We start from the raw sequence: 144,179 nt of genomic DNA on the forward strand, positions 1-144,179 counted from the left end.
GTCCCCTGACCCAAAAATAAGTCTAAGTGGTCCGCAAAGAAAGGGCATTCTAGCCTCTTCTGTGGCTCCAGCCAGGGATCCTCAGGATCTGCACCCAGGAAAGCGTATAGGCCCCTCTTCAGGCCCATCCCCGCATCTTCATAATTCTTCTTCCCAAGTCTGGAACGTGGTCACCTTGGCTCAGATCCCGTGTTTCGAGCTCAAAGAACACCATAGGTATTAACAGTTACACAGACTTTATTTTTCACCCATTGAGCACAGGAAGGTCTGGGCAGGCAGAGGTGTCACCATCACCCCCTTGGTTCACAGACACAAACCGTGAGACTAGGCGGTGAGGGACAGGGGTCCTGCTGCTACCGCAGATCGCTAGGGGATTATCACAACGACACGTGTTCTCGGTTCTATTTACACCATGGAGTGTGGAGAGGGTACATTTCTTACACTAAAAATATATACTTTGGAATCTCTAAAACAAAAATATCTCTATCTCTACAGGAGACCTACTAGAAAGAAGAACATAGAAAACGAGGGAAATGTACCAGCACCTCAAGCTGTCCCCTTCCGTGGGAAGGTCGCTCTGCTCTCCACCTGACACCATGTGCTTGGGAGGGCAGCTGTATCTAACCAATCGGACAGACAGACATAGATAAACGAGAGGGAGGCTTATCATCTTGGAGGAGTGAATATGGAGGAGAGGTGTGGGGAGGAGGATTTTGGCCTCTTTTGCAAAAGGAGTAATTGCACATTCAGTTTATTGCACGTGTGAAAAACCTGCAAGTTGAAATCAACTGCAAACCTGCTAAGAGAACCCAAGCTCTGTTGATTCCTGCTGGGCTTGGGAAAGGGCCATGGGTGGGCTCTCTCTCTCCCGCTCAGAAATATTAATGCCATCATCTAGAAGAAAAATTCTGTATTCTCCAATGCTGAAAGTGAGTTAGGTTTCAGAAAATGCTATTCTTTTTCTTTTCAGAAGGATCAGAAACTATTCCATTCCCTTTGAGCACAGAATCTCCTAAAAGAATTATGCCTGTAGTTGAATTTTTCCACTTTCTGATGTTTCCTATTGAAAAGATTCATGTGACACTCCTTTCCTCTTTTGATAGAGTTACTTCACACCTCTTTGGTTGTGAAAGTCAGCCTCCTTCCGATAAAGAAACTAAAGAAACGTGAATTGAGTCAACTACCCCATTCTCTATAATTAATATAAGACCCCAGGGGCACCAAGAATGACAAAGAGTAGGTTTGGTAGAAAAATCCCTTCTATTTGGTTTTGAAATGTCTTTCTCTATTTACACTGAAATATGGATGAGCCTGAGGGCTTGAGAATTCATAGTCCCTCATCCTAAATAAGGCAAATAACCATCAAGTTCCCTTTTGGAGCAGCCCCAGAACTATCCAACCTCCTTCTCTTTCTTCCCAGCCCCCACTGGAGGGGATTATTAGGACCTCTGACCAAAAACTCTTTCCCTTCAAGAAGAACTTGAAAGACTGAGGAAAAAGCAGAAAGGAGGGGAAAGAGAGCTTGAAAAAGCTAAGTCAGCAAAAGGGGGCAGAACTGAGATGATGTCTCATTTGGCCAGTTAGGACCAGCAGGAACAATTTCTACCTTAGGAGATCTGGCAGCTACAACCAAAAGAAAGTCAAGAAGGTTGAGAATATCCGATGCATGTTGACTGTCCTGCCAGGATGTGGCTTGGGAACCTGAGAAGTCTAAGGAAAATGCAGTAACGAACTAGCAAGCAGTGCTTAAAAATCCTCGGAGGATGTGCTAACTCTCCTGCAAAAGCAGACATTTAGAGAAGCTGACAAATTAGTAGAAAGAACATACTGGAGAGTATGTCTGATGATAGTTAGAATGAAAGCCACGAGACCTTGGCTCAAGCCTTCTCCTATGCATCAGGAAAACCTGGACATGCTGAACATGGACATTGAAATCAACAGAGAAGTTTCAGGGAAAATTACTGATTCCTTAATTAGGAATACAGAATAGGTAGAAAATAAAGTCAAACAGGGAATTGTCTTTTTTGGATGACTAAAAACCAGATTCCCCAAAGCAGAGACCTCTTAAAGGTCACAGATGTCAACCTAAGATGTTAACCAAACCTAAGACTTAGCATACCAGATTTTGATCAAATATCTATGACTAATTTAAAAGCCAGTCACATCTCAGACAAATAGAAAGAGCAACTATTTATAACTTGTTTTGGAAATGAATGGTTCTCTAGCTCTCTACCCCAAAGGCAAATTTAATATACGAACAAGGAGAGGGGACAGGAGCTGAGTGCAGTAAAGACCAGCCCTCCTGACAGTCCCATCATCAGAAGTTTGAAATCATAAACAGCTACAAAGAATTAGCCTGCATTTCATGTAAGCAACATTTTGGGCAATTTCACAACACATTTCTGCTGACCTTCACCTTCTCCCGAGACCAACCCTTCCCTAAGTCATAGATTAGGAAGTAACCCACTCACTTAGTGATGCCACTAAGATGCCACTTTTTCTGCTTAGAATCAAGATTCCACTCACCATCACTTTCTTAATACCTGGCCTCCATCCGTTCCTACTCTACAATACCAGCCTATCAGGACACTGACTGTCAACACTCAAACTACTGCTGAAATTTCCCCTTGTCAGAGAAGAGGTGGACTACTTCTCTGGCCCAAGCAAGCCTGGGCATGGGAATTACCTAACTACCTGCCTTGCTTTCTACCCCTAAATCAGTTTCTCTTTAACATTGAGCTTAAACACCTTTTTCTAAGACTAAGCTACCTGTATTTGCCCTCAGGCAATTCTATCAGGCTAGAGAGGAGGAGTCCTAGATGGGGGAAGGACCATATTCTCTTGATATCTCCACAGCTTAGATGCATGAGGCTGTTCGGTAGCAGCAACGAAATCTCCTGGATATACTCTTATTTGTCAGTAAGCACACATGCACACACAGACACACACATGTACACACGAGGCCTCTGTTTCACTATCACTCTCAGTTTCCTATCCTAAACACTGTCCCAACTTGACTCTGCCACCCATAGTCACCAGCCACAGACCTGAGCTGGGAAGCAGCCAGGACTGGAATTGAGTGCTGGGTGGGATTAGGGAAAGATGAGAGAGGAAGAGTATGGAGTGGTTCCTACCACTGAGATGTAGCACAAACAGAGCTAGCTGTTGTTTGAGGAAAATTTAATCACCCCAGAAGACTGGCATAGCCTCCCAAAGTAGGCTGTGCTAGGACCCTGGGAGGGTAACAAAGACAGGAAGCCCACAGGACAGGGCCTCATGAGACATCAGTGTGTGCAGAAACATGTTCGGAGTGACACTGTCACCCAGTTCTGCTGCATGATGGAGACTTCCCTGCTTTATTCCTTGTAGCCACACTGAGGCCAAGGGAACGGGATGCAGTCACCACCTTCCCTATACAGAGGTGGCAGGAAAAGATGGGAGGGGCAAGATGGGGGAAGAGAGGAGGGATGTTCTCAGGGAACAGAGAAGAAAGGAGGCAAGTTCAAGGAAGCAGCCTGGGACAGGGAAAGTCAGCAAGAAAGCTTTTCTCAATGATGGGTTGCCTTATGATTTTTCTAAACCAGGTAGGTAAACAGGTACAATGATTACATTTATCCTAAAGTGATAAAATGTGAAGCTTTGGCTCTCAAAGATTTTAATGCCCATAGAGTTCAAAGAAGCATGCCTGATCCTGTCTGCACCATAGGAAAGGAAGCTGAGGCTGTCCCTGAAACAGCCTTGTGAATAGAAATTAGACAAGCAGGAACAATACCCATAATTCAAAGGGATATCACTTTAATATTTGAAAGCAGGGTGATGCTCAGCCAGTAGGCACTGGTATGGCCATACATACTGCTTGTTGACAGCAGGCATCCTTTCTGAGTGGTTGGTATCTATCCTGTACCAGTTGTTAAATATTTTGAAAATCATCTATGTATTAAAAATAATTGTGGCTCTAAGAGATAGGGAGATAGGAAAATGCAGGATTCCTTCAATACCAAAGTCCCTAGAGTAAGACTAGAATAGCAACAACATATTTTTAGAGTCCAAGGAATGTAAACTTCAATAAGATTATGTAGCCAACTCTTCACCTGTGAAAGAGAGCACCCTGAGGGGCCGTCCCTCTGTACAAATATTTTCCAGGATGGAAACTGATCAGATCCCCTGGGTACCAACGTGCTTGTTAGTCATATTCTCTGCACAAAGGAAGGGAAAGTCTATACACAATGGAGCCCAAACCCTCACTGCGACAGAGAAGAGGAGACAAGAAGTAGAAATACAGTTTTAAACTGAATACCAGAATTAATTTCACCACTTACAGTTCATTTCCCCATTGTGGCTTTTTACATCTGAAAGTCAAAACATGTGTCAACAAAAAAAATCCAGGATGATGAAAGTGGTTTGGTCCATTGAGTTGACGATGGTTTGCGACTAAGGCAGCTAAGGAGACATTATGTAAGCACTTGGATCTCTCCAGGAATGGAATCAAAATATGTCCTCAAGAGACAGCAGCAAGACACGGATGTTTCCTCAACATGCCCAATAAAAAACCCCTTATCTCCTTTTCTACTCACAAATAACTATAATCAAACTTTCACCAGATATCTAGAAAGCAGACAGTATGACAAATCTTCAGGCGAGGAAGTCCTTCCTGATGTCTAAACTAATTCCTTCTGTAGCCACTAAAGCTCATTCTCTTACTCTATCAATGAAACCAAGTGAAGCTGCTCATCCTCACTCATCATTTTCCCCTGAGCCTTTTCCCATCTGAGCTAAGCAAGTCCAGTGCGTGTGTCCCTCTTGGCCCTTTCATCATCCAAGGTTCTTGCTGAGTTATGCAGGCTGCTGCTAGGGAGCGAGGAAGATGCACTGGGTCAGAGGCATCTTCTGGCTGTTGTGGTTGGCACTGCCAATGCTCAGGGTGCGGACCCTCCTAGGAGCAGACCTTCTGACAGCCTCTGGGTCTGACCAGCATCCCCCAGAGGAGGCCACCAAACCAAGGCCCAGGGCTGCCCAGGGGCCTGCAGTCACTATGCAACCGGAGAGGCTTCCCTTTGCTCTCTGCTCTCCTCCTACTCCCCCACCCCATCCTTGAGCAAGAGGAACCTCACTGAGGAAAATCCTCAGTGGCAGAATGGATTTAGATGGCTCAGCAGGCCAGCCACCTGAAGAGGAAATGTCTGGCAAGTGGGAAGCTGGGTCTTCAATGGTGGCAGTTCTGAAGAGAAAGAGAAGGAAGAGGAGAAGTACCAGCAGGAGGTGGTCGTCTGTTTCCATGCTCACGCCTGGCGATGCCCTCTGACGCACACCACCAATAACTGAATCTCGCATGGCTTGGCCAGGACCAAGGACAGGGCCAGGCTGGGGCTCGCTTCTTCTCTGAGACCCTTGCCATCTTCTCTGTAACCCGAGCTTCCCTGTGGCACCTCACGGCCCACAGCCTCCAGCCCAGCAAAGACTTTTAGTTGAAGAGACTGAACAAAAGTGTTACAATTAGACAAAAAGGGAACACATGATTCATTCCTGCTTTTAACACAATACTTTGAAGATGTCACCACAATTTGGATCTGGCTATATTTTAAGTTCATTTACAAGTAGACTAGTTCTCAACTAAAAATAATCATGTGCGTTATACTTTCGACAGCTGCCTGGATTTTCCTCTGAAGGAAACAAGATTCTATATTTCACTCACATTCAGCACAGATTTATTTTAACCCATTCGATGAAGAAATAACCCACCACTACCACCCACTGGTGGCTGTGACTTTCCAGAGCAGCCTTATGAATGAAACAGCTATTATCCCCATTTCATGGCTGAATAAACCAAGTGCCAGAAACAGTGGTCTGCCCAGTTACACATGAAATTAATAGCTAGGCCAAGTCTCCTAACCTAGCCTACTGAATTTTTTCTTTTTTTTTAAGCTAGAAAAATCACCTTTAGTAAGACCTAAGATTTCACCTTCAATTATCTGATGACTTAGTGTTTGGACCAAATTATTTATGTAATTTGAGTACACAGCCTACCTCGATGTAGGCAAAAATGCCTCAAGTCTTTCCCTTTTCTTCATGAACCAGATTAAGATTGATCTATGCTACTGACAAACGATATTCAGAATTTGGTTTTCAAAATAAGAATAGTTATAATTTAATATTTCAAAATCTTTATGAGACAATAATTCTCATTATGGAACAAGTTAAATAGGTTAAAGTCTGTATCAATATTATCAACACTATCCAAATATTGTAAGGATTTTCCAGTTTGTATGGCTGCAATCACCAGAGAGATGCTCTACCGATTTTGAAATGGGAACTAGAAAGAGGATAAAGGGAATGAAACAGATAAAGCAAATTTACATTCCAAAATAATTCCATCCTGACTTTGGGCTTGTGTAAATGGGCAGCTCAAAATAATGTATCTGCTCAAATAGTTGGAAAACATTTTTGCTTCTCTTAGGCTTATAACAATTTTGTGAGGTTAGCAGCAGTCCTAGACGTGCAATTTAACAGATAAATTCAATTTTACACCTAAAATACAGTTTACTTTCAACATGATTTCTATTTTTAAAAGCCAGAAATAAATAAAAATCAGCAATTATAGTTCTCTTTACCTCTTTTCCTTTGTGTTTCCGGAATTCATACTGAGAGCTTTCCAGACCGTGGTTTTAGGCATTTCATCAGATATATTAATCTCAGAGGGGTCACATCTGAAATCAATGCTTAGGACAGTCAGTGTCAGACATACAAATAAGACATATACCCCAGTCTGTGATGCCCGCCCCCACCAGAAGGGAAAAGATGAAGTCTGAGGGGGCTCGTCTCATAGCTCTCGCAGCACTACGAACCAGATGGTTGGAATTCGAAAGGCAAGGTGGCCCGTGAGTCAGAGCTGAGGGCTGGGCTGGGGTGCTGGCAAGTGGCCAGCCCTGCCTGCACAGTTCTGCTCTCCTCTGAAGGGCCCCTCTGGCGATGCTGGTGACAGCACTGTGATGCCCATAGTGGCGGCACCAGGAGCTACAACTGACTGAGCGCTCGCTGTGTGCCAGGCGTGGGGCTAAGCACTCTTTGTTCCTTTTCTCATTTACACGACCAGATCTTTTCCATTTGTAGTTTACAAAGGTCTGTGGTGTCTTAACGATTATAGCATCAGAGATGATTAACATCCTCACTCTGAATGTGTAGAAACCAAAGCTTGTAGGGTTAAGAGACCGTCCAAGGTCAAACATGCATAAGTGGAAAATCAAGACCTTGAATCCTGTCCTTGGTCTCCTAGAAACTCCCATGCCCCCAGTACTCTGAAGTTTTCCACATGCCAGACTGTTTCTTTCTAAAAGGCCAAGAGGAGGCAACACCTGCTAGAAAAGGAAACATGGCTCCTACTTCACCACAGAGAATGCAAAGTCTCTGGCTCCTTGCATGGCAACTTACAGAAAGTTTATTAAGGACCAAAGATTCCATTTCTTTGTGGTCAGTGTTTTTTTTTAAGTTAAATATTCATAGTAACAGAGTTAGAATGGTGGTTACCAGAGGCTGAGGGGTGGGGGACAAGGGGAGATATTGATCAAAGGGTACAAACTTCCCATTAAAAGATGAGTTAGTTCTGAAGACTTAATATAGAGCATGGTGACTATAGCTAGTAATAAGAATGTATTGTATACTTGAAATTTGCTAAGAAAGTAGATCTCAGCTGTTCTCTCCACCCACAAAAAAGGAATGGTAAGTATAGGAAGTGATGAATGTGCTGTCAATTTGATTAAAGTAATTTCTTTTACTATATATATATTTATATATTATATATAATGTTGCATACCTTAAATACATATTACTTTCAGTTGTCATAAATAAATGAATAAAAGGCCAAAGAAAAGCTTTTCCTCTTCTCTCCCTCAGTATAAACCACAATCAATTCAATAAGTCAGCAGTAAATTATCCAGCATCTAGATGGCCCAGATCCCCTCTCTCTCCCTTTTCTGTTCCCTCTCCACCTCTGGACTTCTTTCAGCTTGTGTATTCCTCTCTCAAAGTGGAAACAAAATGCCAGGAATGAAAGCACAAATGGACCGATTTAGCATCCTGTGATTTGTGGTGAGCAGACCACGAACAGGTTGAACTGACCAAAAGGCTAAGATCACTGGCAGAAGTAAGGAATTGGAGGAATCCCAGTTCAGTTTCCCCTTGGGTTCTAGGACTGCAGTTGCCATGAGCCAAGCTGGAAGGGGCTTGGCTGCCTATCCCCCAAAGACTTGCCTAAGCATGGGAACTTCATGCCCACTAGAATGACAAGCATAGCTTGTATCCTATTCACCTTTGGAAGGCGGCAGCGATAGGCAGAAAGAGCACTGGTTTGAGGAGAGCATGAACTTTGGAAGCAGGGTCCTCCCATGACTCCCTTAACTGGCACAGTGGCTGACGCATGGCAGGCCCTCAGGAAACCATGAAAGGAAGGGTGTTTTCATAGGTTGCAACTGAGAGGTTGAATGTTTAGCTTTTTATACCAGCAGCTACATTCATGCCCCAACCCCCACCACAAAGCCAGAATGTTTACAGAACCACCGAAAGAAGTCAACTCCTCCATGTTCTGGGAGCTTTACCTGAAACTGTTGTTCTTTCCAGGACTACTTAGTAACTTCCTGCTCTCTAAGGGGAACTTGTCTCCCCCAATTTCTAACATTTTCTCAGCCTCCTGCAAGAAAAAGAGACCTTGGATCAAGGTAGTCTACACCAGCCCATTTTTCAATCCCTATAATTTCTACCTAATTTTCTCTCACATTTATTATAAGAGAATGTAGCTATGTTCTTTCATAGTTTTGACTCACCATAAACTGAGTGACAATCCAATATCTGCACCTACTGAACAGTACTTAAAAAAAAAAAAAAACCTGAATCTGAGTAAACCTTTAGATACAACTACCAATTTACTGGAAAGAGGAGCCCGACAGGCTACAGCCAATGGCATTGCAAATGATTTAGCGACTGAAAAACAATATTGCTAACTATAGTCATGAGGCTGGATATTATAACCCCAGAACTTACTCATCTCATTGACCACCTTCACCTATCACAGCCCTACCCCTTAGTGCTCTGTGATGCCACCAGACTCCAGTCTGGAGATTTTATCTCTGAGATTACTCCTAATTCCCACACTGGCAAGCCCTATAGAAATATTGGTGATGTGGAGGACATTACTCACTCTAGTCTTCCTTTCCTCTGCAACCAGTGTGAAATCCCCCACAATAATATACCCTATGTGTTAGCCTGTGGACTTTTGGACTATCCTACTTTTGGTTTAACTTACTATAGGCTTCTTGTTGTTCAGTCACTAAGTAGTGTCTGACTCTTTTGCGACCCCATAGTCTGTAGCCCACCAGGCTCCTCTGTCCATGGGTTTCCCATGCAAGAATATTGGAGTGGGTTACCACTTCCTTCTCCAGGGGATCTTCCTGACCCAGAGATTGAATTTTTGGCTTATCCTTATATAGGATCACTGTACTGTACATCTTAAACTTACACCATATTATGTGTCAATTATATCTTAAAAAAAATTAGATTTTCAAAATTCAAGATTTTGGGAAAAAGTTCCTCTAAAATGAATTTCAAAGTGCCTATTTCAGGTACTAACTGGATGTGGAAACTCCTTCAGGCTCATTCTTGGACTGGTATTTTCATTTTGCTACACATCCATTCTTTGCACATATTATAAGCCACTGACTGAAGGTCCATTGTGTGGATGGCAGATGCCAAGTGCTCAGGAAAATGAGAAAGGACAGAAAGTCCTATACAAGTTATCTCTGTGAACCACAACACCATCTGCAATTAAGTATGTAACAAATACTGTCAGAAAATAATAGATTTTGAATAATTATCAAATTAGACCTTTGGGAAAACATAAACTATTCAATCTGATAACAAAAGCAGATTCACATTCATATTCTAAGTGTAAACCTGGTAAGTAGGCTGTAGACAAACAGAGGAAAAAACAACTGGTTATCAAATTTAAAGATGAAGGACAGATATCAGCTGAGAATATCTTCAGAGTAATCTTCCCCAATCCTAAATATAACCCTTGGGATTCCAGACATGCTGACTTTTCATGTGGCCCTTCCTATGTTCTGTAATTTGAGGCTGCCGCAAAGTGTGCAGTTGGTGCAAGAACTATGACCTCTTCCTCCTTGGCCTTCTTCTTGGCATCATCCAACTTCTTCTTTTTGCTCTCAGGCATGAGATCATCCAACCAGCTCAACTCCCGCTTAGAGAAACAGAGATCCATGACTTTCCTGACAAAGACCAAGGCCAAAACCTGAAGAAATACAGAGAAAATAAATTAAAAAGGCTTGTTCCCTTCTGGAGTGAAAAACCAAGTCTTATATTCACAGCAGACTAGGACATGTCAGGCAGAATCAAACTCATAATAATCATCATAGTTGCCTTTTATTGAGGCTCTCTGTACCAGATACTAAGTGTTTTATATATAATATTTTATTTAACTATCATCATAACAACTCTACAACTTATTAATTCCCTACTTGAACTAATTTAATTTCTTCATTGAAAAGAGAAACCCTCATCGTCAGATTGCCATAAGAGCTGTCTTCTCCTGGCTCGAGGCCAGCTGGAAGGGCTAGAGGGCAGGATAGGGGTGGCAAGCCTCTCTAGGAGATGGTTTTGGTGGGGCCAGTTATACCCAAACCAAGCATGGGCCACCACAGGGTTAGGGAGCCTTGAAGGGCCATCTGTATTTCCCCTGGTCCTCTGCCTGTACATTTACTTGCAAAGCCTTGCTTTGTGTCTGCCGCATGGATCTCGAGTGGTTTCTGTCTCTGGCCTCTGACGTGGTTTGACACTCATTCTATAAATGAGGAAACTGAGGCCCAGGGAGAAAAGGTAACTGCCTAAAATATGACAGCTAATCGACTCAATAGAAATGACCAGAGTTCTCAACTACTTCTCTACTTTCTCCCCATTAGGGCCATTTCAGCCAAAGGAGAACCAGTAATAAGCCACAATGCCCTGCCTGGACTGACTGGTGTTCACCAGCTAAATCCGGTGACTGGACCAGAAATGGGACAAATCTGGATAACTGCATTCATTTCCCCTTAATTTCAACAACTATTTTCACAATAAATCCAAAATTGAAAGTATCCCTTCCAGGAGTCGCTGGGAATTTGCTATTTCTTTAACCAAACACTCAAGCCCTGAGCATAGCACCCCAATGCAGAACCCTACATGTATTCTGACAAAACTGAGAATCCCATCAGGAAGATATATATCTAGGAGATTGGGGAAAAAGAACCCTGAAGTTTCCTCATCCTTGAATATTCTCCCAGGAAGACAGACTTCAAAAGTCTGTAAATGAATACTGGATATTACCCTCATGGCCTTTTCCCTCCGGAGGCCCATCCTTTGGGTAACTGTCAAACACTGAGTGCTCAGCATTCTCGTGACATAGAGTGAGCCAGAGAGAGGAAGGCATCACGAGGACAAGGTGAAACAGTGCGGTGGTCAGGTGGCATGTATTTCATCATCACCCTGGTTTTAGGAAACAGGTTGTCACCTGTTGCACCACATAGTTCAGCTTTCCTGGTCTCCTTCCCAAAGCCCTTGTTTCCGTTTGAAAGGAGGTAAGGGTGTCCCAGCCACTCATCAGTGCTACACACCTCTTCCTCTCTCCCAGTGACTTGAAACGGTGCATTTCCACCACTATAGACACTTCTGATTGCAGTGAATTCTAAACTGGAACCATATTGCTTTCAGATAATATGCAAATTATCATAAACATGAAGAGTCCTCTCTCCTGTTGGTCCTTTAATGGGCCGGAACCTGGTGGTCTGGAATCGACGATAACAAAGTACGAGAGAGAAAGAGGCTGTATCCCCTGGTTTACGCGGAAAGCCAATAGAGGCCTGTTCTTAGGGCTCGCGCTGCTGCACGTAGGCACCAGGCGCCCTCTCGAGTGGGTGAAGGCACAGTGTGCCTTCTCGAGAGGGTCTTAGAAGCCCAGGGAAGAAAGTGAGCTCAGCAGGCCTCCGCGATCCAAGGATTAGCCAGAAATAGAGAGAGAGAGAGAGAGAGAGAGAGAAAGAAAGACACAGGGACCCAAGCTCTGATGGAACAAAGGTGTTTTAATCAACATGGTGTGGGCATATATACTGTAACGCGATCCCTATCAAAGAGAGAGTTGCAAACAATCACCTTTTACCGTATGGCTCACAAAAAGGAAGAGGGTACTCATCACCGTAATGAGAAATGCCTGGATTCCTTAGCCCCGGGAAAGGTGTGCCTCTCCTCTTAATTCCTGAATATTCAGGAATTAATAAGGGCCAGAGGGTTCCTGACAGATCCAAAACAGCACACAGGAAGCCTCTTGTTAAATGCTTCCTGACACTCTCCATATCAGATTCATGAAAGAAAGAGAAATATTAATAAATAGAAAGAAATACAGACAGGCAGAAAGGCAGATGGATGGTCTTGGAAAAAACATGGCAAACTACTACACACATGCATCCACACCTCAAGGTCCCCTAAATAATGCTTGGTCTATGAAGACCAACCAAAAAAACAGGAACTCACCATCAATAAGGGACTAATACCCAGAATACAGAAAGAACTCCTAAAACTCAACAACAGAAAAACAAACCACCTTATCTCAAAATGGGCAGAGGACTTGGACACTTCTCTAAAGAAGATATACCAATGGCCAATAAACACATGAAAAGATGCTCAACATAACTTGTCACTGAGGACATTAGAATCAAATCAAAACCACAATGAGATACTAACTCACACCCATTAGGATGGATGTTCTCCAAAAAACCCACCCTGACACAACATGGACGGACCTTGAAGACATTATGCTAAGTAAAGCAAGCCAGTCACAAAAGGACAAATACTGTGATTCCACTCACATGAGGTCCTGAGAGGAGTCAAATTCATAAAGACAGAAATTAGAATGGTGGTTGCCAGGGACTGAGGGGAGTTATTGGTTCACAGGTACAGAGTTTCAAGTTTTGCAAGATGAAGAAGGTTCTGAAGAAAGATGGTGGTGATGGCTGCACAACAAGGTGAATGTACTTAATGCCACTGAACTGTACAGTTAAATATAGTGAAGATGGTAAGTTTCCCATTATGCCTATTTTAGCACTATTTTTTAAAATAAAGAACAATACCTTTTAAAACTCACCATCATAGGAAAGACGATGGCAGCTGGGGATGCCTTGATGACCCAGAGCAGGACGAGGCAGGTCAGCTGGATGAGGGTGAAGAGGTGCACCTTGCGCAGCGGCACATGCCGGAGGTAAATGAAGTCCGGCTGGTGCTTCGCAGGCATCCCAAAGAGCTTCAGGCGATCAAAGAACTGAAAAAAGGGAACCAGCACTTATCTTCGGTGGTTTCCCTCGGGCTTGTAGGGCCCATTCATGTCTGCTATATCATACGCTCTGAAAGGTAGCTAATATCATTTCTACCTGACAGAAGTAGAAACTGAGTCTCAAAGAGAACAGGTCATTCGGCCAAGGTTGGTAAGGGACAGCGTCACATTTAAATCTATCTCTTCTCATTTTCAGTTCAACTGTCTTTCTTCTATTCACGCTGTAGCTCCTGAGAGAGCTCTTTCTTAGGGAGTACTGAAAACAAAATAGGCCAATGGCGTTCTTCTGCTTAAAAGCCCAAATCTATTTGTTCTTGGAGGAGTTCGGAGCTTTTCACGAATTATTTAAAGAAAAAAGATAAAATGAAACCTCACAACATTCTGGATATAGAAAATATCCTTATATTATAAAAAGGAAAACAGAGACTCAGAGAGATTAAATAACCTGCCCAAAGAACTCAGTGTATAAAAGTGACTACTGGACATTCCAAAATAATAAAGAGGAACCAGCCACCAATAGAAGAAGCAGCTAAATTATCATTTTCTTTATGATAAAATGAGCTAACACAAGTTAGCTCCTGATTTTCTCAATTCAAAGGACTCAGAGGAATGAGTTGATAGATGGGGAAAGACAATGTGTGACAGGAAGTAATACCTGCTTACCTGGGGCAGTTCCTATGACTTCCCAATCTCTTCACCAATGTACCCCCAGTTACACCCCCACACATTTTAGCCTGGCACCAAAACTAGTGTCATCCATGGTAACTCACTCCAGTATTCTTGTCTGCAAAATCCCACGGACAGAGGAGCCTGGAGGGCTATGGTCCACAGGGTCACAAAGAGTAGGACACAACTGAAGCAATTTGACATGCGCGTATGCATGTGTAGAAGCCCGTTTGACTTCTGACCAACCTTTCAGATCTAAGTTTACTAGCATCTGACAAAATACCTAGTGTTTAATACATGTCTGATAACTGTCTGTTTTATAAAACTGACGAAGGACTGGAACCATGGCACTGAGTCAGGCCACCCTGGAAGTCTCTGTGCCCTCATGCCAACATGACTGTATTTTGCCCAGTGTCCAAGGGAATATCTAAAAGAGCTTAAGCAGCAAGACTAGGAAATAGTCCCTCAAGAACTGGTTTGTGGTTCCCTAGGGAAGCTGCTCTCCCTGGTTAGGAAGGGGAGCTCACAGAGGGAAGACGCTGCCTGACTGAACCCCACAGTACCTGAATTCCCTGCAGGGAAGACACTCCCATGTAGAGGAAGACTCCATACAGGACCGGCATCGGGATAAACTGAAGATGAAAGGGCAGAGACCAGCAATTCAATTTGGTATCACAGCACACTCAAGATTATATAAACTGCCAAACCTCCAAGAAGGAAGCAAACTCCCAAAATCACTGCAGAAATGCTGCACTCACTTCTGCTGTCTTTACATGATTAAGAAGCAGAAGTGAAAACAGAAGCTGACAATGATACAAATCATTTTGTTCTGAAATGAAATGATTACATGTAAGTGTAATCTGGTCCTGGTTAAATCATAGGCCTCACATCTTCTCCCCATCTGGTTCTTCCTCCTCCAGGGAAATGGGCAGGCGCACAAACACATATGCACACACACACACTCACCCATCTCTTTTACAGAACTGAAATATTTTAAATCTTTTGTAATCACATAATCATCTCCTCAGGGATTTGGTATATTTTAATACAGGCTAAAAGCATTTGCTTTTTATTAATCAGAGACTTGAGGGCAGGGGTAGGGGGCTATTTTGTCAAATAAAGAATGGGGAGAAATGGCAACATGATTCTATTGCACTTGAATACACATGCAGGCTTCCCACATTATACCAATCTAGGTAATTTTCAGAGCAACTTTACGAGGTAATGAGGCCCATGGAATTAAGGCAAAGAAAATATCACTGCAAAGACTACACTCAACTTGCTTTTATTCTGGGGCTAAAGAACATTTCTAAACATAATTCTTCTTTGAACTAGAAAATCCCCATTGGATTTTATGTTGTTCTGGCTCTAGAGTGAGTAGACATCTCAATTTGGTGCTAACCTCGTTAGAAGAACTACTGAATGATTTCCCAAAAGAATCCTCCTGAGACTGTACTAGGAAGGCCAGACAATGCCCACCACCATGACTTCATGGTTACGTTCCCAAAGGAGCAGACACCTTTGGGCTCCTCCAGATGGCACCCAGATCAGAGGTGGGGGTGGAGGTGGGCCAGGGACAGACAGTAGAAGGGGGAAGGGGCATGAGGAGAGGTGGCAAGATTAAGCGGAAGGTAAGGGAGCAGGAGGAGGGTTCAGAATCCTGTCCCACCTCTGCCAATTTGCACCCTTAAACAGCATCTGCATTGTAGGCCGAAGTGGTTGACGAGTCACTAAAAAAGTGGGAGGAGGCAAGGGAGATAAGTAAGTGCTCCACAATGGCTGGGGCTTGAACTTTCTTTTTTATCCTGTTTTTCCCACAGGCAGGCCTTTCAGCCACAAAAAAACTTTTTCCTCATGCTCAAGGTAGCTTCCATCTTTCCAACAATCCTCTTTTCACCCCATGTCTCATATCAGCCACTGCCCATTTTGCCGTTCTACTTTAATAGAAAAAAGTTTATAGAGTTGTCTGCCCACACTCTCTTTACTTCCTCACCACCTATATACTCTTCAGATCCCATCACTCAGCTTCTACAGTATTGTTCCAATGAATCTGCTCTTGGCAAGTCTCATTAGGCCTCCATGTTGCCAAACCCAATGATCTTGGTTTGGTCTTCATTTTTCCAGACAGTTTCCAACCAATCATTCCCCTCGCTTGAACTCCCTGACGTCATACGCTCCTGGTTCTCCCCCTCCCCCTCTGGCAGCTCCTCTGAGTCTCTGTTGCTGTCTCCTCCTCTACTGACCTTCTAAACATTGGACCTCTGTGGACTCTGCTCTTCTCTCCACTCCTCCTCTTTTATAGCTACCCTTCCCCCTGAGTGAGCTCATCTATGCCCCTGGCTTTCACTACCACTGATGTGCTGCTGACTCCCACATTTATATTTTTAGTCTAGTAACCTCCCCTAGCCTCTTCACTCAGATGCCTAAGAGACATCTCACTCAAATCTGATCACAGCCCACCCCTTACAAAATCACTTCCTCCTTCATACAGTCTTTTCCACTTTAAATGCCATCACTCTCCACCCAGATGGTCAAGCCAAAAACTTAGCAGTCATTTTGATTTTTCCATTTTCCCATTCCATATCCAGTCAACCAGCGAGACCTGATCTCCTCCAAGATATACAGAAGTCATGCCTTTTATGCATTCCTTACTACCAACTTCCCTATCCAACCAACCATCCTCTCTCACCTGTAACAGACTCACCAGTCTCTCTACCTCTACTTTTCCTCAACCTTAAATACTTATTCTCTAGATGTGAGCCAGAGAGACCTTTTAAAAAAATACTAAATGGACAATGCCCCTCTACTGTTAAAGCCCTTTGAAGGTTACCTTTACCAGTGTCAACACGCCCTACATGAGCTGCCCTTGCCCTCTGCAATCGCATCTCGCGTGCTTTGCCTTAACATCCCTGAGCCACGCGGCCCTGGCAGCTCCTAGAACGTGTATCATGATTTCTCACCTCAGGACTTGTCTAGACTGCTTTTCTGCCTTCCCTCCATGTCCTTTCCCACCACACATGGCAGGGCTGGCTCCATCTCATCTTAAACACCATTTCCTTAGAGAGGCCTTCTCTGACCACACTAACAAAACACATCCCTTTAATTCTCTATAGAACCATACAACATTGTATATTTCCTTTGATCACATATTACATTCTGTAATTACCCTGTTTATTTTCTTAACTAACTTCCTTAACTACATCTTGTCTGTCATGCTCCACTTAGAATAAACTCCTCAGGGCAGGTGTTTGTATGTGTATCTATTTGTCATACCACTGCATTCCCAGCACAAATCAGGCACTTAATATTTACCTAATGAATGAATAGTTTTACCTTTAATATAGTTGTCATGAAGACTGAGCAGCCCATCAACACAAAGATCATAAGGCCTGTCACTCTCTGTTCTCGGATGCCCAAGAACTTGGGCTGTTCTCCTGGGGCAGAGCACTCAGATTCCAGTTTGAGGCTATTCACGTGCGTGATGGATAGGACAGTTGCAGCCACAAACCAGGGCAGGCCCATGATGGAGCAGACACCCAGCATGATGGCCACCATCAGCAGGTCCAGGTGGTAGCCACATCCTTTCTGTGGGGAAACAGAGTCTCCATCACCATCAGTGGGCTGGCTGTAGTGGGACATAGGACAGTGAGCTAAGAGTCTCAGGCCCAAAGCAGGAAGGATAAGGAAGGGGTCCAGGGATTCCAGAAGAGTCTTGCAGCCCCTCCTGGTTTGGAGGGAACAGAGAAGAAAGAGAAACCTTAGCGTGTCCTACACATGCCAATATCCAATTTTTATCCAAGTGTCCCCAGATCTCACCCTGAGTATCACATATTCAAAGATTCATCCTTTCTCAGCAGAGTAGCCAGAGACACATCTTGACCATTCTAGAGGGTCGACCCTACAGGAGTTGGCGATAGATAGGTTCCTATAAACACTCCCCATTCCTTGCCAAATATGGATGTTGCCTACTCTAGGTAATGAAGGAATAGAGACAAGTCATGAAGCCTCTCACTAATAAACGTATTGGCACCAACCCTACCTCCTAGGATTCTTGGGCTCAAGGTTCAGTCTGGAAACCTCAGTAATGGACACCAATGGGAGAACAGTTGTCTCCAGGAAACTGTGATCCAAGCTCTAACTTGAACCTCAGGAAGATAATCCTGGACCAGAGCATGTGACCATATAGGGACCACCAAGAATTCTGCCCACCAACCTCCCCCATAGGTCTGAGAGGAGAGTAATGGATTCCAAGCTTCCTTTACATTGTACAATCATGCTGTACTCTAGTTTCATCTCCAAACCAATCTCTCATTAATGAAGGAGTCAGAAACCCCTGGAAACTCTGTATGAGCTCCTTCCACGACTGCTTTTACCCAGGTTCTACAGTTCCTGGTCTAAATGGGCTTTTCCTAAAATTTTTTAAAGATTTAATAGGTTGCCATTATTATTATGCCATTATTTGAGGTCAGAAATTTTTCTTACCTTGAGTTTGTGTTCCTTCCTGTTTATGATGACGGCTGTGATCTGCTGGTCCATGAATATTAAAATAGTGCAGAGCAGTGCTGGGATAACCGCAGCAATTACAGTCCACCAGGGATTGGGGCCAATGGGACTAATAATCCACCCTCGGTCATCCCGTGTTGGCTAAAGGGAAAAAGCAAGGTTTTACTTTTGTATTTTAAGTTAACTGTAGTCCTTAGGGCAAAACAGATCAAACTGAATCACAATAACCACATTTCTTTTTATTCTTGAATGAAAATTCTCAAAAAAAAAAAAAAGGCATGAAATACAGCAACTCCTTAGAAAATCTATGGCTTTGTTCCAAATCTCCTTTGAAAGAGTCAGTCCTCAATTGTCAATTCCTTATGGAATATTCACCAATCCTTCACTTCCTTCCCTGGCTCTCCAAACTCCTGCGTACAGAAAAAGTGACTTTATCTCTGCATTGACCCAAATAAAATATATTAACTAATAACAAAATTTGTTGTTTAAAGAAGAATTTATAACTTCCAAAGACAATATAAATAACTTTGATTATCCTCCTCACTACTCTCCCCACCAGAAGCCATATCATGTATGTTTACAACACAAATAAAGACAATATAGAGCCAGTTACATGGAAACTCAGGGCCTGGTCCAAGACCCACCTCCCATCAGCAAGGAAACAAGGTCCAGGCCCTAGAGACCTGAGAGAGGAGATCAAAACACTGAATCTGGGGACTCGCATGATCTGGGACCCTCTCCAATGCCCCTGTAAGACCACTGTTCGTAAATCTTATAAACTAACTAAACTCTCCTACATCTCAAAAAAAATGCCAGGGTACTCTGGGGAAGAAAAGTTCACTTTGATTGGCCAAGTAGGGATGGAAGATAAAAGACCAGGGATACAAACTGGCCCCAAACTCATGAACAAAGCAAAGATTTTAATCCAAAGTATTTGGTTCCACATTGGTTATCATTCTAGATTCAAAGACTCTTCAATAATGTCACCAAGTCCCAAATTATGAATAGATTAGGTTCTGAAAGTTTATAGAATCTGTGTTTCCTTAGTAATAATGTTCAAAATGGTAGTTAAATTGTTAGGTCAACACAAAAACTTATTAATCCTTGACCAACATTCAGTTCAGTTCAGTCGCTCAGTTGTGTCCAACTCTTTGCGACCCCATGAATTGCAGCATGCTAGGCCTCCCTGTCCATCACCAACTCCCAGAGTTTACTCAAACTCATGTCCATCGAGTCAGTGATGCCATCCAGCCATCTCATCCTCTGTCATCCCCTTCTCCTCCCGACCCCAATCCCTCCCAGCATCAGGATCCTTTCCAATGAGTCAGTTCTTTGCATGAGGTGGCCAAAGTATTGGAGTTTCAGCTTCAGCATCAGTCCTTCCAGTGAACACCCAGGACTGATCTCCTTTAGGATGGACTGGTTGGATCTCCTTGCAGTCCAAGGGACTCTCAAGAGCCTTCTCCAACACTACAGTTCAAAAGCATCAATTCTTCGGCGCTCAGCTTTCTTCACAGTCCAACTCTCACATCCATACATGACCACTGGAAAAACCATAGCCTTGACTAGACGGACCTTTGTTGGCAAAGTAATGTCTCTGCTTTTTAATATGTTATCTAGGTTGGTCATAACTTTCCTTCCAAGAAGTAAGCATCTTTTAATTTCATGGCTGCAATCACCATCCGCAGTGATTTTGGAGCCCCCAAAAATAAAGGCTGACACTGTTTCCACTGTTTCCCCATCTATTTCCCATGAAGTGATGGGACCAGATGCCATGATCTTAGTTTTCTGAATGTTGAGCTTTAAGCCAACTTTTTCACTCTCCTCCTTCACTTTCATCAAGAGACTCTTTAGTTCTTCTTCCCTTTCTGCCATAAGGTGGTATCATCTGCATATCTGAGGTTATTGATATTTCTCCCGGCAATCTTGATTCCAGCTTGTGCTTCTTCCAGCCCAGTGTTTCTCATGATGTACTCTGCATTAACCCATCAATAATAGTATGAGTCTTCAGACTGGGTCTTGGTCACCGGGGGTCATGTGGTGTAATAGGGAAGAGAAGAAAGAAGAAAATGTTTTCTCTGCTTCCTGAAAGGGAGGTCTGCCAATGAGCAGCACTGCCTTTGACATTCTCCCATTTTCTCTGACGTCTCTCCCATCTTCAAGAGAGAGGCCTTCTTCCAAGATATCCCAGAAATTCAGTGCCTTCTGACTATCTTAAGCCTACCCATCAGGGAACCTTTCCAAGAACTGCTTAATGCTCCGAGATTACTTATTTTTACACAAAATCCATTCCTCCTGCAGTGTCGACCTCAGCCACCTATTAGAGAAAAAGCTGATCGCACTCATTTACACAGGGTGAGAATGATATATATTCTAGGAGGTATAAACTTTTAAAGAGGATGTTTTTTAATCCATCAGTTTCTAACTGGGTGGCATTTCAGTTGAATTTAATAAAACGAAATAAAATTTTTTCAAGCAATACAGAAAAAGATATTTTTAACCAGGCCTGCTTCAGGGAGAGAGAAAGGGAAGACGAAGGCCGACTGTGCCGGGTGTTTACACGTTACCATGGGCCTGCATGCCCGGCCTCCTCCTCCTGCCCAGCCTCCCCCATCCCCTCCTCTCCTGGCCCCTTTCCCATCCCCAAGGACACCCAGGTTTCCTCTCCTCTCCACCCTGTGGGGATCTGTGGAACTGAGCTCAGCTGTTCTATTTCCTCAGTTTCCCCAGCAGTTGCCCCCAAACTGAAACAGATTTGGAGTCCCCATGTTTAGATCATCTGTTTTACTTTTTGTATAGGTTTTTGGATAAACAACAGTATTGATTATAGAGAGATATACAAACAATGAATTAGGGTTGAAGAGAGGTCATGATTACTCTGGGCGGGGCCCTAGACTGAGGGTGAAGCTCCTCCACCGCCTCACCTCCTCATGGGGCAAGATACTTGAGGAGCAGGACTGAGGCTTACAAAGAGCCTTTTCACCCTTCCCGATTTCCTAAGACAGCTGATATTCAGTGAAGTGCTGTGAACCAGAACTTGTTCCAGAGACCCATATTCCCACAGTCTTTGGTATATGTTTATGTAAATACGAATATGCCATTGTTTTATTTTTTAATTATTTATTTGGCTGCACTGGATCTTATTAATAGCTGTGGCATGGAAACTCTTGGTTGAGCCATGTGGGATCTAGTTCCCTGACCAGGGATCGAACCCAGCTCCCTGCATTGGGAGTATGGAGTCCTAGCCACTGGGCCACCAGGCAAGTTCCCACATTTCAGTTATAAATCTTCACATATTAAAAACAATAAATGGCATTAAGAAAATAAATAACGCTTTTCATTCATTAAACAACATTAGGTTTTCTGACTTCTCTGATTTGAACTCGGTCAAGCCTGAAGAGTTTGCTTTTCTGAATGGTATGGCATGAGCAGCACAACTCAGATTTAGAGGACTGCAAAATACGTGATTAGGATAAGGAGAGGCCCCTGAAATAACTTGGGATCAGATTCTATGAACTACATAAGGGCACCAAGTACCCTAACATCTGTTTACCTTGAACACACTGGGAACCTGAAGCTTGGGTGATGGTACTCCAATCAAAAAATCAATAATCACCATTGTGAAGATAGTGAGGAAAACAGCAAAGTCACTCACCATGGAGCGGACCTGGCATGAAAAAGGATTGGAGATGTGTTACAGTAGATTAAACACAATAGAAAAGACTCAGGTATTGTAAAATGCTTAAACATGCTCAGAAGAATGCTTTAATTTTATCAGTCAATTAATACAAGCATATTTAAACAACAGGACTATGTTAACATGCCCAAATTAATACCACCAAAGTGTGGGAATCATAAGGAAGAATGAATCCTCTGACAAACTCTACTGGGACCCACTCCAAACTCTGAGGAGTTTTAGAGAATCTGGGCCCAGCATTTAGGTCTGAGAACTTGGGATAAGATTTCCTGGGACCAACAAGATCCAGCTGCGCCAAGACCTCGCAGCAGCACCAACTCGTCTTTGCTCTCAGCCCCAACATCGAATCCATCTGCAAGTCCTATTGGCTCTGCTTTCAGCTCACGCCCACAATCTGACCCCTTCTCACTACCCCGTAGCTCCCAACCAGATCAGAGGCACCGGCAGCTCTTGTCTCTGTAGCAGAAGCAGACTCCTAACCGTGCCTCTGTCCTTATGTAAAGCTGCTGGAATAAGCATTCAAAACACAAGTCAGATCATGTCACTCTTCTACCAAAACCCTGAAATGGCTCTTCACTTCAATGGAGCTAAAAAGCCCAGAGACCTCCTTGGCCAGTGAGGCCCACACACATCTGATATCATTACTGCTCCCCAACTCACTCTGCCTGCCCCAGCCGCACAGCCCTCCTTGCTGTTTCTTACTCACACCAGACTCTCTCCCACCTCAGGGCCTTTGCACTTGCTCATCCCTCTGCCTCAGCGGCTATTCCTCAGGTGACCCCATGGGCAGCTCCCTGCTTTACATCCACTCAAGTATCACAATTTCCACTCAGTCGTCTCTGATGGTCACCACCCTTCATCCTGGTACTTCCTGTACGCCTTTCCTACTTTTTTTTTCTCTAAAGCCCCCTCATCACCATTTTGCCCCTAAGAGGACTGACTAACCAACTTTATAGTTTTGTAGTTTTAATAAAACACAGTCCGCCTCAGTGTCTAGTGCCCACTGTATGCCCACCTTAATCTGAGCTTCCAACAAGACAGAGCCAGATATATCTTGGCCACATGTAACATCACTGACACCTTAAGCTGACTTTGCTTTCATCTGAAACCTGAGGTTTCTAGCTCCCCTTCCCTGGTTTTTTTAGTTCTCTTCTGAATGTTACATAAGTTCTCTGAACATGTAGCTGCCCTACCAAGAAGCCCATCCTGGGGCCCAGGGTCCTTCTCTCCTCTGAACTCCCATGGCACTTATATCCCAGGATGGCATCCATCTAATGACTGCTGTCTCCTATGGGCCTCGTTGTTTCATGGGTTTTCACTTCCTATTGATGGCAGGGACTCTCAGTCACCTCTAATGGTCACCACCCTCCATCCTGGTACATCCTGTATACACACACACACACACACACACAAATTAGAGGATAACTACTTTACAATACTGGAAGGTTTCTGCCATGCTACTGCTGCTGCTAAGTCGCTTCAGTCGTGTCCGACTCTGTGCGACCCCATAGACGGCAGCCCACCAGGCTCCCCCGTCCCTGGGATTCTCCAGGCAAGAACACTCGAGTGGGTTGCCATTTCCTTCTCCAGGTTTCTGCCATACTTCAACACAAATCAGCCATAGGTACACGTATGTCCCCTCCCTCTCAAACCCCTATCCCACCTCCCTCCCCATCCCAATCCTTTAGCTTGTCACAGAGCACCGACTTTGGGTTCCCTGCATCATATAGCAAACTTCCACTGACTATTTTACATATGGCAATGTATATGTTTCAAGGATATTCTCTCACATCATCCCACCCTCTCCTTCACCACTATGTTCAAAAGTCTGTTCTTCATGTCTGTGTTGCCTTTGCTGCCCTGCAAGTAGGAATAAAACTACCACATGAGAAACTAAAGGCAAAGGAGAAAAGGAAAGATATGCCCATTTGAATGCAGAGTTCCAAAGAATAGCAAGGAGAGATAAGAAAGCCTTCCTAAGTGAACAATGCAAAAAAATAGAGGAAAACAATAGAATGGGAAAGACTAGAGATCTCTTTAAGAAAATTAGAGATACCAAGGGAACATTTCATGCAAAGATGGGCACAATAAAGGACAGAAATGGTATAGACACAACAGCAGCAGACAATATTACGGAGAGGTGGCAACAACACACAGAAGAACTATACAAAAGAGATCTTAATGACCCAGATAACCACGATGGTGTGATCACTCACCTAGAGCCAGACATCCTGGAATGCAAAGTCAAGTGGGCCTTAGGAAGCATCACTATGAACAAAGCTAGTGGAGGTGATGGAATTCCAGCTGAACTGTTTCAAATCCTAAAAGATGATGCTATTAAAGTGATGCACTCAACATGCCAGCAAATTTGGAAAACTCAGCAGTGGCCACAGGACTGGAAAAGGTCAGTTTTCATTCTAATGTCAAAGACTGTTCAAACTGCACAATTGCACTCATCTCACACACTAGCAAAGTAATGCTCAAAATTCTCCAAGCCAGGCTTAAACAGCACATGAACCATGAACTTCCAGATGTTCAAGCTGGGTTTAGAAAAGGCAGAGGAGCCAGAGATCAAATTGCCAACATCCGTTGGATCATTGAAAACGCAAGAGTTCCAGAAAAATATCTACTTCTGCTTTATTGATTATGCCAAAGCTTTTGACTGGGTAGCTCACAACAAACTGTGGAAAATTCTTCAAGAGATGGGAATACCAGACCACCTGACCTGCCTCCTGAGAAATCTGTATGCAGGTCAAGAAGCAACAGTTAGAACTGGACATGGAACAACAGACTGGTTCCAAATTGGGAAAGGAGTATGTCAAGGCTGTATATTGTCACCCTGCTTATTTAACTTCTATGCAGAGTACATCATGCGAAATGCCGGGCTTGATGAAGCATAAGCTGGAATCAAGACTGCCGGGAGAAGTATCAGTAACCTCAGATATACAGATGACACCACCCTTAAGGCAGAAAGTGAAGAACTGAAGAGCCTTATGAAAGTGAAAGAGGAAAGTGAAAAAGCTAGCTTAAAATTCAACATTCAAAAAATGAAGATCATGGCATCTGGTTGCAAATAGATGGGGCAACAACGGAAACAGTGAGAACATTTATTTTGGGGGGCTCCAAAATCACTGCAGATGGTGACTGCAGCCATGAAATTAAAAGACACTTATTCCTTGGCAGAAAAAGCTATGACCAACCTAGACAGCATATTAAAAAGCAGAGAAATTACTTTGCCAATAAAGGTCCGTCTAGTCAAAGCTATGATTTTTCCAGTAGTCATGTATGTATATGAGAGTTGGACTATAAAGAAAGTTGAGCACCGAAGAGTGGATGCTCTTGAACTGTGGTATTGGAGAAGACTCTTGAAAGTCCCTTGGACTGCAAGGAGATCCAACCAGTCAATCCTAAAGAAAATCAGTCCTGAATATTCACTGGAAGGACTGATGCTGAAGCTGAAACTCCAATACTTTGGCCACCCGATGGGAAGAACTGATTCAATGGAAAAGACTCTGATGCTGGGAAAGACTGAAGGCAGGAGAAGGGGATGACAGAGGATGAGATGGTTGGATGGCATCAGCAACTTGATGGATATGAGTTTGTGTCCACTGGGAGTTGGTGATGGACAGGGAAGCCTGTCATGCTGCAGTCCATGGGGTCGCGAAGAGTCAGACACAACTAAGCGACAGAGCTGAGCTGATAACCCAGCAATCCCAGGCATATACCCTGAGGAAACAGCAATTGAAAAAGACACATGTACCCCAGTGTTCATTGCAGCACTGTTTACAATCGCTTGGACATGGAAGCAACCTAGATGTCCATCGACAGATGAGTATATAAGGAAGTTGTGGTACATATACACAATGTAATATTAGCCAGCTATAAAAAGGTACACATTTGAGTCAGTTCTAAAAAGGTGGATGAACCTAGAGCTTATTACAGAGTGAAGTCAGAAAGAGAAAGATAAATATCATATATTAATGCATACATATGGACTCTAGAAAGATGGTACTGATGATCCTACTTGCAGAGCAGCAAAGGAGACACAGACATATATTTTAAAATTATATAGTAACTTTACTGAGATATAATTTACATGTTTTACAGTGTATTATTTTTTAATTGAAGTATAGTTGATTTACAGTGTTTCAGGTGTACAACAAAGTGATTCAATTTCATATATATATTATTCTTCAGGTTCTTTTCCATTATATGTTAATTACAAGATACTGAGTAGAGTTCCCTGTGCTATACAGCAGGTGCTTGTTTACCTATTTTATATATAGTAGTGTGAGTATCTGTTACAGAGACCACATTTTAAGCTTCTTTTGCATCCCCTGTTTCACTTAAGCCAGGCTTGAGCAAGTAGCAAGTAGTCAGTACACAGCTGCCACCTGTTCATTATTTGTCCAAACCGGAAACAACTTATTTAGAAATTATTTATTTAGACAAGTTATTTAGAACTGCAGCCTCCACCTGCCCTCCATGCAGCTTTCCTTAACCACTGTGTAGACTGACTGACATCTGAGAATGTGTTGTTGTCCTGAATGTATACACAGAAAATGTCTCATCAGCTGAGACCCCCACCCATTCACACATCCTGCTTTGCATATCTGATAAAAGCCTCACACACAGAAAAACCACCATTTCCTCCTGATCCTAGCTCCTCCTCAAAGCAAAGATACCTTTGGTCCCTCTATTCTTGGCCTCTAATTCCACCCCGCCCAAACCAGTCATTATACAAACAATGCCATCTGTGTCAGGGAGAGGCAGTTGAGGCTTCAAACCATCATGCAAACCAAGTCAGGAGCGTTTTGGCTGCTGTGGTCAATGTGCCCAGTGATTTCACAAGCTATTACCAGTCATCCCCAAGAGGAGACTCTGGGGTACCCTACACATCCCAGGCAATCACCCCCATGTACTGTCTTCGGGTGCCAGTTCCAGCTACTACTGGCAACATACCCCAGCATTCTGGAAGTGAGATGTAATTGAACACGACGACCACCTTAAACTCACCTGACACTTTTCAATAAAAAATTCTTAGGTATTAACCCCTCATCCTACACCACACATTTATGAAAGAGGCTGCTGGACACAGGAAGAAGAGAAGGCCATGGCCTCCAGAATCAGGTCTTTTGGAGCTCTGCACCTGTCAATGTACTCACAAGCAGCATGGAGGCTGAGAATGGGTTCTGTGAGATTATAAGTCTAACACAAAAGAAATGCAAGAGTGTGCTACCTACTCTGGTTGGGAAATAGCGACTCGTCTTGAAAGTCTTCAAGGTGCTGGAAAGGATGAAGGTAGTGAAGAAGAGAATGCAGGACCAAAAGAGCACGTCAGGAGTATAGGGTCCGTGGCGGCCGCACGCAGAGCCTGTAAACTCTCCGTGCATCTCCTGGCACTCCTGGAGGAATAGACATTCTGGGTGATGAAAGGCAGGCACAAGGGAGGAAACAGCTGCTGCCTCCTGACTGTCACTGTCATCCCAGGGTTGCTGGCTGGACATGCAGGCTGCCTGTGGCTTCCACCTGCCCTCCGTCCAGCTGTGGGCTCTTGTTTGCATTTTGGGTGACTGCTTACGGTCCTAAATAAGACACTTCTATAAATGAAATCAGAACTATCCTGAGCAAACATGAGGTTCTGGGATGGCCCCAGCTATTGCACTGTTGTTATTACAGAGGACTTTCAAACTTGAATGTTCTTCAAGCCCCCCCCAAACCTGGATCTGCCCCCTGATCCTCCCTGATTTCATTCCCACACAACCTCAGTGTAGGGTCACTGGGCAGGACGTGTGTGGGAAAGAGGGGTGAGGTCATTTTCCTTTCCCTTTGTGCACAAGAAAATTTTGAAGGGAAAGGAAAGTCAGTTAAGAATTGTGTTCTAAAAAAACCAAAAAGCTTTATTTCTATCAACACCAGAGTTTACTGAAGGGCTTCCCACTTCTACCTAGAAGGCCCCCTTAAGCCCAGGGGTCAGCAGGCTGAGCTGCCTGGCAGCGCCCAGACTTACGCTGACAGTCAGGTTGGCCCAGTGGACTTCCGTAGTCACGATGTTGTGGTCCTTCCAGTACTGTAAAGTGTGATTGTTCGGATTCTCTGGGAGGCTACACCTACAGCTGAGGGGGAAAGAAAAAACATTCCTGAGAGAAGTAGCCAAGTATTCAAGTAAATATTTTGAGCCATGATAGGGCCAAAGGCATTGCCAAAGCCCATGCTATTTCTCCTTTTCCCACTTCAGATCCTTGAGGTCGGTCCTCTTCATTGAGACCCAACTATACCCTGATTTTTCTATCAGTCATTACTAAAACTGGGCTCAAATCAGCATGCGAGTCTTCAGATATTGTGCTGACAAGTTAGGCATCTGACATGGTAGTTCCCTTGCTTAGTTTCTATCTCTTGGGCTATTCCTACAAAATCCATTCTACATAGCAAGGTGGACCGGATACCCCATTCAGCTCTCAATAGCCTCCCCAAGCCTAAATATTTTGTACCTTAAACCCCTATCACATTCTTGCTCTAAAATCAGAGCCTCCTGGAATCATGATGGAAACTACACCATTCTCCCTGGTAATATCCACTCTTCTGGTCATTCCCTGGCTTGCCCAAGCCTCATCTTGCATCCAAACCAGAGCAGATCAGACCTGTCCCACTGGCCACCATGTTGCTTCCCAATCCCAGCATACTTCACGCCTGTACTGGCTCCCAGTATACTCAACTGACGTGGCCATTCCCAGCAACTTGGTTTCACCTCTGATTCTGCCAAGCATGCCTTCTAAAGATGTAGCATGACAGGATTAAAATTCAAAAAGATCTCAATAGGTAATAACAATAGAAGGAAATCAACAAAACAAAAATAGAGAAAGCCAAAAAGTGCTATATTTAGGTATTAAAAAAATCAGTTCCAAACCTGGAAACAACACAAATGTCCTTCAGTAGGTGAATGTATGTACGGTAGTACATCTAGACAATGGACTATTATTCAGTGTTAAAATGAAATGAACTACCAAGCCATGAGAAGACAAAGAAGACATTTAAGTGCATATTATGAAGTGAATGAAGCCAATCTGAAAAGCCTATGTACTGTATGATTACAACTATATGACACAGTAGGAAAGGCAAAACTATGGAATAAGAAGATCAGTGGTTGCCAGAGGTTGGGGTGAGGGGGAGGGATGAACAGGCAGAGCACAGAGGATTTTTAGTGCAAAGAAACTACTCAGTAGGACGCTATAACGGCAGATATGTCACTATATGTGTGTCAAAACCCACAGAATATACAATTCCAAGAGTGAACCCTAATGTAAACTCTGGATTATGGGTAATCATGATGTGTCATTGACTGCAACAAACATGTCACTCTGGTGATGGATGTTGATAATGGGGGAGACTACACGGTGGGGGCCAGGAGGTATATGAGAACTGTCTGTACTTTGTGCTCAATTCTGCTGTTATCCTAAAATTTGCTCTCAAAAAATTAACTCTATTTAAAAAATCAGTTACACACCTATTACCATAAAATCACTTAAAGAACTGGGGAGTTCTAGCTTTATAATGGGCTTCCCTGGTGGTTCAGATGTAAAGAATCTGCCTGCAATATGAATCAACAGTGGAATGCAACTGAAATGTTAAAAAAAAAAAAAATACCATCTTGGCACTTCCCTGGTGACTCAGTGGTAAAGAATTGCCTGCCAAGGCAGGAGACACCAGTTCAGTCCCTCACCCGGGAAGATCCCACATGCCGTAGCGCGACTAAGCCTCTGCACCACAACTATTGAGCCTGTGCTCTAGAGCCCAGGAACCACAACTGCTGAGCCTGTGTGCGGCAACTACTGAAGCCCACTCAGACTGGAGCCTTTGCTCCACAACAAAAGAAGTCACCACAATGAGAAGCCTGTGCACCACATCTAGAGAGTAACCCCAGGCCTCCGCAACTAGAGAAAGCCTGAGCAGCAATGAAGACCCAGAACAGCCAAAAATAAATAAGATTATTTTTTAAAGAAAATACTGTCTTGAGCTTTATTAACAAAGAATTTCAGCATCCAAATCCAAAGTCTACACAATCCAGAGCTGGTCACTTTGTCTGTCTTCTCCCACTTGGACATAAACCTCATGAGGGTAGAACTTTTGTCTGTCATGCTCACTGCTATGTTTCCAGGGTCTAAACAGTGCTGGGCACATAGTAGGTGCTCAACGAATTTTTGTTAAATGAACAAATGACTGATTAAAAAAGGTCAAAGAATGAACCTTCCTCCAATGCCAATCAGAAATCCGCTAGGTTTCAAAGATTATATTCTCTGATGGTGATTATTTTGTAATAAAATAATTTTTCAATTCTAATACATGTTTAAGGAGTTATTTTTAAAGTGTGAATAAAGGGATAACTAGAATCTAAAAAAGTGTATCGAGGCTGGTTGGCAGGCATCTCCACACTGTGTGCCTTCTGCTTAGGCAGTTTCAGATTGATATTGTTCACTTCACAACCAGATCTTCCACATCAGAACGGTACAACCAGAACGGAGGGAACTTGATGTACAAAGCTAAAGGATAGGGAGAATTCTCTTTAGTCATAATTCAGAGAACACCATCCCTGAGAAGAAATGTTTACAGTATCAGACTCTCCTAAAAGGAGGAAGACACAGTGAAACTGTCTTTTTTTCAACTTAGCCAAACTATAATGAATAAGTGAAAAAAAAAAGTTGAAATCTAGGTAAGTAAGTAGATTTTTTTTTTTTGGTGTTAGTTCTAGAAAGTCATGTAGGTCTTCAGAGAACCACTCAACTTCAGCTCTTCAGCATTATTGTTTGGGGCATAGATTTGGATCACTATGATGCTGATTGGCCTACCCTGGAAATGAACTAAGACCATTCTGTCATTTTTGAGTTTGCACCCAAGTACTGCATTTCAGACTCTTTCACTGTCTATGAGGGCTACTCCATTTCTTCTAAGGGATTCTTGCCCACAGTAGTAGATATAATGGTCATCTGAATCAATTCACTCATTCCTGTCCATTTTAGCTCACTGATTCTAAGATAGCAATGTTCACTCTTGCCATCTCCTGCTTAACCACACATCCAATTTGCCTTGATTCATGAACTTAATATTACAGGTCCCTATGCAATATTGTTCTTTACAGCATCAGACTTTACTTTCACCATCAGACATATCCACAACTGAGTGTTGTTTTTGCTTTGGCCCAGCTGCATCATTCTGTCTGGAGTTATTAGGAAATGCCATCCACTCTTCCCCAGTAGCATATTGGACACCTTCTGACCTGGGGGGGCTCATTTTCCAGTGTCATATCTTTTTACCTTTTCATACTGCTCATGGGGTTCTCGTGGCAAGAATACTGGAATGTCCTTTTCATCATAGGGGATTGGAATACAAAAGGAGAAAGTCAAGAGATACCTGGAGTTACAGGCAAGTTTGGCCTTGGAGTACAAAATGAAACAGGGAGAAGGCTAACAGAGTTATGTCAAGAGAACACACTGGACATAGCAAACACCCTCTTTCCAACAACACAAGGGATGACTCAACACATGGACATTACCAGATGGTCAATATTGAAATCAGAATGATTATATTCTTTGCAGCGAAAGATGGAGAAGCTCTATACAGTCAGTAAAAACAAGACCTGGAGCTGAATGTGGCTCAGATCATTAGCTTCTTATTGTAAAATTCAGTCTTATATTGAATAAAGTATGGAAAAGTACTAGGCCATTCAGGTATGATCTGAATCAAGTTCCTTATGATTATACAGTGGAGGTGATAATTAGATTCAAGGGATTAGATCCGGTAGACAGAGTGCCTGAAGAACTATGGACAGAGGTTCGTAACACTGTACAGGAGGCAGTGACCAAAACCATCCCAAAGAGGAATGTAAGAAGGCAAAGTGGTTGTATGAGGAGGCTTTACAAATAGCTGAGGAAAGAAGAGAAGGAAAAAGCAAGGGAGAAAGGGAAAGATATACCCAACTGAATGCAGAGTTCCAAAGAATAGCAAGGAGAGATAAGAAACCTTCTTAAATGAACAGTACAAAAAAAGAGAGGAAAATAATAGAGTGGAAAGACTAGAGATCTCTTCAATAAAATTGGAGATATCAAGGGAATATTTCATGCAAGGATGTGCACGATAATGGACAGAAAAAGTAAGGACCTAACAGAAGAAGAAGAGATTAAGAAGAGGTGGCAAGAAAACACAGAACTATATTTAAAAAGGTCTTAATGACCAGGATAACAACGATGGTGTGGTCACTCACGTAGAGTCAGATATCCTGGAGTGTGAAGTCAAGTGGGCCTTAGGAAGCATTACTACAAAGAAAGCTAGTAGAGTGATGAAACTCCAGTTGAGTTATTTCAAATCCTAAAAGATGATGCTGTTAAAGTACTGCACTCAATATGTCAGGAGATTGGGAAAACCCAGCAGTGGCCACAGGACTGGAAAAGGTCAGTTTTAATCCCAGTCCCAAAGAGGGGCAGTGCCAAAGGAAGTGTCCAGTTCAAACTACTGGACAATTGCCCTCATTTTGCATGTTAGTAAAGTTATACTCAAAATCCTTCAAGTTAGGCTTCAACAGTACATGAACTAAGAACTTTCAGATGTACAAGCTAGGTTTAGAAAAGGCAGAGGAACCAGAGATCAAACTACCAACATTTACTGAATCATGGAGAAAGCAAAGGAATTCCAGAAAAGCATCTACTTGCTTCACTGACTATGTGAAAGCCCTTGACTATGTGGATCACACAAACTGTGGAAAATTCTAAAAGAGATGGGAATAGCAGACCACCTTACCTGTCTCCTGAGTAACCTGTGAGTCAAGAAGCAACAGTTAGAACCTTACATGGAACAACTAACTGGTTCCCAGTTGGGAAAGGAGTACATCAAGGCTATATATTGTCACCCTGTTTATTTAACTTCTATGCAGAGTACATCATACGAAATGCTGGGCTGGATGAATTACAAGCTGGAATCAAGACTGCCAGGAGAAATATTAACAACCTCATATATGCATATGATACCACCCTAATGGCAGAAAGTGAAGAGGAACTAAAGAGCCTCTTGATGAAAGTGAAAAAGCTGGCTTAAAACTCAACATTCAAAAAATGAAGATCCAGTCCCACTATTTCATGGCAAATAGGGAAAAAGTAGAAGCAGTGACAGACTTTATTTTCTTGGGTTCCAAGATCACTGCAGATGGTGACTGCAGCCATGAAATTAAAAGATGCTTGCTCCTTGGAAGGAAAGCTATGACAAACCCAGACAGTATATTAAAAAGCAAAGACATCATTTTGCTGACAAAGGTCCGTGTAGTCAAAGTTATGGTTTTTCCAGTAGTCATGTACAGACGTGAGAGTTGGACCTTAAAGAAGACTGAGCGCTAAAGAACTGATGCTTTCAAATTGTGGTGCTGGAGAAGACTCTTAAGAGTCCCTTGGACAGTAAGGAGATGAAACCAGTCAATCCTAAAGGAAATCAGTCCTGAATATTCATTAGAAGGACTGATGCTGATACTAAAGCTCCAATATTTTGGCCATCTGACTCGAAGGGCCGATTCATTGGAAAAGACCCTGATGTTTGGAAAGACTGAAGGCAGGAGGAAAAGGTGCAACAGCGGATGAGATTGTTAGGTAGCATCACTGCCTCAGTGGACATGAATTTGAGCAAATTCTTGGAGATAGTAGAGGACATGGGAGCCTGGCATACTGCAGCCCATGGGGCTGCAAAGAGTTGGACACAACTTGGCAACTGAACAACAAAGTAGATTTCTAGACCTTTTGGATACAAAGTAAGAGACCTATAAGGAATTATTAATATTTTCTACCTAATGATTCCTAAGAGTAGCCTATATATACTCACAAAGAATGTGATGTGGTCCAAAGTCTCACAAGTTTTTGCAAAAGAAGTTATCCCAACAACTAACTTGAATTCTCCTTGTTACACTTGCAGTCTATTTTTGTTTCAGTGCCTGGACCCAAAAGACATACTCTGGAAAGCATTTCTCAAGTCCTCTCTGATTGTTACTCTTAAGCTATCTTCCCCATCATTATCTTAAAAAAAATTTTTATGTGGGTAATTTTTAAAGTCTTTGTTGAATTTATTACAATATTCTTCTCTTTTATGTTTTAGAATTTTGGCTGTGAGGCATGTGGGATCTTAGCTCCCTGGCCAGGGATTGAACCCACACCCTGCGCTTTGGAAGGTGGAGTTTTTACCAATGGTCCATCAGGGAAGTTCCCCCCTCATCACTCTTGACTGTTCTCCTCTGGCAGACCCCCAGGTCTCCACATTCATGTCTAAGCTCTGTTTCCCAGAGGGCCAACACACTTCCTTAACAGAAGCTAGAAGCACCACATGGCATGTTACCTCAGCCATTATACTCAGGCTCTTCACTTTATTTTTTAAAAAATAAAAGAAGCAGAAGCATACTCACTAATACAGGCTAAGGTGGTCCAGCTGGCTATGCATGTGGATGGGGTAGGTCTCTGCCAGGTGAATCAGCTTTTCTATTGCTTCATAGATGAAAATAATGCAAATCAGGGAGGCAAACGCTTCTTCAGTGAAACGAGTGATGTAGCAGACAAGGGAACTGGCATCAGTTGCCACAAGGACAATACATAGGAAGGCAGTCCACAGTCCGATACAAGCTCGCAGGGAGAGGTATGAAAGAGCGTAGTCTCTGAAACAAGACCAAAGTTCATCAAAAGTCAGGGAACGGCTTTACATTCTGACCCACTGCATTACAGGCAAGGGTCAGAAATGTGGTTAATTCATCTGCTATTGTCAGTCCCAGTACTGCAAGCTACTTTGTCCCTAATTCTGACTGCACTTTACTTCTGAAGGCTGTCCTGGGACAGTTGTCACAAAGATTTGCTTTACAGGTAATATTTCCCACAGCAAGGACAGGGACAGTGGAGAAGGTGCAAACTGTCCACTATCCACTTCTGCCATTCCTGCCCAACGTGGTTAAGATCCTCTTCCTGCAGCTAAGGAGAAAGAGCTGGTCCTTGTTCTATGTGTTCCTACTTCTAATACACAATGAAAGAAAGATTTTATAGGAAAAGTAGGAAAATGAGGGCATTGCTGACTCCCCACCAACAATCAGAATATAAAGGGGGAGTATTATTTGAGTATTATTAACTGAGTATTATTATTTGAGTATTATTAACTCAAATTGGGAATTCCCTGGTGGCTCAGATGGTAAAGCATCTGCCTACAATGCAGGAGACCCGGGTTCGATCCCTGGGTCAGGAAGATCCTCTGGAGAAGGAAATGGCAACCCACTCCAGTACTCTTGCCTGGAAAATCCCATGAAAAATCCCAAGAATGTGGTAGGCTACAGTCCATGGGGTCGCAAAGAGTTGGGACACGACTGAGCGACTTCACTTCACTTAACTCCAATTAAAAGTTGACTGGAACAGACTTAGAGATATCAAAAACAAACTTATGGCTACCTAAGGGGAATCATGAAGAGGGAGAGATAAATCAGGAGTTTGGGATGAACATACACACATTACTACATATATATAAAACAGATACCAAACGAGGACCTACTATATAGCACAGGGAACTCTACTCAATATTCCATGATAACCTATATAAGAAAACAAACTGAAAAAGAATGAATATAAGTATATGTATAAGTGAATCACCTTGCTTACAACTGAAACTAACACAATATTGTAATTCAACTATACTCCAATTTAAAATTTTTTAAAATCCATACAATTAAAAAATTAAATTTTTTAAAAAGAAAAATTGACTGGAAATGAAAATTGAGTTTTCATTAGGAAACTTTCATTAGGAGTTTGGATTAGCTAGGGAAAGTGTTTTTAAAGATAAAAAGTCAAAAAAGCCAAAAGTTGAGGGACATTAATATGCTCTTAGGGCCAGGAGATCTGCTATTTTAGGTATGGTCCTACCTGGGGCAGGGTGACAGACCACAGGATGCTTTTGACTGCTTATACTCTCCTAGGACCCTAACATTCAAACCTAATAGCAAACTAACACATCCAGATAGAGTTTTCAGAAAACCAAATATCTTACTTGCAGAATTTGAACAAAATCTTTTCAAACACGAGCACCGGCCCAGTACTTCCCAGGATGGTGAGAGCCTGGCCGGCAAACAAGGAATAGGCAATCCCAGTCATGGAGGCTCCAAACAAGGATTCAATCGCACTCTAAAGAGGGAAAAAAATCATCACTGAGTCCACAGCCCATCTGAAATGAGTCATACATTCCTAACTTAGCTCTCCAATGCACCTGACAAGCCACTTGTTTGTATTTTGTCTCAGCAAGAGTGATGTGTACATAGTCTAATCTTGTAAATGGATACTGCTTCAATAATTTAGGTCCCCAAATCTATCTACATATGATTCCTTAACAAATCTACTATGCACTCAATTCATTATTTATAAATATACATAGAAAGCACAATGATACCATTCACATTATGGGTTGTCACACAGAGTCAGCTTAAATCTTATTTTCGGATGACATCAATATATAATTTTCTATCTTTGGAGCAATGGGCAATACACCAGGAGAATCGGCTACCTAAATTGATATGCAGGCAGAAGAGGGTCTGTCTAAAGGGAGAGTGGTGTTGCTCATTGGCATGAAGTCAGAAGACTGTGTAATTCAGCAGGAAGAAACCAATCTCTTCAGTCCACCCCCAGGAAATTTTCCTCCCAGTAGACCTGGCTACCTTCATAATATTTTTAGTCTCATTTGGGACCATTAGAAGTGGCAAAAGTTCTTACTATGCGCCCCTCGGTGGCTTCTCCCAGCAATCCCCCAAAGGTGATGACAGGTGACATGCAGGCACAGTACAGGAACAGAAAGGAGGCCAAACACTGTAAGCTGAGGGCATCCCGGTAGTCGCTCCAGTACCAGGGGGCCTTCCGCTTGATGTCCAGCAGCAAGCCCCCAAAGAGCCTGCAGAAACACGGCAGACAGGTGTCTAATGCAGTCCCTCTCCCACTAAAGCAAGTCAACAGAGCACATCTGAAAGCACTTCAAATGCACTCTGTATGGAGATTAACATTTGGCTTCAATTTGACCCCAAGCACAAGAGATTCTCTTTGGGGCCAGCATGGATTCTGGCCATATTCCAACATGGATTCTATTTGCAACCAAATGCATGAATTTTAATGATTATCCCAAGCATAAAAATAATTAATTTGTTATGCATAACACCCATTCAATAAAAAGTTCCCAAAATTTAACATGAAATTAAGTATTAGCTTCAAACTTCAACTTCTGAGCTGTTAGGAAGCAATGAACAAAACTATCAGGGTATTAAAACTGTTAGTTTTATTATATGTTTTCTAGATAAAAAGCCCCTATCACATGTATATTCTAACTCTGAACTACTCACCTTACTCTAGAAATCAGCATAATCATTCATGCAGTTGCCAAGTAGTAACAGATACTTCATGCCAAGCACTGTGCCAGGTGTTGGAGATGCAACAGTAGCAAGGCAAACACAGCTCTCTCTCTCTAGGATGAACAGTCTGGCACAGGGGGCAGTGTTGTGAGGGTGCCATGGCCACAAGAACAGGGAGGGCGTTTCAGCTGGGACTCGAGAATGGGCCGGGAGTACCAGGTGAGGCAGAGGGGCTGGCGTGGATGATGCCTAGAGGTGACAGCGCTTGGCACGTTCAAGGTGCTGAAGGAGTTATGACTGGATAAGGCAATGTGAGGGGTAAATATCAATAGACAAGGCTAGAGATGTTGGAAAAGCTAAGTCACAAAGGGCTTTATAAAAAGGAAACAGAAATTCATCCCAACAGTGTGTGAAGCAGTGAAGGACTTCAAACAGGGAAGCAGTATAAGTAAGCAGGCATTCGGAAAGGATCACTCTAGTGAGAGTGTCATGAAGGAAACATGAGGCAAGGCTGGAGGCTGTGGGTTGGAAAGAGAATTGGGTGCCAATTAGGAGGCAGAATCAACAGGACTTGGTGGCAGGACTTCGAGATCCCTCTCCACTTCCCAAGGACGAGAAAGATGAAGAATGAGATGTCCTACACCAAGAAGAAGGAGTATGTCCAGACAGGGGCAATTTTTAAAGAGTGGAGTCATTGAAGAGTCATTCAGCATTCCACAGGGCAAATTACCTACTTTGTTCTACACATGAACAGCATAGAAAAAAAAAAAGAGGCAATCTGTTATGGAAGTTATAGAACGGGAACATAATAATGAAATGCAAACCTCCACTGGATCCTGTGTCAAACAAACTCTAAAAGGATGTTGCCAAGACAATCACAGAGAGGTGAATTTGGACTCAGCATGAGACAATGTAAAGAATTATTGTTAATTTTATTAGATTTCATAATGGAATGATAGCTGTTTTTTAAAATGTCCTTATCGAACAGAGATACCTACTCAAGTAGTTACAGGTGAAATGACAAGTTACTGGTGATTTGGCTTAAAATAATCTAGAAAATATAAAAATAAAACAATTAAGTATTGAAGAAATATGAAACAAGGTTAGCAAAATGTTGGTAACTATTGATGGGCACATGGGGGTTCATTACAGTGTCCTCTCTTCTTGTTTATGTTTGAAATGTTCTATACTAAAAACTAAAAAACACCAATCTACTCTCTCATGAGAGGAGGCTTTAGCTAGCTCTTTCTTTCTCTGTGCTCAGGAGCCTAGAGGTGTCCTATGAGGCCTGGGATCTGTATGCCAGGGGAGAAGGCCTAGCCAGCTTTCTTTCTCCATTCAAAAGCTCGCTCTCTCGTGGGATGAATTGAGAGAGTAGCTTTGACATATACATACTGCCATGTGTAAAACAGACAGCTAGTGGGAAGCTACTATATAGCACAGGAAGCTTAGCTTGGTGGTCTGTGATGACCTAGAAGGGTAAATGTTGGGGGGGGTGGAGGGGGTGGGAGGGAGGCTCAAGAGGGAGGGAATGCATGTATACATATAGCTGATTCATAGTTGTTGTACAATAGAAACTAACGCAACAGTGTAAGGCAATTATACTCCAATTATAAGCAAAATAAAAGCTCCCTCTCTCATCTAGCTAGGTCAAATGGGTATGCAGATGGACACAGGGCACACGCTCTTTTATCTGACCCATCTGCTCTTCTGGTTTGCAGGGCACAGTTGGGATTTACTCTTCCTCAACCTACAGCAGTAACATCACAGTCTGGACCCGGGTTTAGAGGAGAGAGGCGAAGTCAGCCTTGTGACCTGCTCTGGTTCTAGCCTGCCTGGCAGACCCAGCTGAGGTAAGGAGCTATCTACAGGGTCGAAGGAGCATGGGAGTTCCACCTCAGGGTTTGGGACCCAGGTTACAGTCTGTAATAAAATGTCACTGGGTCTTGCTTTCCCCCTCTGAGGAGACAGCCCCTCAAGGACCTTATGGGCAGCAGCAATTAGTTCGGGGCAGCATTCAAGATTTTCCAGATCCTTAGCCAACACAGCATTACCTCCCAAACACCAACGACCTTCCTCTGAAGGCTATTATTCTGGGAGAACAACCTTCTGCAGCAGTGAGCCTCACCCTACGAAGCTGCCATGATTGGTCCTCCTGGATGTGCGAGGCTCATTATTCAGAAGGAGAGTCTATGAGTAATAGGCAAAAGATTTATCTGAAATGGATTTATAAGAAGCCATAGAAAGGAAGGACATCTGTCTGCCTAGCAGTGACTAAAAGGGGAGAGAAAAGATCTGAGGCTCCTATTGATGGTATAACATAAATTAACAAAACGATTTCAAATCCTGTTTTGAAATCTGCCTCATTCCCCACTCATACAGACCCTAATCGAGTATCTGGCACAGACAATAACCAGACATGGATGCTTTCCTCCATACATTTGAGACTTCCTTTCCCTTTCAATACTATCCTTGATGTTCAAGTTTGGGGTGGCAGGAGGCACACAGGGCCACAAATTTAAGCTTGAAGCCAGAAAGGACTTACCTGTGGGGAGGGCCACTAGACTCTAGAGCACCAACTTAGGAAGCCCTCTGAGGAGGGCTTTAGGGACAGGCCAGCCATCCAATTGTCTGCTGTGCCTGGGAAGAAATCTGTTTCAAGGGGCTGGGATCATCGAGACAGTAACTCCCAATACTTATCTTCATCAACCCTTCCCCAAAGTGGCTTCTCCAACGAGGTATACCAAGCTACTTGGGAAAACCCCTCAGCAGAGCATGTTCCGTGCTGTGAAGTTTCTGGTCTAGCAACTCTAGTCAGACTTTGCTCTTTGCTCTGCATGGGAATGCCTTGGTGTCACGATCTACCGTCAACATCAGGGAGGCCCAAGACACTGTCTCGTCCCTGGCTTGGGAGGTCAGATCACACACAACTCAGGCTGTTCTCAACTGTGCCTCCTCTCCCACTTTCTTAGAGCCTATACTACCACATCTTAAGTACCTCTCCATCCACTAGGATGGTGTCCCCAGGTTGTGCACCACCTCAAAGAAACACAGCTAAAGGTACAAAGAATACAGAGTTCAGGTTAATATAGTTTTAGTCTGTGAAGTCCAGGAAGGGCCAGAAAACGCTAGGATGTTCATCTGTAGAGGAAGGTTTATATTCACCCCTACATACTTTGAGACTGGGAAAGGAGCCTGAGTTGGCCTGAACTGTGATCCCCGATACGAGCTGAAAAAGCTACAAGAAGAGGAAAGCCATGTGTCTTGAGGTCTTTTCCTAAGGGCTCTGAGGGAAACTTCTGGAGCTCAGGAAGAGGCACACCAAATAGAGTGAGGATCTGAGTCTAGATGACCCTTCCTTTCAGCTTTGTCAATTCCAGCAGTTCCCCACTCGGCATTACGGAAGAATGTCCTCAAGCCCCATTTGAACTTGTGAGGAAAGGTACTGGGGGCTGGTGATTAAGTGTGTGATGGTCCTGGCTATATGGATTTTTCTTTGAGGACGTCAGGTACCATTTCCCAGGTCCTGTATTTGGTCTAGATATAGATCCAATCTAATGGGCTCCCAAACACCCACATGGAATTGATTGTAAGTGACCCACCTCTAAAAAAGCATGGGACCCTAGTTTATTCTCTTTTTGACACAAAGCTGAGCTCTCATCTCTGCAAAGATCATGTTTGAAGGAAAGTTGCTGGCCTCATTTCTACTACTTTCAAACTCTCAGTCCTGAGTTGTGAACATCCTTTGTATTCAAAAGGATAAATCATAGCTTTGAAATTCTATCAAATCCATACCCAAGACTCTTCCCCTTAAAAAAGCACCACCTCCTTTAAGATAGTCTCAATCCTGGAAACTATTCTAAAGACAAATGTATCCTTTGAAATGCTTCTCAATACCAGGACTCCTCTGCCACAACTCAGACCTCCTCCAACTTTAAAGAAAATATGAACTTTACTCCTGGAACTTGATCCCTCTTTCAGTGATCCCTTCCATCAAAGGGCTCGTCCTTTCCTCCAGTAATCCCTCCCAGAGCCCAGTTATCCTTCCACCCTCGAATATATTCCTCCAGCCAGGATGAATTATCCCGATCAACACTGCTAGTTAAATGCTATTCTGTCAGCTTCTCAGTCTCCTCTCCTGTCTGTCCCTGAATATCCAAGAGTGGAAAAATAAACACTCTCTGCAATCCAAAAAAACAAACAAATGTTGGGTTTCTATTGGATAGAGTATTAAAGATAAAGAAATAAGGAAAGCAACTTCAAGGAAGGAAGAAAAAAATAGTGAAAGCACTAGAGTAGACATTAAAGCTCCTTTCCATCATCTGAGTCCTGTGCTGAGAATCTCTGCCCAGCAGACCCTCTTAGGCACAAGCACAACCTACAATGCCAGAGCCATAGTCCCAACCTTCCACTCCAACCCCAAATCTCATTCTCTTTTACTACCTTCCTACCTGGAATATAAAGCATCCCCGCCTGGGGACCCTCTTTCCTCATCTACCACAGAGAACCTCCTCATTGGACATCTGTCCTTAAAATTTGGGCCCAGAAGAGTAAGTTGCCTATTCTCAGACACACCTAAAATAGTACTTATTTCCCTACCCCAAAGGGTTTCTTAACTTAAAATAACCATTTAAAATTTATCCATGTCTTAACTTAAAATAACCATTTAATATTTATCCATGCCATGTCCACGAGTGCTAAAGAACAGTCATTATTCTAATAGTATTCATTCATCAGATAATAACTGTGTATCCACTCTATGCAGGGCACTGAACTAGGTGTTAGGAATACAGTGGGGTCCCTGCCCTTAGGGAGCAAACATTCTGGCAGGAAAGACATCAAATCAAGAAATAATAATAAAATCTGATCAGGGCTATAACAGGGGACTAGGCTGAGGGTAGGAGCTGGGCAGGGGACAGGGCTCCAAGCTGTGACATCACACGGCAGGAATAACCTAACCTCCTCTAAAGAGTGTCTTGGGAGACTCTCCAAAGGGACACCTAAGCTGAATCAAAGGACAAGTAGCAGTTAGCCTAGAAATGAAGATGGGGAGGAATGTTCAAATCAGGGAGAACAATGTGTGGGAAGGATAGAAGGTTAGACAGAACATGGTAGCTGGTTTGAGAAACTTGAATGAATGATACAGTATTTGATAGAATTGTAATACTTATTGTCAGTGGTCCCATTTGAAAAGTCATTGCCAGCCAATAAAGATACTATAGAGAAGAAGGCTGAAAGCAAAGATGACTCATTTCTTTATATAGCTTCTGTCCAGTAAGCAGTATTAGCTGTGAAATATTCCAGAACTTACCGCCCAGTGCGCTGAAGCTCTGGCCCGCTGTGGCCCCCATGTGGCTCCTGTTCTATGTGGCAAATGTTTCCATTTGGAACTCCAGGCATTTTCCTTTTCTCCTTTTAACAGAGGACCACACAATTAGCAAAGTCAACCACCTATTCTGTCTTTCCTGCTATGGCGGGGGTAGGTGTGGTGGGAGGGTGGGAGATGGCGGGGGTCAGGGTAGCATGAGAGAATCCAAAAGCAGCCCCCAAAATACCCAAGTGTTTCTTATAGCTTTCAGATGCATTTACTGATTTGGGACAGTTTACTGACTTTCCTGAAAAACACAAAAGACAACAAATAATTTCTCTTCCTCTCCACTGGTACCTGACTCCTCTGTCTTGTCCAGAAATAGAAACGTGAAGGCTTTGGCATCAGATATGACCTAAGTTCAAGTTGCAAATCTGTCTGTGTAATCATTACCTTAAAACCTTGAAGATAGTATTTTTATTCCTCATTTGTTAAATAAAGAATAACAACACCTGCTTGGAGATGTTACTGAGAGATTTAATTAGCATATGTACAGCACCTGGCCCAGGGACCAGTGTATAGTAGAAGTTTTCTTCCATCTTTAACCTCTCAAAAAAAAAGTATGGGGAACTCTATTTGCACTCTATGCACCAAGCTCTTTTCATTTAGTGGCTTCATTCTTCATAGACTCCCAAGAAATGCCCCCTCCTCTCCTCTCTGCCATTTCACATCAATCCTTCAAAAGTTAGCTTAAAATTCATCCCAGGGTAATCCTGGCCAATCAATGTTACTGCATATTCATATTTTATTACTCTTCTGACATTCTAGGCACCCTGCAACAGAACCACATCTCAGTTTACTTAGCATACACCAACATGGTCTTTGCTGTGTCCATGGTGGGCCCTCAGTAAGTGACACTAAGCCACCACTGGCTCATGTGCATACATTACCTGGGAAGGGACATTTTTGGGGGGCTCAATTCGAATGGAGGGGTCCCACTCCCCTGGAGGAAGCACCGTCACCTGGTCTAGGAACTCATCAATCCCTGCCAGGAGGTCATCTCGCTCTTTTGCCTTATAAGCCACATCATGAAAAATCTAAGAAAAGAAAAAATCCTCAGGAAGCATGGAAGTCACCTGACTTAAACAATAACCAATGGATATGGTAAAAGACTGATAAAACCTCTTGGTTTTTATCTTTGTCATAGGGCTCTGAAATGTAGATAAGTTTAGTACTTTAAGAAGTACAGGGATAAAAGAGTTTTAAAAATGAATCTAAAGATGAGGCAAAAAAAACCTAAATATATGTCTATTAGTATAGAAAGAGATAAGACATGACTCTAAAGTTTTGTAATTCTGTTATCTCCTCAAAGAATGGAACAAAAGCCAAAATGCATGAGAAATTTTCCTGATCATGATGGATGATCTGGATGGAATTTCTAATAAAGGTCCTCCATGAAATATGCCTTCCAACCAAAGACAGCTGATAAAACACATCCCCATCTCCCTTTGCCTCTAAGACATATGCCTTTACAAGGCCCTACTTTGCAACTTACCTGAGTAGCACAGTCCTCACCAGGGATGCAGCAGGGGCAGCCGAAATGTCTAGTAACCCTAGTACATTCACATGACAATGCCCAAGAGCATCTCCCTGATGAACTGGTCTCATTTACGTGAAATGGGAGTGAGGTTTCTTTATGTAAATAGCTTGGATACACTTCATTAACTATCTTCTCTAGAAAGTTAAGTCAGCCTTAATATCTTTCCTACTTGGTATCGCACTTGGCAATAGTTTTCCCAGAAAAAAAGATTTCTCTGCATCCTTGATTATTCCAAAAGGGAGAGATGACAGAGGAAGGAAAATCCAAGAGGGCTTGGTCCTCAAAAACATAACCTGCATTGCTTTCCAGCAATAATTATTTTACCCCCAACAACTAGCACAATGCCTGGCACAGAGTAAACACTCAATGAACATCTATGCGATGAACACATGAAAAGCAGAAGTGGTGTGCATACCTCATCTGTCATGATGGTGGCCATGGATCTGCCAATCTCATGATACTGCTGACCTTTCCCCACTGGACCCAATAGGATAAACAAAAACCTGGCAACACACAAAAAAGACGAAATTATGTACGTAAATATAAGGAAGTTGCATCTTTCTTCTCTAAACAACAGAACATTTCTCTTTTCTATCAAACAGAATTTATCACAGTAACGCCAAAAAAAAGGAGACAAACTAATGATGGAGCAATCTGAGTAGCCTTGACCTAATAGCTCTACTATAGTCATTGGAAGCTATCTGTACGACTCCATTCAATAATGTGGTTATAATTCTCAGGGTTTCCATAGACACAATTCCTTGCTCTAGAAAGGATGCTTTTTCAAAACATGGCATTGTAGTGCAAATTCAAGGTTATCTGAATCTCATTCATTGCTCTAACAAGAAAATGATGGGGAGAGGAGAAGAATAAGGCAATTGAAATGATCAAGCCCTGCAGAGGAGTCTAAATTGTGTCCCGGACATCTGAATACTCCATAATTAATGGGGCTCTGAATCACCTGAATCACCACCTTCAGAGCGCATGAATAGGCTTTGGAACAAATGTGGACATATTTGCAAACCATACAAATCCTGCCAGAACTATGGAAAGAGACATCGATAACCTTTGCTCAGAGATGTCTCCCTGGGATAAAGCTCTGCAGAACGGGGAGATTAAGACAGGCTCCCTATACCAAGTGGTCCTTGCTACGTCTTCAGAATGCTCTTTGGGTCTCAATTTCCCAGGTCATAGAAACTGCACAGTCACAGTCTTAAAAGTCTTACAATTCTTCTGCACAGAAGTTAGTCAAATATACTCCAGTTTTCTGAGATCACTGCTGAATTTTAAACAGCAATGTCCAAATTAATCCTACATTTTGGCATTAGCTGGTTTATTCCACTAGAGCTCATATAAACCTGTACATTAGATGGAAGGCACTGTGCTTTGCGGTCCTCATCTTTACCTTGTTGGGATGGGCACTTCTGTCAGGCCTGAGAGAAGGACAGCCGGAGACAGCCTCACAAAGGCGACGATGGGGCGGTCCAGAGAGTCCACCTCTCCAACCAGGACATTCGAGGCCTCTGCCCCAGTGGGAATTTTCTTCATAAAATGAAGGTCCACCTGAAAATTTAAAAGCACCCTGACAGTGTGGGAGCCATCACCTACACATCCATCAACCTCCTCACAACTTACATTCATGCATCATTTTATGATTTAACATATTTTTCTCACACTGCTTCACTTAATCCTTACAATACCTCTGTATGGTAGATAAGACTGGCCAATCAGCCTCATTCTTTACTTAAAAAAGTGAAGCCACCGAGACCCAGAGAGATGAAGTTGACTTGCCCATAACAACAGAGCTTCTAAGAGAGAAAATTTAAATCTAGGGTTCTGATTTGAATTCCATTATGCCATGCATCCTCAAAGAAAATATTTTTGAAACTCCAAGTCAAACTGTTTCCATTTTAAAATACCCGGATGCTTTGTCTGAGGTTTCAGGGAGCCTCATGAGCTGAGAAGTGACATAATACTATCTGTGTGTTTGGAAAGACAGTTTCAGGAAGAGACCAGAGCAAGCAAAGGCTGGCAGCTGGGAGATCAAGGATTGAGCCAAGAGCTTCAGGGGAACCCGAATCCTGTGGGAGTGGCCTTAAACACCAAAGTCACAGTCCCCAAGAAGAGTTTAACCACAAAGTAGTTGTGAGATAGTAGCAAAAATATTGTTTTCACAAAACCCTTGGAGAAAACCTTGGAGCTAAGAAGGTGCTCCTAGAGAGCAGGTACCAGAAAATAATTCTGAAACAGCAGGGGGTGTGCATCAGGGTGGTTTATCGGTGCCTAGTGGGTTTCAGCGGGTTGAATCTGGGGGAAAAACTGATGAGTCAGCCCTCTCTGGGATGGAGAAGGAAGAAGACATGAGCAGATGGGCCTCCTTTTCTGCAGAAGGGGCTCTGGTCCTGGAGAAAGGATATTGAAATGCCAAAGCTTACCCAGCCTCCAGCAACAGGACTCTGGGCTCCACAAGAAATATGCTTAGGCCTGTGAGCCAACTTCCACATCTCTGCTCACCTTGCTTAAATCCACTGGACTGTGTTCACAATTCACTCCATTCTTTACTTCAAGACTTGTGGTTGGAATGGACTGAGGAGACACAGTTTGACCTATTTGGAGAAAATCAAACAGAATTCTCTGAATTCTTGCCTTTTCCCTCTTTGACACACCCCATCCATTGTTGGCTGGTCATGGTTCTCTTCCGCAAAGCCCACAGAGAGAAGAGGTTCAGGTGACTAGGAAGCGAGGACCCACACATACCTGTCTCCTTACCTACCAGCTAGCAGTAAAGGGGGCACAGAGATCTTACTACCCCTGAGCCCTCTTCCTGAATCATTTGTGATGTTCTTTTCTTCCTTTATTAAAGGCAGTAATCCTCAACCAGGAGTGCACACCATAAATTCCTATGGAGAACTTTTCAAATACATGGATCCCCAGGCATATCCGCTATACATTGTGTTTTGGTAAATGTGGGGACACGGAGACCAGTATGGATTAGGCCCCAGCCTGGCCACAGAAACGGAAAGCAGTCAGCAGCTGAAATTCATCAGATGTTTACAACCCACCACACACCTGGCTCAGGGCTTTACATGGATTAACTTACTGAAGCCTCACAACAGACTGATGGAGTAGATCTTATCATTATCCTTACTCTACAAAGTGGGCTTACAGAGGTTTAGGAGGTTGTCCAAGATCTTTGCAAGAGGTGAAGCCAGAATCTCAAGCCTGGAAATCTGACTCAAGAGTCTACACTACTGCATTTTGCCTCCCTAATCTAAGACATTTGTTTACTTCTAAAAAGCTCCAGTTGACCTTCTCTGGAGCCAAATTATCCCCAGTGTGTATATCTCCCTGTCTCGCTGATCCTGCTGACTATACCAACTATCTTGCTGTATTTCACTGTGTACACTCTTTGTTGAGCCCAGGGTAGGCAAGGTGCGAGCAGGGAAGCTGGAAGAAAACTCAAGGAGTCGTAGGAACTGCAAACACATTTATTCTCTCCTGAATGGCACAGCAGCCATAGCAATGGACATGCTACATTCCCTCCTCTCGTGGTTGACCCAGCAGACACAGCCTTAACACAGCCTCACCACCACAATGCAGCCATAACGTAGCACCCTGCAGCACAGTCAACTCTCTCTCTGGCATGCCAAGTGAAGCTTATATATACTTACAGAACAAAAGTAGGCTGCAGGCAAGCGAGTATCTTGGAATATGCATCTGCAGTGCTATAAGTGATCTCAGCTGATACATAATCATTATTATAAAACATGGGGCAAAGTGAAGAGGGCAAGGGTTGAGAGAGCCTGACCAGGCCATCTTGGCTAATTTGATCTTTCCCTACACTCCCCAAGTCACATCAGCTCTGAGGCCATTCTGGGGCACAAACCTTACCCGTGAGGTCCACTGAAATGTATCTGAGGCATGCATCCTTAGTGCCACAAGAGATGATGGTCGCCAGTCCCAGCCACCCATCTTGCCAATCCTCAAAAAGGACTATGTGAGCATGAAAGCATATTAGAGAAATGCTGTTCCTACCCTCTAGTAACTCAGCATCTCCAACTAGTGCCTAAATGTCTTATTAATCTAAAGAGAAAGCAGTTACTCCTAATAATCTTACCATGTTTATCCATTGAATGTGGATCAGACTGTTTTCTGCCAACCTCAGCAAAGGAGCGAACAATGGGGATGAGGTTATTTCTCTTCTTTTCATTCTGATGATGATGCTTTTTGAGAAGGGCTTCCCGGACTTTAACCCTCATGCTGTCATTCAGGTCACTGAACAGCTCCTGCTGGTCCAGGATCAGGTCTGGAAGGCAGGTGCTAACATGAACACTCAAACTGATGGTCAATGATTCCAAAGAAGGAACGGTCAGGTGAGGTGAGGGATACGGAGTTGGGGGAAGCAGTTCTACCAGGGTCACTGAGGTTACAGTCTCTGTATCAGCGCCTGAAAGAGCTAACTGCTGATAGCAGCTGTGACACATTACACGGTATTCATGTAACAAATCATTATTTTTATAAATGGAAACTACTGAGCACTTAACATGTGCCAGGAACTACACTCTGAACTTTTTACATAATGATCTAATCTGATCCTTATAAAACCTCTGAAAAGTAGGTGGCATTATAACAATTTTTACAGATCAGGAAACTGAGGCCCCAAAATTACAAAATCCCCATGATCTCACATCTAGTGAGTTGCAGAGATGGGATTCAAATCCCAGACTGTCTGACTCAAATGTCCACATTATTGCCATTCTGTTCTATCATTTGCCAAAGTTCCTCTAGGTTCTCTTCCTCTGAGATTTTAACATTGCTGTGATTGTCAAGAGAAACTATAACTGTAGAAGGCCACATGGCTGTTTGAAGGTAGAATCCATAAAAATAATTTGTAATTGATTAAGCCCTTCAGACAATTAATACCAAGCATCAATCTTGACCTGCCAAGTCCAGCAGAACTGAGGGGGAAAAAAATCCTAACACCTGCTACTGAAAGGCAGCTGGCACAGAAGTTAACAGCATGTGTTCTAGAGCTAAACGTCCACATCTCTCCCACCCACTTCTACCACTTTCTGTGTGATAACCTCCCTGTACCTCAGTTTCCTCATCTGTAACATGAAGCTAATATGATCCTTAGAAGATTGTTTTGAAAAATTAATGAGATATATAAAGTGCTGATTCACTACAAGTGAGACCATTTACCTACCCTTATCACTAACATGAATACCTCAGGTCCCTAATGTGAAGGACCAGAGCTGTTTTACTTAAACCCTACACATCCACCCCCTGCCACCGCCTCCCAAACTCCAACCTATTCTCAACTCCAGCTCCATCCATGACTATCCAAGTGTTAGAAGCAATAAATAAAAGAAAATCTATTTCAAATACTCAAGCCAAAGATCCAAATTTCTCTCTCTTTAACTTTTAGATTGATTGGTTCCTTGTCCCACAATATAAACATGCTTCAGGATACTTCATCTTGGGAAAGAAAAAACTGAAGAAGAACGTCCATCCCAGGTGTCCCTTTATCTGTTGCCTTCCCTTTCTCACACATGCACTCGCTCTCTATTTCTTCTCAAAAGAAAAATTTCTCACCTGCTGCAATGTGGCTGCCTTAATGAAACTGCTTCTGATAAAATCATCAACAACCTTCCAGTTGCTAAATCTGGTGGATGCTTCTAGTTCTTACTTCATCGGACCTCTCTGCAGCATCTGACACTGATGCACCGAACTCCTCTCTTCTTTTGTTGTGGGTTGAATGGCTCCCCTTCAAAAGATGCTGTGTACTATATACTAACTCCCCAGAACACATGAGCATGATCTCATTTGTAAAGAGAGTCTTCACATATGTAACTAAGGTGCTAACACAAGATCCCATCGGTGCTGACCTCTCCCCAGGTCCCCATGTGATCCCAGACAGGCAGAATTACTTGGATACTTGTAATGAAGAAAAGTTGGAAGAAACTTAAAAATCTGTCCAACCAAACAGAGACAAGCCGAGGAAAAGCCTTACACGCACCCAGGTGTTTCTCAAACCCCATTCCCCAAACACAATAACTTACACTCACCTGTACTAGGAAACTCCATCAGACATCTCCCCTTCACATCATGCTGAAGAAGTGGGGGGTCCTTTGGCTCAATTTCATACATGTTTTTCCTAGTTGCCATATTAAAAAATCTTTCTTTCACTTGAACCCACTTTTCTCTGCAGAGCTCCCAGTCACACTTATTACCAAACTAGAGCTTGGCTGTTGCACTTATTTTAGCTGCCCTATGGCTATTTTCCTCACTAGGACTTCCCTGATGACTCAGATGGTAAAGAATCTGCCTGTGATGCAGGAGACATGGGTCCAATCCCTGGGTTGGGAAGATCCCCTGGAGAAGGAAATGGCAACCCACTCCAGTATTCTTGCCTGGAGAATTCCATGCACAGAGGAGCCTGGTGGGCTACAGTCCATGAGGTTGCAAAGAGCTGGACACAACTAAGCTTCTAACACACACACACACACACACACACATTTTTCCCACTAGGAGGTGAGCTCCTTGAGAGCAGAAACTGTACTGTATCCTGTGCCTAGTACATAGTCAAGCACAGACAGAAAATAAATGTTTGCTAAACAAACAGGCAAATGGAAAACCACACGCCTTGTCATTTGCATCCCAGAACAAGCCTGTGCAATAGGCAGGGAAGTTTCTTAGTTTGAAACCCATCCTAGAGCTGAAGGTGCTGAGGTCAGGAAGGTAAGTGACTTGCCCAAGCACAAACAGCCACTTTCTTCTTTCTTTCCTCCACACCACACCACAAACGATCCTCTGCTTTCGCTCCCCTAACCTTACCTGAGATTTCTTCTATGCTATTTGCACGCATATCCAGAAGGACCGTTCCATTAATAAGACAGCTTCTTAACTCAAAGAGACTGTGCAGTGAAAGAGTTGCCACATAAGGCTTGCTCCATCGTTCTCCCCCATCCTCAACATCTTCTTCAAACTTCAGCCACCTGAAAGCATAACAAAGAGATGCCAAAGACAGAAAATGAAGAATTTTCAGGAGAGGGTTTCTAATGTAGGTCACAAAGAAAGGTACCTGAATAATCATACTGAACCCTGTAATCTAGTCTATATGTTCAGCATGCATTGGCACATGAAATAAGTAGGTTACAAACCACTGCAAAATTGAGTATAGCTTGATTCCATTTTTATTAAAGGAAAATATTAAAATACAACACACACATATATAAGACACCAAATGTTACATTACTCATTATCTCTGGGGTATTAATTTTTATTTTTGCTTATCCTGATTTTCTCATTTTGTATAGTGAGCATGCATTACTTGTACAACTAAAAAAACAGACTAATCTATATCATTTGGATATACTGACAAATCACATTAATAAAATGATCATATTTTTCTTTTTTAAAAGGTCTTTGTGACCTTCAGAAGTTTGAAAAGACAGGATGTTAAGGCTAATTGCCTTCTTGCTTGGTATCAAGTTAATTGGTTTGTTTAATCCTCTGCTTCCCTGGTGGCTCAGAGGTTAAAGCGTCTGCCCGCAATGCGGGAGACCTGGGTTTGATCCCTGGGTCGGGAAGATCCCCTGGAGAAGGAAATGGCAACCCACTCCAGTATTCTTGCCTGGAGAATCCCATGGACTGAGGAGCCTGGTGGGCTACAGTCCCCAGGGTCGCGAAGAGTCGGACACAACTGAGCGACTTCACTTCACTTCACTTCACTCATTGAACACATCTACGGATATAGCAGGTATCCAGGAAGAGCTATTTCAATGAGACCTTGAGCCATGCTTTGCTGATTATCCACCTCATCCTCTTCCCCGAGGCTCAGGCATGCTGGCTTTGTATCACCCAGAAGGCTCACTTGTCAGTTACTAGAGGAACCCTAGACATGGGCTTGGTTCATCTGAGAGTTATTCTTGGGTTTGAGCCTTAGACAAGCGTACTCACTCTCCAATCGAGGGAAGCCTACCGTCAGGCTGGCTATTTTCCCAGAGGTCTCTATGAAGTTGGATTGTCCCATAAGATGTCTCAAAAATTCCGGAATCTCCAGTGAATTAAACCTCAAATGATTGGGATTTCCCTGGTGGTCCAGAGGCTAAGACTTCACGCTCCTAATGCAGGTGGCCTGGGTTTGATCCCTGGTTGGGGAACTAGTTCCTATGTGCTGCAAATAAGAGCTCCCATGGTGTGACTAAGACCTGGCACAGCCAAATAAATTAAAGAATTTAAAAAAAAAATTATGCTATGGCTCACCCACAGGAAAAGGCTATGTCTGCTGGGCTAGGTTTAGGCCAAGGTGGCCCCCTCAGACATCTTCTAAGTCAGACATACAATATTAAGAGCCCAGGAACAAGTGAGATAGGACCCCCCGTTCCACATTACTGTCACCAATCCCCAGCTCAAGGTCAACTGGAACAGGTGTTACCACAGACATGACAAAGAGGCCAACATCAAGATTTCCTATGCAAGACCCTAGAACATCAGTGCCCATGTCAGTCATCACGTCTACCATGAAGAAATAAAAGGCAGGCAGATCTGTCACTCACGGAAAGGTACACATTTGCCTGCCCCAGCAAACCTTAACCCAGGCTATTCAGGACCTCACCTGGCTGTCTCCTTCCATTCAGCATCTTCTCCCTCTTTCAGACAGATCTCATCCAGCTCCGTGAAGAGGTCATGAGGCACATGTTCTTCATCCTCCTCAGTGCCAAGAATGAACTGAACACGCTGAGATGGTGTGTCTGGAAAGGCAGCCACAGAGAAAGGTCTGCTCCCAACCTCCACTTGGGACAGAAATAGCATCCTGCCACACTCAGTGCACCTGGGGGGCTTCCAGCTTGTGAAACATATAAAGACAATCCTGAATTCAGATCAAAAAGATTCCTTTATTCCCAGAATTAAAAAAAAAACAAAACTATTCTTTGGAGTTTCCCTGACAGCTCCGTTGGGAAGGAATCCACCTGGAATGCAGGAGACCCTGGTTCAATTTCTGGGTTGGGAAGATCCACTGGAGAAAGGATAGGCTACCCACTCCAGTATTCTTGGGCTTCCCTGGTGGCTCAGCTGGTAAAGAATCTGCCTGCAATGCGGGAGACCTGGGTTCGATCTCTGGGTTGGGAAGATCCCCTGCAGAAGGGAAAGGCTACCCACTCCAGTATTCTGGCCTGGAGAATTCCATGGACTCTATAGTCCATGGGGTTGCAAAGAGTCGGACACAACTGAGCAACTTTCACTTTCACTTTCATGCTTCGGAAGCAGTTTCATGAAAAGAAAAAAATTAAGTAAGACCACTTGAAGAAAACCCATAAGAAACTAGAAATCTGATGAATTTGATCAAAAGGAATAGCTAATTCTCCAGCAAATGATTTCACCTTCTATGGCATTGATTTGGGGGGCCTGAATGGTGAAGTTTTCAGGCAGATACTTTTGATTCTCAGAGACATTTCTTCTTCTTTGAAGCAAGCAGGAAAGGCTACCTGCTGGATGTCCATTCCACATCCCCTCAGTCTCATGGGGCCTCCCAGCTGAGGACACCCACCCGCCCGCCCTCCCGAGGTGTTACCGTGGGCCAGGGCCTCTGGGCCTTCCTCCCCCTGGCTGGCTCCCTTGCCCCGTGCTCTTCTCCGGTGCTTCTGACCATGCGTTCGGTGGTGCCGATGGCTCTGCCGGCCCAGTGGCATCCGGACCCCCACGTACAGAGTCCTATGGCCTGAAAAGAAGCGGAAGGTCTGAAGAGAGAACTCCTTTAAGAAAAGGAGGCTAGTGTATTTAAGAGGGGAGAAGAAAAAGAAAAAGTTACAACTCTGTAATGACAAAACTTCCAAAGACCTCCAGGACTGAATCTGTAGAGATGGGCAAGTTGAAGGTCTCCATTCTGTTCATGGCTCCAAACCTCACAGGAGGGTTGTGAAGATCAAAGGAAATTATGTGTGCGAACATGATTTGCAAACTATAGGGACAAAAACAAAAGCTAGTAGTTGCCACTACAAGACAATTTGAGCACTTGGTAAAACGTGATATGGTCACACCAGGACACCTATAGCAAGTCTTGGCACGGAAGTCATTTGGGAAAATGATTAAGTGCTCAAGTCAACCTGCCTGGGTCCAAAACTTGATTTCACCATTCACTTGCCATGTGACCTGAACAAGTTATCTAATCTCTCTGTGACTGTCTTTAACAAGGAATATTGAAGCTTATTCTTTAAACTCAGAAGATTTTTGTGAGCAGTAAATAAGATAATGTATGTAAAATGCTTAACACAATGCCTGGAATCAATTTTAGCAGCCAGTACATTCTAGGATCAGTTTCCATTTTATTTTTTCTGTGCTGGAGAATACACCATCTAGAATAGCAGTGAGAGGCTAGTTATAAATCATAAGGGGTATAAGGCTGGGAGCATAAAGGAGAGATATTACATATTTTACAAAAAGAGAAGAATACAAGAAAATAAGTGATCCCATAGCATTCCTCTCTAGTTCCTCCTTTCTACTCTCCCATCCCATCCATAAACCTTATTTTGTTCTGTTCCTGACTTCCAGGCCTCTCTCATCTCCACCTGATTCCCCTGGCCTTCCTGCCCAGCCTGGGGCCCAGAACCAGCAACTGTAAGGATGCTATGCCTGACACACGGGGCTGTGACCTTGCCCCATTTCTGCCCAGTTACTGCTGCTTGACTCTTGATCTCAGGCTGCCTCTGCACATCTTCTCCCACAGGAGCTTTTGTCACTGTCTTCACATCCACAAGCTTACCCACACTTCCTCCCTCTGAGCAGGTGACCTCACTTCATGCGGTACTGAAAAGACAGGTTCTGTCCTGTGAACTCCCACATTCTCAGCCTGGCTCACTTTCCTCCCCCAGCCCCCCCTCTTTGCAGGTTAATGAGTATCACCTCCCATCCTGCTGGGTTGTTATCCTCAGTCCCTCCTTTCCATCCATCCCTTCCCTGGGCTTCTCAAGTCTCTCTTAACCTAATAAAGAAATGTTCCTGCCACCATATGATCCAACAATTCTACTCCTGGGTATATATATTTAAAAAAAACCCACAAAACACTCATTTGAAAAGAAACATGTGTCCCAATGTTCATAGCAGCATTATTTACAATTACCAAGGTATGGAAGCAACCTAAGTGTCCATCATATGAGGAATGGATAAAGATGACGTGGTGTATGTACATACAATGGAATACTACTCAGCCATAAACAAGAATGGCATTTTGCCATTTGCAGCAATATGGATGAACTTGGAGAGCATTATGCGAAGTGAAACGAGCTAGAGAAAGACAAATACTATACAATACTTCTATGTGGAATCTAAAAAATACAACAAACTAGTGAATAAAACAAAAAAGAAGCAGGCTCACAGATATAAAGAACAAACAAGTAGTTACCAGTGGGGGTGGTGGGAGGGAAGCAATATAGGAGTAGGGGGGAAAGGGGTTATTATGGGATTATATGGAATCATGTGTGTGAAAGTTTTGAAAACTGTAAAGCACTACAGAATTTAAAGATTCTTTCATTCAATAAAAATAAAGTTTTAAAGTAAAAATAAATTAAAAAAAGAAATGTTCCCATTAAAGTGCTACTCTTCCAAGTTCCTCCATCAGGTCATGTTCAAGAACAGTCTATTGATCTAGCTCCCTTTCCTCACCATCTCCTTGCTCCATAGCCTCTGCATGTGGCTGCTCTCCACTGATTGCCTTCATTAGGGACACTAAAGTCCACTAAACCACTATGTCTATCATATTATGTCTCTCTCAACTCAATTCAAAAGACTTCCTGGAGAGCCCACCAGGCTCCAGACATCATCCCAATCTCTAATGACTTCCTCCCCATGGTGGTCTGGGCTCCCCAACACTTGTACCACTGCCTTCCCTGGCTCACTTGCACTCCTCTGACTGCCTCTCCAGCCCTTCCACAATCCACTGAAGGAAGGTTCTCCAGGTTTCTGTCCCTTTCTTCTCTCTTTTTAGTGATATTTACTCTCTGACTTCAAAGTTTCCTTCCACAAATGACCCACAAATGTTTATCTCTGGTAAGTCAACATGTTCCAAAGCAAACTCACTGTCCTCCATCTCAAATCAGGCTCATACTCATTTCTTATATTTTTCTGTCCATGGCATCACCATTCTCTCAACTTTCCAGGCTGGAAACCTCAGTGTTACCTTGTATTTCCACCTTGATCCTCAGCATTCCATCCCACAGATTATGATCATCCACAGATTAGATCAAGTCTTTTCTCCTCCCATTTTGACAACAGCAGGGGCCTCCTTCCTGTCTCCCCTACCAATTCAGTCCTACAAACAAGCCCTCCTGAAGCACTGCTCTGATCCTGGCTCACTCCCACAATCAGGACCCTTATGCTCCAGCACGCAGGGGCCCCAGCCTCCTTTCTAATCTTTTCTTCCTCTAGAACAAATTATACATTCAGTAGGGAAAGAAAGGGAAAGCTCTCTAAAAGAACTGAGTGATCAGCTCAAGAAAAATCAAAATGGAAATTCCATATATGCCCACAATGAATAAATGTTCTTGGGGAAAAAATCTAGAGATATATACCTTCTGCATCTACCCCAACAACAGAACAGCCTGGTTTTGACTCTTGTCTCCTTCTCATGGCCTCAGCTGATGCTCCTACCCTCACCTCACACTGGTTTCCATCTATACCAAACTGCTATTCCAAAAATGTGCCAGTGCCTTCCAGACGCTGACTTGGCTCACTCCTTCAAGACTCATTGCAAATACATCTTCCTCCTTGGTATTTTTGCTGATCCCCTCGATCAGATGTGCCTGCCTCCTTCCTGTAAATCCCCAAAGTCCTTGGCTAGCATTCCCTTATGTACTTATCTCGTGTCTTGCATTAAAGTTAGGTATCTATCAGTTTTTCTCCCACTATTCATCTGCAAGCTCCTCAAAGTCCCAGGGTAGGGCTTCTCTGGTGGCTCAGTGGTAAAAAAAATCTGCCTACCAATGCAGGGGACATGGGTTCAATCCCTGGGTCAGGAAGATCTCGCATGCCTCAGAGCAACTAGATCATGTGCCACAACTATTGAGCCTATGCTCTATAGCCCAGGAACTGCAACTACTGAAGCCTGTGCCTATGCTCCACAACAAGAGAAGCCACTGCAACGAGAAGCTTGCACACAGCAGCTAGAGAGCAGCCCCCAGTCACCACTACCAGAGAAAAGCCCATGCAGGACAGCCAAAAATTAATCAATCAACCAATAAAAAAGTCCCACATTATGGGTGTCCCAGGCTTCCCCAGTGGTACTGTGGTAAAGAACATGCCTGCCAATGCAAGAGACATATGAAACATGGATTCAGTCCCTGGGTCAGGAAGATCCCCTGGAGGAGGGCATGGCAACCCAATCCCATGGACAAAGGAGGCTGGCGGGCTATAGTCCATAAGGTCACAAAGAGTTGGACACAACTAGCGACTTAGCATGCAGAAAGAACAGAGAGAAAGAAAGGACCTGAGAAAATATATGAAGAGATAATAGTTGAAAATGTCCCTGAATGGGAAAGAAAAAGTCAACCAAGACCAGGAAGCGCAGAGAAGAGTCCCAGGCAGGATAAATCCAAGGAGGAATATATCGAGACGCATAGTAATAAAACTGACAAAAATTAAAAACAAAGATAAAATATTAAAAGCAACAAGGGAAAAATGACAAATAACATACAAGGGAACTGTGGGATGTTTCAAAAGAAAAGCATGTATACTATCTATGGTGAAACAGATCACCAGCCCAGGTGGGATGCATGAGACAAGTGCTCGGGCCTGGTACACTGGGAAGACCCAGAGGAATCGGGTGGAGAGGGAGGTGGGAGGGGGGATCGGGATGGGGAATAAGTGTAAATCTATGGCTGATTCATATCAATGTATGACAAAACCCACTGAAATGTTGTGAAGTAATTAGCCTCCAACTAATAAAAAAATTAAAAAAAAAAAAAAAAGAACATACAAGGGAACTCTCATAAGGCTATTAGCTGATTTCTCAACAGAAACTCTACAAGCCAGAAGGGAATGGCATGATGTATTAAAGTGATGAAAGAGAAGAACCTACAACCAAGAATACTCTACCCAGCAAGACTCTCACTCAGATTTGATGGAGAAATCAAAAGCTTTCCAGACAAGCAAAAGTTAAGAGAATTCAGCACCACCAAACCAGCTTTACAACATATGCTAAAGGAACTTCTCTAGGCAGGAAACACAAGAGAAAGAAAAGACCTACAGAAAATAAACCCAAAACAATTAAGAAATTGGTAATAGGATCACACATTAATAATTACCTTAAATGTAAATGAATTAAATGCACCAACCAAAAGACATAAACTGGCTGGGTGGATGAAAACGTGTCCATGCATGCACTTTCACTTACCACATCACGCTGCTTAACCCCTCAAATTGTATGTAATTATTTTATATTGTTAGGTTAATCATGTTTCCATTATGACTTGCAATTATAATTATCTTTTATCTGACTATTGTGAAAACTGATAAACATCTTTTACTATTGTGATTATGTAACTATTATTCACAATACTGTTTAATCATGATTGGTCAACAGAAAATAATAGAATTCTATATCACTAATGCTACCATTTAAAAGAAAAACCTGTAATCACTTTTTAAAATCCAGATGCATATCAGAATTATCTTGGAATTTTTTGAAGAATACAAATAACCAGGTATTGCTTTTTTTCTCCAAAGTTCCAGATGCGTTTCTAATGAGCAGCCATATTTAAAAACAACTGGACTCCAGTGTTCATCACAGCACTGTTTACAGTAGCTAGGACATAGAAGCAATCTAGATGTCCATCGGCAGACGAATGGATAAGAAAGCTGTGGTACATATACACAATGGAATATTACTCAGCTATTAAAAAGAATGCATTTGAATCAGTTTTAATGAGGTGGATGAAACTGGAACCTATTATACAGAGTGAAGTAGGTCAGAAAGAAAAACACCAATACAGTATATTAACGCATATATATGGAATTTAAAAAGATGGTAACGATGACCCTATATGTGAGACAGCAAAAGAGACACAGATATAAAGAACAGACTTTTGGACTTTGTGGGAGAAGGCGAGGATAGGATGATTTGAGAGAATAGCATTGCAACATGTACATTACCATATGTGAAACAGATCACCAGTCCAAGTTCAATGCATGAAACAGGGCACTCAAAGCCGGGGTACTGGGACAACCCTAAGGGATGGGATGGGGAGGGAGGTGGGAGAGGGGTTCAGGATGGGGGACACATGTACACCCATGGCTGATTCATGTCAATGTATGGCAGAAACCACTATAATATTGTAAAGTAATTAGCCTCCAATTAAAATAAATTAATTAAATTTTAAAAAGAAGAAAAAAAACAACTGGACTATATGATTATCTTTCATTTTTGTCTATATTGTTTTACTTTTTCTATTTCATATTCATTCAGTGTCCCCACTTCATTTAGTTTGTTTTCCAATTTCTCCATCTCTTCTTTTTTTTTAATGTTCTCTCTCAAATCTTTATCAAATGTAATAGAAAATCTTTTGTATATATACATATATAGTATGTATAATACATATATTTTAGAAAACTTGGGAATTTTTTCCTAGCTAAAAAATTTATGACATTTTGATTCCACTCGTTTGACTTAGTATGAATAGAATGCTAGATTTCTAACTTATATTCACTCAAAACTTGATATAGTTCCAAGTATTTTGGCATCTAGTATTACTGCTAAAAGTCTAGAAAACTTTTTATCTTAGTGATCTTTTTAAAAAAATTTGAATGAAGCTTGAAACTGCTAATCCAATTCTGAGAATATAAAGAAATACTATGTGTTAAAAAACAGGAAATTAACATGTGACACAGTATTATTAACTAAAGTATAGATTTTGTTCAAATTTCAAAAAAAATTTATGCTAGTGTCCATTATTTGTTTTCATAACTTATTCAAGACTCCACATTGTATTTGATTGTATTGAACAGCTTCAGCAGCATGCAACAAATTCTGGTAAATTCTCTTTTCATTTTTATTCTATTACAAATATTTACTATTTCCTTGTTATGGCTCCTTAGATACACTCATCATTTAAAAGTAGACATATAATTTCCAAATACATGGTATTTTAAAAGTATCTTTGATGTTAATTTCTCATTTTGATATTAATTTCTCTTTTAAATGTTTTCTTCTCTGCAATCACCCTCTATGTTTTTCCAGTCTTCTAACTGTATTGAACCTTTCAATGACTAAGTCAAAGATCTCTGGTAAATGTAACACTGCACCTGAAAATATGTGGGTTATTTTCAAATATCTTTTTTTTTCTTTTCCAACATAAACATTTTATTGAAAAAAATATTAAGTAATTTACAAATTCCTCTGTTCCTCTCTGAAATGAGAGGAACAGTACATCTCCACTTGCCAAGACCGGTGACCCCAGCATAGCAACTGAAACCATCTGTAAACAAGGCTTGTGGTTGCTTTCCCTTCTCCAACTGACAATAGAGAACTTGCCATAAGGGCACAGGTATTAGTAAAAGCATAAGCAAGCCGGAGAGTGAACAATGGCTCCTACTTACCCCTCTTCCTTGAGATACCACTGGCACGAGTTCCAGGGAAGAAAGTTCCCTGTGGCCTGACTTTGGCCAGGCCGCAGGAATCACCACTGGTTGGAGTCAGACAGCTGAGGTGACCTGGTATCTTATGTTAGGATACTATTTTCAAATATCTCTTGATATTGATCTCTAACATACTTCCACAGTGATAAGAGAACAGACTCTGTATTATTTTATTACCTTTATGCCATCAAATTTTTGCACTTGGTTTTATGTCCCTGATATGTTCCAGTAGTCTCTCATAGTTTATAGTCTATGGGAATTTGAATAGAATTTGTATCCTACTGTTGTGTGGAAATTGTATAAATCTTAATTACGTTGAAATGGTTCGCAGTGCTTTTCAGGTCTACTCTCTCCTTCTACTTCTCTGCATATTGATTCTATTAACTTTTGAGAGTTTGATATTGAAACTCCAAGTAAAAATCTTAATTTATCTACTAAAAAAATAATTATAATATATAGTGGAACTATAGGTAACCTTGTTCTATATTGTCTAAGTCTACTATAAATGTGTTATCATATTTTCATAATTTAAAAAATTTTAAAAAGCAAAAAAAGAAATAAAGTCCCAGATCAGACCTTCTTCCTCTCAGAATTCCTTATATAACACAACACAGTATCTGAAAAGGGCCACAAAAGGAACATGCAACCAAAGTGAATGTGCTTAGAGTGGATGAAATACTCACCAGGGCATGAGATGATTGAGAAGGTCCTAACCAACCTAGGAATGGAAAGCTCAATCCAGGAAGAGTTCCTATATACGGGACTTTTGCAAAGAGTTACTAAGGAAGATTTTTCCTCTAAGAAGTATTTTTGGTCCAATCAGTTCCCACAAATATTAGCCAGCCACAGCACGTGCTTTTGAAAACACCAGAGAGACAGGCAAAAATGAAAACAAAACCCAGCAGTGGTCAGAGCTAAGAACAAACAAATGGCTATCAGAAAACCAGACATCAGTTTCTAGGCTGGAGACTCAGTAACAGGGACTCAGATATTCTGAGTGAAATCAGAAACAATGACAAACAAATGGACACTGGGAAATGAATGCAGCAGCAACAAAGTCCAGTCCATCTAATGGGATTCTGCCAGGGACTTCACTAAACCTAAACTAATCCCGTGGTCACTTCACTGGCCTCTCAACTGCTCTCCTACCTACACAGTCTTCGTCCCCCTCATCTACCTACTTAGCCAATTCCGCCTTTTTCCCAGTCTTTCTTCCAGTTATTGTCAAACCTACTCTCTAGGGACTGTGTGCAAATACAAGTATTCATTTAATAAAACTTACTAGGAGATGTCATTGTAGAGTTTACTTTTTAAATAAGTATGTACACACATACAGAGAGCAATCATTAGTGAACTGGAACTGAATCTTGCAGAGCATGATAGGAGCGAGCCCACCCTGCGGATGGAGTCTGGGCTGTCGGAAGCTGAGTGCATGCTGAGTGCGCTGTTCATGGAGCATGCGCACAAAGCACAGACCGCCTTAGCACACTGATGGGTGCCCTATTTTCTGGGCTCCAGGTTGAGTCAAAGTCAGTTATGGCAGGGAACGTATAACATGTGGAGCACTTGCAAGCCCCCCTTTTTTCCCAACTTATAACTAAGGCCAAATGGCTCTTACCTCTGTTAAAAACTTATTAGAAGGTACCAAACTCACTCTAGGATTCATTAGTCTAGTAGCTAATCAGGAACAATGATCTGCCAGAAAAGATGGAAAAAGCCATTTCTCTCAATAAAGCCACTGCTCTATGTTCCTCTGGGACTGGGAGAGTCCACTGAAGAAATCATGCACTATTGCTCTTTTTGAGTTTCTCTTTGGAAATTTGTCCTAATGTTTGCTTTTAACTCTTCATATATATATATATAAAGCAAAGGCTTCCCAGGTGGCACAGTGGTAAAAAAAAAAAAAAATCTGCCTGCCAATGCAGGAGACACAAGAGACATGTGCTCTATCCCTGGGTCAGGAAGATCCCCTGGAGGAGGAAATGGCAACCCACTCCAGTATTCTTTTCAAGAATAGTCCATGGACAGAGGAGTCTGGTGGGCTACAGTCCTAGAGTCGCAGAGTCAGACACAACTGAGCACACATACAATGTAACGGTTTAGTGCACCTTCTCCTGCTGATGGAGTTAATTTATGCAAAAAAAGAAAAAAACAACCCTCACGTTTACAAAAGTCTCTAACAATGTCCAGAGATTACATTTCAGAAGTAGTTCTGAACATGGTTTATGTTAGGTGGTGTCAAGGGCGTAGAACAAAGGGGAAGGAAGACCCAGAGATTTATCTGCAGCCACAGAACCTTGTAGCATGGCGAACTAGAATACAATTAGAACAGTTTACTTGTCTTCCATCACAGCAGAACTGATTTTATTCCGTGTCTTCTAGAGACAGCACCTGCCTAAGCACAGCCTTACTGAGCTATGGATGCCCTGGGAGCCCACAGCATGGTCAATCCTACAGCGTATTACAACTTCCTCTTCTCTCCAGAGTTACTCAAGAACCATATCAGGCCTGAGGAGTAGGCACTATTTGTCCTCCATTTGCCTATAGTGCTTTTTTCTAAAGTGCCAATGTAAATAAGATTCTCATTTTCAAAATGGTCTATGTGTAAACGACTGTTTCCTTGTACACTATCTCCTAGCAATGCCATCATCACATATGGCCTTTTTTACAGGCAAATGTAGAGACTGTGTAAGGAATAGATGATGTTATCTTGAGAAGATGCTCCTACTGCCAGTTACTCAGCTGATCTCTGTGACGGAACTCAGTCCTTGGGACCCAAGAGAGTTTGTCCAGGCTAATTATTCTACTCCCAAGTAGAGAAGAGTATTCATAAATGGTTAACTTCTAGCTGAGGGCAAAGGTCTAGTGGGCTCAGACAACTAAACTAAAAGTGATAGTACTCCCACAGGACAGTGAGAGGATAGAGAGGTAATAGGATTAACAAGGCAGAAGAAGGGGAGGGGCAATACATAAAAATGTTCACATGTGGAGCAGGATGTTGAGGTTGGGTGGTTAACTCTGAGTATGGTCCTCCTTTGCAGGTAGTATGATAGAGTGGAAAGAGCAGAATTCCATCCCAGTCTTACCTGCTCAGAGCCTGAGAAGTTTCCCCACCATGTAAAATGGGGATGATAGCTACCTGCCTTGATTGCTGTGAAAATTAAAAAGACAAAGAAGTAAAAAAAAAAAAAAAAAAAGACAAAGAAGTGCCTAATCAAATGCTTATCACACCAGGGGTATTCAACAAATGTTCGCCTCCCACCTCCACACCCTTCTTTCTTGCTCTTTCTTCCAACTGCTGAAAGCCACACTGGCTCCTCTTCCATCTGGTCAAAATAACTTGGGAAGCTTGATCTTGATACATCTGAACGCCACTGACCTCCACGGAGCCACCCACAGAAATTCTCATGGTAACAGACCCAGAGGCTGAGTCAGCCTCTGCAGCTTTGACTCTCCCAACCAAAGGACAAGTTTTCTCTGGGGATTGTACAACTTTGATGAAAAAAAAAAAAAAACCAGCACGGGAACAAGCAGTACAGAGAGAACATTTCACATGCTGTCTCAATCATTAGAAAGTTGCTGTATCATAGCCTTCAACGTTGCAGGAGATGCTATAGAGATTTCACAAAGGCTTTTGAGCCAAATGTGGGTTCGTGTTAAGGTTATCGTGGACACAAGCCTTTCTTTAATAGAACTGAGCATCACCAGCATTATCAGGACACTAGGCTCTGTGGGAAAAAGGAAAGCAGAAGGACAGCACACGATGGTCATGTGGGGAGTTGGGGGTGGGGAGGGGAGAAGAGCCTTGACAGAGAGACAGATGGACGGAACAGGTCAATTAAAATGCCTCTTCCAAAAAAAAAATAAAATAAAATAAAATGCCTCTTCCTTCCCTTCCACTTCAGTGGGTTTTTATACAGCTCTGTGCTGTGGACCCTCAGCAAATATACTACAGGTGTATGTGTGTGTTCCCTCTTCTTTAGATGAAAACACCAGACAGAAATGGGTATTAAAGGGAAAAGCAAACATTGGAAATGGGATAAAAATAAGGTTTTATGTTTAAACTGAGTTTTTAAAACTATTTGTATTTTATTTCTTTCGTATAGATTTGTGTTTGTGTTTTATACAGATCTGTAATTTTTGCTTACTGATTCTAAGCAATCATCAAGAATCAATAAGCTGATCTGAGTGCTTCACATTCTCAAGGAATAGGTCATTTATTAGTACTTACATTGGACTTTACTGTACTCAAAGCACTGTCTCACTAGCTGTCTTACTAGATTCTAACAGTAAGACAGGTAGTATTATGTCTACTTTTGTTTAAGAGATGAGGAAATTGAGGCTAAGGGAAATAAAGTGATTTTCCCCCAAGGTCTCACAGCTAATGAGCCAGAGTTAGGACTCCAGCCCAGGTCTCCTGAGAGCAAAGCTGCTCCTCCCCCACCAGACTGCCTCTCACTGATTTCCCTCAGTACACGTAACAGCAGGGCTTACCTTCCAACTCTTCCTTCTCATAGTGGATGTTGAGAATTGTGCTGGTCCCACCCTGATCCACCACAGCTTCTTCATCTGGTCTCTGTTGAAACATAAATTAGTAGCCACAGTAATACTCATACATTCATTCAAACTTTCATTCAAGTACTGTGTGTTTGCCTTACCCTTTATGCAACACTGAAGGGGAAAACCCAATGGTTTACAGATATTTTCAATTTGAACCTCACAATAACTCTGAGATGCAAACATGGCAGCCACTCTTTCTCATTTCATAAATAAACAGCCTGAGACCCGGAAAACTTTAATTATTGCCCAAGGTCAGAAACATGGTAAAAGGCAGAAGTAGGATTGAGCTGAGGTCTTGTAACTATGGATCCCATGTCTTTCCCACCTCCATACTCTACCCATAAGTCTGCACAATGTATTGGAATTTTGCAAGTGGTGTCAACCACATTGCCTCATTTGGTATAAGCTGGTCTCTTTGAGGGGATTCCCTGGTGGTCCAGTGGTTAGGACTCTGTACTCTCACTGCCAAGGGCCCAGGTTCAATCCCTGGTTGGGGACCTAACATCTTACAAGCTGCATGGCATGGCCAAAAAGAGTGTTGGTCTCCTTGACCTCTCTGCAGCATGAAGCCTATTTACCACTCTTGTTCATGAAATACTCCATCCTGCTCCTCTGCCCCATTCTAAGGCTCATCTCCTTCCTCCAACCATAATTCCCAAGGATGAGCACTGTACCTTTTGTTTCCCATGCTTGAGTCTTGCAATTTCAACAGCATACTGAAGCTATGAGGCTCAGTATTTGGCAAGCCACTGGGATGCCATGCCTCAAGATCCATGTGTCTAAAACCCAATGAATCTTCCTTCTAAAATAACATCCTGTGCTCATTTACCTACTCCTACCCATGGCTCCTCGGCTCCAGGATTTCTTAGCCCACATTTGAAATTTCAAACTTGTTCATCCATTAAATGTATTGAGTACCCATTGTATACCTCCCAGGAAACAGTTCCCTTTTCTTTCTTTTTTTTTTTTTTACAGTTCCCTTTTCTTATCAAGTCCTCCTTTGCAATTCTCTCAGGTTCACTCTCAACTCTCATCCTCTCTATCGCCCACTCTCCTGCCCTTTCAGTCACAGTGGACATTTTTTTGAGTTCTGGAATCACACTCACATTCTTCCCTGAGCCTAGAACTATCCCCCTCTCCCTGCTAAGCCCACCTCTATCACCAGGAGCTAACACTTATTCATCATCCCAATCTCAGCCTAAAAGTACTTCCTTAGAAGCCTTTCCTGACTACCCTCCTTTTATATGCCCCCAAAGTACACTGTATTTCTCCTTAGAAATGAAATCTCTCTGCTTCTTAGGAAGGGACCATATCTGTCTTCCTCACCATGGTTTCCCCAACACCCGATGGATTTTTCACATAGGAGGTGTTCAGTAAATTTTTTTTAAAAGAATAAATGTAATGGCATCTACACCTTATTAAGACCCTTACCAGATCTGGAATTATTTCAAAAAAGATCTTAGCTAATTTCCCTGCCAGTCAATTTCTTCTACCAAACCTGCAACTCCAGCCAGGTTCTCTGACCCCATGGGCAGCACACACATTCCCATCTTCATGTCTTTGCTCACACTGTCTGGTCATCTAACAGGCTCGTCTCCAACTCTCCAACACACCAAATCCTCACCATCCTTCCATCCTGCTCAACATTCCAGCTTTAGGTTCAATTTTACTATTTTATAGTCATAATCTATGTCCCCTATGTTTTAAAAAATAAAAAGGAAGGTGGAGAAAACTGTTTAATTTGCTTTTAGCTAAGAAAGGGTGTTGGAACAAAAATATCTGCTTATACTTAAAAAACATATAAAGGAAGAATAAGCCATAAGGGATATTTTTAAGTAGTTCCTACAGAGGAAGGAGGCAATGGGGTAAAGAAGACAAGGATAGAAAATAAACTTCTTCGAAGATGACTTACATTGAAAATTTTAAAACAAAATTAATTTATTAAAAAAAAAAACAAAAATTTAAAAAACAGTTCCCAGAAAATGGAAATAAATGCCAAATCGATGGCATAACTATTCTAAGAGAAATTATTCCAAATAAATTTAAAACATAATAAACTGACTGAACATCCTTAGTGACATATACCCTAAGGACAAAAAGAATTTGAAAAGATCTGAAACTGCTTTTTAGTTGTCATATTGTTGGTTACAGTGTTGGTGTTATTTTTTGGAGACTGTTCTGTACTGTGAAATACAGTAAATGATTATGTGAACTTACCCTGGCGCTCTCAGTGTGACTAAGACCTGGGGTTCTCAGCAGGGGTGAAAGGAGATACAGTTGTAAGGCAGAAGTTAAGTAAAAACTATATAGTCCTGAATTTGAATTGGAAGTATCAACAAGAATATATATATGATATATTTATAACTTTAAATATTTTCAAATTAATAAATTTCTATTTCCTAGCTCTGTCCAGAAAAAATGTCTAGAAAAAATTATCAGTCGGTAGCAATAAGAATCATTAGCACCTAGACTGTGGTCTCTTAAAATACCATTTTGTGCTAAAAGACACTCAAAGACAACTAGGTTTATGTCAAAAGGATACAAGGTCCAACTTAAGACAGGGCACTTACTAACACAGGACAATCTGAGCATCAGTAAGGGTGATAACTGTAACAGATTGACTATATCAAATATGTTTGAATCCATGAGCTCACCATGTCACTTTAAAAATTAGTTAACTGGTCAACATTGGAGGATGACAGTAGCAAGTGAAAAAGTGAAGTGAAAGTGTTAGTCACTCATTCGTGTCTGACTCTTTGTAACGCCACAGACTGTAGCCCACCAGGCTTCTCTGTCCAAGAGACTCTCCAGGCAAGAATAATGGAGTGGGTTGCCGTTCTCTCCTCCTGGGAATCTTCCCGACCCAGGGACCCAACCCAGGTCTCCTGCACTGCAGGCAGACTCTTTTATCATGTAAGCCTCCAGGGAAGCACAATACTAGCAAGTGAAAGTCGCTCAGTCATGTCCGACTCTTTGAGACCCCATGGACTATGCAGTCCATGGAATTCTCCAGGTCAGAATACTGAAGAGGATAGCCGTTTCCTTCTCCAGGGGATCTTCCCAACCCAGGATCGAACCCAGGTCTCCTGCATTGCAGGCAGATTCTTTACTAGCTGAGCCATGAGGGAAGCCCCAATACTAGCAAACCAATTCATTATTTTGCAAACTCGTAAAAATTCATCCTGGCTTTCCTATATAAATTGTACCTTAGAGTGATACCATAGAGTAGATGAGAGAAGTTTCCTATTATAGAAAAGAATAAATGAAAAAAGAATGCTAGCATTAGGACATTGCCATTTTACAATCCCTAATGGACTGCATTGATTTTCAAGGCCACTAACACCACAAAAAGAGACAACCAGACACTATGCCTCCTAATGGGAGACCTTATCACCACCCATGAGGTAATCTTACCAAATAAATTGTTCCTGAATCTGATCAAGACGCTACACCCAAAAATCAATTTCCCGAAAATACAAAGAAACACTGTTCCATGGAAAAACAACACCACAGGAATATATTCAGCAAAATCCAGACTGTGGGAAACTCTACAGCTATAGAATAAACCCTCTCCCCACCATCTTTTTTTAATAAATAAAAATATTTTTAAATAAATAATTGCAAGAAGACAAAGAGACAGAGACAGAGGAACCTAAAACCAATAGGTCAAAAGAGACAACAAACCAATCACAATGTGTGGGCTTAATTTGACTCTTGATTTAAACAAACTAACCAAAATAACTTATTAGTTATTGATAAAATATTTTTTAAGAATATGACATTTGAGACAACTGGAAGTTTTTCTTTCATGACATTAAGGAAATTGTTATTTTCTCCTTAGGTGGTACTATGCTTATTTTTTAAATAATCTTTACCTTTTGGGACTTCCCTGGTGGTTCAGACGGTTAAGAATCTGCCTACAATGCAAGAGACCTGGGTTCCAACCCTGGTTTGGGAAGATCCCCTGGAGGAGGAAACGGCAACCCACTCCAGTATTCTTGCCTGGAGAATCCCATGGACAGAGGAGCCTGGCAAACTATAGGCCATACAGTTCACAGGGTCGCAAAGAGTTATTTTCGCAAATTGTTATTTTTTCTTTTAGGTGACACTATGGTTATTTTTTAAAAGAATCTTAATCTTTTAGTACTCGTACTAAAATATTTACCAATAAAATTGAGCAATTATAGATATATAAAATAGCAGCTAACTTAGAAACACTACTTTTCTCACATTTTATAAAATAATGTTATTCACAACCTTCAATACATCTTTAACATCAGTGTCTTCCTCAATACCATAGATGCTTTGAGTCAATTTTCCAGAGCATGTCAGTATCATTTCCACCTAAGTGGTAAAGGTGTTCACAAAAAGTCAATTCCTTTCTGAAGAATAACTTCTTGGTGGAAAAAAACTCATCTTTATTTCAGACTTACTTATTATTTGTGAATTCCCTGATAGCAGGAGCCTTGTATTTTCATCTTTTTATTCTCCCAGAGCCTAACACAGTCATTTACCACTGTAAGGAGCCTGCACTCCGGTAAGTTCCAACAGGGTAGGTACTGTGTCTTTTGTTGACCACCTAGCACCATGACCTAGCACCTAGTACCATGTCCAGTGTGTGGTAAGTATCCAATACATTTTTTAAATTTATTTTTAATTGGAGGATACTTGCTGTACAATGGTGTGCTGGTTTCTGCCAAACAACATGAATCACTTGTAAGCATACATACAACCCCTCTCTCTTGAACCTCCCTCCCACCCCCCACCCCATTCCACCCCTCTAAGTTGTCATAAATTACCAGGTTGGGCAACTTCTCATTAGCTATCTATTTTACATATGGTGATGTATATGTTTTATTGTTATTCTCTCAATTTATCCCACCCTCTCCCTCCTCCCCCCACTGTGTTCACAAGTCTGTTCTCTATGTCTGCATCTCTATTTCTGCCCTGCAAATAGGTTCATCAGTACCATTTTTCTAGATTGCACAATATGCATTCACATACAATATTCATTTTTCTCTTTCTGATGTACATCGCTCTGTATAACAGGCTTTAGGTTTATCCACTAGAACTGCCTCAAGTGGGTTCCTTTTTATGGCTAAGTAATATTCCACTGTATATACATGTACCACAACTTCTTTATCCATTCATCTGTCAATGGACATCTAAGTTGCTTCCCTGTCCTAACTATTGTAAATAGTGCTGCAATGAACATTGGGGTACATGTGTCTTTTTAATTATAGTATCCAATATATTTTGATAAATGAATATTTGTTAGTTTTCCAAACTTTCTCATATCATCATATGTTTCCTCATAAAACGTCACATACATGTATACCCATATATATATACATGAATAATTTTTCATGTTGGCTTCCCCACAGGTTTGTAAAAATCCAGAGGACAGGGGCCAACTAATCATAACGCTTAATACTGTTCAGAGACGCCTGACACAGCACAGAACACAGAATCTGGAGGAAGTGGGGGAGGGAGGGGTGATTGATTTCTTGACTCTAAGACTATAAAAGCAAACTGTACAGAGCAAGGTCAATCAGCTGAGAAATTCAGGTTGAAAATCAACTTGTTTGTTACTTTAATTTAGCTTGGTTAATCACAGTCTAAAGTCACTGAATAAATGTTCATGCACCTTCTGTGTCTTACCAAAGAAAACAGAACTACTGTCAAACACCATCAGCCAAGCACTGTTGAGATCTATTGCTCAGAAAAAAAGATTCCTTTCAAAATATTATTGCTCACTGACAATGCCCTTTGTCACCCAAGAGCTCTAATGAAGATGTACAACGACATGTTGCTTTCATGCCTGCTAACAATACAACATCCACTCTGTAGCCCATGGATCAAGGAGTCATTTCAATTTTCAAGTCATATTATTTAAGAATATATTTCATAATGTATGTAGTGCCTATGGAGAGTGATTTCTCTGATGGGTATGGGCAAAGTAAATTGAAAATCTTCTGGAAAGGAGTCACCATCCTAGATGCCATTAAGAACATTCATGATTCATGGGGAAGAGGTCAAAATATCAATATGAACAGGAGTTTGGAGGAGGTTGATCCCAACCCTCATGGATGAAGCCTTAAGGGGTTCAAGACTTCAGAGGAGGAAGTAACTGTGGATGTGGTGGAAATCGCAAGAAAACTAGAATCAGAAGTGGAGCCTGAAGATGGGACTGGATTGCTAGAACCTCACAATGAAACTTGAACAGATAAGGAGTTGCTTCTTATGAATTAGCAAAGAAAGTGGCTTCTTGAGATGGAATCTACTCCTGGTAAAGATGCTGGGAAGATGCTGTTGAAATGACAACAAAGAATTTAGAATATTACATAAACTTAGTTGATAAAGCAGTAGCAGGGCTTGAGAGGAGTGGCTCCAATTTTGAAAGTTCTACTGTGGGTAAAATGCTATCAAACTGCATTGCATGCTACAGAAAAATTGTTCCTGGAAGGAAGAATCAATGGATGTGGCAAACTTCACTGTTGTCTTATTTTAAGCAACTGCAACAGTCATCCCAACCTTCAGCAACCACTGCCCTGACCCATAGGCAGCCATCCACATCAAGGCAAGACTCTCTGCTAGCAAAAACATTATGACTTGCTAAAGGCTCAAATGATGGATAGCATTTTTCAGCAATAAAGTATTTTTTAATTAAGGTATGTACATTTTTTAGATATAATGCTATTGCACACTTAATAGATTACAGGAGAATATAAACATAGCTTTTATATGCACTGAGAAACCAGAAAATTTGTGCAACTTGCTTTACAGTAGCCACTTTATTGTGGTGGTCTGGAATTGAACCAGCAGTATCTCCAAGGTATGCCCGTATTCTGATATGGTGGTCATGTCATAAAAAGAGAAAAAGGGTCCTTAATCTTTAGTAATACATACTTAAGTTTTTACTGATGAAATGATACAATGTCTGGGATTTGGAGACTGGGTAGAGACATAGATGAAATAAGATAGGCTGTCTGTTCATTGTTGAAGCCAGGTCATGGGATACACGATGATTCATTTTTCAAGTCTCTCTACTTTGGAATATCCTTAAAATGTTGGATAAATTTCAAACATATTAAGCTTTGCTTAAAATCATTAAACATGAAAATAAAGGAACATCAAGTCTCAGTTGTCTGTGCTTACTGAAGATTCCTCACCATTTGATTAGTATGAACCTCTGATACTGTCCTTATTTAAGGCAGAGAGGATTTCTTAATCATGAATTTCCAGGATTCCTATGAATGGGCCTCAGAGGATTAGGTGCAAGTGTGTATTTTTCTTAGGAGAGATTCCATAGCTTTCATCAGATTCTCAGGGGTGCTTGTGACTCAGAAAATATTAGCATCATGAGAACCACATTGTATAAGTTTAGGAGAAAAAGCAAAGGAGGAGGGGAGGGAAAGAAGGGTGAACTAGAGAAACGACCCGGTTTCTGTACATCTTCCTGACTCATGACCATGACTCACAATGTAAATGTGAATTGATGTGGGTGCCTACCCGAAGGATTAAGTAAGATAAAAGGAACTAACAGGGTTAAATACACATTAAAACATTGAAATTGCAAGGCACGTTGTGAGAAAGAAAGCATTGTTATGAGCCTTGAAAAATGAATGAATTATAGCTGAGTAGCAGACCAGCTTCTCACTTACAGTTAATGGGCAAATTAAAAGGCAGAGGCGGGGCTGAGCCGTACATAAGGGCCCCAGATCCCTGAAGCAACCACAAAGGCTGCAGCAGGCAGTGGAGCCCACCTTGAGCCCTCTCCCTGACCCCTCCCTGTGGCTCCACTCTGGTCCTGCGAGGTGGCAGTCCTGCCAAACTCAGCTCTGCTTCCTCTCCTGCAGTCAGCCTCAGACCCTTTCACCTTCAAAGACCCCTTTCATCTTTTATCCAATGTTTTCAGATAACAGCCTCCTACCCCACCCGCCCAACAACAATAAGAGTCAAGGGTTGATTGAGTTCTGATACACAACCATTTTTAAATCAAACACAGAATTGACTTTCAGGGTTTCTAATCAGCAAGGTGAGTTTCTATAATTAATATTAGAAACAAATATTTACAGAACACTGACATGGGTTTGAGTAAACTCCAGGAGTTGGTGATGGACAGGGAGGCCTGGCATGCTGTGATTCATGGGGTCGCAAAGAGTCGGACACGACTGAGCGACCGAACTGAACTGAACTGACTGTATACCTAGCATTGTGCTTTACATATATCATCTCAACCCTCACAACAGTCCTAAATCAAGGCTAAGGAAGATCTCACAAGGGCTGAGACAGGAAGAATTCCAACTCAAGTCTCTCTGTATTAACATTATATACTATAATGTATTAACATCATATACTAACATCGCCAAAAGCAAAGAACCTGGTCATTTTAGAGAGCTCAAGTCACCTATCATGGATCAATGTCCACAGTGAAAACAGCTTAAGATTGTCACATTGTTATCTTCTTAAAACCTTATACTTCACACTCCCTTTACTGACCAGAGTTCCAATACAGTTCTCCATCTTTTCACTCTCGACTTCCTTTTTGTCCAGAAAGCTTATGAATTCTGACTCCTTGTAGACCCCATCACTGAATCTGACCCTGAGATCCTCAACTCTCTAATGCCCTCAGTTTGACTTCCTCACTGGATGCAGACAATAGATAGTAAGAAAAGGGGGTTCCATGAGGTTGTATGCAGCTGTTGTGGTCCTCCTCTCAGGGGCCATGAGCTCCTGAACAACCACAAGTTTCCTAGTCTGACTCTTCAGCAGGCTGCTAGGGTCCTCAAATTGCATAGTGACTCTGGTTTCTCAGTGATTTTTCTTTTTTATTGAACCCCACTTGGAGTCACTCCTGTTCAGTACAATTTACTAGTAAGCACATTGCAGCTTGCAGAATAATGGCTCCCAAAGGATTTGCACATCTTAATCCCTGGAACCCAAGAATACTTCGCTTTATACAGCAATGGGGAATTAAGGGTGCAGATGGAAGTAGGGTCGCTAATCAGTGGATCTTAAAATAAGGACGTTATCTGGATTATCCATGGGTTCAATGTAACCACAAGGATCCCTAAAATGTAAGAAGGAGATAAGAGAGTTGAGCCAGAGAATGAGGTCTGATGACAAAAGCAGGGCCTGAGAGATGCTGTGTTGCTGGTTTTGACTGCTGAGGGAGGGAACTGTGAGCTAAGGAATGCAGGCAGCCTCACAAAGCTGAAGTTAAAGAGACAGATTCTCCCACAGAGCCTCCAGAAAGAAACACAGCCTCGCCAACACTTTGATTTTATCCCAGTGAGACTCATGATGGAAATCTGAAGTACAGAACTGTAAGATACTCAGTTTGTGTTGTTCTAAGCCAATAAATGTGTGGTCGTTTGTTAGGGCAGCAACAGACACGAATACATACATCATGGCTTTCTAACTAGCAAGATTAGGGTAAACCTGTTACTACCTTATGGGAAACAACCAACCTCTCCATTATCTCGGATTTGTTGCTGTTACCTAGCAGCAGATTTAGAATAAACATGTTGCTTTTCTGTGTTCTGATTACCATTGTGATAGGCTTAATTGAGAGCCTTGTCCACCCTGCCAAGGCAAACCATGAGCAAAGACAATTATCTACAAGTTCACAAGAAAGTAAATTTGCAACCTGAATTGTATCCCCAGCCTACCTCAATTCTCTGCTTGGCAGGAAAGCCCACACCTCTCCTACTGAAGTTCCCCAGTAGAGCTGATAGCACCAGGTAAAGAGAATGTTCATGTGTCCCTCAATTCCCACACAGGAAAGGAAGAGCTAGTGTGAGGTGGGAGAGGCTGGAGGCGTGCAGACGGTATGTACACTGCAAGGCAGTGAGAGAAGCTGCTGTGGTTGATACTTCTGCTCAACAACATTCAGCAAATACGTGCTGATTGCTTCCCATGAACTGACCATGACACCCAGAAGTCCCCAGCTCTCTACAGAGACATGCATGCATTCACTCAGTAGACATGCACCAACACGGGCCAGGGCCACCAGGCCTGAGAGTTTTTCCAGGTCCACTTTAAACATGAACTGTGCCTCTCTTGCCATCTGCCAAGTTTCCCAATTATCACCCATTCACCAGGATTTGTTATTCTGAAGATTTCTACAAAATTTCCCAGTCTGAGCTGGCCTGATTCACATAAAAGCCTTGGTAATTGCCCTAATTCACTTGCACCTCCCTTTACCATTTGAGCCCTCTCTGAGCCTCCCTGAGATTCCCAGCACCACTTGGCTCATGTGCTGACAGTTTCAACCTCTGTAGCCTTCTCTTCCAGAAATTCTGCTCGATTCTGAAAGTGCTGATTGGAAGAATTTGAAGCTACAGATGTCCCTTGTTCCACTCCAAACTAGAGATTCTCCCTCAAGCTGTCTGATCTTCTTCCACTCTTATCATGCCCTTTAAGAACCCAACACCTTCAGAGATCTCATCAAAATTCAATAATTCAGGCCTTCATTAACTCATTCTAAATTCTACCAGCAGCCACTTATCTGTCCTCCATCATCCCAGCTCTTCTCACTCTAATATATCCTTTGTACACCTTGCCACACATATCTTCCCAAACATGTTCAAGTGCTCACTCTGAACCAGGCACCAGTCTAGGCGCCAGAGGCACAAGTTATGGTCATGTAGACTAAGGGCACATTCTGTGGAGAGGGTCGGCTCTGCCACTTATTAGAAGTTACTTAACCTCCTGGTTTCCTCATTTGGAAAATAAGGATAAGAAGGGCATGTAAATCTCATGGTTATTGAAAGACTTGAGACACCGCATGGAAAGCACTAGGCGCAGTGCCTGGCACATGGCATGCACTCACGTGAGTTAACTTACAGAAACAACCTCACAAGGAGCTGGCAGGGTAGCAGCAGAGATGAACATGTAGATTTCACAAGTAAGGGGTGGAAGAAGTAATATGACTTCGTGAGTGTTGTGAGCAGAAAAGACTAAGTGAAATTCTGATAGTGATACAGTGCTCATGCATGCTTAGTTGTGCCAACTCTTTGTGACCCTATGGACTGTAGCCCACCAGGCTCCTCTGGCCGTGGGATTCTCCAGGAAAGAATACTGGAGTGGGTTGCCATGCCCTCCTCCAGGGGATCTTCCTGACCCAGGGATTAAACCCAAGTCTCCTGCGTCTCCAGCATTACAGGCAGATTCCTTACCCACTGAGCCACCTGGGAAGCCCACTGATACAGAGCCAGACCTTAAAGATTAAAATGGAATATTCTAGGCAGATAGGAGAGGGGAAGTTTTCCAGCTAGAACACCTGAGCAAAGACACAATAGCAGAAATGGGTGACTTTTAAATGGGGAATGTAATAAAGCAATGGTCATCTCAGACTCTGGGCTAATACTGACAAGACCATGAGCTCCTTAAGAAGAGGCACACTGGCTGTGGATACAGGAAAGTCATTCCCTCACTCAGAACATCAACTTTATTCCAGGCACTGTGTAGACAAAAAGATTTTCTGCCCAGTCCATCCTGTCATAATGCTTCTATTTAAAAAGATAATAAACAAGACCATATCATATAAGTCATATGTGCTATTAAGAAAGTAAAGCAGAATCAGGGGCTTCCCTGGTGGTCCAGTGGTTAAGACTCCGCACTCCTAATGCAGGAGTCACGGGTTCCAATCCCTGGGCAGGAAATTAAGATCCCATATGCTACATGGTATGACAAAAATAAATGAATAAAAACTAAAGCAGAATCATATGAAAGAGAGTAACTGTGAGTGGAGACCAAGGACAGCTACTCTGAGGAGGTGACATCTGAGTTGAGTCACGAGAAGATTTGGGTAGAAGAAAATCCACAAGAACAACAAGAACAAAGCTCTTGTAGAATGAGGAGCTGGTTGTACTGAAGAAAGAGAAAGAGAGCCAATGCAGGGGTGCATGGTGAGAGAGTAGGAAAGGCTATCAGGGAAGGTGGGCAAGGCCCTGGTCATGATGAAATTTGGGAGGCCATGATAAGGTGTTTGGATTGTATTCTAAAATGCACTGGGTTGTAAAGTAATTAGCCTCCAACTAATAAAAATAAATGAAAAAAAAAATTTTTTAAAAAGAAAGGAAAAAATAAAAAAATAAAATGCACTGGAAAGCCACTGAAGAGTTTCAAGATAGGATATGACATCATCTTGTTTGTGTTTTTAAAAGCTCTCTCTAGCTGCCACAGGATAAGTGGACTGTAGAAGGAAAAGCAGGAGAGAAAGCGGAGGGACCTGTCAGGGGTCAGCACAGTAGTCCAAACCAGAGGAAACAGCCTAAGCACACGGTATGTAGATGTGATGCCTGCAATTTCTGTTTATATCGAGTACACAACCAGCTCACTTTGCAAGGTCCATCTCCCCTCCACACAGCTCAGCTGGCATACAGGAGGTTTTGTTGGTAATTTTCAGTTGATTGACTTGTTTCCCCCAAATTACCTCCATTTCCTTTCCTCTTTCTATCCTCATTTCTTTTCCCCCCTGTATCTTATCTCAAGTACCCATTTGCCCATCACCTGACTCAGCCTTTACAAGGTCTTGCTGTTCCCATCCTGTTTTTTTCTCTCTCCTCACCCCACCACCCACGAGTTTCATGAACTAGATGTAAAAGATATAATTACTTTCTGTCCTACCCCAGAAGCACTCAGGAATTATCAGTTTCACAGAGCACCAACAGAAGCCTGGGGGTTATTATGATCCTGACAATACAACTGGAACACATTCTGCATATTAAGGACACTGTCTCCCCACGTTCGTTCCAGCCTGTTCTCCCCACTGCAGCCAGAAAATCTTTCCGGAGGAGAATCTGATCATAATCTCATCGGCTCTCATTCTCTCTCTGGCTCCTCTCTCTCCTGCTCTCTGTATGCTATGACCCTGGAGTACATCTCACACCATTCACCTCTTTGCTCCCTGTGGCTCCAGCCACTCTGGCCTTCTTTCAGATCTTTGAACCCAATGGGCCCCCTCTGCTGTTCTCTTTGTCTCCAAAGCCCTTTGATCACCCTCTTCCCTCAGTTGACACTTATTCTTTAGATCTTTGCCCAAATTTTCTTCCTTAGCAAAATCTCTGATCTGAGACCAAAGCTGGAACCATTGTGATACACATTCACAGCACTGCATATCTTTCTTTCTAAGCACTCACCACAGTTTATAATAATACATTTATTTGTGTGACTGTTTGATTAAGATGATTATACACACACACTAAATGGGAAACTCCAGCAGGGCAAGAACATTGCCTATTTTTGCCCATCACTGTATCACAAACATAAGCTGAATATATTCTTTTTTTTTTTTTTAATTTTTTTTTTTTTTTGCTGAATATATTCTTTGTAGACCTTAGGAGTATTAAATATGGAAGGATTTCCCAAAATCACAGATATTGTTCCTTTTTTGATTGAGCAAGCAAAAGGAATTATGGATCACCTAGTAGCAAACTATTGCCAAAAGAGGAGTGAGCCAATGATACCCATTTTGCTACAAACTCAAAGAAGAGTTTTCTCTGTCTGTTTATCCTGACATCAATGTGGCCCTTGTTTCAAGACCTGTCATCCTTCTGAGTAGGTCCATCATTCTCTTCACAGCCCTCCACTATGTATCTGACCTCCTTTCAATATCTCTTTGCAGATCAATAAGCATATCATCACCTGATGGGCACAGAAAAGGGGGGAGTGAGAAGTCAATGAGTTATCTCTCCTATACTGGTTGCCACATCACTTCACAAAGCCCCTTCCCAAACAGCTGCTCATTTAGTTCTCAAAACCACCCTGTGAAGTAAGCAAAGCAGGTATTCTTTTCCCTATTTTACGAGATGGGGAAATGTGATTCAAAGAGGCAAGTGACTTACTCAAGGTCACAAAGCCCATGTGAGGCGGTGTAGATTTGAACCTACAGTCTCTGACGCCCAGTCCAATGCTTTACCTTACATTAGCCACCCCAACAGTTATCAGTTTCTTAAACCTGTTTTTTCATTTCTTTAAGTAAACACCTGTTCCTGACCCCTCAGCACTTTTCCAGCCTCTGTCCACTTCGCTATCCAGAACTTGTCAGCCCGTCTGTGCCATGGAATATAGGGAGTTTTATGCACACGAACAAGGCTGAGCGTTTGGTCCCAGCCTCCAGTCTTTTCCAGCTCTTCCTCTGAGCCAGTAAGGAACCAGAAAGCCCCATTAATAAAACACAAAGAGACCTGCCCCACCAGAGCAAGGTCCCTGGCTATCCTTTCTCCCACGTTCCAGCAGGACGCGAGGCCAGAAGCCAGCCTCTTTCCCAGCAAGGAGGACCTGAGCAGAACAGAGGTCACCGGCCGCGGGCCGTCAGGGCTCCTCAGCTGGCCACGCAAAGGATGCGGCTCCCGGTTTGGCCCAAGGTCACCCTCTCGCAGCCCGGGCCCGATCCCCGACCGCCCGGAGCGCCCCCTGGTGTCGCGGGCTGGCCTCCCCTCGCCCTCAGGGAGTGGCCTGCGAAGCCCCGGCTCGGGGGCAGAGAAAGGAGGGTGGGCAGAGGATGAGGAGGCTGAGCCCCTGGGAGGGGCGGGAGGCGGGGCCCTACCTGATAGCTGAGGACGCCATCCGGATCGTTACTCCCGGCCGGCATGGCGGAGTCCAACTAGGTCTCGCCCGCGGGGTCCAGGCCGAACGTCAGCAGGCCACGCACTCCGGTTGGGTTTGAGCAGATCGCCCGAGCGGCGACCCCTACCCCGGTGCCAACGGTCAACCATCAACCGCCGCCGCCTCCATAGCCACCGGCCCGCGAGGCTTCGCCGCAGCCAATCAGCTCGCGGCCTGTACGGCCAATCAGGGCGCGGAGCACAGGAGGACGCTGTCCGGCGGTACCCTGGGCTACCAGGAGGTGGAGGAGGGAGCCGGGGGAGCCAACGGCTCTGGGGCCCGGTTGCCGTGGAAACCGCCTCCCTCCCTTCAGGGGCCTCTGGGCTTGAAGGTCCTCCCAACTGCTTGCTAGAAATTGAAGATCTCGTGGTTCTATTTGAGAATGCACCTGACCCTTGAAAACTGAGAAAGTGTCGGGATTGTCTATCGTGATTTTATTCCTTGGTAATAATTTTTAAATTCTGGGGAACCATCCCTTGAGCTTGCAGAAGGAAGTAACAGAATGAGAGGGAAGGGCCTTCTCAAATTACTTGTTAATCTTCGAGCTAGTGGCCAGATTAAATAGTATCAAAGAGAAGCAGGCAGGCAGTGATCCAATCCCCTCCACAGACTGACTACCATACAGGTCTTCTCCCTGGGCCTCAGGTTGACAGTGAAAAGCACGGGGTTGAGCTAAGGAAGATGGTTGAAACAGTTCCACAAAAATGCTTCCAACTTTTCTGAGAAATAATCTAGGGCAAATTATTTAACAAAAGAATAACTACTGATTTAAGGCAAAGTTAGAAACCCATGAGTAACACATTCAATTTGACTTGGGTTTAAAACAAGAGAGACTGGCCATAATCCAACCAATCCTCTGTCCCCAAGAGGAGGAAAGGGATCTTTTCCTTTATGCCCACTATCACATCAGATGGTAGGAGAGTCCACATTATTAAAAGAAAAAGAGCAGGTGCAAATCATTCTCAGCCTCCAAAGAAACTACACTTGGGGAGCATAGCCTGATTGGTGCACATTAAATGTTCAACCCCTGCATACCATTGCTTGCACTGGCTCTGAAATTTGAACCAAGTTTGTGATTCTGTGTCCCTGAGGCAGAACTTCCTCAGTCTTCGATTTAAGGTCTTGGGCCCATTTTTGAGTCTTAGTGTTCATTTCCCCAGTCTCTGTTGACCTCTTCACTAATTCTGTCCCTTGAATCTGTAATTAACCCCCATTTTTGTCCATCAAAACCTTAATCATAATTCAAAGTCAACCTCAAAGGCCACCTCTTCCAAGAAACTTTATTCTACTCTCCTCAATACCCCTGAAATGTCATCACTCCCCTTTGAATCTTCATAGCACTTCATACCTTCCTTATAGCAGTCACCAAGCTATGGTCAAGTATTTTAATTAAATGTTAACTTTAGCTTACTGTAACACTGTCATTTTTTGAAGGCAATAATTATTTTGTCCGTCTGTACAAAGTCTCAAAGAATGCTGGGCACATAGAACATAATTATAAATATGTAAGTTATATAAGTATATATAAATAAATATAACAAATATATAAGTGAATATATGTACTTTTAATTCAGTCTAACCAAAAACATATTAAACACAAACTACAAGCCCAAATGGCACTGAAGATGCAGCAAAATCTAAAATAAAATATGTATCTCCAGAGGGTTTATGGTCTAATCAGGGGAACAGGATATATGCTAATATGATGGCAAGATAACAGAATATAAAATAAGAGCCATATGAGTAATATAGGAAACAAAGGTTATAAAAATTTAGAAGAGAAAATGTTAATATGATGACAAAATAATAGAACATAAAACAAGAGCCATATAAGTTATATAGACAACAAAGATTATAAAAATTTCCAAGAGAAAGTAATTTTTTTTTTACTTGGAACATGACACAGAGGACATTGGTTTGGGTTAAACCCAAAAACAGTCAAGCCAAAGTAAAGAGAGCAAGCATCTTAGTTCTTAAGGAATGACTTAGCAACCAGGAAAGCATAAGACCCATTCAGGATAGCCACAATTTGGACCAAAGCAGAAAGGAATGGAGAAGAGCAGTAGGAAATAAAAATTGTGGTAAAGAAAAACAATGACCAAGTTATAAACAGTTAATCAGTTCAGGCTTTTTTTTTTTTTTTCTCATATGATAGAAAACATGATCCTGTTGAAAATTTTAAAGAATTTGTCCACACACCAGGGCCTGGGTTTAGTGGTGTAAATGCACTATGTCATTTAATACTCCTAACACTTCATAGTTTATCCATTTCATTGGTAAGAAAACTGAGGCTGAGAAGTTTAGCAACTTTCTCAAGGTTAAGTAGATATTAGGCTGGGATATGATCACCTCTTGAGCCTTGCAATCTAGTGGAGAAACAGCAAACAAGTAAAAATGAACACAATTACAGGTTATGAGAGCTGCTATGAAGTAAACTGAGAAGTCATGTGATAGAGTATTGCCCAGTGGGGTGGAGAGAGCTACTGTAGATGGGATGGTCAGGGAGGGCTTTTCTGAGGAAGTGAGGAGAGTCTCATTTGATGAGTCAAGGATGGATCTGTCTGATCTTAGGGCCCCTGGCCACTATACGACACTGTCCTATGTAAGTGGTACCATTGGTGAAATCTGCCATTGGGGGCAAGGTGGGTTAGAGAGGGGAAGCTGAGGCAGGGGGTCATTTAGGCTGACTGGCAACATGGCAGTTCTAGGGTCAAGGATGGTGACCAGAAGAAAGATGTGCCCTCCATTTGCCACTCTCTAAAGAGCCAGCTCCCGTGGTGCTCTCATGAGAGTGGGCATGAGTTGTCAGGGCATAGAGAAGAAGCAGGAGGGAGAGGATTACTACCAGGAGCTCTACAAGTCTGATTTGACTCCAGTTCAAATGAAAAAGTCAGAGCCTTTGGCTCTTGACTCCAGGGTCAAGAGCCCCATCTTCTGGTCTGTTGAGCAAATTACAAAAGGAATTGGCTGCAGAGGCGGCCGCGAGACTGCTCTGAGGCAGCTGTCTGTCTGCAGAGACAGGCTCTCCCCTCCCAGTGCTGTTTTGTGTCCTCCTTCCCAAAGAAGGCGAGCTCGTTGGCTCCAGGCCCCAGGCACTAGGCTGCCGGCACCTTCAGCTCTCTACACAGCTTGGAAAGGAGCAAATATGCCCCTCTCAGCCTAGCCAGCAAAGAGGGGCAGAAGGAGCTGGAAGGAGGAAGATATTCAGCCAAGGACACCACCTCACACTGATTATTCTTCTAAACAAAGTGGGGGTTGGGCGGGAGGGGTGGCGCAGAGAACCCAGCAAAAGAGAACTCAGAAAATTCTGAGGCCTGCACGGAATTCTTGGAGGAGGAGACATAAAATAGACAGGAAAATGCAAAATATGGATAGAGACAGAGACCACCCCCCCCCCACACACACACATATACATACACACACACATCTCACAGGGAAGCAAGGAGGCTTGCAACAACTCTGTGAGGTAGGTTCTATCTCCTCCATCATTTTACAGATGAGAACACTGAAGACTGAGGCTTAGAGATGTAAGCTAGCCCAGTTCACACAGCAAGCACAGTTTATAAATGGAGACCCTGAGTCTGAGCTCAGAAGTACCTCACTACAGAGTACACACACTTACCTGCCTACTGCCTCCCACGGCGCTGCCTGGACTTTAGTCCTTCCCTAACTTTAGAAGCTCTACCCTCTCCTTGTGACTTCCAAATGTGCCTATTTTCCCATCTTTGTCTCTAGATCCTTCCTTTCTCTAATACTAGTTTTCTTAAACTTTGGTGGGGAGAGGTCGGGTCTTGAACCTCCGGGGACATGATAAAATCTGTGGGACTCTCTTTTCAGCTAAGTAGACAAAGACCCAAATTTTGCATCTCATTGTAAGGATATGTTCACAGCTTGCCCAGGGAAACACTAAATACCTTACCTGTATTATTTTTAAATACTGGCTGGAAAACTGAGATTCTCTCATTCAGAGACAAAAAAAGGCAAGAAACACAAGTAACTCAAAAGGTCTGAGGAGATGTTCTCACATAATTGCAACCAATTTTTCCATCAAAAGCATCTTAATTTCTCCATCTATGTACCATGTTTCTTGCCCAGCTTAAACTGTCAAAAGAGCTGCCAGTACAGAGGTTTTAGCCTTTACTTGCTATTAGGTAGTGCCCAATCCCAGCTGCATCTTATACCTGATTTGGTTTCTCCACATTCCTCTTAATTATACATCAAAAACCAAGGAAAGGTTGGAGGAAAAGACGTCAGGATTTGAAGAAAAACTTAATTAGGGCTTGTTGTGCGGTCGTCTGGGAGCATTTCCTGTGAAGGGAGTGGGGAGCCGGAGAGAGACACTATTCTTTGTCAAGCTGAAAAGGTCATCCAGGTGCATGGTACGCAGTCAGCCTTTGCCAAGTCACAGCATTTCTAGAGAGACTACAGAATACAGTTTTCTTTGTTCACAGCAGGCTGCCAGCCTGGGACACTACACATCATACAGAAAAACAACAAAATGCTACACAAACTGACTCTGGCTGCGAAAATCACTCTCCCTCCATTCATCATCATCATCAACATCATCCATAGAAATCGCCTATACTCTGGAATTCCCTGGTGGGTTCAGTGGTTAGGACTTGGCATGTTCACATCCACGGACCTGGGGTTCAGTCCCTGGTTGGGGAACTAAGATCACACTAGCTGTGCCGCATGGCCAAAAAAAGTTTTTAAAAAAGAGCACTGGACTTCCTTGGTGGCACAGTGGCTAAGAATCCGCCTGCCAGCGCAGGGGACGCAAGTTTGATCCCTGGTCCAGGAAGATTCCACATGCCATCGAGCAACTAAGCCCGGGCACCACAATTACTGAGTCAGAGCTCTAGAGCCCGAGTGCCACAGCTACTGAAGGAGTCTGTGCTTAGAGTCTGTCCTCCACAACAAGAAAAGTCACAGTAATGAGAAACCTGAGTACCACAACAAAGAGTAGCTCCTGCTAGTGATAACTAGAGAAAGCCCACACAAAGGAAGATGCAGAACAACTAAAATTAAAATAAACAATAAATTATATATTTAAAAAGAGGACTTCCCTGGTGGTCCAATGGATAAGAATCTGCCTGCCAATGCAGGGGACACAGGTTCAATCCCTGGTTCAGGAAGATCCCACATGCTTCAGGGCAACCTAGCCCAGGCGAACTGCTGAAACCCAAGCACCTAGAACCCCTGCTCGAAACAAGAGAAGCCTCCGAAATGAGAAGCCTGCACACCACAACTACAGAATAGCCCCCACTCGAAGCAAAAGCCCAAGCGCCAGAAATAAATAAATATGAGATAAACTGACAGGTGAAAGAAAAGGAATTGCCTATACTGTACTCATTTACACCTTGCTCCACACTCTGGTAGACAGAACCCATTTAAACTGGCAAAAACCTCCTTCCTCCTTTCTCTGGGATCACAATTGAGATATTTGGACAGAGGCAGAAGGAAAGGACTAATAGAGGGATTAGAACAAAACAGAAACAGATTAGATTAGAAACAGAAACAGATTAGAAACAGAAAAGCAAGCTTTGAAGAAAGAAGCTTTGGGACTTCCAGATCCACATAGGAAGTCATTCAGGAATTTAGGAGAAGTAAGTGTTAACCAAGTCCTAGCTATCAGATTTGAACCATTTGTATTCATTAAATACATTTATCTTATCCGTTTCTAGCCAAACCTCACCCTGCTTAGAAATCAAGTGTGTTTACAGTGGTTTCACTCCCTGTCTTATCTCCTTGGGGATAAGATCTCTTGAGCCTGTAAAGTTCTTATTTCACTTTTAACCAGTAGGCCTGGGATATCCTTAAGGTTGCTACAGATTCAGTGCTTCACATCTGTGTAATTCTATATACTCAATATTTATATCACCTTACCTCATTTCTCTCAAATGGGACTGTTAATGTACACAGAATATTTCACAGACTAGAAAGCTGAAATAAGCCTGGAACAAGGACTTGCCCAAGCCAGTTAACAACAGAGCTTGGCGAATAACTACTTGTGCTTTTCATGGTTTGTGTGGATTTCTAGAAATACAATTCCATGCAGCCCCTTCCTGCATAAAATTGAATTGGCTTCAATTGAACAGTAAATTGTGAATCTGCTTTAGAAATGACATGAACTCCCCATAGCAGAAAAGGGCTTCTCCTTTATTACCTTTTACCATCTGATTACAGTTTCATATAATTTCTACTTTGGAAAGTTTGTCAGTGATACCCATTCATTAGTTTACTGAACAAACTCTCATGAGGTTCTGAAAATAACTATTACTGCTTATCTCTAGAAACACATTATCTGACATAGATATAAATTCAATCCAAGATACGCTAACTCCCACTAAAATACCACTTGGGGCCTTTTATTTCGCAGTTAATTTTTTTTTAAAAAGTGGGAGACCCATTCAGACTTCTGGGCTGGGGCAAAAGGGAATAAACATAGAATCTGAATGTATCTCATGAATTTATCTTTCTCCACCTCTAATCTCTTGACAAATTGAAACGACCACCCTCCTTTTTTAAAGAAGGTAGAGTTCCTCTGGTCCTTTCTTATAAAATACAAGAAAGAGTATTTGCTAGATTTACCAAGAACAGCTAGGGCTGTGAGATGGGCAGTCAATGAATAGCAGAGAAAAAAATTCAACCCTGAAGCAGATATAGAAGCACTCAGCTTTGTTTAGGGTAGGCGAAATGAACAAGGGCCATTACAATTTGATTACATCCTATATATCTGTTGAGATTTCTCTAGAACTTCTTGCCCATGCCCTCTAAGAATTGTTGGAAGGGATTTAAAAGGCCTATATTTCAACACCATATACAAAAATAAACTCAAAATATATAAAAGACCTAAGTGTAAGACTGGATACTATTAAACTCCTAGAGGAAAACATAGAACACTCTTCGACATAAACCACAGCAATATTTTTTTTGATCTCCTAGACTAATGAAAATAAAAGCAAAAATAAATAGGACCTAATTAAACTTAAACGCTTTTGCACGACAAAGAAAACCATAAACAAAACAAAAAGACAACCTACAGAATGGGAGAAAATATTTACAAACAACATGACCAACAAGGGATTGATCTCCAAAATATTACAAAGAGTTCATACAGCTCAATTTTTTTTTCATACAGCACAATATTAAAAAAATAAAGTAAAAAAAATGAGTAGAAGACTTAAATAGTTCAGTCACTCAGTCCTGTCCAGCTCTTTGTGACCCCATGGACTGCAGCATGCCAGGCTTCCCTGTCCATCACCGACTTCTCAAGCTTACTCAAACTCATGTCCATCCATCGAGTTGCTCATGGCATCCATCGATGCCATCCAGCCATCTCATCCTCTGTCGTCCCCTTCTCCTCCCGCCTTCAATCTTTGCCAGCATCAGGGTCTTTTCCAATGAGTCAGTTCCTCGCATCAGTTTCAGCTTCAGCATCAGTCCTTCCAATGAATATTCAGGACTGATTTCCTTTAGGATTGACGGGTTGGATCTCTTTGCAGTCCAAAGGACTCTCAAGAGTCTTCTCCAACACCACAGTTCAAAAGCATCAATTCTTCGGTGCTCAGCTTTCTTTATAGTCCAACTATCACATCCATACATGACTACTAGAAAAACCATAGCTTTGACTGGACGGACCTTTGTTGAAAGTAATGTCTCTGCTTTTTAATATGCTGTCTAGGTTGGACATAGTTTTTCTTCCAAGGACCAAACATCTTTTAATTTCATGGCTGCAGTCACCATCTCCAATGATTTGTGAGCCCAAGAAAATAAAGTCTGTCACTGTTGCCATTGTTTCCCCATCTATTTGCCATGAAGTGATGGGACTAGATGCCATGATCTTAGTTTTCTGAATGTTGAGTTTTAAGCCAACTTTTTCACTCTCCTCTTTCACTTTCATCAAGAGGCTCTTTAGTTCTTCACTTTCTGCCATAAGGGTGGTATCATCTGCATGTCGAGGTTATTGATATTTATCCTGGCAATCTTGATTCCAGCTTGTGCTTCATCCTGCCTGGCATTTCACATGATATACTCTGCATATAAGTTAAATAAGCAGGGTGACAATATACAGCCTTGATGTACTCCTTTCCCGATTTGGAACCAGTCTGTTGTTCCATGTCCAGTTCTAACTGTTGCTTCTTATCCTGCATACAGATTTCTCAGGAGGCTGGTCAAGTGGTCTGATATTCCCATCCCTTGAAGAATTTTCCACAGTTTGTTGTGATCCACACAGTCAAAGGCTTTGACATAATCAATAAAGCAGAAATAGACTTTTTTCTGGAATTCTCTTGCTTTTTTAACAATCCAACAGATTTGGCAATTTGATCTCTGGTTCAGATCTCTGTTCTCTGCCTTTTCTAAATCCAACTTGAACATCTGGAAGTTCATGGTTCACATACTGTTGAAGTCTGGCTTTAAGAATTTTGAGCATTACTTTGCTAGTGTGTGAGAGGAGTGCAATTGTGTGGTAGTTTGAACATTCTTTGGCATTGCCTTTCTTTGGAATTGGAATGAAAACTGACCTTTTCCAGTCCTGTGGCCACTGCTGAGTATTTCAAATTTGCTGGCATATTGAGTCCAGCACTTTCACAGCATCATCTTTAATGGTTTGAAATAGCTCAACTGGAATTCCATCACCTCTACTAGCTTTGTTCATAGTGATGCTTCCTAAGGCCCACTTGACTTTGCATTCCAGAATATCTGGCTCTAGGTGAGTGATCACACCGTCGTGGTTATCTGGGTCACTAAGATCTTTTTTGTATAGTTCTTCTGTGTACTGTTGCCACCTCTTCTTAATATCTTCTGCTTCTGTTAGGTCCATACCATTTCTGTCCTTTATTGTGCCCATCTTTGCATGAAATGTTCCCTTGGTATCTCTAATTTTCTTGAAGAGATCTCTAGTCTTTCCCATTCTATTGTTTTCCTCTATTTCTTTGCACTGATCACTGAGGAAGGCTTTCTTATCTCTCCTTGCTATGTTTTGGAACTCTGCATTTAAATGGGTATATCTTTCCTTTTCTCCTTTGCCTTGAGCTTCTCTTCTTTTCTCAGCTATTTGTAAGGCCTCCTCAGACAACCATTTGCCTTTTTGCATTTCTTTTTCTTGGGGATGGTCTTGATCCCTGTCTCTTGTACAATGTCATGAACCTTCATCCATAGTTCTTCAGGCACTCTGCCTATCAGATCTAATCCCGTGAATCTATTTGTCACTTCCACTGTATAATCTTAAGGAATTTGATTTAGGTCATACCTGAATGGTCTAGTGGTTTCCTCTACTTTCTTCAATTTTAGTCTGAATTTGGCAATAAGGAGTTCATGATGTGAACCACAGTCAACTTCCGGTCTTGTTTTTGATGACTGTATAGAGCTTCTCCATCTTTGGCTGCAAAGAATATAATCAATCTGATTTCGGTATTGACTATCTGATGATGTCCATGTGTAGAGTCTTCTCTTGTGTTGTTGAAAGAGGGTGCTTGCTATGACCAGTGCATTTTCTTGGCAAAATTCTGTTAGCCTTTGACCTGCTTCATTTCGTACTCCAAGGCCAAATTTGCCTGTTACTCCAGGTATCTCTTGACTTCCTACTTTTGCATTCCAGTCCCCTATAATGAAAAGGACATCTTTTTTGGGTGTTAGTTCTAGAAGGTCTTATAGTTCTTCATAGAACCGTTCAACTTCAGCTTCTTCAGCATTACTGGTCAGGGCATAGACTAGCATTACTGTGACATTATATGGTTTGCCTTGTAAATGAACAGATATTTCTTCAAAGAAGACAGGCCAACAGGTATGTGAAAAGATGCTCAATATTGCTAATTATGGGAGAAATGCAAATCAAGGCTACAATGAGGTATCAGCTCACACTGGTCAGAATGGCCATCATCTAAAATCCTATGAAGGGCTTCCCTGGTGGTCCAGTGGTTCAGAATCCGCCTTGCAATTCAAGGGACACCAATTCAATTCCTGGTCTGGGAAGATCCCACATGCCATGAAGCAACTAAGCCTGGGCTTCACAAATGAGACCCGGCACAGCCAAATAAGGAATTACTTTTTTAAAAGACACCAGAAATGTGTCTTGGTACAAGATTACCATGCAAAAATCAATAGGTTTCCTATAACACTAAGCACAGCTGATTAGGTAACAGAATGAGAAAATAGATTCCCATTACAGGAATAAGCAGAGATGAAAAAACTGAACAGACAAGTAACATGCAAGAACGACATGAAAACTACTACTGAGTGGCATGAAAGAAGTCTTGAGTAAACGGAAGGGCACATGCTGCATCTTGTAGAAAAAAACTCAATTTTATTAAAACTATTAATCCTCGTTTTTATTCATCTGTAAGTTTCAGGATATCATAATAAAACTACCAACAAGGTTTATTTCTTTAATGGGAAAACAAAAATATCCAGGAAAACTCTGGAGAAAAAAAACTGGGTCACAATTACATCCGTTCCTCACATCTTAACCTGTTCTGGAAGGGAAAAGGTCTGGACATTACAGTGGGAGCCTCTTTCCCTGAAGAATGGCTGTGAACAAGCCCCAGAGTGGCTCCCTTGACAGGGACTCAACTATACAAGCTTCTCCAGACCCAACGTCATTGCGGTGTGCCAGAGCCCCAGCTTCCGGGAACCCACACCTGTAGCCACAAACCCAGGCAGCCTTGGGTCTTTAAGCTGAAAGATGTGAACACTGTGTTCCCGGAGTATCACCCCTGAATGGGAGGCACTTCAGTGCCCTGGGAGCTGGCAGGCCTTCCTTGCCCTCTGCAGGCTTTCTGATGTGTCTGAGAGATGCTGTTACAGATTAAATTATGCCCCCACCCCAAGAGCAACAAAAAGCTATGTTGAAGTCTTAAGCCCTAGTACCTCAGAAAGTGACTTCATTTGGAAATAGATGGTCACTACAGGTGTAATTAATTAAGATGAGGTTACATCGGAGTAGCTGTGTAGTGGCTAAGTCATGTCCGACACTTTTGCAACCACATAGACTCTAGCCCAGCAGGCTCCTCTGTCCATGAGATTTCCCAGGCACGAATACTGGGGTGGGTTGCCATTTCCTTCTCCAGGAGATCTTCCTGACCCAGGGATCAAACCTGTGTCTCCTGTGTTGGAGGTGGATTCTTTACCACTGAGCCACCAGGGAAGTGCTACTGGAGTAGCATGCGTGTCTGGCTAAGTTACTTCAGTCGTGTCTGACTCTGTGCAACCCTATGGACTGTTGCCTGCCAGGCTCCTCTGCCCAAGGAATTATCCAGGCAAGACTACTGTAGTGGGTTAATATGCCCTCCTCCAGGGGATCTTCCCGACCCAGGGATCGAACCCAAGTCTCTTACGTCTCCTGTATTAGCAGGCGGGTTCTTTACCACTAGAGTCAGCTGGGAAGCCCACACTGGAGTAGAGCATGACCGGTGTCATCCAGCATGACCGGTGTCCTTATAAAGTGAGAGCCAGGACTTCCCTGACAATCCAGTGGTTAAGACTTTGCCTTCCATTGCAGTGGGTGCGGGTTCAATCCCTGCTCAAGGAACTAAGTTCCCACATGCCTGGTGGCCAAAAAACCAAAACATAAAACAGAAGCAATATTGTAACAAATTTATTAAAGACTTAAAAAATAAATAAAGCAACAACCAGGTAAAAACACAGAAGGACACAGGGAGAACTCCATGTGAGGATGGAGGATTGGCGTGATGTGTCTCTGGTCCAGGGAATGTCAAAGAACGATGATAAACCACCAGAAGCTAAGAAGAGGCAAGGAACGGTCCCCTACAGGTTTTAGAAGGAGCATGGCCCTGCAGATTTCTCCAGAATCATAAGACAATAAATTTCTGTTTTAAGCCACTCAGTGCATGGTACTTTGTCATAGCAGCTGTAGGAAACAAATACAGACGTCTAGGATTAGGATCTGTGCACTCTACACCACTAGGGCAGGAGGCTGCGTGCCAGCTGGAAGGGGCCAGGTGGAAAAAGAGTTTTAAACAGGAAATTCTGCCTGGTCCACCCAGGAGTGCAAGGATGATGCCTTCTCAGGGCAAGACATCACTCCAGCACCCTTTCTCACGCCTCCGATTTTGCCCTGAGGACCGGCTGGCCTGGGCTGGCTCCTCATTAACTTTGGCTCCCTTTGCAACAAGCTGGCCACTGAGCCAGGATCACAATGGCTCTGCTGTTACTCAACACCAGTGACCGTAGGGATGCTGGGGAGAGACAGGAGCCTCAGAGAGCCCCAGGCTAAGCTTCTGAATATGCTCTGGCAGGATCTAGAGCACTAAATTCTGGGGACGAGCTGGGGTGTATTTGCGGTCCAAATTGTGGGGCCACCCAGCTCACACAGATGCCCCTCCCTCTACCTGTGCCTCCCCCCACTTGCCCACTTGGCAATCCTCTGCTCATTCTTTGCAAAGCAGGTCACCTCACCTCTTCCTCCAGCAGGTAAGTTCATCACTCCCTCCTTTGTGCCATCCTGGACCTCCTCCACACATTCCTCTATTACACTACAGCTTATTCTAGAAGATTCGTTCGGTGGACCGTGACCTCCTTACAGATAGGGACTGAGTCTTTCATCTCCGACTCCCTAGGGCCCAGCCCACACCAGCAACGCTTTACAGCTTCCATGGAGCTTCCATGTGCATTAACTATCCCAACTGTGGACCGAATGTTAGAACATTACTGCTTATTCCAGGGCAAAATCTGCCTCCTGGGATAATTTGATTTGTAGCTGGTGATCTCTCTCATTAAACAAAGAACTCCCTGAGAGAGAAATGCTAGTTCTTCGCCCTCCGATGGTCCTAACCCCAATTACACAGAAGTCACCTTCGGTAAATGCAACTTCAGCTTTTGCTGCCCCCACCCTTCCTGCTCTCAGGGAAGCACACTGATAACCCCATTACATCTGTCTGGTGCTTTCTGCCCTGAGTATCTCCAGGGAACCAGGCAGTCCAATTTATTTAATGCTACGTGATCTGCTGCACTCACACCACATTTTATGATCTAATTCGATTTATTATAGACATTATGATATGGCTCTGTTTCTCTGAAAAACAGGTCACCTCTTACACTAGTTACTTAGCCATTAGCTGTCTCCTAGCCGACAAGAGTGGGGACTTTTACATCTCTTTTTCTAGTAATGGATAATAGTGCCTCCCAGGATAAGAATCAAAAACCTTAGTAATATTCATAGCTTTTGACTCAGCAATTCCACTTCGAGCAGGTAACCCTAGGAAAATGGCCAAAGATTTGCACAAAGGAAGATTACAGGGACACTCTTTATATTTAGCAGGGAAGACCTCACTAGGTAATTCGGTACAATTTCTCCAAAGCAAACATGGGGGACACAGTTGGCCACAGAGCATCAGCAGGCCTGGACCTAAGTTTGTAATGACGTGGAGAAATGGCGACCTCCCCAACTCACCAAGTACTAACAGGTCCTGAGGCATGCCATGCCCCGAGGGCCTGGGAGATAAGCCAGACTGCAACAGCCCCTTGTCTCTCTAGTTTCGGGGGGGTCTCCCAAGCAGAAGCCCTCCAGTTTCCTGGTCATCTGGGAAATTGTCCGGTTCAAAGGGTAGCTCACCAGATTAAGTCTAGACGGTGGTCCATCCCTCACAATCTAATAAATGCCCCCTCACCCTCACCCCATCACCCTACGAGTTACCAGCCAGCTTGTTCCTCTGCTCTTTGGAGACTCAAAAGTGTCATCTCCTAAGCTGTTCTTCGAAGTTCCTCTCTGCCAGGCCTGTGTTAAAACAAACACGGACAGCCCTTTTACTGCTCCCCTGTAGCAGTAAATCAATTCAATGTGTCATAGGGCTTATCGGTCAGATTCTTTGGGTTGCAAGTAACAAAAACACCCTCCAAGAATTTTCAACCAGGGCTTCCCTGGGGCTCAGCAGTAAAGAATCCACCTGCCAATGCAGGAGACACGGATTCAGTCCCTGATTCGGGAGGATCCCACATCCAGCAGAGCAACTAAGTCCTTGCGCCACAACTATTGGGCCTGTGGCCTAGAGCCCGGGAGCCACAACTACTGAGTCCACAAGCTGCAGCTACTGAAGCCCAAGCACCCAGAGCCCGAGCTCCACAACAAGAGAAGCCACTGCAGTGAGAAGCCCATGCACCGCAACTAGAGAGTAGCCCCAGCTCTCTACAACTAGAGACAAGCCTACGCAGTAGCGAAGACTCAGCACAGCCAAAAATAAATAAATAACATTATCTTTTTTCAATAAATTTTTCAACGAACACAAGAAAGAAGGAAGGAAAGTAGGAAGGAAGAGAGGGATGGAGGGAAAGAAAGCAAAGGAAAAACAGAGAAGAAAAGGGAAAAAGAAAGTGGAAGAAGGGAGAAATCCAGCAATAAATTATTTCCTCCGTGCTTTACTTTCACTGCCTGCTTTCTGAGTGTTGGCTTCATGCTCGGTTTGCCTGTCCATCCTCGTGTAACAGCAAAAATGGCCACTAGCTGCTCTGAACTTAAATCAGCTTCCCAACTAACGATTCCATCAGTGATCATGTCGGCGGGGGGGGGCGGTGATCAGAAGTGTGGGCCTGGGGCAGCCCATCTCTTTTTTGCTGGTTCCAGGAAATATATCAGGGAAGGCTTTGGGTAGCCTGTCTTGGGTAATGTGCTGAACCCTAAACCAATCACAGTGGCCAGAGGATCTCTGCACATGTGTATGACGTACATATACATAAATATGCACATCACAGGTCCACCCTTGGTGCCGGGGAGTGAGGTGGGCCTCATCTGAACTCCACGGGACTAAGAATCAAAGGTGGTTCCCTGAAGACATACTAGACAAAGAAGAAAGCCTGTCCTTTCTGCTTGACCAGCCCTGCCCCGATCACCATCTGTCCCGTCCATAGGCTCCCCAGTCTCCCCTGCATTTGGTCAGGAGTCAGCCTCACTGACTGACAAGGTAACCCCAGTCCAAGGTGGTTGTCAGGTTCCTCCATGCTGCTCCTGAAGTCAGATCTGGGTCTACTCTTAGACCCAGCAACAGCTGCTATGGGGGAGATTCTTAGAGTTAGCCGAGTCTGGCTTCACCCACAGTGAAGTCCCTCCACCTGCCTCTAGGAGCGATCACTGAGGCAGGCTCTGGACAGAGGCAGGAGCTCCATGGCTGCCTGGGTGGTGTGCAGCTTGTGCCCTGCTCAACCTTAGCTTGCCAAGTCGGGCCCTGACACAGGTCTGCATCTACCCCGAGGAAGGGGGGGCCTGCTCACAACTCATCAGGCTCTTTACAGGCTAACAACCACATGCTCAGATGGTAAAGAATCTGCCTGCAATACAGGAGATCCGGGTTCGATCCCTGGTTTGGGAAGATCCCTTGGAGAAGGAAATAGCAACCCACTCCAGTATTCTTGCCTGGAGAATCCCATGGACAGAGGAGCCTGGCGGACTACAATCCATGGGGTCACAAAGAGTCGGACACGACCGAAGCGACTAACATACACAACCACCTGCCTGCAGCTCATGGACAGATAAGGGGAGACAGGCTGCCCCAAGGCTGATCCAGGGAGAATTTCAAGGCTTGGACTTTAGACCCAGGACACCTGGCTTGAGTAAAAGAATGATTGTCTTATGTGGTACTTTTATTGTTTCTGGGTGTGACATCACCAAACACTGGGAACTAACACAGGAAGACATGGGAGCAGCAACCAACCACCTGAATGTGTCCTTTTCTCATTTCTATCCCTTGCACTGCTTTCAGCTGCTCGGGGACCAGACCAAAATGAAAGAACTTTCAGCAGGAGCCAAGGAGTCATTCTTGCCCAGCCTTGAAACCCAGACCAGACACCAGTCACCCAAGCCCACCAACTAGTGGTGAGACTCCTGCCCAAAGGCTGAAAACGACTAAGCAAAGCTTCTAGAGGAGTTAGAGTCATTTGTGTGTGTGTGTTAAGTCACTTCAGTTGTGTCTGACTCTTTGCGACCCCGTGGACTGTAGCCTACAAGGTTCCTCTGTCCATGGGATTCTCCAGGCAAGAATACTGGAATGGGTTGCCATGCCCTCCTCCAGGGGAGCTTCCCGACCAAGGGATGGAAGCTGCGTTTCTTATGTCTCCTGTATTGGCAGGCAGGTTCTTTACATCTAGCGTCACCTGAGAAGCCCATCAGGAAAGTCATGTATTAATATTATATTCTGAGTACGAATGATTTACATACTTTATCTCATCAAACTCATCAAACTCCACAATAGACCCACTCTAATATCTTTTCAAAATGAAAAAAACTGAGGGACTTCCCTGGAAGTCCAGTGTTTAGGACTCTGTGCTTCCACTGCAGGGGGCATGGGTTCAATCCCAAGTTGGGGGACTAAGATCCCACAAGCAGTATGTCATGGCCAGAAAAAAAAGAGAGAAAGAGAAAACTGAGATTGAACAATTTGCCCATGATTACAGACCAGTAGCCAACTGAGGGACCCTCTGTCGTCACTTTCCAAGCCTCTTCTTTGATTATGGGGAGTTCTATCAGGCCCTCCCAGGCCATAGGCTGAAACATGCCGTCCTCATAGCATCTGGCTGTGGGGTAACCATGTGAAGAAAGGGTGAGGTGACCTGGCACCTCCAGAACATTCCCTGGGCTCCTACTCTCCGGTCCCAAAGACAAGAAATGCAGGAGCCCCAGCTCCAGGGTTTTCCTCCTCTGTGAGTTCTCAGAGGAGCTGTTCACCGGGGCAGCAGGATAAGGCTCCCATTCAGATAGAATTTCTCAGCCATGGGAGTTAAAAGATGAGGATCAGATTGGCTCTGACATTCTCTGGCTCCCCAGGTAGGATTGTTTTCACTGTTGCTTTCCAGGTTCTGTAGAAAATTCTACACTCAAAGCAAAATCTGAATGCCCTTAAGAGAAGGTGTGGGTCCCTTTGGAATGGTTCCCCATACTTTCCCCTTGGCTCCAGAACAGTCCACTGAACTGTCTCACATAACAGATGCCAGGATGGGAAGGACCCCATGAGCAATATAAGCTCTAGCTCAACAGTGTCAGTGGTGGCCCAGGTTCTGTCATCCAAATTCTGCTCCACCCTGTCACTGTGTACTTTGTCCTCGGATAGGCTTTTGAGGGGGTGTCTTATTCTTTCCAAGGAATGAAAGCTCTCTTGGAGGCCCCCAGCAAACACCCTTCTTCGCCCATCACAGGCAAGGAAATCACCATATTGAACTTAAACTAATGGCCAAGGGATGAAAAATGCCAGGTCAAATACCCTGACCACTATAGCCTTCAAATTTAGTACCTGTGGGCTCCTCAGCGTACTGAAGCCAGGTCAGGATAACACTTTACAGAGCCCATCAGGGTCCTAAAAGTGTGTCTAGAGTGCTCCGGTGGGGCTTCTCCTCTTTCTATTTTTGAGGCATCCTTGTTTTGTATCTGCTAAATCACTCGGTAGTTCTGCAAGCCTGGAATGGTTTTCCATAAACCTCCTGTAACAGCTGAACCCCAAGATATTTTAAGTCTTGATAATGAACGAGTGTGTGTATGCTCACCTACTCAGTCATGTCCATCCATGAAGCCTGCCAGGCTCCTCAGTCCATGGGACTTCCCAAGCAAGAATACGAGAGTGAGTTGCCAATTTCTGCTTGGGGGCAACTTCCCGACCCAGAGTCTACTACATCTCCAGAGTCTCCGACATTGGCAGGCAGAGTCTTTACCAGTGAGTCACCTGGAAAGCTGATAATTAATAAGCAGAGCCAATATCCTTTCAAAGTTTGAGCTCACCCCTTGTTAGGACAATAGAATGCTGTCCCATCTTACTGCAGTCTGGAGGAATGCACTTCAATCAAGGCACACACTCAGTTCTGTCTTTACCTGGTAGGGTAAGATGTAAAGGAGTGCATTCAGGCTCCTCGAAGGTCCTGCTGAAAAAATTATGTGATGTAAATAAACTAGATAATTCACATCCCCATTCATCTTTTCCATGGAGTACAAAAAGGGATCAGAGATGTTCTGGGGCATCCCTTCAAATTGATAAAATTCTATGAGTAAGTAAGAATGTGGGTTTTTTCCTCACTAACTAACTATAGGTGTTTCTTAGTATCACTCCTCACCAAATACCACCATCTTCCTGTCTGGCAGTAGGTCCCATGTGTGAGAAAACATTTACACATTCCCACTGCGCTGGACTGTTTTTTTCCCACTGTTACATTGCAGGTGGAGTGGGGTTGTAGACTTTGCTGATAATCAGCAGCTCTTTAAAGAACTATAAATCCATGATTTCAAACAGTAAAATCTATTTTAATCTGCTCTCAGCAAATATAACACACATTCCATTCAGGGAGAAAGAAAAGACGATTGTATTAGTTTAGGGCTTCCCCTTCAGTCTCGCCTAATGGATGAGTGTTTAGAAATCCCTGAGACCAAAGCCCTCCAGATGTATCTGCAGATTCAGGTAAAACAAACCCAGGAGAGGGCAGAGGAGCAGTACTTGGCAGAGCATGGCCTCTGCACACTCTACCCACACCACCTGAAGGGAAGGCCCACTCTGTACTTACCGGCTGCCTCTGCAGAGTGCCAACATTTTTTAAACGCTGGATTTAAATCAGACAGAGCCAAGATTCAATCCCAGGTCTCACTCCAAAACTGTTTTAACTTTGCAAAAATCCTATGCTGTTGATATTCTATCTACCTAGAAAACCCAAGAGAGTCCACTGGAAATCTATCAGAACCACAGAGAAAGCTCAATAAGTTGATTGCTTTTAAAATAACTTTAACCTCTTCAGATAACATAATGAAAAAATTGCTATTTATGGTACTTGCTAAAATTAGGATGACTCCTTCTCTGCGCTATGTTTCTAGAAAGAATCAAAAGAAGCTAGTGACAGTGGCTGCTCCTGGGAGGAAAATTAGGTGACCAGGAATAGCAGTAGTTCACTATATTTGTGAACTTTTGATTATTGTACCAATAGGTAATATGCATGTTACCTACAGAAAATAAATAAGTTTCCATGTGAATTAATAAGCAGTGGGGCAAAAACTTCAGGACACTAAGAGGACATTAAGAAATCAGGACATTAAGAAATACCATTGAGTTATTCTATCACTTCTCCTTTCCTTTCTATATGAAACAATATTAAACAATATTCCAGTGCTATCTGATAGATTTCAACCCTTTCTAATGAAATCTACTGTTTCTTCAAATGTCTTAGAAGATAGGAACCGCCTCTATTTTTTAGGGATAAATAACAGATGGAGAAACAATGGAAACAGTGAGAGACTTTATTTTCTTGGGCTCCAAAATCACTGCAGATGGTGACTGCAGCCATGAAATTAAAAGACGTTGCTCCTTGGAAGAAAAGCTATAACCAGTCATATCTTTAATATGTTCTGACAGCATATTAAAAAGCAGAGACATTCCTATGCCAACAAAGGTCCATCTAGTCAAAGCTATGGTTTTTCCAGTAGTCATGTATGGATGTGAGAATTGGACTATAAAGAAAGCTGAGCACCGAAGAATTGATGCTTTTGAACTGTGCTGTCGGACACAACTCCTGAGAGTCTCTTGGACTGCAAGGAGATCCAACCAGTCCATCCTAAAGGAAATCAGTCCTGAATATTCATTGGAAGGACTGATGTTGAAGCTGAAACTCCAATACTTTGGCCACCTGATGCAAAGAACTGACTCACTGGAAAAGACCCTGATGCTGGGAAAGATTGAAGGTGGAAGGAGAAGGGGACAACAGAGGATGAGATGGTTGGATGGCATCACTGACTTGATGGAGATGAGTTTGAGCAAGCTCTGATGGACAGAGAAGCCTGGTGTGCTGCAGTCCATGGGGTTGCAAAGAGTCAGACACGGCTGAGCGACTGAACTGAACTGGGGGGAAATTTGCTCTGGTGGAGAGTTTATTGCTATATTTTTTCAGGTTGAGATCTAATTACTTCAGTTTCAGAAGGTTCTGTAGGCATATCTCTTTCTTTCTTTTTATTTGTTTATATGTTATTTTATTTTTGGCTGTGCTGGGTCTTTGTTCTGCAAGCAGCCTTTTCTCTAGCTGTGGCGAGCGGGGGCTACTCTCTAGTTGCAGCATGCAGGTTTCCTGTTGTAGCAGCTTCTCATTTCAGAGCACAGGTTCTAGATGTGCAGGGTTCAGTAGTTGTGGCACGTGGGTTTACTCTGCCACACGTGGGATCTTCCCTGGACTTGGTATTGAATCCATGTCACCTACATTGCAAGGCAGATTCTTAATTACTGGACCACCAGGGAAGCCCCTTTTTCTATTTTAAGAAAAAGAACTATTAAATAATAAGATATAATGTGTGGCAGAAAAAGTTCTCATAGAAAAATCATGCAAGCATTTAGATGTTCTATTCTCCACAATTACTAAATTTCTCTTTTGCAAAAGGTACACACAGATTTGGGGCATCTCCAGTGCTTTTGAGAAGAAAATCATGTGTGATTTAAGTAGAAGTGTCCTTAGTCACAATGTGCCAACCCCTTGTGTTTCCCAGGGGAAGAAACATTATTCATTGCATGACATATGGAGGCTTTAGTTATAGAAAAATGGAGGAGTTCCCTGTGGTCCAATGGTTAGGACCCAACAATTTCACTGCTGAGGGCCTGGATTCAATCCCTGGTCAGGGAACTAAGATCCCCAAAGTCATGCAGCATGGCCAAAAAGAAAAGGAAAAACAAAAAATGGACCAAGAGTCACTTAGAATAGATAATATTTACAACAGCAACCAAAAATAATAACAATAATACCAAGGAATAGTTTTAATAAGAACTGTGCAGATTGGGCAGAGCTGTCTGATTCGTATTCATGGATGCTGGCACTGAATAGTAGGACATAAATGGAAGAGTGCTCTCTTGCCTGCTGAGTGTTTGCAGCATTGGTTTTCAGCCCTACTCCTGGATATTTTTATTTCAGTGATCTGGTTTTGGACGTTCACCAGGCAATTCATGTAGCCAGGGTCAGCAACTCTGGTTTACAGCCTTACTTTGAAATTTTCCAGGAACAATTGTTAAAATGAGTCAGGGAATGGGCTTTTTTGCTAATCTTCAATCTCAGAATATAAAAAATTCATTAAGGCAAATGTAGGATAAAACTGGAGAAGGCAATGGCAACCCACTCCAGTATTCTTGCCCGGAAAATCCCATGGATGGAGGAGCCTGGTGGGCTGCCGTCTATGGGGTTGCACAGAGTCGGACACGACTGAAGTGACTCAGCAGCAGCAGCAGTGCAGATTGGAGGGAAAGAGAGGGAGAAAATCAGAAAACTTTTCTGAGGACTATAAAACAAGGACCTGAACAAATGGAGAGAATCACAGAAAGTCATGGCAAAGTGCTCAGACCCGGGGGTCACTGTGATCTGGGAATCTGCTATGTTTATAAACTGCTCACATATGAAAATGGGGATAGCACTCACAGCACCCACTCCAGAAGACAGCAATAAGGAGATTCCTACTCCTTCCTAGAGAAGGGGGACTGCTTCCTGTGATACATTATACCTGTCTTCATGAAGGATAAAGATGCCAGCGTTTTAATACAGCAAATGGGGCTGGACAAGCTGGGCCTAAACTTGTGATGAGCTGTATTTTCTTATCAAGTCTCCACCGTGAGTACTTGTCCCATGTCCACAGTCTTATCTCATATGTGGCTGCTGGACTGGTCAGCGTTCTCTAGAGAAACTGAACCAGATATACACAGAGAGAGATTCATTTTAAAGAACTGGCTCACACGACTGTGAAGGCTGGCATGTCTGAAATCTGTAGGCCAGGCCAGCAGGCTGCAAACTCTGCTGCAGAATTTCAATGCTACAGTCTTGAGGCAGAACTGACTCTCCAAGGAAACCTCGGGCTGTGCTCTTCGGCCTGCGAGTGACTGGATGCAGCCCACTCACATCGTGGAGGGTCATCTGCTTTCATTAAAGTCATTTAACTGAACATCACTAGAGAAGATGTTTTTCCCAGTGGTGTCTCAGGGATACAGAATCCATCTGCCAGTGCAGGAGACTCGAGTTTGATCCCTGGGTCAAGAAGATCCCCTGGAGAAGGAAATGGCAACCTACTCCAGTATTGTTGCCTGGGAAATCCGAAGGACAAAGAAGCCTGATGGGCTACAGTCCATGGGTTTACATAGAGTCAGACATGACTAAGCGACGAAACAACAAAAGAAGATGTTAGTGACACCTCAAATGCAGAAATGAAATTATAAGATGCTTGCTCCTTAGATGAAAAGCTATGACAAAACTAGAGCAGAGTCATAATTTGCCAACAAAGGTCCAAATAGTCAAAGCTATGGTTTTTCCAGTAGTTATCTTTGGATTTGAGAGTTGGACCGTAAAGAAAGCTGAGCACCAAAGAATTGATGCTTTTGAACTGTGGTGTTGGAGAAGACTCTTGAGAGCCCTTTAGACTACAAGGAGATCAAACCAGTCAGTTCTAAAGGAAATCATTCCTGAATATTCATTGGAGACACTGATGCTGAAGCTGAAGCTCCAATACTCAGGCCACCTGATGCAAAGAGCCGACTCACTGGAAAAGACCCTGATGCTGGGAAAGATTGAAGGCAGGAAGAGAAGGGGACAACAGAAGATGAGATGGTTGGATGGCATCACTGACTCAGTGAATGTGACTTTGAGCAAGCTCTGGGAAATGGTGAAGGCCAGGGAAGCCTGGTGTGCTGCAGTCCATGGGGTCGCAAAGAGTCGGTCACGACTGAGTGACCGAACAACAAAAGACTAGTGTTTGACCAAACAACTGGGCACCAAAGCCCAGTCAAGTTGATGCATAAAACTGACCATCCCAGCCACCTCCCAGCTACAAGGGGCTTCCTGGACCCACCACACAGACCATCTTCCCTTCTCTGATTCACCCCCAGGGGGCTAGCATTTCTCTTTTCAGACCCTCCTAACCCAAAAGGAGTGATAACATCCCACTTTCCTGTACTCTATCTATCTTCAGTGGTCCCTAGTGCCTCCCAAGATATTTCACACACACACAACCTACTTCTGGAGGAAAGAGCTACTTCAAGGACTCAAAAGTGATTTATCCTCCAAATGCCAACCAAAGTGGCTTTCTGGCTCCTTTCTCACTGGAGAAGGGACAGAGAGGGAAAGGAAAACATGTATGCCGATTTAACTTCTAGTGGGACAGTCACCTATATATAGTAGAAAAACAAAAGGCAAACAACCTAAATTTCAATTTTTAAAAAGGCTCATCTATGTAAGAGATGGGTCATGGTGGAGAGTTCTGACAAAATGTGGTCCACTGGAGAAGGGAACAGCAAACCACTTCAGTATTCTTGCCTTGAGAACCCCATGAACCATACGAAAAGGCAAAAAGATAGGACACTGAAAGATGAACTCCCCAGGTTGGTAGGTGCTCAATATGCTGCTGGAGATCAGTGGAGAAACAACACCAGAAAGAATGAAGAGACGGAGCCAAAGTGAAAACAATGCCCAGTTGTGGATGTGACTGGTGATGGAGGTAAAGTCCCATGCTGTAAAGAACAACATTGCATAGGAATATGGATGTCAGGTCCATGAATCAATATAAATTAAAAGTGGCCAAACAGGAGATGGCAAGAGTGAACATCGACATTTAGGAATCAGTGAACTAAAATGAATGGGAATAAGTGAATTTAACTCAGAATCCCTTAGAAGAAATGGAGTAGCCATCATAGTCAACAAAAGAGTCCAAAATGCAGTACTTGGGTTCAATCTCAAAAACGATAGAATGATATCTGTTCATTTCCAAGGCAAACCATTCAATATCACAGTAATCCAAGTCTATGCCCCAACCACTAATGCCAAAGAAGCTGAAGTTAAATGGTTCTGTGAAGAACTACAAGGCCTTCTAGAACTAACACCCAAAAAAGATGTCCTTTTCATTATAGGGGACTGGAATGCAAAAGTAGGGAGTCAAGATATACCGGAGTAACAGGCAAATTGGCCTTGGAGTACGAAATGAAGCAGGGCAAAGGCTAACAGTTTTGCCAAGAGAATGCACTGGTCATAGCAAACACTCTCTTCCAACATAACAAAAGAAGACTCTACACATGGACATCACCAGATGGTCAATACCAAAATCAGATTGATTATATTCTTTGCCAGCCAAAGATGGAGAAGCTCTATACAGACAGTAAAAAACAAGACCGGGAGCTGACTGTGGCTCAGATCATGAACTCCTTATTGCCAAATTCAGACTGAAATTGAAGAAAGTAGAGGAAACCACTAGACCATTCAGGTATGACCTAAATTAAATTCCTTAAGATTATACAGTGGAAATGACAAATAGATTCACGGGATTAGATCTGATAGACAGAGTGCCTGAAGAACTATGGATGGAGGTTCTTGACATTGTACAGGAGGCAATGATCAAGACCATCCCCAAGAAAAAGAAATGCAAAAAGGCAAATGGTTGTCTGAGAAGGCCTTACAAATAGCTGAGAAAAGAAGAGAAGCTAAACGCAAAAGAGAAAAGGAAAGACATACCCATTTGAATGCAGAGTTCCAAAGAACAGCAAGGAGAGATAAGAAAGCCTTCCTCAGTGATCAGTGCAAAGAAATAGAGGAAAACAATAGAGTGGCAAAGAGATCTCTTCAAGAAAATTAGAGATACCAAGGGAAAATTTCATGCAAAGATGGGTACAATAAATGACAGAAGTGGTATGGACCTAACAGAAGCAGAAGATATTAAGAAGAGGTGGCAACAGTACACAGAAGAACTATACCAAAAAGATCTTAGTGACCCAGATAACCACGACGGTGTGATCACTCACCTAGAGCCAGACATCCCGGAATGCAAAGTCAAGTGGGCCTTAGGAAGCATCACTATGAACAAAGCTAGTGGAGGTGATGGAATTCCAGCTGAACTATTTCAAACCATTAAAGATGATGCTATGAAAGTGCTGGACTCAATATGCCAGCAAATTTGGAATGCTCAGCAGTGGCCACAGGACTGGAAAAGGTCAGTTTTCATTCCAATTCCAAAGAAAGGCAATGCCAAAGAATGTTCAAACTACCACACAATTGCACTCATCTCACACACCAGCAAAGTAAAGCTCAAAATTCTCCAAGCCAGGCTTGAACAGTATGTGAACTGTGAACTTCCAGATGTTCAAGTTGGATTTAGAAAAGGCAGAGGAACCAGAGATCAAATTGCCAACATCTGTTGGATCATCGAAAAAGCAAGAGTTCCAGAGAAACATCTACTTCTGCTTTATTGACTATGCCAAAGTATTTGACTGTGTGAATCACAACAAACTGGAAAATTCTCCAAGAGATGGGAATTCCAGACCACCTGACCTGCCTCCCGAGAAATCTGTATGCAGGTCAAGAAGCAACAGTTTTAGAACTGGACATGGAACAGCATACTTGTTCCAAAAAGGGAAAAGAATACATCAAGGCTATATATTGTCACCCTGCTTATTTAATTTATATGCAGAGTATATCATGGGAAATACCAGGCAGGATGAAGCACAAGCTGGAATAAAGATTGCTGGGAGAAATATCAGTAACCTCAGGTATGCAGATGATACCACCGTTAAGGCAGAAAGTGAAGAACTAAAGAGACTCTTGATGAAAGTGAAAGAGGAGAGTGAAACAGTTGGGTTAAAACTCAACATTCAGAAAACTAAGATCATGGCATCCAGTCCCATCACTTCATGGCAAACAGATGGGGAAACAATGGAAACAGTGACAATTTGGGGGGGCTCCAAAATCACTGCAGATGATGACTGCAGCCATGAAATTAAAAGACACTTGCTCTTTTGGAAGAAAAGCTATGACCAACCTAGATGGCATATTAAAAAGCAGAGACATTACTTTGCCAACAAAGGTCTGTCTAGTCAAAGCTATGATTTTTCTAGTAGTCATGTATGGATATGAGAGTTGGACTATAAAGAAAGCTGAGCACAAAAAATTTATGCTTTTGAACTGTGGTGTTGGAGAAGACTCTTGAGAGTCCCTTGGACTACAAAAAGATCCAACCAGTCAATCCTAAAGGAAATCAGTCCTGAATATTCATTGGAAGGACTGATGTTGAAGCTTAAACTCCAATACTCTGGCCACCTGATGCAAAGAACTGACTCATTGGAAAATAACCTGATGCTGGGAAAGATTGAAGGTGGGAGGAGAATGGATGACAGAGGATGAGATGGCTGGATGGCATCACCAACTTGATGGAAATGAGTTTGAGCAGGCTCTGGGAGCTGGTGATGTACAGGGAAGTCTGGCGTGCTGTAGTCTATGGTGTTGCAAAGAGTCAGACACAACTGAGCGACTGAACTGATTGATGTAAGAAAGCACTATGCAGTGATTAATGATCTTGTGTGAGATTATTTCTTCCCCTAGATTCATAATATAGTAAATGAAAAAATCAGGTTACAAAGCAGTATATTCAATATGATCCCAGTTTTGTAATATACATATAATATATATTATAATATACAAACATATATATGTAATTACATACATAAATAATTTCACCTGTATGTATATATAATTTCATGACTATATATATAGTCATCTAACACAAACTGTAAGACAAATCATTATTTTATAGACCAGTAATTGAAATAACACTGCCAATTAAATTATGACACCATCAAGCTACATCTTGATCTTAAAAATGTCAAAGAGCGAAAAAACGCTTCTTCGAGTTGATAAAATACATATGTGTGTATGATTATATCTACATAAGAAAAAACAGAATGTATTGTACCAAGTTAATAACAGTGGTTATCTCTAGGTGTCAAATAATGGGTAGTTTATTTTCTTATGATTTTCTGTGCTTTTTCTAAATGGGATATTTGGCAATTAGAAAAACAATAAATAAACATTACTCACCCTCTCACTCATCTAACCCTCCTCCTTTTTCTTGTTCCCTCTTCTATTCTCTTCAGGTTCTTCGTCCAGACCCCAGAGCAGTGCCATGCTGAGCCATACTGGAGCCTGAGGAGAAAGGAAATTGGCTTTAATGCAAGCAGACTCATCAATGATACTTTCCAAATATAATTCTTCACTTATTTGTTTCATTTTCAGTTGAGACTGCCATGTTTAACAATTTCTTTTGGTCAAGGGATGATCTTAAATACATTTTAATTAACTTAAGCTGAAGTAAAATCAGCATCACCGACTCACTGGACATGAGTTTGAGTAAGGTCCGGGAGTTGGTGATGGACAGGGAAGCCTGGCGTGCTGCAGTCCATGGGGTTGCAAAGAGTAGGACACAGCTGAGTGACTGAATTGAACAGAAGTAAAATCATAGCAAATTCTGTCTTGGTATAAAGAAAATATTTAATACTAAAATAATATTATGAGTTTTAATATACCTTTCATTCTTTTCAATATTTTTTCAATTAATTTAACATGCTAGAAAAAATAACCATTTTAAAAATACAGACAAGTGTGGATAGGGAATTACATAGCATCCCAGTGGTTAGGACTCAGCACTGTCACTGCCGAGGACCCAGGTTTGATCCCTGGTCGGGGAACTAAGATCTCACAAGCCTAATGGTGCAAACAAAAAAAAACTAATAGGAAAAAAAGCCCATGGATGTAGAGTTTTTTCCTTTTACCTCAGGCTCCAACATGGCTCAGCAGAGCACTATTCTTTATTTTAAATTGTTCATATTTTGTTTATCAGAGATTTTTTTTATCAATTTTGATTCTTTTTTTACTTAAAAGATTTTATTTATTTATTTATTTATTTTGACTGCACTGGGTCTCAGTTGCAGCACATGGGATCTTCCATCTTTGTTGAGGCATGAGAAGTCTTTAGTTGCAGCATGTGGGATCTAGTTCCCTGACCTGGGATCAAACCCAGTCCCCCTGCATTGGGAGGACTGAGTCTTAGCCACTTCACCACCAGGTAAGCGCCTTGATGTTTTAGATAATACATTGTATATACCAAGAGAACGCACTGGTCATAGCAAACACCCTCTTCCAACAACACAAGAGATGACTCTACACATGGACATCACCAGATGGTCAATACCAAAATCAGAGACTGATTATATTCTTTGCAGCCAAAAATGGAGAAGCTCTATACAGTCAGCAAAAACAAGTCTGGGACCTGACTGTGGTTCAGATCATGAGCCCCGTATTGCAAAATTCAGACTGAAATTGAAGGAAGTAGGGGAAACCACTAGACCATTCAGGTATGACCTAAATCAAATTCCTTAAGATTATACAGTGGAAGTGACAAATAGATTAAAGGAATTAGATCTGATAGGCAGAGTGCCTGAAGAACTATGGATGGAGGTTCCTAACATTGTACAGGAAGCAGTGACAAAAACCACGCCAAAGAAAAAGAAACACAAGAAGGCAAAATGCTTGTCTAAGAGGTCTTACAAATAGCTGAGAAAAGAGAAGCAAAAGACATACCCATTTGAATGCAGAGTTCCAAAGAACAGCAAGGAGAGGTAAGAAAGCCTTGTTAAGTGAACAATGCAAAGAAATAGAGGAAAACAATGGAATGGGAAAGACTAGAGATCTCTTCAAGAAAATTAGAGGTACCAAGGGAACATTTCATACAAAGATGGGCACAATAAAGAACAGAAACGATAAGGACCTAACAGAAGCAGAAGAGATTAAGAAGTCGCAAGAATACACAGAACTGTACAAAAAAGATCTTAATGACCCAGATAATCACAATGGTGTAGTCACTTACTTAGAGCCAGACATCCTAGAGTGTGAAGTCAAGTGGGCCTTAGGAAGCATCACTATGAATACATCTAGTGGAAGTGATGGAAGTGACTGGAAAAGGTCAGTTTTCACTACAATCCCAAAGAAGGGCAACGCCAAAGAATGTTCAAAATATCATGCAATTGCACTCACTTCACATGCTAGCAAGGTAATGCTCAAAATCCCTCAAGCTAGACTTCAATAGTAAGTGAACCAAGAACTTTCAGATGTACAAGCTGAATTTAGAAAAGGCAGAGGAACCAGAGATCAAACTGCCAACATCCGTTGGATCATCGAAAAGGCAAGAGAATTTCAGAAAAACATCCACCTTGCTTCACTTACTACTCAAAAGCCTTTGACTGTGTGGATCACAACAAACTTGGAAAATTTTCAAAGATATGGGAATACCAGATCACCTTACCTGTCTCCTGAGAAATCTGTATGCAGGTCAAGAAGCAACAGTTAGAACCGGACATGAAACAATGGACTGGTTCAAAATTGGGAAAGGAGTACGTCAAGGCTGTATATTGTCACCCTGCTTATTTAACTTATATGTAGAGTACAACATGCAAAATGCTGGGCTGGATGACTCACAAGCTGGAATTAAAATTGCCAGGGGAAATATCAATAACCTCCTATATTCAGATGACACCAGTTTAATGGCAGAAAGTAAAGAGGAACTAAAGAGCCTCTTGATGAGGGTGAAAGAGCAGAGTGATGGGGCCAGATGCCGTGATCTTAGTTTTTTGAGTGTTGAGTTTTAAGCCAGCTTTTTCACTCTCCTCTTTCACCTACATCAAGAGGCTCTTTAGATCTTCTTTGCGTTCTAACATTTATTGAGTGCTTACTGTACACTGGGTTAAACATTTTACTTATTTAATCTAACAATGCAACCATAATTAATATTGTACCTTTTTAGGGATGAGGAAGTTGAAGCCCACAGAGGAGTGAACTGTCATGCATGAGTGATTGTGGCAGAACTTGGAACAGCTCTGTTTGGGCTCCTAAAACATTTCTTGCTTTTTTAAAAAGTATTTATTCATTTATTGGCTGTGTCAGGTCTTAGTTGCAACACCTGGGATCTTTCGTTCAGCTCACGGTCTTGGTCTGCCACAGGTGGTATCTTAGTTCTCCAGCCAGGGACGGAACCCAGGTCTCCTGCATTGGAAGGGGGATTCTTTTTTTATATATATGAATTTTTTAATTGAAGGATAATTGCTTTACAGAATTTTGTGGTTTTCTGCCATACATCAATACGAATCAGCCATAGTACACCCATGTCCCCTCCCTCCCGGACCTTTCTCCCATCTCCCTCCCCATCTGACCCTTCAGCCTGTCCCAGAGCCCCTGTTTGAATTCCCTGAGTCATAGAGCAAATTCCTGTTGGCTATCTATTTTACACACAGTATTGTAAATTTTGTTAATCTCTCCATACATCTTCTCTTGTCCTTCCTCTCCTCCTTCCATGTCCATAGGTCTGTTCTCTATGTCTGTTTCTCCACTGCTGATGGTTTCTCTTCAGATCCAGGGGAATGAGATGAAAAAGAGGAAGGGGAAATAGGAAGAGAAAAGAGATAAATGGATGTAAACAGAAGACTCGAACTCTCCCATTTTCACATCAGTTATCTACTCCACCTGCACAACCACCTCTAAGGCATCATTAATCCTTACAGATAAGAAACTGAGACAGAAGAAGTTCCAGGGACTGGTAGGTTCCTCTCACGGGGGTACCTGCAGAGGGTGGGGGAGGGGTACAGTCTGCCCTCCCTCCTGACCTCCCTGGCAGTTTCATGACAGCTTCTCCACAATCATTCCCTCCCAGGTGGCGGCAGCACATCCCCCTTGTGGGCAAGTCTCCCTCACGCTGCCCCACCCAGAAGTGGGCGTCCCCTCACCCGGGGCCACGTGTGCAAGAGACTAGCCAGGGGCCGAGGCTGAATTCAGTAGCCTCCCAGAGCTGTTCTTTTTTTTTTTTTTTTGTGGATTATAGGTCATTTTATTTTTGTTCTTTATATACATTTTGTATTTCTCATTGAACATAAACAAAGCATGTCTATTTTTTTTTTCTCAAAATTTCAAGTAATATGATTAGGAAACCATTAACAACAAATTCAGCAGCTTTCTTGAGCTGATTTTGCATTCCTCCAACTAGACCACTTAGTTTACTTTATTTTTTTTTTAAATTTATTTATTTATTTTTTCAGTGGGTTTAGGGGAATACGTGTAAATCTATTGCTGATTCATGTCAATGTATGACAAAACCCAGAGCTGTTCTTGTCTGCCGGCTTCCCGTCAGTGCACCACACCACGCTTCCTGCCTTGCTGGGGGGAAGCCCCTGAAGCACACTGTTGAGAAAAGCGAAACTTCAGAATACCCCAAAACAGAATCTAAATTGGCCAAAGATATAAGAATCTGAGAAAAAAAAAAAAAAAGTAAAGAAAATATATTCACAGAGCTTGCTGAGGCGTGGGAAATCCAGGCCTGTCCTGCAGAAGAGCTCAATGACGGGATGTTTCCGTCATGAGCAGGCAGAGATGATTTCTGGAGGAGTGACGGAAATGAATCTTTCACTGTCTACTTTTCTCTAGTGCTTGTATTTTTTTTTTTTAACCAGGTGGCTTTATAACATTTTCATTTACAGAAAACTATTTTAAAGTGGCCTGCCAAAAATAAAATAAAATAAAGTGGCCTGCCAGGCAGTCACCATTCTGTGTGGCTCACCCTCCTGTGAGAAGACAACAGCTCAGTCAGGGCATGACACATTAGGGGTGGGGTCACACATCCGGTCTACTACATATACCTCCAAATCATGCAACTCATTGTTCTGAGGACTCAAAGTCGCGTTTAAAATCAGAGTCAGCTAAAGTAAAACTGGAAGAGAAATGTGCTTCTGGAATGTGGAGCACACAGCACAGACCAATGCTGCTCCCTTGGGCAGCACCCTCTCAGGGACTCTGGGATGGGGTTAGTGGTCATGACTCTGTCCTGGGGAAGAACTGAGGCAGTGAGTCCAGTCTAGCCCATCACCCTCAGGTCAGGTTGGGTCCTGAATAAGCCTCAACCCCCGAGGGTCACAGAGCAGAGTCAGGTGAAGAGCAGAGCAGAGACCACAGGGTCAGACCCGCACAGGAGTGTCGAGCATCCAGAAAGAGAGAAATAAGATGCCGCATCTCACAGTCTGCAACAGGAAATGTCCTTATTCTGAGAAAGTAGCTGTGCAATCAGGCAAGTGACAGTGGGGGCAGCCGAAGCAGTGAGGTTAGAATGAACCCTGAGGGTCTGTAGAGGAAGCAAAACAGATGATCAAGGCAAATGCCATATAAAGTCTCTCATTAGAAATTTAAACCCTAGCATGTGAGCATACTCAGTCATGTCCGACTCCTTGTGACCCCATGAAGTGTAGCCCGCCAGGCTCCTCTGTCCATGGGGTTATTATCCCAGCAAGAATACTGGAGTGGGTTGTCATTTCCTCCTCCAGGGGATCTTCCCGACCCAGGGTTCGAACCCGTGTCTCCCGCATTGAGATGATGGATTCTTCACCACTGAGACACCTGGTAAGTCCCTTTAAATCCCAGAGTCTCTAATGTGAAAAGAAGGGAATTGAGGGCAGGAGAATTACTCAGCCACTTGGTTGGTATTAAAGGAGGAGACAGGTGAGCAGGCCAAGACTGAGTGGATACCTCCCTTTTCTACTCCTTTAGGAACATCCATCCTTCACCCACTTCCTGATCTAGTGTAGTGGGGCAAGGTCTTCTCCCTGCTCCACTGGCCTCCTCTCTCCAGAATCTATCCCTGGAGAAGCTCTGACCTCCATCTGAATAGCTCAGTTCTACTGTGGGGTTCCAGATTAGAAAACAAGGTTACTTCTCTCATCCAACTGTTAATCCCCACTGGCTTTCCCTGCTCTTCCCCGTTCATGTCACAACTGCCTTCTTGCTCAGATCTACCCACCCACACCCCTGCCCCCGGGGTCTTATGAACTTAGAAATACAAACTCATTTAAACATCAAGACAAAAGAAAAACAGAATTGGTGGTTGAATTTTCTGCCATAGAACATTTCCAAATTATTGGCTTTTTGGAGTGGTCCTTCTCTATTACTGAGACAAGGAGGCAAAAGGACCCAAGGACCCAAAAGAACCCCGGTGAGCAGCCTGAGGGTGGAGGTGGTAATGAGTCAGAGCGTGGGTTTAGGAACTGAACTTACTTATTTGGATTTTAATTCCAGCTCTGACACTACTCGCTCAGTGATTCTCAAAGTTGAGAATGCACCAGAATTACCTGGAGGGCTTATAAAGATACAAATTACTGGGCCCCATCCCCCAAGTTTCGTATTATTTAGGTCTGAGGTGGGACCCGAGAATCTACATTTCTAACAGTTTATCAGATGTGAAGTGAAGTGAAGTGAAGCCGTTGGTCTACTTTGAGCCGCACTCTCCAGCAGTGTGGTCAGCCGCCTTCCGTGTATATTCCGGACAATAATCAGTAGTTATTCGCTGGGGCTAGTGTTTACCTGAGACCCGGCACATGAAGACCTTAGCATTGTTCGTGGCACACAGCAAATTCCCTGCTCTTATTGTTGGATGAAGGGGAGGAATCATTTGGTCAAGACCACTTCTTCCGATGAGAAGCAATCCTGGGACGGAGCCCCAGGGCGCCTCTCTGTCCCGCGGCGTTTCTCTGCTCCCGAGCCTCTTCCTCCAGACTCTGAGCGCTGCGGCCACACGGCCACTGAGCCCGCGCACATGCCGGCGGCTCACGCCTGTCGTCTTTGTGATGGCCGGGACCCTCCAATCTTTATCGACGCCGAGAGCCTGGCCGCGGAGACTGGCCCCCGGAACTTGCTGAGATGTGGAGAAGCCGGAGCAGCCGGGATCCCAGCCGCGGCGGCGGGGGCGGGGTCCATGGGCCGGGGGGCGGCCCCGCAGCAAGCCGGCGTTCCGCCACGCAGAGCAATGCTGGGGAGCTCGGCCCCCGGCACCTGACCCGGGAGGGGCGGGGAGGACGCGCTCCAGCGGTCGTGCAGGGCCCGCCTCGGCCCCGCCCTCCAGGACGTCCCGTCGGGAAACCGGTGAGCTGCACGGCCGCGCGGCTGCGGCTCCGCCCGGGCACCACAGGTAAGAAGCAGAAGCAGCCCGCCACCCTTCTCTGGCCTTAGAACCCAGAGCCCTCCCGCTTCTTGGGACTTCCTGCCGGTCGAGATCGCTTCTCCCAAGTCCTTGTCCCCCATCCACCTCCCCCCTCCGCCGATCTTCTACTACTCCTCTTCCTCGCCACCCCGGACAGCAACACGAAGGGGCAGGGCCGGGCTGGGCCATCCGTCGTGGTGGCCTCTAGCTCCTCCCTCGGTAGGACTCCCTACACCTTCGCGCCTTAAGGTTGAAAGAAAAGCTGGGGTCTCTGGGTCCTGGAGGGGTGGGGTGGGAGCGGTGCAAGCAGCACTGCCTCCGGGACTCTGCAACCTCTGCCCCTCACCCATGCCCTGGCATCCCTTTTGTGCCCCCATCGCCCCGCGCTGAGCCATCCCCCTGTGCTCAGCTGCAGAAAACCTTTCAGAGAGGTTCCCTCCTTCCCGGGGCGGCGCGGCTCCTGAGCAGGAGTGAGCCGGCGAGAGAAACCTCCCGGGTGAGGGCAGCGTCTCAGACATCCTCCCTGTGGAGACTTGGGCCTTTAAAGGGCAGGAACTGTGTGCTCAGTATTGTTGGGAGGGAGTCTGATGGGTGTTCATGACTGTGACTGTCACCGACTTCCTGATTTCCTGTCACTTGTCCCAAACCCCAGGCCAACCGAAAGGAGAAATAGTTTGTTACTTGCCCCCAGAGCCTGTCGTCCCAGACACTGACCTCTGCGGAGGTTAGCACAGGGCTTCTCTGTGTGTGTGGGGATGGTGAGGTGTCAATTTGCCAGCACAGCATAAGACAGATCCCTCTATTAGCCAGCCACCCCATTGCAACATTCACAAGGAGAGTTCTAACACTGCACTCCCAGTGCCCTGCCAGACCTGCAAATGCAGTTTGCAGACACTGCAGGAGGTTAATAACTCTGGACACACCAAAGAACCTGGGGCTTGTGCTCATTTTGCCAGAGATATGTGTACACTGCCCACGCCCCTTTCTCGCGGTGAATGAGCTGTGTCTCTGCCCATTACAGGAAGAGCGAAAAGAATGAGACAGGCAAATGCATGTGATCAATAGCGCAAGCTAACGTGAGGGGTTGGAAATTTACTTTAGTTCAAGTTATCCAGCAGAAGCCAGCATCCTTGCAGATAATTCCTGACCTGTTTCTTAACAGTGCTATTCACTTTAGGCACCCAGAGGTAACAAAACAACTTTCAGGGGCACCAGAGCAGTTAGCAGAGCAGGCCTGTCAATGGGAATGTGGTCTAGAGGTGGTGGAACCACGAATACTGGGCTGCCTGGAAAGCCCTCATCCTTGGTAATCACTGCCCATAGTTAGCAGAACAGCTGACTCCTACCCACGTGGAAAAACTCACGCCTGAAAAGGGAAGCCCTGAGGCATGTCAAAAACTGTCTGAGATCAGAAACATCTCAGCCCCAAATTCAGTTGGGAGAAACCTGAACAAGAGATACGGGCTTGGGCTTAGCCCATATAGCCATTGCCTAGAACAGAAATCAGGAATCAAAGGGACAACTAACCCTAGGGCCAAGGCAGTGGGTATAATGGAGGCGGAGAGCTGGCTGAGCTCTGTCACTAAATTAGCTGTCTAACCTTGGCCAAATCACATAAACACTCCCTGGGTGGGGAACAAGTGAGAAGGTGTATGTGAAAATGCTTTGTCAAAGCTCCAAGCACCAGCCAAGTGCAAGGCAACATGGTGCTATGGTTAAGATAGTGGGCTTTGGAGAGATGTGGGCTTGGGAGCAAATTCTGCCTCTTCCATTTCATAGCTGTGTGTCCTTGGTCAGGTTACTAAACTTGTGTGGGCTTCAGTTTCCTTATATGTAAAATGGAAAAAGACAACTGTGTCTTGCTTTGGTATAGCAAGCAGTGATATTAAAAAAGGTTCTGGTATTGTTCTGAACCTCCTCTGGTTTCATGGACATGTTCTGACATCTCCAGCCCTAGAAGTGAAGCTGAGGTCCAAAGTGGGTTTCTCTGTCCTGGAGGGACCCAGCGGCTGTGCCAAAGATTTGGGTGAACTCTGATCATCATACAGCCCTCTGCTCCTCTCTGGGAAAGCCCAGCATACCCTTTCTCATTTGATGGGAATGAGAGTGAGGGTTTGAATGAATGAGAGGTCAAGTGCAGGGCAGTGCCTGTCTCTGTGTCAGGCTCAAAGCTGTAATTGTGCTGTGTACAAGGCTTGCCCAGCGAACAAGGATGGCCTCAGTCTGGGGAGAAGAAGGACTGTTACAAGACTCTTTTGTGGCACCTGAGAGCCCTGGGAGGTCAGGTTATTCTCCAGTCTCCTGTGCAGCCTGGTCCTCAGCCCTGGGTAGAGATGTGAAGAAACGAAGAAAACTCAGTCCTCACCCTCACCTCTGCTGATAGCAGAAAACAAAGAACAGACAGATCAGGGCGTGGAATTAACAACCAGATACCTCAGGATGGAGGGATGCTATAGGAATAGGAAGGTTAGGTGAACCAGTTGGGAAAAGCATACTAGAGGCAGAAGATTGGGGACCAGGATTTAAAGATTTGAGAAGATGAAAGAAAAGGGGGCCTAGGCAGCCCAATGTCTAAACCTGTTGGTTCTCCCTCCCCCATAAAATCTAGTGGGGAAGTCCTACGTGAAGAAACATGGGCCATGAAACTTGGAAACAAATACACCCAATACTAATGGCAGTAAGATGCCCTTTAGTCTGAGAAGGCTTCTTGGAGGAGGGGAGTTTCAGGTAAGAATTAAAGAAAAGAAACATAATTTGCTTTCAGTCCAGTTCAGTCACTCAGTTGTGTCTGACTCTGCGACCCCATGGACTGCAGCACACCAGGCTTCCCTGTCCATCACCAACTCCCCGAGCTTACTCAAACTCAGCTCATGAGTTGAGCTTACTTAATTCATGCTGGTGATACCATCCAACCATCTCATCCTCTGTCATCCCCTTCTCCTCCCACCTTCAATCTTTCCCAGCATCAGGGTCTTTTCTAATGAGTCAGTTCTTTGCATCAGGTGGCCAAAGTGTTGGAGTTTCAGCTTTAGCATCAGCCCTTCCAATGAATATTCAGGACTGATTTTCTTTAGGATGGACTGGTTGGATCTCCTTGCAGTCCAAGAGACTCTCAAGAGTCATCTCCAACAGCTTGGTTCAAAAGCATCAATTCTTTGGCGCTCAGCTTTCTTTATAGTCCAACTCTCACATCCATACATGACTACTGGAAAAAACATAGCTTTGACTAGACGGACCTTTGTTGGCAAAGTAATGTCTTTGCTTTTTGATATGTGGTCTAGGTTGGTCATAGCTTTTCTTCCAAGGAGAAAGTGTCTTTTAATTTCATGGCTGCAGTCACCATCTGCAGCCCAAGAAAATAAAGTTTCTCACTGTTTCCATTGTTTCCCCATCTATTTGCCATGAAGTGATGAGACTGGGTCCCATGATCTTAGTTTTCTGAATGTTCAGCTTTAAGCCAACTGTTTCACTCTCCTCTTTCACTTTCATCAAGAGGCTCTTTAGTTCTTCGATTTCTGCCATAAGGGTGGTGTTATTTGCATATCAAGGTTATTGATATTTCTCCTGGCAATCTTGATTCCAGTTTGTGCTTCTTCCAGCCCAACATTTTGCATGATGTACTCTGCATATAAGTTAAATAAACAGGGTGACAATATACAGCATTGATGTACTCCTTTCCCGATTTAGAACCAGTCTGTTGTTCCATGTCCAGTTCTAACTGTTGCTTCTTGACCTGCATACAGATTTCTCAGGAGGCAGGTCAGGTGGTCTGGTATTCCCATCTCTTTCAGAATTTTCCACAGTTTGTTGTGATCCACGCAGTCAAAGGCTTTGGCATAGTCAATAAAGCAGAAGTCGATGTTTTTCTGGAACTCTCTTGCTTTTTCTTTTTTTTTTTTTTTTTTTCCATTTCAATTTGTTTCAATTGTTTATTAACGGATCAGATTACAAAAATAATCCTGGTAGATACCTTAGTTCATCCTTCTAATAAGCCTGTTGATCTGGTCTTCCCTGTTGCCAGCATCTCCACCCTCTACAAAATGGGTGGTCTTTTTCTTCATTCCACCTCGTGGAGAAGACAATTTAAAGGGCCACAGGAAGTTGTTTGCTTCTTTGAAACGTTTTCCAACAGTATAGATCTCATGAATCAGATCCTCCATGCAGATGATTCCGTATTTCCCAAGAGATCGAGCAATCAATGCGTTGTCTGTCAGGGCAATTCGCTTTTTGTTGATTTTGCCATAACCACGCTTGTAGATCAATTCATTTACAGACTTCAGATTTGGGTACCCCCATGCAATGTATGGCTCCACAATTCTCAGCATGTTAATTGATGCCTTGTTGAGCTTCACAAAGGTGCCATTGAAGATCTGCCGGAGGCGAAGGAGCTGCAGCACCTTTCGAACCTTTGGGCTCACACCGTTGATACCTCTGATCCTGATGACAAATGCCAATTTGGGTTCCGCGGGTACATAGAAGTTGCCAGCTTTCCGTGCCATCCTAGCCATTCGAATTTCGGTTCTGTACATCTGCCTGTATTCCTTGTGGTAATGCTTAGCTTTTTCATAAATAAGCTTCCTCCTTGCCTTTCGAAGCATCTTTTGGGCAAACTTCTTTCTCAGGCGCTTGATCTTAAGCTCTGCGAAATTCTTTCGCTTTTTCTTAAGGGTTTCTGGCACAGCAGGAACCTTCTTTTTCTTCTCTTCTGCACCCTCCATGGTTCCAGCCGGGAAAGAGCCTCTCTTGCTTTTTCGATGATCCAGTGGATGTTGGCTATTTGATCTGCTTAGCAAGAACATAAGGAAAATGCTTTGAAGAGAAAAAGGTAGCCAGTGAGGGTGAGGAGCAAACAGGAAGCAGACTGCCAAGGCCGTGTTTCTGCTACAGTCAAATGGCGGGAAAGGAATATGAATATGGCCCTTCTAGATTGTGAAAGGGAGAGAGAGGCCTGAGCAGAGGAAGCTGGCAGGCAACTTCTGCTGATCCTCCAGATACTGGGTCATAAGAACACAGTCTCAGAGAATGGTTTTGAAAGGGCAGAGGAAGAAGAGGATCCAGGAGGCAGAGAATGAATCAGCAGGAGCGTGCATGGAGTGAGCCTGATGTTGAAACCCATTTAGAAACTCCATGCCTGGGAGTAGAGTAGGGGCAAGAGTAGTTTCCAGGGTTTCGACGCTACTGGCCACAATGGGGAAATTGGGAAGGCTGGCTAGTTTAAGGGGCAGGCCACAGACCCTGAGTTCAGGGTGTGGCATGTCAGGTATCCAGTGGCCCTGGGTAGAAGTCCTACAGCTAGGAGCGCACCATACCTGAAGAGAGAAGAGAAAGCTTCAGTTCTGTCCTCTCCCATCACCTGCCCCTCAACCTGAAGATGAGCGCAAGCCTTCAGGAATACCCCTTCTGTTAAACACCCCCATCCGTCCCTCTCCTCCTGCCAGCTGATGGATGATAAGACTCAGTTCGAGTTTTTTTTCTCCCCTGCCCCCGACCCTGGCTTTCTCTCCAACCCAACCTGATTGTCTCCAGGGTTCCTAAATGATTAGGGAATCCCAGCCTATGCCCACCTAGGGTTCGTCTTCATCCCTAGGTTCTGAGGACTCTCAAGGCTCAGTTTGAAACGGTTACATATCCCTGCCCGACCTGGCAGGACCTGGAGATCCTTTAGTGACAAAAACCTGTGAGCTGGTGAACTTCCTGCTTGGTCAGGTATTATTTTGATTTTTCAGTAACTTTACAAACTTGGACTAGATCAAGAAACATTTGCTGAGCACCTGCTATGTGCCAAGCCTATTCTAGGGACACAGCATGAGTTAAGTTCAATTGGGTTTTTTCCAAAGGAAAAAATCTGTGTTTGGGCAACTAAAGCTTAAAATGTTATGCAAACAAAAGATGAACCTAGATCAGCCCAGGAGAAAACTTGATATACTTGCTACTGAAATAACTTTCAGTGAGTCTTTCAGGGAAAATACAGCCACGTACTGTAGCTCTAGTGTTGAGGGGGAAAGCTGAAGTGTTTTGAAGGTATAATTATGGGGAAAAGTGAAAACCTACCAGCATTCTGTAATCAAAAAGGTCAGAGGTGGGAGGAGGGGTTTGGAGGAGATAATTTGCTACTTTGTTCACAGCACCAGAACAGAGGAAGTGAAATGCAGGTTAGGTTGGTTTTGATAACTGAGAAAGTGCTGCCCGGGGAGAAAAAAGGGAGACTCATTTGTCCAAAACAGCCTCTTGGCCCCCTCCCCACAACCAGTAGCTTGAAATGGACCTGTCGGCTCCCCACCGTGGTGTTAACTCGGTCACACACCTGCTCCTAGTGAGAGTGGTGATAGTCATCACTTTTCAAGAAACCTGTAATTGAGTGATAGCCTGACTAACTTGAGCAAACATCCCTGTTGGTGGTGTTGCCACTGCTAACTTCCTGGCTGCCACATCTCTAGGAGGTGAGCAGCTCCCTAGATAAACAGAAAGAAACTTTGTTATAAATAGGCCACCTGGCCAGCAAGGGCGTGTTCCGGGTAGCTGACCCTGATTCTCACTAAAGCCAAAACTTTACCTGGGAACTATTTTTGTGGCCATCTTTAAAGCATTGGTGGTCCTAGGTGAGAATTGGAGGAGGGCAAGCCTGGGGAAGGTGGTGGGAGGAGAGGGGAGGGGCTAGGGGGATGGGGAGAGGTTGGAAGTGGGGCGTCTATCAGTGAAATAGGGAGTTTCTGGAACATAGCCCTGCTCTAGGTTCAGGAGACCCAAACTAGTCCCCAAACTCCCCAGGTGACCTCCAAGGGGAAGGTAAAATGGTGGGAACAGAGCAGTGCCTGGGAGTTGAGAGATGGGCATCTGCTCCCAGGAGCCATGAGCTGTGTGACACAATAGAAGTCACCTAACCAAACTGGCCTCGCTGTCAAATAAGAGTACTGGACTCAGAAGGACCTAGTCTACGTGGCTCACTGGTGTGTAGCAACAGACTGTCGTGTAACTCACATGCACAAACACATTCAAAAACATCATTTAGTGAAGCCAGGGCTCACCTCTGTGGCTTTAAATGGGTCATGTTAACCCTATTGGCCTCATCTCATTTAACAAGAGTTTTTGAAGTACCTGCCACATGCAAGCTTTGTGCTAGAACTTTGCAAGCGACAAAAAGCTGAAAACAACCTGCCCTCTCTGGTCCAGTTCACAAAGGTGTGAGAGAGGAGAGACTGTGAAAAGATCAAAGAAGAAGTATAAACAGTTTGCTAAGGGGGGGTGAGGGGCTTCCCAGGTGGCACTAGCGGTAAAGAACCCACCTGCCAATGCAGGAGACCTGAGAGACGTGGGATCATAAGATGTGAAACATAAGAGAATCGGGTTCGATCCCTAGGTCGGGAAGATCCCCTGGAGGAGGGCATGGGCAACTCACTCCAGTATTCTTGCCTGGAGAATTCCATGGGCAGAGGAGCCTGGTGGGCTACAGTCCATGGGGTCACACAGAGTCAGACAGGACTGGAGCGACTTAGCACACACACAAGCGGGTGAGACTAGAGATAGAAATTCTGCAAGAGACCTAGGAAGGTTTATTGGAGGAAACTAGGCTGTAAAATGGAGGAATTAGACTGTATCACTGGCTTTTTGACTGGACCTGGGGAAGGTGGTGGGAGGAGAGGGGAGGGGATGGGGGGATGGGTAGAAGTTGGAAGGGGGGCATTTTACAAGAAAACTTAGTATATTCTTATGTGTGACAGGGTATCTCAAAAGTCTCAGGAAAGCTTTGTTGTGTGGGATCTTAGTTCTCCCACCAGGGATTGAACCCTGGCCACAGCAGAAAAAGCGCTGAGTCCTAACCACTGGACCACCAGGGAATTCCCTTTAGGAAAATTTTATACTTTAGTCGCCTAAGAGGTATGAATTTTACAAACTAACAAAAAACATCATTTGAAAATGTGATTCCTTTCACCTATGTGAATTTTGAATAACAACTTTTCATTTTAATTTTGTATCAGGAAATGTTTATCATCTTCAACGGATGGAGACAGACATTAAAATAATAATTTATTATTCAAAATTCATAGAAACGAGGTGAAAGAAATTTAAACTTTCAAATGATGTTCTTTGTAAGTCTGTGGCATTTATACTTCCAAAGTTATTAAAGCATAAGATTATACTAGGACTTTTGGTACACTTACTCTATATATGTATGTGTAATAACCAAAATGAAATTTTAACAAAACAATACTTACCCATATTACCTGTGATGTAGTTTTTTTTTTTTGCTCTAGTCTAATCTGATCTTTTAAATAATTTTTTTCCATGCTGATTTGCAACACTTTAAATGTATTTCACAATCCTATTATGAGTTGCAATCAACGGTTTGATAGACATTGGACTGGGTGAAGCCTCAGTTCCCTTATACCAGTGACAAAAGGTAAATTTGTATTCTGACTAATGAGGCCAGGAAAACAGGTCCAGTTTGTTCAGTCTAAGGAAATGTTCCCAGAATAAGAGGATTTCTGGTATCATCTCAGTACTAAAATCAAGATGGTCTGATGTTGCAATCCCAAGGGTGGCTGGAGAAAAAAGAGTTGGGAATGAAAGTTTAGCAGCAGCAGGAGGGAATGAGTGGTTGAGGGCCTTGGGCATACTTGCCAGTGGACCTCTTGGCCAGCCAGAAGGTGAGCGAGCTACACTGCGGGGAGGACCATGTGAAGCCCTGCTCTTGCCTAAGGACTGTGTGCAGTAGGGGTTGTTTCTCCCCCAAGTCTGGTGCCCTCCCTGACCTTGCCAGCCACACTTCTGGTAATCGTCTCCTACGCAGAGAGCAGGAATCCTTAAAGACAAAGTCTTCTGACTTACACTGGACTTTGTGTCCCTTCGAAGAGACTCTTTCCCATCACCCGCATGCCAAGCAAACAAACCAGAGTCCCTTTACTGCCAAGGCTAATCACAGGTGTCTTGTTTCATTTCAGGATGTGGTTAGTACCTTGAGGAACTGCAAGCACCAGAGAGAAAGCCTCAGACAGCCAGGCTGGATTGAGAGAGCAGATGCCTGGGGAGAGCTCAGTTTAACCCCAAGTCTCTCTTTAGGAGGGAACAAAGGAACAAAGGTGAATCGCACTGCGATGTCAAGACGAGGGAGTTGGAGTGACCTGGGTGATTCTGAGTGAGTCAGTCAGGGAGGCCTTCCTGGAGGAGGTGAGTCTTAAGCACTTGGCAGTAGCTGATAACTAAGCTTTGTAGGAGGCATATGTCATTTTATTGTGCTTTACTTTGTCTTGCTTCACAGATACTGCATTTTTTACAAATTGAAGGTTTGTGGCAACCCTATATCCAGCAAATCTATTGCTGAAATTTTTCCGGAAGTGTTATTTTTTAATTAAAGTATATACTTTTTTTTTTTTTTTTTACATAATGCTATTGCACACTTAATAGACTACAATATGGTATAAACATAACTTTTCTATATCCTGGGAAACCAAAAAATCGCGTGACCCACTTTCTTGCTGTGGTCTGGAACTGACTGCATAGCAACTCCCAGGTTATGCCTGTACCATGCCTTTGTTTCTAACTGTGCTCCCTCTTTCTTGTTGGAGCGGAAGGTAGACAGACAAAGTGTCAGGGAGATGCCACGTTCAGATGGTTCAACACTATTGTAGCAAACACTTCCCCATTCTGCGGCCCTTGGTCTGTGCTTAGCTGGGGCAGTTGCAGAATCGATGAGATGTCAAAGTCAGGCATCAATCAGCCCAGCAACCCCTAGATAGGACACCGCCTCTACATTGAATTTCCATTTCCTCCTTGAAGCCTTCTTCAAGCCCACGGGCTATTGTTCTTGTCTGTGCTCTTAGTTCAAATTGTGTTACTTTTTGAATAGATAATGTTGTCAGGGTTCAAAGTGCAAAAGGGTATTCAGAGATAGATTTTTTTCCTGCTCCTATTCCCTCCTGGGACTGGTGCTCCCCAAACCCAGTTCTTGTTCTCCAACTAGATTTTAAAATCTGGTGGGGAAGGAGGCATCTCCCACCTCTCTGTGTCCCTCTGTGTCCCAGCTGGAGTGGACTGTTTCACCTCACCACCCAGGGGCGTTCCCCTGGCACCACACCCTCCCTCCTTATCCGCACTGCTGCTATCTTGGGTCAGACCACCCCCTAGTTCCTCTTAACTGGTCACCCAGCTGCCAGTCAGGTGCATCTCCTAGACGCCCTCCACCAGCTGTCACACTCCTCCTCTTGTAATGCTGGGCTCCCACTAATCTTTACTGCTCCCCATGCCTCCGGTCAAGGGCAAGCTCTTTGCTTTGATGACTTGATTTCAAGCCACCTCTCCAGACCCATCACCTGCTCCTCCCATCAGGCTTCATCCTCCCACCAAACCAAATTCCTTGGAGTTCTCTGATGGATCATGCTGTCTCCTGCATCTCGGGCTTTCTATATGTTGTTCCCTCTGCCTGACATGTGCTCACGTCACCAGCCAACTCCTCCTTGTGGGTTAGGGCTCAGCCCAAGTTTCTCTCCAGAGGGACTTCACAAGCATCACCCTCCCCTACTCAGTGAGTTTACTGCATCCTCTCTCCCTCTGCCCCCGAGGCTGCCTCTCTCAGGCTGGGTGCCTCTGCTTAAAATTTGACTCCCGCAATTGACTGTACTCTCCTTGAAGGCTGGGCTCTCTGCGTAAGAAGACGATTACCAGAAGTGTGGCTGGCAAGGTCGGGGAGGTCACCAGACTTGGGGGAGAAACAGCCCCTACTGCACACAGTCCTTTGTCAAGAACAGGACTTCACATGGTCCTCCCTGCAGTGTAGCTTGCTCACCTTCTGGCTGGCCACCATCTGGCAGAGTATCTGGCATAAAGCAGGAATTCACTCAATACTGGCAGAATCAACAAAGCTCCTCTATCTCCCAGACAATACCTAATATAAAATAGATGCTCAAAAAGATTTAATCTTATTCGATTTTTGATGGTGCTGCTGAATCTTTTTTTTTTTTTTTTACAAAAAGCACTATATACAGCAGGCACTTAAAATGTTTCTCTTTAACATATTTGTGTGAAGTAGGTACTTAGGTATATTTGCTGTATACAGTAGGTACTCAGCACATGCTTGCTATGTACATGGTAGGCTTTCAGTATGTGGCTGCGTAGAGGCAGAAATTCAGTGTGCTTGCTACATACAAAGGTGCTTGCTTCATGCTTGCTGTTTACAGGAGGTGCGCAGTTTCAGCTTCCTATGCATAGCAGATACTTTGTGTCTGTTTGCTATATGCATGAATCTGAGGTTTTAAAAGAGAACATCTCCCCCCCGCTGCCCAAAGTGACCCCTGTTCCCACTTCACATCATGACAGCCACCTGTGCCCCAAGTGGATCCGAGTGACTCCAAATACCAGGCTTCTCCATAGGCAGCAGCTTGTGTGTTTAACAACACAGCTCCACTGAAGTTCTTTTTAAGACAGAGTAATGAGTGTGGCTTTGGCCAAAGACCGGGTGCCTGAGGATAATTGCTGGGAAACTGAGCAGGGATTTATTAGTGACAATCATAGAAATAATTGAGGGCTCCGTCTGTGCCAGACACTCAGCTGAGTATTTTATATACATTATTTCTGATTTAATCCTCACATCCCCTGTGGGTTAGTTACTAGTCACCCCCACTTTATAGATGAGGAAGTTGAGGCTTAGAGAGATTAAGTCATGTGCCCGAGGGTCACACAGCTGCTACTGATAAAAACTAACACTTTCTGAGCATTGACTGGGTGCAGAGACTGCTAAGCTTTTTCCAGGAATTATTTCATTGAACTTAATCCTTACAACAAACAACTCTAGGAGGTAGGTGCTATTATTGTTAGAAGCTGCAGATCTAGAATTTGTGCGCAGGTCTGTTGCCACCAACATCTAGTGCTTACCCCATGAGTCTTATACTTGCAGAACTGTCTACAGAAAGTTTTGCAAACACTCTTCCTCTGAGCCTGGTACCACATATATGAGGATAGATGCTCAGGGCCATGGTCCTGCCTGGAAGGTGCTGTCATTAGAATCTTAGATTTTAAAATTGTTTTTAATTTTTTTATTAAATATGAATAGATACAGAAAATATTGATAAAATGTGCATAGGGTATAAAGAATAGCAGTGCTGCCAGAAGCCACCATTCACTTTAAAAAAAAAGCTTATTTTGAAGTCCCCCATGTACCTTTATTCCCATGTCTTTCCTCCCTCTTCAGAAACTTCTTTTTTTTTTTTTTCGCTCAACCTTGCATCTGTGTTGTGGCATATAGAAATGGTTCATTCGTTGTCATGGTTGTGCAGTCCATGTGCTGTGGATATTTCACACTGTTTATTCATTATAATGCTGATAGACATTAGGATTATTTCTAATTTTTGCCTTTTTTGTGGGTACTGCTAGAAATGTTCTTGTGCATGCCTTTGGTCATATGTTTATCTGAGATGTAAAACCAGGAGAGGAATTGCAGGGGTCATAAGGTGTGAACATTTTAAATTTTTCTAGAAAATGCCAAATTGTTTCAAAAAGTGGTTACATTGATTAAATTTCTTCATGTAGCATTTCAAGTTTCCAGTTTTTCTAGGTCCATGAACCTCAGAATCTTAGGGCAGGAAAGAAGCAGGGTCCATTCTCCTTCTTATCTGGATGGAGACAGTTTAGGTGCAGGCAAGTAACGTGATTGGACTAAGGTGATGTCACCATTCAGCAGCACAGCCTGGACGAGAACCTGCAAATCCCGACTCCCTTCCTCCACCTGCCTTGGCTCATTTCTCTCTCTCATCCTTCCTTCTCAGGCTGAGGCCCCAGGGTGTGGCCACCACGGCACCTCGTGCTGTTTCCAGGGCCAGGCGCAGCAGTCGGAGCTGACTCAGCCGGGTCCTCGTCAGTTCCGGAGGATGAGGCTGCTCCGCAGACGCCACATGACCGTGCGCCTGGTCATGGTGGGCAGCGCCTTCGTGTTCTTCCTCTTCATCCTGCAGAGGGACGTGAGTGGCAGGGAGCAGGCCACAGAGAAGCCTTGGCTGAGGTCCTTGGTGAGCCAGAAGGACCACGTCCTGGACCTCATGCTGGGGGCCGTGCACAACCTCAGGGACTCCATGCCCAAGTTCCAGATCAGGGCTCCGGAGCCCCAGCAGACACTGGCCTCCTCCAACCAGTCCTGCCTCCCAGGGTTCTACACCCCAACTGAACTGAAGCCATTCTGGGAACGGCCGCCACAGGACCCCAATGGCCCTGGGGCGGATGGGAAAGCATTTCAGAAGAAAGAGTGGACACCCCAGGAGACCCAGGAAAAGGAAGAGGGCTATAAGAAGCACTGCTTCAATGCCTTTGCCAGTGACCGCATCTCCCTGCAGAGGACCCTGGGGCCAGACACCCGACCCCCTGAGTAAGTAGCACCGTATCCCAGGATGAGGCCAGGATTCTGCCAAAGGCGTGGCTGGTATGTCCACAGCCAATGTAAAGGGCTGACATGGATTTTATTTTATAGCAATATTTATTTATTTATTTGGCTGCATCGGGTCTTTGTTGTGGCACTCCAGCTCAGCAGTTGTGGCATATGGGCTTGGTTGCCCTGAGGCATGTGGGATCTTAGTTCCCCAACCAGGGATCAAACCTGCATCCCCTGCATTGGAAGGTAAATTCTTGACCACTGCACCACCAGGAATGTCTCTGATAGGGATTTTAGAGTGTGGGCAAGGGTTTCCTCTAAGCCCTCCTTTCTTTTCCTGATCCATTGTCGTTATCCTAGGGATTGGGATTCAAGGGCATCATGGTCAGGCCAGAGTCTCAGGGAAACCTGTGTGAGAGAAAAACAGTTGTGAAGGTGACAGGATACAGAAAAAGGAACTCCTGATGGGGACCACGGCGGGCCAAGGGGTGACTAGGAGTGCCTGACTGCAGCCCACAGATCTGGGGGCCTTGCCCTCTGCCGAGAGGCTAGAGACTGCAGGACTCTGCCGCTGAGCTCCTAACAAGGGACATTTCCCGAAAACGGCCCTGGTGGTCAGGATTACTGCTCACCTCCTGGTTTCTTTCAGTGAAGACTCAGGGCCATGAACTCATTCCAACCAATTATTTGAACCTGTTTGTACTTTCAGTCCTGGGCAGTGAACCAGCTCTTAGATCTTTGAGTTGTAGCCACTTAAGTCTGTGTTCTTACTGGCCTCCCGTCAAAGGTTTTGTGTCTTTCTCGTGTAGACTTTGTCATTCCCAACTCAAGAGGAATACCGTTTTTGGCCTTTTCTCATATGGCAGTTAGGGACTTCCCCAGTGGCTCAGCCATAAAGAATCTGTCTGCAGTGCAAGAGATGCAGGAGGCCTGGGTTCCATCCTTGGGTCAGGAAGATCTGCTGGAGGAAGAAATGGAAACCCAGTCCAGTATTCTTTTCTGGAGAATCCCATCGACAGAGGTGGGCTACAGTCCATGGGGTTGCAATGACTAGGATGCGACTGAGTGTTCATGCCCACACATGGCAGTTTCCATTCTAGGTTCATGATTCTTTAGGGCTGTGAACCTGGAGTCCCTCAGACTTGGACCAAGTATTAGAGGCGTAGAACATGGAGCAAGCCTGAGTTACCAGAACTCCTCACAGGGAAGGGCAGTGGGCCTGAGGGCAGCCAGTGGAGGAGGTCTGGAAGTCTTCTCTGGAGGGCCCCTGAGAAATCTCTCTGACCTGCAGAGGGGGTTTAAAAAAGGCATTTAGAGACTTCCCTGGTGGTCTAGTGGCTGAGACTCCCCACTCCCAATGTAGGGGGACCGGGTTCAATCCCTGGTCAGGGAACTAGATCCCACATTCCACAACTAAGATTAAAGATCCTGCATGTTGCACCTTAGACCCAGTGCAGCCAAATAAATAAATAAGTACTTTTTTAAAAGAAAGAAAGGGAGTTAGGCTGCACAATTCCTTGAGATCCAGCATTGACACATTCCCACCCCCTCCTGAGATGGTGTTTCGGGGAGGGAGCAGTGCAACCTAGGGCCCCAGAGTGGTTGGAGTGGATGAGGATAGAGACAAGTCACAGGAAAATGTTAGTGATGATAGTATCGGATTACAGGGAATTCGTGAGGAAACGGGTTTGAGTGGAACCGTTCGCTGTAAAGAGTAAAGTCTTTCCCTTTCATTGAATATGGAATTTGTAGTCACTTTTTCCAGATGTCAGAGTTGCCCTTTGTTACTTTCCCTCTGGGACCTCAGGTGGGGGAAATAGGTTTTGGGTTTTTTTGGTCGGGGGGGATTGTTTGCTTTTTGCTGTGCTGGGTCTTAGTTGCTATACACAGGATCTTTGATCTTAGTTGTGGTATGAGGGATATTTCAGTTATGGCATGCAAACTCTTAGTTGCAGCATGTGCAGTCTAGTTCCGCGACAAGAGATCGAACCCAAGCCCCCTGCATTGGGAGTACAGAGTCTTAGCCACTGGACCACCAGGGAAGTCCCGGGAGACAGGTTTTGTAGTGGGTTGGTTAGCACCTGTGCAGAGGCTCAGAGTAGGTGGCAAATAGTGGATAAGCTGGAAAAAGCATGCCGCTATTCCCAGCTCCAAAGGGGACTGTAGGCTGGGGCTTCCGAGGAGCAGAGGATGCTTATAGGAATCTGTGGCCAGAGCCCTCCCCTTCCCTGGAACTACCGGGGACCCGGAGAACTGTATCTGCACTTTCGTCCGTGCAGGTGTGTCGACCAGAAGTTCCGGCGCTGCCCCCCGCTGCCTGCCACCAGCGTCATCATTGTGTTCCACAACGAGGCCTGGTCCACGCTGCTGCGGACCGTGTACAGCGTCCTACACACCACCCCTGCCATCCTGCTGAAGGAGATCATTCTGGTGGATGATGCCAGCACGGACGGTGAGGCTGGGGGCCCCCGAGGAGGGGCCTGGGGTCTTCCCCGGTACTCTGAGGAAAGAGGGCCTGCTGGTGCTCCCAAGGGAGCAGACACTGCCTCGTGGCCTGTTGTGTGGCATCACAGCTCATCATAAAGGTCAGGAGCAGGAAGAAGGCAGGTGGGTGCCACATTCCTGAACTTGATTTGCATTTGATCCCTAAAGCTCCAAAAGCTTAAGTGTTCTGGCCTCAAGGATTCCCTTAGAGTTGCCAAGCCCAACCCCAATTCAGAAATGCAGAAGGTGGGGATGGGCCTTCCCCTCTGTTTCCCACCTACTGGACCATTCTTTTGCTCTTAAAGATTCCATCTCAGAAGCCCTTCGCTGTAGTTGGTAATAGGCAAGTGAGTTTGCTCACCAAACTTCCACAGTTCAAAGCATTTCCACAAACATCTACTGAGTTATTTGCGCCAGGTGCTGCCTTAGGCATAGGAGATGAAATGACAAATTAGACAGATCTCATCTCGAGGGGGCTAACAGCCCTCATAGTCATATGACTGCTTACAGCACCAGCCGTAGTGGTGTGACCTGGAACACACCCTAGCAGACATGAGAGAACAAGGCCTTGAGAGTTCAACACCCAGGACCTCAAATCCTAGCTCTGACTTTTCCTAGCTCTGTGACCTTGGGCAAGATACTTAGCCTCTCTGAACTTACATCCTCACTTTTTTTGTTGTTTTTTTTGAATATTTACTTATTTGCCTGTGCCGGCTCTTGGTTGTGGCGTGCGGATCTTTAGTTGCAGCATGTCGGGTCTAGTTCCCTGATCAGGGATCAAACCTAGGACCCCTACATTTGGAGTGTGGAGTCTTAACCACTGGACCACCAGGGAAGTCCTTCAGTCCCTTCTTCTGAAAATGAAGATAATTGACTCCCTTGCAAGGTGGACAAGGGATCAGAGATAGATGGTAAATGAGATGGCCCATGTGCTGTGGAGTACTTAGTCTCCAGTAAGAGCTCCATATGCATTAGTTCCATTTTATCCTTTGTATGGGAGCAGTGCACTGTGGGAGATGTTATTTCTGTGTGGCCTGGCTGAGACGTCCACGTTGGATTAGAGCTGCACCTGAAAGCCTGAGTATCCAGGGAGAGAAGAGGTGTTACAGGGCAGCCCCAGAAGAGAGAACAGCATCAGCAGAGCTTCACAAACATTTGTGTTTGTGCTGTGGGAAATGACACTAAAAAGATGTTGAATGAAATCCTTGTGTGCATGCTAAGTCGCTTCAGTCATGTCCGACTCTTTTCGACCTCATGGACTATAGCCCACCAGGCTCCTCTGTCCAAGGGATTCTCCAGGCAAGAATACTGGAGTGGGTTGCCATGCCCTCCTTCAGGGTATCTTCCCTACCCAGGGATCAAACCTGCTTCTCGTATGTCTGCAGCACTGGCAGGCAGGTTCTTTACCACTAGCGCCTCCTGGGAAGCCTGAATGAAATCCACACCATGCTAAAAGTATTTGAGGGGAAGAAAATGAATCATTGAAGGTGCTTAAGCTGGAGAGTGACCTCGTCTCAGAAAGGTGGCAGCTTTGGGGAGGGTGATTGTCAGGAAGAGAAGCAGAGGACCTGAGTCCAGAGAGGAAGTCCTTACAGTCACTCAAGCATGGGATGCCGGGGCCAGAACTAGAAAAGGACTTGTAGGACCCCTGCAGCAGTAGACTGGGGTCCTCTAGGAGCTGCACCTTCCTCCCAGGTGGCAAGTGGGGTCTGGGCTCTCCCAGTTTGGCTTCCTATGCCTGTGCTCCCATATTGAGGGCAGGAACCATAGTGGTTCCTCCAGCGGCCCAGCTGCTGAAGTACCTTTTCCCACCCCCAGCCCCCTCCTGCCCTCTGGGAAAGAGGACTAGAGCCAGGGTGGACAGAGGGAAGAGGCGCCGCGTATGGGCTCTATGAGCCCATTTTCTCTGGGAGCTCCCACTTTCCTGGGAAGGGCAGACAAGTATCAGAGGTGCGTGAAAGGGTCTGGTGGACAGGGAGCAGAGAGATGAGCTTGTGGAAAGGGAGGGGCTGAGAGTCTGGCAGAGAGGGTTGGGACTTGGGAGTGGCCTCCGGGGAGTCTTAGGAGCAACAGAATGGTTGTGAGGAATAGGAACCAGTGTATCCATTGCCCTCCAGCTCGAACTGGGCTCTCTAGTAACCTTTATTCCCACAAACCCGAGTGGCCCATCCCTCAGAAGTTTCTCCCCTTGAATCACATGTGGTGGAGTTTTCTAAACTGCCTCAGCTTGTCACTCAGAATTGTGTAAGTAAAAGGCACGCTGCCCAACTGGGTGACTCCTCGGACCAGGCCAGTCAATGACGTAGTGCCAGGCTGGTACGGGCAGTTTCAAAAGGGCAGAGTGGCCTGTGCCTAATAGGGGGGCTTGGCAGTAGCCGCTCCAAAGAGCCTGCCCCTCTCAAGTCACCAGACGTGTTCCCATTCCTTCTGGTGGCCTCTCCCTTGTTGCCCTGGACTGTCTCATAGAGCCGAGTCCAGCATCTCAGAATCACCTGCCTGAAAAACCAGAACCAGCCATTCCTATTTTCCTGGGTCCTGGCCTCCTTTGACAATCTGTTAAAAGCTATGCCCTTCTCTCTAGAGGGCTTCCCAGGTGGCTCAGTAGTAAGGAATCTTCCTGCCATGTGAGAGTCACAGGGGATGCGGGTTTGATCCCTGGGTTAGGAAAATCCTCTGGAGGAGGGCATGGCAACCGACTCCAGTATTCTTGCCTGGTAAATCCCATGAACAGTGGAGCCTGAAGGGCTGCTGTCCATGGGGGTCTCAAAGAGTCAGACACGACTGAAGTGACTAAGGACGCAGGCACTCCCTAGAATAGCACACAGCTGCCACAAGTGTGCACACACCCACGTTTGTGCATGTGATTCCAGGGAATTTGTGAACCCCAGGATAAACCACCCTACCTTGAGGGCTTTGAGACTTTAGAGAGACTTTTGGCAAAGAACGAAAAATATCCTCAGATCCATGGTAATCTCTGAAGCCATGGCCGGATAAAGTTCCCCACACGACTGACCGTTTGATCAGATTAACTGGCTCTCATTTCACACACACGAGGGCTGTGTCTGTGCTGAAATTCAATGTCCAGGCTCTCTGTCCTCCTGCCCAGGTGCCCAGCAGCATGGTTTGAGCACAAGCGTACAGGCATTTGATACTGGGGGGCAGATATCAGAAAGAACTCTGGAGCCAGGCTGAAGAACTTTTTCTTTTCCTACCTCACAGTCCTTTCCCAGGCACAGGCTTCCCTCCTGCATGGCCAGGTCAGCACCTGAGGTCCACCCTTGATCCGGCATGTTTCACAAGCTCCCAAAAACTGGCCTTCCCACGCCTGTCAATCCACCGTGCTCCCAACTGGGCCTCCCCTTGTCCGAAGCCCTGCCCTGCCCCAGGTCAGGAGGCTGAGGCAGAGAACCTATGCCGCCCTCCTGTGGGAATTCACTAAATGAGGGGGAGGAATTCAGACACTTACCAGGGACCCAGAGAGCTGAGCAGAAATAAGACCAGGATGACTGCAGAGATGTGAGCAAGGAGGCAGAAACAGCACTGGTGCAAACAGTTTACAAAGGTGAACAGAGCTGAATCACAAGACCTTGGTAAGCAGTAGTCAGTGTTTGGATTTTTAGGGGGTGTGTGGTAAAATATACATAAAATTTACCATCTTAACCATTTTTAAGTGTTCCATTCAATGGCATTAAATACATTCTCGTCGTGAAACCATCGCCAGAACTCTTTCATCTTCCCAAACTGAAACTCTGCGCCCATTAAACAATAACTCCCTATTCCCTGCACCCCAGCCCTCGGCAACCCCCATTCCACTTTTGGTCTAGGAATTTGACTACTCTTGATATCTTGTATAAGTGGAATCATGCAGTTACCTTTTGTGTCTGACTTATTTCACTAAGCATAACATCTTCGAGGTTCATCCATGTTGTGATGTGTCAGAATTTGCTTCCTTTTTAAGACTGGAGAAGGGCACGACAAGTCCACTCCAGTATTCTTGCCTGGAGAATCCCATGGACAGAGGAGCCTGGTGGGCTACAGTCCATGGGATCTCAAAGAGTCAGACACGACTGAAGCGGCTGAGCACGCACAGAGCACACATGTGTGTCACTGTTAGTATAGTTCACATTTGTTATTCATTCATTCACCCATGGAGATTTGGATTGTTGCCACATGTTTGGCTATTGTGAATAATAGCCAAAATATTGCTATCCACATGGATATACAAATACTTGTTTGTGTCTCTGATCTCTATTATTTTATTAAATACCCAGAAATGGAATTGCTGTATCATATGGTAGTTCTTTGTTTAATTTTTTGAGGAGGTGTCATACTGTTTAGATTAATTTTTTTGGTGGCACCCTGAAGCATGTGGGACCTTAGTTCCCTGACCAGGGGTTGAACCCATGACCCCTGCATTGGGAGATGGAGTCTTAACCACTGGACCACGAGGGAAGTCTCTGGATTCTTTTTTTTTTTTTTTAATTTTTATGGCTGTGCTGGGTCTTCATTGCTGCACAGACTTTTCTCTGGTTGTGGATAGTAGGAGGCTACACTCTGGTTGTGGTGCACAGGCTTCTCTCCTGCATTGGCAGGTGGTTTCTTTACCACTGAATCACCAGTGAAGTCTTGGAGTCACTTTTTTAAGTGAAATTTTAAACCATTATAGTGACATGATCTGATTCATGGCTTTAAGAGAGAATTCACTGTGGGTGCTGTGTCAAGAGGAGACTGGGGGCACTTCCTTGGTGGTCCAGTGGTTAAAACTATGTGCTTCCACTGCAGGGGGCATGGATTCAATCCCTGATTGGGGAATTAAGATACCACATGCCTCACAGCATGACCAAAAAATAACAATAAAAACTGACGCCCAAAAAAAAAAAAATCCATGATGAACAAAAAAATCAAAATTGAAAAAATGAAAAAAAAAAAGAGTAGATTGGGAAGGGGGGGTATAGGATAGAGGTCGGGAGATAAGTTAAGACATTATTGCTGAGGTGCAATGGCGATGGAAACCTGGCCTTACTTGCTGATGGACTGATTGTGGGCAGTGGGAAGAGGGGGAGAGTTTAGCACAATTCCTAGGTTAGAGCAGCTGTTGGGATAATGGTACACAGGGGAGGCTGGGAGGGCAGATGGGGAAGAAATCTGGGGTTCCATTTCAGGCGTGTTAGGTTTGTGGGGTTTTTTGTTTTGATTTGTTTAATTTATTTGGCCACGAGGTATGCAGGATCTTCCCCAACCAGGGATCAAACCCTTGCCCTCTTCAGTCGAAGCATGGAGTCTTAACTGCTGGACTGCCAGAGAAATCCAGTTTTGTGGGTTGTTAGACATCCAAGTGAAGATTTAAGGCCAGGAAAAAAGGCCCAGGGGCATCTGCATGTAGATGATGTTCCGCACAGGGGACTGAGTAAGACGTGTGTAGGGGAGGTCACAGGAGTCTTGTAGACTTTGATTGTGAGGAATGAACTTAAATGAGGAGGCTGTCACCTGGGGAACATAAGAGAGAATGGATGGGCCCGTCTGTCTCCATGCTCAGCTCTTCTGCACTCCGCTCTGGGGTGTCTGTCCAGTGGGTCCAAGGAGGGGCATTACTCAGGGGTGTTGTCTCACCCTCTTCAGAGGGCCTGAGGCTCAAGCTCAGAATTCCCAGGTCCCACCTAGCCACCGGGATTGGAGAAAGGGGTGGGAGAAGGGCTCTGTAGAGCTCAGGCGCCCCTGACATTCACGGCTCAGCGCGTGGCGGGCCCTTACCACAAAACCCACTTCCTCTGATGTTCTGTCTCTGGGTTCTCTCCATCACCATGAACTTCCTGTGAGCACAGTTATGTTCTCAGGGGAAACGTCAGCCACGCTGAGAAGGCAAGGCTCCCGCGCAGAGTTCTTCCCACCTTCCTGTTAGAGCCCACGCTGGGGGCTGTGCTTGGAGGATGAGCCTAGGAGCTCTGAGCAGGCAGGACCCAGACCTGCCCCGCCCTGCCCGGGACAGTGGCTGGCACCTGGCAGCGTGTTCACACGTGTACCCTAAGTGAGTGCTGGGCTGAAGCTGCCAAATGAGGCTAATTTTGACTCATAAACCCCAGGGACAATACTCCCTATTTCATAGCATTTTAATCTTCACGTGGGTGTTCAGTCGCTCAGTCATGTTGGACTCTTGGTGACCCCATGGACTGTAGCCCAGCAGGCTTCTCTGTCCATGGGGATTCTCCAGGCAAGAATACTGGAGTGAGTTCTCATTTCCTTCTCCAGGGGATCTTCCCAACCCAGGGGTCAAACCTGTGTCTCCTGGGGCTCCTGCGTTGGCAGGCGAATCCTTTACCACTGAGCTCCATGGGAAGCTCTTTAATTTTCACAGAGAAGATTAAATAAGAAAGTCAGCATGGAAGCACCTAGTCCCATGACTGGCATGTAGTAGGTGCTCCAGTATTTGAACACAATGCGTGTGTGTGTGTGCGTGTTTCAAAGTAGAGAGACGGGCTTCCCAGGTGGTCCAGTGGTTAAGACTTCATGCTTCCACTGCCGAGGACCCTGGTTCAGTCCCTGGTCAGAGAACCAAGATCCCACATGCCAAAACTAAGAAGTAGAGAGGGAGAGATCAATTGCACCTGCACAAAAACAGCCCCCAGTTTGTATGATACGACGGTGGGAGCAAGGCCTAAGCACTGGGCTGACCCCACACCCCTCAAGAGAGAAAGGACACAGTCAGTTTTCACTCCTGCCCCACCCCACCACTTCTGAAACCACAGGCCATCCGTTCTGCGCAGTGGGGAACACAGCAGCGGCACAGATAAACCAAAACAGCAGTTAATGAATCATCACTACCATTTGGACTGTGTTCCAAGATGGATTGCTTCAGAATAGGGTTATTTTTTAAAACTATGTATATATTTAAAATCTTGAGTAAGTGTATTTTATTTTATTTATTATTACTTGTTTAGTTGGCTGCACGGGGTCTTAGTCGTGGCACACAAGATCAATCTTCTTGCGGCATGTGGGGTCTAGTTCCCTAACCAGAAATTGAACCTGGGCTCCCTGCATTGGGAGTGCAGAGTCTTAGCCACTGGACCACCAAGGAAGTCCCTAAGGCTATTTTTAATGCTCTGAGGGTTTCTGACTGATTAACAAGGGTCCTGAAGTGAGCCCTCTCTCAGAATGAACTGGAGATCTCATCAGATACCCCGCCCTTCAAAGAGCTTTCCATACCCCCTCTCCAATTTGGGCGTTGGCCCCTCCTGCAGTCTCCCCCAGCCCTGCGTCACCTCTGGCGTTCCTTCATCACCTACCCTGCCGTCACCCACTCCCTGGGCAGACAGGCTCACTGCTGTGCCTGGCTGTGCAGGCACTGGATACCTGGGTTTTAAATTTAATTTCAAAACTGTTCTGCATCATTTCATCTTCCTAAAGAATCCCACGTGCAGAGGAGGTAATAAAGAGGATTAGAGTAAGACATCTTGCTGCTGCCCCAGAAGCCAGAATTGAACACTTGTGTGTGCTCTACCTGTCAGACTTGCTCTGAAGAGCCTGGGAGACAGGGACTCAGACATAGAGAAATGACTGCCAAACCCCGGGTGTGGAAAGGAGGGGAGGCCTGAGACACAGCTCTGAAAATCAGGAGCTGAGAGAGAGTTGAGGCCAAAAGAGGCAGCTGAGAGCCGTCATCAGAAGTTTATATTTGATTTGAAACCAAAGAAACACAGCTCTGAGGTCCTGTCTCCGACATCAGAGAAGTCGCCCCGATACACAGACACAAGGTGGGCGCTGCGGAGCCAGTGGAGTGTCCTGGCAAGATGGCCATGGGCTGTGGGGACCTCCTCCATGCCCCCCACCCCCACCTTGGGCTTCGGTGAAGTTGCTCGGCACAGTAGGTGCGAGAGAGGGCTAAAATGCAGGCCTGCTGGAGGCCTGAGAGTGCCCGGACTTGGTGCCCATAGGAGATTATGTGTGCTTCCCTTGTAGCTCAGTAAAGAATCTGCCTGCAGTGCAGGAGACTCGGTTCAATTCCTGGGTCGAGAAGATCCCCTGGAGGAGAGTATGGCAACCCACTCCAGTATTCTTGCCTGGAGAATCCCATGGACAGAGGAGCCTGGCAGGCTACAGTCCATGGTGTTGCAAGAGTTCGACATGACTTAGCGACTAAACCACCACCAAGTCGCTTCTGTTGTGTCTGTGCGACCCTGTGGGTTGTGCTACCCGTGCCACCTGGGAAGTGCAATGGGAAATTTGGTTTGTGACAAAGTGTTGAGCGGGTGGCAATGACCCTGTGTCTTCCAGAGTACTTGAAGGAGCCCCTGGAGCAGTACGTGAAGCAGCTGCAGGTGGTGCGGGTGGTGAGGCAGCAGGAGCGGAAGGGGCTGATCACCGCCCGGCTGCTGGGAGCCAGTGTGGCCCAGGCGGAGGTGCTCACCTTCCTGGATGCCCACTGTGAGTAAAGGGGGCCGGTCTGGCTCTGCCCCACCTTCCCTCCCTGGCAGAAGGAAAAGCTGGGACCCCCGCATCACCCAGGCCTCTGCCTGCTCTGCTGTCCCAGGAGCGAAGCAGGCTTGGGACTCCCCCAGATTCTTCTACCCTTTTCTCACCCTATTCCCTAGGATGGTTATCAGGAGGCACGCACAGCCCTATAACCACTGGGGACCCCACAGTTGCTGGGAGTATGTTCTAGAGCCTAGACACTCCTCTCCCCGCTCTCCCGATCTGTACCTCATTCTGAGCTTAGCCCCTTCGACTGGCTCCTATTACCTCTGGGCACTGTTCGGTGTGGCCCTTTCCACATGGAGCCAGGAAGCCCTGCTTCTTGCCCCCAAACAGCACACTTCCCTTGCTGTTGTCAGGGGGAAAAAAGTGTTCCCTGAAAGCAGTGATACATCTTCTGAGAAGCTGTAGACTTGGAGTCAGAACACCTGGATTTGCGTTCTGACCCTGCCACTAACTGAGCCTCAGTCTTCTCCTTTATCAAGTGGGATAAGGATGCCAGCCATACACACCAACAAAATCATCACTCCAGGGGCCAAATCACCTCTGTGATTTCATCAGAAATCCCCAAGGGGTGATTATTCTGCAGCTAGAGCTGAAGCATGAGGTGCAGAGACCCCGGGGAGAAGGGCACCCTGCATGAGACCCACACTCAGGTGGGGAGAGTCAACTGAGTGGCTAGCCTGCATTCCCTGAAGGCAGCCCTCTACGGCCTCCCTGTGCCTTTGGAGCCTCCGTGTTACTCCCCTGATACCTCTATTATCTCCTCCAAAGCCATTTCCACCTCTCTGGGAGGAGGGGCAGGTGTAGGTGGGTCCTGGGAGATCTCTGTCCACTCTCGGTGACTGTGGAGCTTGCACGTGTTTCCCTGCCTGCAACTGGGGAGCAGGCACTTGTCCTCCTGGGGCTCCCCACTGGCCGGAGGGTGCAGGCTGGCTGGGGGCAGGACCCTGACTGCTGTCTCCTGGCCCTGGCCTGCAGGTGAGTGCTTCCATGGCTGGCTGGAGCCCCTCCTGGCTCGCATCGCCGAGGACGAGACAGTGGTGGTGAGCCCAAACATCGTCACCATTGACCTGAACACTTTTGAGTTTTCCAAGCCCATCCAGAGGGGCCGAGTCCAGAGTCGGGGCAACTTTGACTGGAGCCTGACCTTCGGCTGGGAGGCTTTACCTGCACGAGAGAAGCAGAGGCGCAAGGATGAGACCTACCCCATCAAGTAAGTATTGCAGGCTTGTGGGCCCCCAGCCTGGCCTCTGCAGTCACAGGGACCTGGGCCATCGCAGGTCAGCATTTATTGGGTGTTGTGTGAAGAGCTTAGCATATTTAATCATCATTCCCTTGAGGTAGGTACTATGATTAGCCTGTTTTGCAGATGAGAACGCTGAGGTTCCTGGTCGTTAACAGTTGGCCCCAGACTATGCCACCCTGGAAACTGGGGGAGCAAGAGAGCCCATCCCACCAGTTTGGCCACAAGCCTGTCCCCCCACCATGGTGCTGTCCTGCCTGGTGCCATAACAGTTGGCTCTCACTCTCCTTCTTCCTTGTGCCAGGCCCAGGGTTCAGGGCCTTCTGTACTTTGTCTCGTTAATTCTTCCCTTCAGGTAGAAAGGACATGATGGCTGCTTGCAGAGAGATAGAGGTAGAGACCATTGTCAAACAGCCATTATAATGAGAGGGGGTGATGTATGCAGCCAAGTGGCCATCTTTGAAAAGACTGAGAACGTCTTAAAGAAAGATAGATGAATGTTTTGCAATTGGCAATGTGTTGCAGTTGTCCTGAACTTTTTCAGGAAAGGACCAGATAGCAGGTATTTTAGATTTTGCCAGCTAGGGCTTCTCAGGTGGCACAGTGGTAAAGAAACTGCCAAGTAGGAAATGGCAACCTACTCCAATATTCTTACCTGGAAAATCCCATGGAGAGAAGAGCCTGGCGGGCTGCAGTCTGTGGGGCTGCAAAGAGTTGGACACAACTGAGCACCCACACACATACATACATGCAGCTACCAAAAAAAAATCTTTTCAAAATGTAAAAACTATTCTGTGCCAGAACCTTAGAAACAGGCCAGCTTTGACCCTCAGGCCACAGTCTGCCAACCCCTGAGCTAGAAGGCAGGTGCTTGAAAGTTTATCCATTGTTTGATGCCCAGCTGGCTTTGCCTTCTCCCAACACACACACCCTACTCCTCTCTCTCAGACTGTGGGTGCGATTAGAGATTACAGACATCTCAATCAGACTGAGGAGTGACTTTTAGAGTATCCATTGCTTCTGGATTATCTGTACCACTGTTTTTCTATACTGGCCAGGAAACTGAAGGGTCAACCAAACATATACCAGGGGTGGGGAGGGGGGGAGTAAGAGTTTGGGGATATAGTGAGCAGAGTTGGGAAGGAAGGCTTTCTCCCCTTCCATGTCCCCAGATCCTAAGAAATGCCACCCAGAGCCTCAGCAGAGAGGCTGCAGGAAGGAATCCCATGGATCTAAAACAGCCTGCTGCTCTGTCTCCTTTGGAAGGAAGAGAAGCAGCAGCAGAAGGGGCAGAAAGGAAAGGAGAAGAGAGGAGAGAGAGAGAGAAGAAATTGGAACTCCCTATTGACTCTCTGCTTGATTCATAGATGTCTTTTGTTTGGGATGTATAGCAACAAAGCCCCCTCCCCCCAAGCTGGGGGCCAGGCACACAGTGGCACAGTCAGGGACAGGGCACCTGGCCCCCACCCATCACTGACATCCCCTGCTCCGATGTCCAAGGACCATACAGCTGGAAGACAAAGCTCCAGTGTTTGAGGAATGAGTCTGCTCCCTGGTCCGAATGCCCTGGTGGTGTGCTTGCTTGCCTCCAGCACTTTGCCTGGTACCCGCCAGGAGACCTGCAGGTAGCACCCTCTCTTCCTCCACTCCCAAAGTTAACAGGAGACTAAGAGGAGAGGTGAGGACCCAGGGGACCCCAGGAAGCAGGCCAGGAAATACAGAGAGTTTCCAGAGGTTGCCTATTGATTGTGAGTCTCTAGTGATGTTCCCCGTGTAGTTTATCCTCAGAGATAATTTGTCAGTGGCTTCTTAGTCAGAGGGACCTCCCAAAGCCAAGAGACAGAGACTTCCCTGGTGGTCCAGTGGTTAAGATTCTGAGCTTCCAATGCAGGGACCTGGGTTTGATCCCTGGTCAGGGAACTAGCTCCCATATGCCGCACTAAAGATCGTGCGTGCTGCAACTAAGACCTGGTGCAGCCTAAATTAAGTAAATAAATATTAAAAAGAAAAAAGCCAAGAGACAGGCTTAGGTCCAGGAGACCCTCAAGAAGCAGACGGTTAGTTCCAAAATGCTCATCTAGGGTCCTAGGACTCTCTGAGCCTTCCTTGGCCTTACTTGGACTGGCTTAAAACCCCTAGGAGAAGTCAAAGCCAGGGACAAAAGCCTGCCTGAGCTTGAGGGTTTCCCAACCGAAATTCCTTCCAGAAGGTGGCACATGAGCCAACCTCAGGGCAACGAGAACAGCGGTAGGGTAACACCAACTTCAGGCTCCTGTGTGGTTGCCTTGACTAGTCAGCCAGTGAATGCCGATTGAGGCCCTGCTGTGTCTGAAACTCCTTGGCTGGTCCTGGGCTTACAGAGAAGGTTTCTGCTTGGCTGTGCCACATGGAGCTGCCCACTGAGGGCAGCAAAGCCCCATCCGAGCCAGCCTGGCCTGGCACAGAGACCAACAGTGAGTGACACGTGTGCACTCCTGTCTCCCCAGCTCCCACCCCTTAGCTCAGCCCCTGTTGTGAGCAATGTGATATCTAAGTTCTTGAGGTTTTGTCAGTTTATCTAAATGTGGGTCCGTGCCTCCCTGCCTTTGTCTGAAAGCCAGAATCTTTTTGTAATCTCCAAATGCTCCCTTTAGTCCAAATTGAGTTTAATTTCACCTCACTCCCTACCCTGTTTCCGGGAGCACCTATGTCCAAAACCGGTTTCACACAGCTTCTGATGACTGAGTATCTACTATGCTTTATGAGCTTTGCTGTCAAAAAGCAAAAGATGGTGGCTTTTCTCTCAGCTACTACCCTGAGTACTCAGAGGAAAAGATCTGTCTCTTTACTCTGTATGACTAATACATAACACAACCCCAGGTAGCCCATGTGTAATATATCCAGTTGAATGAGTAAACAAGTGCCTTTTATTATTATTATTTATTTATTTACTGTTGGCTGTGCTGGGTCTTCATTGTTGTGTGGCGGCTTCTCATGGTGGTGGCTTGTCTTGTTGCAAACAACAGGCCCTAGGCACGCCAGCTGTCCGAGGCCTGTGGAATCTTCCCAGACCAGGGATCGATCCCGTGTCCCCGACATTGCAAGGCAGATTCTTAACCCCTGGACCACCAGGGAAGTCCATGAGTACCTTTTAGAAGACAGTCATGATCTTTACATCTCTCTTGGACCTGATCCTAGAAGGCAAAGAATAAAAGCTCAATAAACATTTGCTAAGTGAATGAGTTAGTGGCTGCACGTTCCAGACGAGAAGAAAGGAGGAGGGAGGGAGTCTTAGAAGCATCCGCAGTGAGTCCGCCCCTTTCCACGCTGGGCTCTGACCCCGCTTCCCCCCAGGAGATGCACATGCTTTTCCCTTTGTCTCTCCAGGTCCCCGACATTTGCTGGTGGCCTCTTCTCTATCTCCAAGTCCTACTTTGAGCACATCGGTACCTATGATAATCAGATGGAGATCTGGGGAGGGGAGAACGTGGAAATGTCCTTCCGGGTGAGAGCGAAGAGGGCTTCGTGGGGGAACCACAACGTCCCGGGGTACGGATGACCTGAGACCCTGTCTTTTAGGCAGCAGCAGGGTTGGCATATCTGGAGCTGAACTTGGAAGGGTGGCTCTTCCCCATCATGACACCACCTTTCCTCCGCCCCCCCACCCCCGTCCATGGCAGTAAGGTCATGGGACTCAGATTGGACATATGGCAACAGATGACTGGGCAGAACCCCTAAGAGGGAAGGGGTAGTGAGGTAACAGGGACCAGACATCTGGGGACTGGTGACATCTTTCATGATGTCTGTGGGAACAGAATTAGGGTGAAGGTGGGACAGTTCAGTAAGCAGTCACTATCCTCTTTCTGGAAAAACCAGGCTTCACTTTCCAGATCAGAGGACACATGCCTTGGTAGCCTTTGGAGTTACTCTCCCCTATGCTCAGCATGCTCTTCATAACTGTAAGAGAAGATGATGGCCCAAATTCTGGTGGACCCCGGAACTCTGAGGGATTCCAGGAATAAAGCAAATCAGGATTAGGTTGGCAAGAAAGGCTTCCTTGTGGTGAAATCAACACAAATCTCTGTCCAGGGGAAAGTAGTTAACAAGGAAATGAGCTTGCTTATGAAGTCATTTGGATGGGATTGTCGACTCAATGGACATGAGTTTGAGCAAACTATGGGAGATAGTGAAGGACAGGGAAGCTGGGCATGCTGCAGTCCATGGGGTTGCAGAGAGTCGGACACGACTGAGTGACTAACAACAACAGTGAAGTCACTTATCACAATGCCTGGCATGTATAAGCACGTCATTGATATCATTGCTGTTACTATGGCTATGATTATGCATTTCTGTTGCTGCTGTCTGAATAGCACTGAAACATGTATATTATCATATGTGAAACAGATCACCAGTCCAGGTTGGATGTATGAGACAGGGTGCTTGGGGCTGGTGCACTGGGATGACCCAGAGGGATGGGATGGGGAGGGAGGTGGGGGGGAGGTTCAGGATGGGGAACACCTGAAAACCCATGACTGATTCATGTCAATGTATGCCAAAACCACTACAATATTGTAAAGT

The 144,179-nt window shown here is 44.2% G+C and overlaps 4 protein-coding genes and 2 non-coding genes across 6 annotated transcripts in view; 2 read left to right on the forward strand and 4 right to left on the reverse strand.

Annotated features, from left to right (window-relative positions):
- Positions 1-219: 219 nt before the first annotated feature.
- SLC4A8 (solute carrier family 4 member 8) lies at positions 220-80,472 on the reverse strand. The gene is made up of 25 exons (XM_043883947.1): positions 80,263-80,472; positions 65,640-65,721; positions 54,094-54,240; positions 53,137-53,272; positions 51,354-51,514; positions 48,634-48,822; positions 47,031-47,122; positions 45,922-46,079; positions 44,932-45,019; positions 43,867-44,013; positions 42,920-43,020; positions 36,983-37,157; positions 36,267-36,400; positions 34,654-34,899; positions 28,237-28,342; positions 27,470-27,631; positions 22,083-22,196; positions 18,509-18,670; positions 17,360-17,611; positions 14,590-14,658; positions 13,175-13,348; positions 10,157-10,294; positions 8,589-8,680; positions 6,609-6,704; positions 220-5,474 (listed from the first exon to the last, which is right to left on the reverse strand). Exons 1-25 carry the CDS (start codon positions 80,305-80,307, stop codon positions 5,462-5,464), a joined length of 3,279 nt encoding a protein of 1,092 aa, XP_043739882.1. The 5' UTR covers positions 80,308-80,472; the 3' UTR covers positions 220-5,461.
- TRNAE-CUC lies at positions 66,131-66,203 on the forward strand. The gene has a single exon. It is a non-coding gene; the product is annotated as a tRNA-Glu (tRNA).
- Positions 80,473-98,819: 18,347 nt separating the features above from the next.
- On the reverse strand, positions 98,820-114,264 carry LOC122686096. Its single transcript, XM_043891202.1, has 3 exons — positions 113,460-114,264; positions 107,109-107,213; positions 98,820-98,944 (listed from the first exon to the last, which is right to left on the reverse strand). Exons 1-2 carry the CDS (start codon positions 114,262-114,264, stop codon positions 107,161-107,163), a joined length of 858 nt encoding a protein of 285 aa, XP_043747137.1. The 3' UTR covers positions 98,820-98,944; positions 107,109-107,160.
- GALNT6 (polypeptide N-acetylgalactosaminyltransferase 6) overlaps positions 113,926-144,179 on the forward strand; it is a 36,972-nt gene continuing 6,718 nt past the window's right edge. The window contains exons 1-7 of the mRNA XM_043883958.1: positions 113,926-114,063; positions 123,015-123,240; positions 126,831-127,423; positions 129,706-129,878; positions 138,179-138,328; positions 139,358-139,592; positions 142,989-143,106. Coding sequence (XP_043739893.1) covers positions 126,933-127,423; positions 129,706-129,878; positions 138,179-138,328; positions 139,358-139,592; positions 142,989-143,106 — 1,167 coding nt within the window. The 5' untranslated portion in view covers positions 113,926-114,063; positions 123,015-123,240; positions 126,831-126,932. The remainder of the gene's footprint in view (positions 114,064-123,014; positions 123,241-126,830; positions 127,424-129,705; positions 129,879-138,178; positions 138,329-139,357; positions 139,593-142,988; positions 143,107-144,179) is intronic.
- On the reverse strand, positions 117,985-118,810 carry LOC122681676 (60S ribosomal protein L7). Its single transcript, XM_043884007.1, has one exon. It carries the CDS (start codon positions 118,791-118,793, stop codon positions 118,047-118,049), a length of 747 nt encoding a protein of 248 aa, XP_043739942.1. The 5' UTR covers positions 118,794-118,810; the 3' UTR covers positions 117,985-118,046.
- On the reverse strand, positions 136,910-136,982 carry TRNAG-CCC. The gene has a single exon. It is a non-coding gene; the product is annotated as a tRNA-Gly (tRNA).

The sequence above is a fragment of the Cervus elaphus genome, chromosome 3, assembly GCF_910594005.1.
Source record: "Cervus elaphus chromosome 3, mCerEla1.1, whole genome shotgun sequence".
Lineage (NCBI taxonomy): Eukaryota > Metazoa > Chordata > Mammalia > Artiodactyla > Cervidae > Cervus > Cervus elaphus.

Coding starts and splice junctions, on each gene's coding strand:
- SLC4A8 (XM_043883947.1), bottom strand. CDS start 80,307: ATGCCGGCCGGGAGTAACGATCCGGATGGCGTCCTCAGCTATCAG. Junction 53,273..54,093: donor CCCAGAGGCCCTGGCCCACG/GTAACACCTCGG, acceptor CTGCCTTTCCAG/ACACACCATCTCAGCGTGTT. Junction 27,632..28,236: donor GGGCCAACCTGACTGTCAGC/GTAAGTCTGGGC, acceptor CTATTCCTCCAG/GAGTGCCAGGAGATGCACGG.
- LOC122681676 (XM_043884007.1), bottom strand. CDS start 118,793: ATGGAGGGTGCAGAAGAGAAGAAAAAGAAGGTTCCTGCTGTGCCAGAA.
- LOC122686096 (XM_043891202.1), bottom strand. CDS start 114,264: ATGGCCCAGCCCGGCCCTGCCCCTTCGTGTTGCTGTCCGGGGTGGCGA. Junction 107,214..113,459: donor CTTCATGTGCCGGGTCTCAG/GTAAACACTAGC, acceptor CTTTCTCCTCAG/GCTCCAGTATGGCTCAGCAT.